The sequence below is a fragment of the Sebastes fasciatus genome, chromosome 13 (assembly GCF_043250625.1).
Source record: "Sebastes fasciatus isolate fSebFas1 chromosome 13, fSebFas1.pri, whole genome shotgun sequence".
NCBI classification, from domain to species: domain Eukaryota; kingdom Metazoa; phylum Chordata; class Actinopteri; order Perciformes; family Sebastidae; genus Sebastes; species Sebastes fasciatus.
In genome coordinates, this window is record NC_133807.1 from 20594251 (window position 1) to 20703518 (window position 109268).

General features: G+C 39.2%; 4 protein-coding genes across 11 annotated transcripts; 2 read left to right on the forward strand and 2 right to left on the reverse strand.

Annotated features, from left to right (window-relative positions):
• Positions 1–58265: 58265 nt before the first annotated feature.
• Positions 58266–61796, reverse strand: mrm2 (mitochondrial rRNA methyltransferase 2). Of its 2 annotated transcripts, none has more exons than XM_074656063.1 (2): positions 61393–61796; positions 58266–59425 (listed from the first exon to the last, which is right to left on the reverse strand). In XM_074656063.1, exons 1-2 carry the CDS (start codon positions 61703–61705, stop codon positions 58995–58997), a joined length of 744 nt encoding a protein of 247 aa, XP_074512164.1. In that variant the 5' UTR covers positions 61706–61796; the 3' UTR covers positions 58266–58994. The 2 variants fall into 2 exon arrangements, with proteins under 2 accessions (XP_074512164.1, XP_074512165.1); XM_074656064.1 differs by having other exon boundaries at positions 61411–61794.
• A 683-nt stretch (positions 61797–62479) lies between these two features.
• nudt1 (nudix (nucleoside diphosphate linked moiety X)-type motif 1) lies at positions 62480–67982 on the forward strand. The gene is made up of 4 exons (XM_074656116.1): positions 62480–62626; positions 62745–62904; positions 65151–65296; positions 67031–67982. Exons 2-4 carry the CDS (start codon positions 62753–62755, stop codon positions 67201–67203), a joined length of 471 nt encoding a protein of 156 aa, XP_074512217.1. The 5' UTR covers positions 62480–62626; positions 62745–62752; the 3' UTR covers positions 67204–67982.
• Positions 67983–68734: 752 nt separating this feature from the next.
• On the reverse strand, positions 68735–80345 carry snx8a (sorting nexin 8a). 2 transcript variants are annotated; one of them, XM_074656108.1, is made up of 14 exons: positions 80299–80345; positions 80127–80193; positions 79266–79393; positions 77727–77856; positions 76716–76906; positions 76239–76359; positions 74901–75037; positions 74678–74758; positions 74427–74587; positions 74106–74235; positions 73942–74010; positions 73331–73480; positions 70245–70394; positions 68735–69232 (listed from the first exon to the last, which is right to left on the reverse strand). In XM_074656108.1, the coding sequence occupies exons 2-14, from the start codon at positions 80146–80148 to the stop codon at positions 69152–69154; spliced, it is 1551 nt and encodes a 516-aa protein (XP_074512209.1). In that variant the 5' UTR covers positions 80149–80193; positions 80299–80345; the 3' UTR covers positions 68735–69151. The 2 variants fall into 2 exon arrangements, with proteins under 2 accessions (XP_074512209.1, XP_074512210.1); XM_074656109.1 differs by lacking the exons at positions 79266–79393; positions 80299–80345 and having other exon boundaries at positions 80127–80148.
• Positions 80346–82540: 2195 nt separating this feature from the next.
• Positions 82541–106844, forward strand: ttyh3a (tweety family member 3a). Of its 6 annotated transcripts, none has more exons than XM_074656066.1 (16): positions 82541–82906; positions 83336–83528; positions 86905–87074; positions 89112–89223; positions 89362–89582; positions 90598–90693; positions 91473–91545; positions 92842–92917; positions 95993–96048; positions 96703–96795; positions 97564–97656; positions 98886–99022; positions 100324–100497; positions 100931–101006; positions 104333–104363; positions 104418–106844. In XM_074656066.1, the coding sequence occupies exons 2-16, from the start codon at positions 83403–83405 to the stop codon at positions 104633–104635; spliced, it is 1752 nt and encodes a 583-aa protein (XP_074512167.1). In that variant the 5' UTR covers positions 82541–82906; positions 83336–83402; the 3' UTR covers positions 104636–106844. The 6 variants fall into 6 exon arrangements, 5 of the variants coding, with proteins under 5 accessions (XP_074512167.1, XP_074512168.1, XP_074512170.1 ...); XM_074656067.1 differs by having other exon boundaries at positions 104436–106844; XM_074656069.1 differs by adding an exon at positions 102567–102668 and having other exon boundaries at positions 104333–104471.
• Positions 106845–109268: the final 2424 nt, after the last annotated feature.

Genomic DNA, 109268 nt, shown 5'->3' on the forward strand with positions numbered 1-109268 from the left:
AACTGACTTGAATCAGCAACTGATCGAAATTATGTTTGTTTTCAACATGAATTATGTGTTTTTATATCTCAAAATGATTAAAAAAAACTGTACTGCATGTAAACTGTGCAGCAAACTGTCTCTTTACTTTTAATTCCAGCATGATGTACAAATCTGCAGATACTCGTAAAAAAAAATCTGCTTATACATCTCTGATTTTGACACACAACGATACGATCAAAGCTTCACTCTGCACAATCTGCATTATTTTTAAGTCATCAGCATGTTAAGGAACAGGATGCAAGCAGCTCTGTGGGGGGTGGAGGTGATGATGACGGCAGTGGACTTGTCTGAGAAGCAGACCGCTGGGCCATCGATCTACCACACCACATCAGTCCAGCTCCATTTACAGAACCAATCACATCCCCTGCTGATTGATGTGCGGATAATTGAGCTGTCACTAGGGTTTTCATGTTTCTCCTCTAGCTTGCTCCAGACTTTAGTAATTGTATTGTATTTTACTTTAACACCATTTACAACAAAGGACATCCTGATGTGTATTTATGTCAATATTCTGCCAGACTGCTGTCAGGGAGACAGAGATGCTAACTCCTGCACGGGGCATGATAGACCACTAGCCTGTCCAGGCTAATTAACCTCAGGGGCCAAGCCTCCTGCTACCCTGCAGGGTCAGCCGGTGCGGCAGCTGCTTCATCCCGACATCACACAGTCACAAGCTCTTCTCTGGCTCTGACTTTACTCAGCACTAAAGCTGTGATCTTGAAATAACCAAATTATTGTGTTATGTTCACAAGCTGTAAAGAGTACTTTAATTGAGGATGTCGTTTTTTTTTCTATTTAGACACAAGGTTAAGATTTTCAAACAGATTTCATTGACTCTAAAATCAAAAAAATACCAGCGTTACAAATCTCAGTCTCTTCAGGATTATTCCTAAAAGCAACTTTCAGAATGATTTTCATTCGCCCCACGAAAGTGAATAATAACTGGTAATATGTCTGCATTTAGAGCGATTTGAAATATTACATGACACATAATAACTACTGGGCAGCCTTCACACTGGTGATGCAATGACCTTTTGATATGGTTTTAGCAATTTACAAACTTTTGATGCAGCACGTGCAACTGACATGTTCTACTGTAGCCTACAACTCTTTATTTTCTTTTTTCAGAAAGAGGTGTTAAACGTTGAACATTAGTCCAGCTTATAGGGAATAGGACCTTTTTCATAAATGCAATTTTTTGCAGAGTTGGATGAGATACGACTGATAAGGCTCTCAAGTCTGTACGGTAATTATATAGCTGGAGCCTGAAGTTGGTTAGCTTAGCTTAGCATAAAGACTGGAAACAGGGGAAAACAGCTAGCCTGGATCTGTCCAAAGCTAACACAAATTAACATGTTGTTAATTAATTATTAATTATTCAACAATGTAAAAAAGACTATTTTTTACAGCGGGTTATGTGCCGGACTATGTCTTGGCTCTGAGCAGTTGCCAGGCAACCAACGGAGACTCCAGGGAGTTAATGCTCCCGGGCAAGAAATAGGCCGGCACATAACCCCATAAACAGATGAATCTTTCTGTCTTTTTTGTACAGATTAAAAAAAAACTATAAAATGTTAATTAGTGACCTTTAGATGTGCTTGTAGGCAGACGTTTGGCCCCGGTTTAAACCTTGCATTAAAATGCGTCTCCACATGCATCTTGAGTGACCACTTGTGATCGGATCTCACTTCCCCGCTCTATATGCAAAACAACACATACTGTAGTACACGTGGTAAACACATGGCTAACACATTGCGACGTAAGATTACATGAATGTCAGTAGTAATATTCTACATATTCGTGAATTTGGGTACATTTTATTAACATAGAAATACAAGGTTATTGTCTACCAGCGGTCCACAGGGACCTTCGCGCCGCCGACACTGCTACCTTTGCCAGGCAACAGCGCCGTACAGAGCTTCAGAGAGCCGGGGATAAGGGGTGTGTGTGGGCAGGTGTCAGATTTGTGCAGAGCAACAGAACAAAAACACAGACACATCATAGACAGTATGATAATAATGCACTTCCCGTGCCTAGTCTGGTAGTCTGTAGATATATAGCCTACTGTTAAGATATATTTGAATATGTTGCTATAGCATATAAAGAAAATTCAGTTGTACCGACATGATACAGTGCAGAGAAGCTGTTCTCACAAAGCGCTGGTGTCTGCCTGTCTATTCACCTGAGGAGCGCACTAAGACCGAAGCGGGATGTCAGTTGAGTAGGCGGTCCTTAATGTGGCCCAGGACACATTCGCGTACACACTGATAAAAGAATGTGGCCATATGCAGCCCAGACCACCTCCAAATGTGGTCTGAAAGATCGGATCTCAATGCGTCCTCAATGCATCTTGAGTACATTCACACCTGTCCACTTGTGATCAGATCACCCAAGGTGCATGTTTGGTGGCCTGCTGAAGTAACATACACAGTTAATTTGTTCCACAGCAGGTATTTAGTTGGCTCGTATAACCTCTTAGTATGTGACCTCTTTTCTTTTCTTCCTTAAGCAGCAACATGCTGTTTTGCCACAGGGTGGTTTATATCCACTGAACACTTTTAGATGTTCCTTGGTTTTAGGAGTTAAGTTAGGCTTCTTTTCTTTTTTGTTCTATCCAGGTGACTAGTCTACTCTTTTCACTGCATGCTTAAGTATGGAGTTGGCTGCATCTGCACTGCACTTTAATTTTGAGTTTGCACTTTGTGTGTGTGTGTTTCATCTGTGCTGCATTGACCTTTCATGGGCTTGAGCTCTCTAGTTTTCCCCAGCTTCAGTAGACTGCATCACCACCCTGGTTCATAACCATTTGCAAGTTGTTTTCATACATTGTAGAGTCTTACACATCTTTAACTAAACAATCCTCTAGCCTAGTTTTGCTGTTTTGAAGTAGTTTCTTTTGTAATTTTCTGTTCCTATTGAATAAAGTGTATTTTTTTTTACATGGAAATCTGTTTGTTGTCGCTCCTTTAGCACCGTTTTTGGGTTAAACAAAGTTCTTTGTACTGAAAAAATGGAATAGTGTGTATCTCACCAAAGCTCAGTTATGTAAATAATGTGATTATTATGTAAATATGTATACTTGCTAAGATGACATGCCAAAAGTTTCAAAACAAAATGCAACAAAGAGAGCACAACAAAGAGAACAGGAAATCAGAGAGAGTTTCTTTTTAGTGTTGGGGACAACTAGGACAGATGGCAGTTTACTAGTGTCTGGGGCGGCGAGAATTTACATGAGCCAATGATGATGAAAATGGGTTTTCTCTGTGGTCTGAGCGGTGCCACTTTACAGAGCACATTATGGCATGAGCACCTCCTATGGTGTCTTTCTGTCCGTGAATGGCCGAGCAGCAGGTTAACGCTGCCCACATGGAAAATACTGCTGCCAGAGTATTAATTATTAAAGAGGCTCCACGTCTCTCCTCTTGCATTGTTCCCTCTTGTGATGCCCATAAGCGAGTTGATTATCCTTTTCAGCGTCGACTCGGCAAGATTGTCATCTGCTGCCCGCTGATACAGCGGCCATCACATAAAAGCTCCCTTTCCAGCAAACTGCATCATTGCTCTCAGGCAATGGCAGCTTCATCAGGAAACTCAGCCATGCACTGAGATAGCTGGTGATAATGCTTCCACACAGCAGGACGCATTTTTGGAAAGACTGCTTTCTCTCTTTCAACAGTGTAGCAGTGACATTGGCTTATATAGCCAGTCTTCAATATCAATGTCATTATTCTTCATTAACAAATACATACATACATGAATGCATGGGGTGGGTAAGAAAGACAAATGATTTACCAACATGACTGCAGAGTGTGTTTTCATGTGGATGATATTTTCTTTAACGGCATAAACTAGGCATTTGAAAAGACTTCCCATGAGGTTATAATACTGCACATTATAAGTCTGTTCATCAACCAGACTGCCCAAGGCACTGAATCCCCGTCAGATCCAGGATTTATGTACTGACACTGATCATGGCCTCTGACCTCTACTGTACGGACAAAACAAAACACATTTCCAACGACTGACAATGTAATTTCTTTTGCTATATGCCACGATCCACTGGGTGCTTGCAGACAGAGTATCAATTACTTGCACCAATGAAATTGAGACTGGGTTAAACAATAGTGGTCAGGTGGTAAAGAGCCAGTTTAAATGCAGGGATGAGGGGTCCTCAACGGGTCACTGAGTCTCAACGGTGGTACAGTAGGTGGAGGCTGAAAAGATACACAATAAAGCGCAAGGGAACTGTAGAAGAGAGAGGATAGAATACCCTTTAAATTGTGTTTAGGACACAAGTATGTTAAAAGTAATTGGGGCATTTATTCAACATGTGTTTTAATGATGACCAGGTTAAAGCTTGAATGCACAAAAAAACAAGTCTACAGCCATGCTAGCAGCTCAGAGAGGATGTATTTAGGCACAACGATGCTTTGAGCTAAATGCTAAGGTTAGCATGCTACCATGCTCACAATGACAATGCTAACATGCCCGAAAAGCAGCTGTAATATTCCCCATGTTCACCACCTGTGGCCTGTTGACATGCTAACAGTTGCTAATTAGCACGAAGCTGAGGTTGATGGGAATGTCATTAGTGTTGCAGATCATAAACCAAAGTGCTTGACTAAATACAACTTTCACCTGATGATGGCACGAGATGAAAAGTCAAGGGATCACTAAAGTCAGTGAGGTTCATCCTCTGGGAGCCATGATGTGTGTACAAAACGTTTTAGGAATCCGTTCAATAGTTGTTAAGATATTTCAGTCTGGACCAAAGTAGTGGATCAACCGGCCGACCGTCATTGCCATCACTAGAGCCACGTCGCTAGGGTGGCTAAAATAAGTCTTCCAAGTTAGTGGTGGTTTACATGTTTTCACAAAACTTGCCTCTAACTAGCGAACATATTTGACAGAATATGTGCAATTGGTTTACAATCACATCTTATTACCAAAGAGGATCAATCCACAATAAAAAAAATGGTCAGGAATGTTAATTTACGCACAAATTCGCCCTTTTCAAGATTTATAGATAAGGACGGTCACAATGGTTTGTCATTTTTAAAAAGTGGGTAATCAGAAAAAAAAGTTTTGGAAATACTGGTATAGACGGCTTCTTGTGAATCATCATATTTTGCTTTAACTTGATGCTAACCTTCTTATACATGACAAAATATACGTATGACACATATGCTATTATAGACATGGATGCTGCTGACCGTCCGTTTGCACTCAGAGATACTATGAAATGAGAAACCACGCGAGGACAGACACGATCTGCTAGATGAAGAAACAACATGTCATGTTGTTGTTGAGCTGTACGGTGATACTCATGTACGAGCTGAGAGGCTCCTCTGGGAAGAATGATATGGCTGCACATTCCTACCCGTGCCAGATGTCCCTGAGGGGAGGAAACTAACCCCCTCTCATCTATGTGTTTGGCTCTCCCGTGATTCATGAAGCCTGAATTACAACCGGGCCCTTTACTCTTCACGTGCCCCTTTAATTTGAATGCCTGACCTCCCGTAGCTGCCAGAGATGTGGACAAGAGAAATGGTGGCGCTTAGAGGAAGGCATGGATGAGAATGTTTTTGACATTTGTTTCGGGTGTTGTCCCATTTCAGCATGGATCAGTGTCCTCCACGCATCAATTTCACATGAGCTAGGTCCAAAAGCAAACACAGCCGGAGGCGCTACGGCTGTCTGGTGCTTGAATCTTTTGGAACAAGGCCTCTGGACATCATCGTCCAGAGCACAAGCAAACAACATATGCTAAGCAGCTACCCCTCATCTCTTCATTGTACGGCCTCTGCTGCCTCAACAGGTTTATGGTCACGCAATATATGGCTGATAAATTTCCAACAGCAGCAGAGGCAGGCACTGAAGATTTTAGCTCCATCTGAACCAATATTCATCCAAACCTCTGTGGTGCATTCAAACTAAGACCACCTATGAGAGCTCCTCTGGGAGCCAAGACATATCTGAGTCCTGACTTTTATGTCCTCCCATGTAATCTAAAGTTGAATAGATCTGCTCAAGACAATTAATTGAATAAATCAAAGGCAAACATCTCTTTATATATTTATAAGCACGTAATAACACTATTACTCTTATTGACATTGCATTTATTGGCTGTGTATATCCTTGGTAAAGAATGTCTCAAAATCGCATTAAAACAGCAGAAACAACAATGTGCTTTGCAATTTGGAGTTGCTCCCTGGTTGCACATTACAAGGAGCAGAGAGTCGAAGTTACTGCTCAGAGATGTTTACTGCAACGGGCACAACAGGAGGGAGCTCTGTGAAATGGAAAGAGATAACACCGAGATGTGTTTGACAGTTTGTTAGAGTTCTACAAATCAAGGAGAGCACATGGTGCTCAAGTAAAATAAGTCTGATGTAGCAGATGGACAAATAGACGTTACTATGTGAGCAAAGTTACAGAGAGGCCTCAATAGATGCATCTAGAAAGCTCAGAGAGCAGCACAGTGGTGTATTCTGCTCCAGCACTTTTAAACTCATTGTGCCACCACGTTTAGTTCATTTTCATTTTTATCACTTGTTTTTTGACTCCATTATGGATGCAAATTTATACAATGCTCTCCATAAGTGTATCATGAGTTCAGTAAGTATGTGGGTATAAGAGTTTTATTTTTTTGTGTCCATAACAAAAAACATTTGAAGGTAAAATTACCAGTTTTATGCCAGCATTACTGTAATCTGAATTTATAAAATATTCTACACAGCTCTGTGGTGTGTTCATGGTTTTGCAGGATTTATCTTAAACACCTTTACACTGTAAAACAGCTATTATAAACCAAAATCCATATTAGACAGGGTTTGAATTATGACCATTATGGTCAATTGAATATAAAGACATCCTAATATGAGCAGTCAAAGATGCTGTACAACAGATGTGGCTGGTGGTCTCATGGCAGTTAGAGTATATGAAAATATGCAGCTCAGGTGTGAAACTTTCACAATAACAGAAGAACCCTTTCATTAAGTAGCTGCCGTTACTCAGGAAATACCTTTTTTAAATTCTGCAAACTGTAATTAAGCTTAAGAGCTCACAGGTGTCCTCACAAGTGTCCCAATTACTCCACTTCGTGTCCCAATTTCCTTGGAGACAAAGGGAACCACAGAGAGGAGCTGATCAGAGCATCTTAGTGAGTCATTTAAAACATGAGGGTCAAAGAATTGTTTTGAGCAATAAGGATAGTTATAATGAATGTATTTTAAAATAAGTTGATACCAATGAAATTGTCGTCTTGTATCCATTGTATTGCTATTATTAGAAGCGTAAAAAGAGAGAGTGAGGTGTGTGTGTGTGTGTGTGTGTGTGCGTGTAACATTACAAGGAGAGAGACAGGCAGCGAGACCCGACCCCTCATCTCCGTCTCGGCTGCATACAGAGAGAGAGAGGAGCGGAGCACAGCTGTCAGCAAGCAGGCAGTCACTAGTGGGGGACTAGTGGTAAAAGAGTCACATAAACAGAAGGGATTAAAATGTGTCAGGCGATCGTTTTGTTTGTGGGAGGCTAAGCTACATTCAACAGCAGCAAATAGCTGAGTACAGATCGTGTGAACACAGTCTAGTTTTTGGCCATTGTGAGCGGATGCAGTGAAATAACAGTTGTCTGTGCATCAAGTGTTTCCAGTAGACCTAGAATGCTGTCTGTGTTATTTACAGTATATGAATTAAATCAAAATTAATCGGATCGGAGCCGAATCGGATCGTATCGAAGTAGTACTATATCTAACTGTAATGAATTGTTACATGCTTAACTGTATTGTTTTTGTATCGTATCGCAGACCATGTATCGAGATGTGTATCGAATCGTCTTAAGAGGGAAAGATGCACACCCCTACTGTGTATGTTGTGTTCTTTACGTTAGCGAGTGTTGGTGGTGTGGTTGACAGACAGACAGAGGGTGTGTGTGACAGACTGACGGCAAGTATGCAGTCGCCAGTAATGTTACAGCTGTGAGCGTAGCAGTGCACTGTGTGTTAAAGTTAGTAGTTAAGTAGTTAGTTAGTTAAACCTTTGCCACTCCGACCTCTTTTTTTAAAGGTGTAGGCGTGGGTCAAGTTTCAAAAAGTGGTTTCACAACAATGAAATGGCTACTATGGGTACTAACATCATCACACATGAATACAACTGTGCTCATTGAATCCACAATCCTCAATTTATGTAATTCCAAGACTGTTTAGGGACCCCAGTATGCAGAAATATTTAAATACACCATTTTAGAATAGGCGAATATGACACATTTATACTGCCCAAAACTGAATGTGATCATCATGAAGTGGGCATGTCTGTAAAGGGGAGACTCATGGGTACCCATAGAACCCATTTTCATTCACATATCTTGAGGTCAGAGGTCAAGGGACCCCTCTAAAACCTGCTAGAACCTACTACAGCCTCTGAAAGACAGTAAAGTCCATTGGGAGGCAAAAATAAAAATGTATCTAAAAAAAAAGAGACCAACAATGCCATTCTAAATATACGTACCACTTCTATACGTTATATGCAGCCAAAGATCTATTGGGAGTAGAAATATATTGACAAAATTCCTTGTTAAATGCAAACTGGTGAGGATTATTTTTAAATATGGCTGCTCAGTGCTGTGGAACAAAGTACAGAAGACGAACAAATATGCAAGACAGCAGCGATCACATTTCAAAATATGCTTAAATGAAGTCATTAGCAGAGAGCTTAATTATCTTAATATCTCGTGTGACTTGGCAGAGAAAATTACAGTCATTTATTGTCCACTTTATATTTTATATTCGTCTTTTTTAAAAAGTAGATTCAACACGTTCTTCCCATTCTCACTGAATGGGTGAAAAGTAAGATATCCCGTTGATTAAACAGGTTATTGCTCAACCTTTAAGCACAATTAAAGGAAATCATTAAGTTGAAATGAAATACTGGAGTGCTGGTCTATTTCTTCAAAGGTTTCCCTCATTAAAACGGCCCCACAAGGTCAAGTATATGCCATTCTCCTCTATTCACTATATGAGTTAGGCCTCTCTCATTAGACTTCTTATCCACAGGGAGGATCCTGTCAGATTCAGCCCTGCGACTCAATGAAAGAACATAATGGTGTAAACTGCCTCTACATGTGGCAGGAGCACTGCTTTTATTAAAATAAATCCTGTTCTAATCCTTTAAGGAATCATGACGAACACTTTTATTGATATCTTAACTTGCTGTTGATCACTCACCCATGCAATTCCTTGATTTATTTTTATAATACAACAAAAGGAGGTCACGGGAAAACGCTCGGTGTAGTGTCGCCACCTGGGATGTCCACAATAAGCAATGAGCGTGACTCAATTTAAAACACTTCTTCAAGGTGAGTTTTAAGTGTTTACTGAAGTGAAAGTAACAGTACAAAACACATATTTAAATCGGGTCAAAAAACTATGTTGCTCCGAAGACGTCTGTGTCTGTAATTTCCTCACTAATGGAAGCTAAATATGTAAATTCATATTTTTACATTCTTCAAATTATATTCTTTCATGTTTCTTAAGATATGTCTCTTACACTCTTGGCCTCCCCCCGAAAGTCGATGAGTCGAAATCATCCGTCGGTGACCCCGAAAGTCGACTTGAAATTCTTCAAGTTGAGCCGTTGGGGGGGTTTTAGAGACCAGATCTACAGTATGTAGAACTTTGTGCTCTAGTAAACAATTTAATAATAAACACATGTAGTTGTATATGAATGGTTAACGAGACAAGGCCGGAGCCGCGAGCCACTAGCAACCTTCACCCTGGGCCTTTCAAAGCCGACCTTGAATGGTCGAGAAGGGTAAAAATATTGAAACTTAACTCTGCTAATGTGGTCAAAATCATCACTGAAAGTCATGCACGTTGGTTTTATGAGATAGTCTATATGAAAAACAAGAAACAAATAGTTGAACCTTCGTATTGAACAGCCAAATCCAGTTAAAATAAAAAAAATTCTGATGTCGGGTACAGCCCTATCTTACACTCAGTCTTCAGCCTGCATTCATCATGCGGGGCGATTTTGGCCAAAGTCTCCCCATCACTCCACTATAGAGCGACCTGTCTTTTGCTCTCCAAGATGCAGGCCCTTGAGGAGAGCACTGGGAGCTGTATACTCTCTCAAAGAAATTGAAGGTGCAGTAGCTCTAAAATGAAGAAACAAAATTCTGGACTGTATGATGTTAAAAAATAAATGGGGAAAAGAGGTCCGGGTCAGAAACTGAATTATGTTTCCATACGGGCAGCACTCGCTCTGCTGGACAGATTTACAACAGGAAGATCAATACCATTTCCAAATCCTTTCTTAACAAACAACCTTTTTGTCCACCGGCCTATTTAGATTTAGATTTCTGATAAATGTAATTGCATGGATGCTCCTTGATGGAGGTTGCCTGATCCAAAGCCCAAGCGCACTAATTAGGAATGTAGGAATAATCCAATGCCAATATTAGGTTGCCCTGAGCACCAGCCCTGGATAAGCATTTGTGAAGGTCATCCCCCTCAATCAGCTCTGCTGGTTATCATGTCAGACCAGAAATCATGACTCACGAGGCTTTCAGAGTCAATGAACGTCTTAACCTGTGACTTTTATGCCTTTTAATTACAAAGAATAAACAGATCACAAGGGAAACTATTGTATGTTAAGTAATATGAAGAGAATGCTTGAAAAAATGGTGCAAACATGATTCTCTAAACTCTGAAACGACAAAGCAAACGACAAAAGAAATAGATCTGTTTATAATTCATTTTCAGTGTACTGTGTAGTTTTGTAGGCACTGACCATCACTTTACAATGGCAAACGTTGGCGGCGGCAGGTCATATCAGCTGTCACTTATCGAAGTTGATAACAGACCAGAATAAAACTTGTCTGTTGTCTGGTTTGTGTGATCTCTGCAAGCTGGTGTCTGTACTCAGCCAAAGATTGTTTATGAAGTAAAAGAAGCATCACTCAGTAACAATAGTAAAAGTGTTTCTGTAGTTCACATAATTCCAACAGAGTGCAATGTATTCTCAACTGTTCGTATGATATCTTACGAAGTTATTCCTCCTTTTTCGTTCGTTTTCCTACGAACGTCCAGCAATATGTGTCAGTTTCCACTCGTTACATGCATACAGTCTTTTCAAAATAAACTTCTGTCTTCACAGGACACAACTTCCTTAGGTTTAGGCAACAAAAACTGCTTAATTAGGCTTAGGAAAAGATCGAGGTTTGGCTTAAAATAACTCCGTTACTTAAGCGCGTTAGTTACATGACTAATAAATCAACTTCTTTAGTTAACTTCTGGTTTCACACGGGACACAAACACCAGTCTCCTGGGCGAAAGTCCGGTATTTTTTGATTCCCCCATCCACCCCAACCTCCTCCCTATGCGGCTTTTGCCGCTCTATATATTTCCTGGTTCATGATTACATGAGTTACACACAAACTACACAGTTGTTATTTCAGATACATATTTAATCAACATTTATTTAAATGCATGTATTTGATCAAACTCAGTGTCAGTAAATACCCAATATTGAAGAAAAAAAACTTCATATTTCAGTCTGGATCAAAATGGTAGGCCAAGCGCCCTACCAACATTACCATTCCTAGAGACGTGCTGCTCATGGCTAAAGGTATTATTTCATTGATAGGATATTTCGGCTAACAGCAAGGTACTTTTGCCATTTCCCTGCTGAAATAAGACATCTTGACAACACTTATTTTTGTTTATTTGCTTGTTCATTTTTGATTTAATTATTTTTTTCTTTGTTCACGTGTAACCCTTTTTTATATTGTGCAAGGTTATGGGCAATTTTGTCTATGATATACACCTTCCAAACTGCAGAAGCCTGCATAGAGAAATGCAATTTGCACAGATCAGGAAAAAGCTCCTCTGTTTATATTGGTGCAAATCAATGGATGAGCAAATTCAAAAAAGCTTACAATACCTTTGATATTATATAGCAAGCTTAAGTCAAACCAAGAATACTTGTGGTTTAAGTGGATGGTTATTGAATAAACAGGATAAGCATAAAGAGGGAGCCTTTAGTGTCTGATTTCCATCCTTCTTGAAGCGTATAGGAGTGCTGGATTTGATTCTTCTCCCTTACCGAGGCTTCACGCCGCCAGCGGCAAGAAAATGAAAAGACACAATGAACAGCAATGTGGCAGGCTTTAAAAAAAATAAAAAATAAGTATATAAATATTTGATGAAGATAATCAAAGAAAAGGGCTTTACTGAGTAAAAGTAAACATCAAAATCCTTCAAATAAATTTACTTTTGAAAACTGAAGTCAGGGAAACAATTTAACTTACTTTTAATTTTGTTTTCGCTTCTTTTCCACCCAAAAGCTATGGCAGCATTTAAATCCTGATCTCATTCTGGACAAATAGCTGCTTGATTAGTGTTTGTAGAACTCTTTCCCTTAAACTGTTGTTGTTTCTAAAGCATTGGCTGCTAATTCATTGGACAAACAATGTTCTGTCATGGTTGTCATGCCACGTCAAAACTAAATAGAGATGACAAATGAGCTCTTCCAGGTTCAAGATCATTTAATACACACATTACACTTGGATGAATGAGTGTCAAAGCACCTCCTGAGCGACAGGTTCCTGTCAAAATGATTGAGCAGCTGAGTCTGTGGTTAAATTAACACATAATAAATGGATCTATGACTGAGCAAAGGACAAACAACTCGCTAACATCCTGGTGTGGAGGAAAGAACATTTGTTTAATGTCTAATTTTCCAGATAACAAAACTTTAACAAAGCTGTTTTATTCTGGGAATTGTATCACGATGTATGAATTGTTCATTGATTTAAAATCATCTGAATCTATCACAAGTATTGTTGCTCAAACAAAGATAGATCTGTGTCTTACTCACCAACTTTGTTACTAACTTTGTTACAATACTTACTGAGAATGGCAGCGTAATAGAGCTGAATAGCAAAATAAACAGCAAAATAGAGAACTGATTGAAATCAAATGGCCATAATATAACCAAAGAGAGCGACATATGTTTTTGTGCATATTAAATTAAGTGAAAGTGTTTAGCCAACCAAGCAGTGGGCAACTCCAGGGTCTGAAAAGTGAAGCCAATGCAGAAGTGCATTAACTTGCATTTTTTTTAATAGCCAGCAGGGGGCAACTCCTCTGGTTGCAAAAAGAAGTCCGATTGTATAGAAATCTATGAGCGAATGGACCCAGCTATTGAGTTGATTGTCATGAAATTCATTACACACATCATTCATGTTCCCCAGAGGATGTAAAACTAATTTTTTCTTTAGCTCCTCTCAAGCTGTTGCTAACAAACCAAAGATCTTACACATCATTAAAACTGAGACAACTGAATTGAAATCTTGTTGTTTTATTTTTCACACTTAATTAGTTTTATAGCATTGTAAAAGCTATTAATGACTGTATATGATTTAAATGTATGTTGGCATATGACACATGATGATCAACATTACCTTGAAATTCCTCACTGATCTTCATTTTAATGCCATATTTTTGAGGCGAGGGTACTCTCTCACTGTGTAATAATTGCTGATGTGCACGGCAATGCAAATGCTTTAATTAGTAGTGTTATTATATTTTGATGTGCCATTTCACTCCCGATCAAAAAACACTTTTATCTACTCTCAAGTGTTTTTTTATCTCAGGCTGTTCAGTACAAATTTTACTGTTCTGTAAAATGAAACACCCACTCCCGTCTGCTTCAGCCCGGAAACTATTCCCTTGTCGAGCAGTACTCAGGACACAAATACCTGTCTTTAGCCTCAGGTGCTTCATGTCACGAACGATGAAAGTCAGTTGAAAAAAACAAAAAAATCCTTGACAGGTACACACCAATACACCAGAGAGAACCTGGGCACAAACAATAGACTGTTTGGAATTTTGTTTTTCTACTTTCCGAAGTTTCCCTGCATTACACAAAGGGAATATTTGATTGGAACATTGTTTTAAGCTACATATCTGTCATTTCCACATGTTGGTCTCATTATCACACTACACGATAACAATAGAGGGAAGAAACTGGTTTTAATACATCAAAACGTGACAGTGGCAGACTGATAAAAGAAGCAATTATCATTGTCATGTTGCTCATTGAGCTTTATTGTCGCCTCTCTGCGTGCACGCCCAATATTGATATCACTATCCACCTTTATCCCAATTACGCTCAGAATAATAGCTTGCTGACATGTGAAAAGCACAGCCTTATGGGAGCAGGATACTAAACATAGTCTTCAGGAGCTTTCATTATGATCTTCTGGGGGCCTGTAATTTACAACTAAGATTTGTACTGCTGTTCAAAGAGATAGAAGCACACAGTCATTTACAAACGGTAGGCTTTTTTTTTATATGCACCACTGGCAGCGATTTGCTTTAGCAATATTTTCTAATTTGCTTTACACATTGGCTACAAATCCCAAACGGGAAAATGTGTGTGGTGAAAGTGAAAGGGACGCTTTTAATAAGTACCATCAAGGTGCCTTTGAGCAACACACACATAGATCTAGTTAGCTGCTACAACGTTGGGTCATATTAAGAAATATTCAGACTACGGGAGACTATTTGTGCCCCGATATGATTGCTTGCATTCTAGTAAACTGAGTTGCCTTGCAAGGGCATAACTTCCACTGGGGATGTCCACCTTAGGCTTGCCACAGTGTTATCGGTGTTACACAGTGTTCGGGCATACACTAGAGATGTCACAGAGAGGACATTTTCCCACCGGCTAATAAACTTGTGACAACACTGGTGTTACCGATTACACCAGACATTTTAGGCTACAAGAAAAGATGACCCTCAATATGTGTAGAGCGCTTACTTTGATCTTTAACATTGGATGGCTGTGGGTCTGGCCTCTCCGATCCAGCTTTCAGGCGCCTTTGGGCCGCCTACATTGGCTGTGACTGCTCCATCCTCCACATGGCAATTGCTTCAATAACATCATGGTTCCCTTATAGCATTGGGCTTAAATCTGAAATATTGCCAAATCGTCCACCATCGTCTTGTCTGTCAACTCTCTCTCATCCCGTGTGTGAAATCTGACTCCTGCTACTCTGTGCTGAGACACTTACGGAGCAGTCACTTTCACTTTCAGTTTGTAATGTCCATCGTTCTACTATGTATTGATAACACACCGCTCATACACAAGAATGAACTAAATGGGGTTTATTTCTATATAAAAAGAGCAAAAGGACAGTGGGGGCGGTGGGTAAATAATGTAATCGGTGTATGCCAGTTCACCGCAGTTTAAATTCTGACAAATATTATTTGTATAACATAATAACAATTTGTCATAGTATAATATTCTGTCAAGAAAATGATTGGTTATTACGGGGTTAGTGCTTTATACTGCAGCAATTTATATGGCTTTCTTTATTTGTATGCTATATGGAACCAATTTAATCACAATGTATTTTTTTCTGGATGATATAAATTAATATACTTATGAAACCAAACGTATGTCGCCATGGATACAGGTGTCAGATCCAAACTATGCCAGCTCCGAACATCTGAGTCACCGAGTGAATCTACACAACATCATTCCACTCAGGGACATGCAGAGCTTCACATCAACCTAACCCGACTCACGTGATCCAGTCTCAGAGAGCTCGTCCTACTGAATCTAGATTTGCCCAGAGTATGGATCAGCAGTATAGTGTAGGTCCTGCTCGGCTGATTGCACCCTGTCTGAATCCCCCTTTGGGCAACGTACCAATTAGCAGTATTTTTAAATTACTGTGCATGTCAATCCCATCTCTGACAGTTATGTTTAACTTCCTTTTCCTCTTTATGGATGCTGATTGTCTGGGTATAGTTTCACCATGTTTTTCAAGACTTTTTCCCTTGACAAATTAGCAGGATTTTAACAACAATCGACACAAAGGATTTGGCATCTCTGAAGCTTGCTTTGAAGACTCATATTGAAGTGTTAATTGCCAGACTTTACAGCCAGCGAGTCAAGGATAATACCCGACGAGGTGTCCGTTTTCAGGAATTAATGGACGACTTGGAGGCCAGAACCATCCGACGCACAGGCTCACAACTCTTTTTAAAGCAAGTCTGCACTGTGAAATAAAATCAATTAAAGAGTGTTGCTCTCTTATCTGTATGAAATAAACTATACGGAGTGAGAGATACAGCACCCTGATACACCGTACAGCGAGCACTAGTGAATTAACTCACATGGCACTAAACATCAGGGAGCGCTTACTTCCAAAATGTAATCAATTAAGTTTACAAGCTACAGCTAAAATATGCCTGCAGTTACGATCACATTAAAATTGCCTCCAATTGTATTTAATAATGATGTAAAACAGTGATTCATTCTACTGACAACATGGCTGACATTTGGATTAAACTGTCTTAAAGTATTTGTTCCAGCTTTACAACATCACCACTCTTTCTCAGTATGAATAGTCTCATTTTAGCCAGACCGTTCTCCTTTTCTTATTTTATTTAATTTTCACTTGGTACTATCTGGCAACGCAGAGAACACTGTGATTGAAGCCAAAATTTCAAACAAAAACCAAAAGAAACGTGACAAAAACAGACAGCTTTTGAAGGGTGCTACACTCAGGAACATTGTGTTCTCTGCAAATTGGTTAAGATTTGTTTTGCCTCAAAATAATATACAATACATGCTGGCTGAGTAAAATTACATTTCTATCTATAGCCCCTTTCAGACATGGAATATGTAACATTGCTGGCATCATCTACCTGTTCCAGTGATGTCTTATAGGTGACTTGTATGTCAATGTTCCCTACAGCTTCATTCAGACATGCCAACCCATTTCCAGAACGAGTCAGTGCTCATGTGATTTTATAATATGCATTGAATGACAGGATGTTAAGTTAGGACTGTTGTCTAATTTGCTTTCATGCTGCTGTATTTTAAGTGTTTTGCAGCATATTCATTTATTCAGCTACACAGCTGGAATGAATATACAAATACTTTTTATACAGTAGACTAATCAGTAAAAGTACAACTGATTGTATTTTCTTTGCACATAAGAGATGAGGATTGATTTTTTGCATTTATTACAGTGATGATGCACATTTAATATCTCTCTCTCTCTCTCTGCATGATTAACCTTGTGCTGCTGTCTTTACGTTAATCTGATGGCATTCAATTTGTGGTAAGACTTGTGACGTGTTGAATGTGTTACAGAAGTATTACTCGGTCTGATCTAGTGAGATTGCCGTTGTGACTTTTACAGAAAAGTGACTTTGGAACTCAGACATGAGATCAATGTGTTAAATTGCCATCTGACTGAAGTAAACGGGTGCATGTCTGAAAGGGGCTTATAATACAATCCAAGTATATCTGGTAATACTTTGCAAGAAGCCTGGTTTGTATCACATTCAGAATGGTTTAAGGTACGGTGTGTAGGATTTGGTGCTATCTATTGGTGTGGTTACAGATTGCCACCAACTAAATACCCCTCCGGCTCACTCCTCCCTTTCCAAGACTGAGGTAACGTGAGCTGCCAAGTGCAAAACTGTGGTGACGGCATCCTTACCATAATAACACTACTTTAGGAGCAACGGAAGTCAGACAGCGGCTGGCGGTACCACGGTTTTGCCCTCTGCGGCTCACGTTACCGCAGTTTCACAAGCGTGTCGGAGAACTACAGCGGCCTAAAGGTGACGTAAAAATGCAAAAGGCACCAAAATCCAGTGTTTGTTCATTCTGGGCTACTGTAGAAACATGGCGGTACAACATGGCTTGACTCCGTGAAGAGGACCAGCTCCCTATGTAGATATGAATGGCTCATTCCAAGCTAACGAAAACACAACGATTCTCAGTTTCAGGTAATTATACACTAATGAAAACATATTATGAATATTATATTCCATTTCTGCTAGTAGATCCCCAGGGCCACAATTCAGTGGTCCTGTGGTGAATACTTTGGGCCACAATCATACGTTCAGTTCGATTCCTAAGAGCAACACTGGTTCTGTTGGGCTTTAGACTTGGAGCTGTCTGATAAGCAGTTTGCAGAACTAATAAGAGCAGAACAGCTTTGTTAACAGTTGCCTTGGGAGGGGCAACATGCAGCTCTTATTTCATCAGACCTTTGATTGCAGGCCAGGGATTAATTAACTCTGCATTCCTGGCATGTGTCTCGGAAGAGTGCTTCCATTTTGATGTGGGAATTCTAGATACAGATTTGCTGTAGCCTAATTGGTTTTGGCAAGATTACATATCAGAGATTTTGAACTGACATCAAGAAACACAATTCTGAAAGGCTGAAAATGCTGAAACTGCACTTTCCGCGACAACATTGCTCTGCATGGGTTATGAACCTGCCACTCACGGCATGCATTTAACTAATGTATGAGCAGGAACTTCTCAGAGCGTCTATAGAACTTTACAAGCATTTCTAAGTGCTACATCAAAGCTTCAATTGCGGTCAGCTTTGATGTGTCTGGACCCGAGTTTGGACAGTTCGGGGCCAAAAATTTGGAAATGCAGGTCACAGTTAAAGATAGACGCTTTAATCTTTCATGTTATGGTACCAACAAGTCCTCCAAATTTTGTGACAAAATACATCCGTTGTTGAAGCCCTCTAGAACGACACATAGAAATGTTTTCTGATCGGACACCCCTGTCAGCAGGATGACTTTGTTTATCTGTGTCTTTGAATGCAACGCTTTGCTTAAGGTTTGGTTAGATTTGGGAAAGTTTATGACTTTGGTTAAAATCACTACTTTATTACTGTACCTATGATGACGTAGGTCTCCTAACTTTAACAGCCACATGGTCAAGGTTAGGGAACTCTCCCGTACTAAAAGAACAGTGTGTAGGATTTAGCGACATCTAGTTGCAGATTGAAACCTCTCCCGTGTGCCAAGCATGTAGGAGAACTACGGTGGCTGACGAGAAACACGAATGGTCCTCTCTAGAGTCAGAGAGAAGAAAACATACTTATTAATATTATATTCAATTTCTACCAATAGATCCCCATAGCGGCTACACACTCTTCCTTTAAAGTCTGATGTCTTCTTGACTTTGTCGCTATAATAACGTCACCCGACTTCTTCCTTTGCTCCTGTCATAATTCATGCAGCCGTGACAGGGCTTTGTCACTTGAACATTAACATATGTTGTTGGAGGGCACTTACCGACACAGCACAGTCTCTATTGTACAGTTGTAAAGGGATGAATTGAAAAGTGTCCACTGCTTCTTTTGTAGTCTCTCTGCATTGTTAACACTATTGCTTGTTTATGATATGCAATTTCGTAACTGCTGGACAAGCTATTTCAACAAGCCATTTTTATGTGTACCATTGCAAATAACGTAGCAGGTTAATTCTATATAAACTTCCGCATAAAAAAAAAAAGAAATCCTGAAGCATTCGAATAGTGATTTGGAGGTTGATTACCATGGCAACTGTTGAAGCTTCGAAGCATTTGGGTCAGCCCTAGTTGTCACCATAACAACCAACAACAATCGTCATTTTCTACTAATTAAAATGACCCCAGCAAACAGTTCAATGTCTGTTCTACTCATATTCTACTTGTATGCTATAAATGCCATCCCTCTAGCCAATGACAGTTGGTGCAACCATTTGAAACTTGAAACTTAAATGGCTGACTGCATCCTTTCAAACAGCAGGGTCATTAGTCCATTACCCATCAGCCTACTGTTGCTGACACTGATGTTAAGTTTGGGGATTATTAGTTTTAATATACTGTGGGAGAATTCTGAACCTTAAGGAATGCACACTCCTGTAAACACAGCATGCTGTTGTAAAGCCAATGAGCGCCCAGAGTTGGTATGAAGGTGGCAGAATTAAATGCTGAGCCTCCTGGAGGCTTGTGGGCCCATGTTGGTGAACCAGCTCCGGATGGAGGTGCCAACTTTACAACCCTAATGAAACACTTACCCTCCTCAGGCCTTTGCCCTACTTTTACAGCACTTAAGACAGTCACATCAGGTCCCGTGTACTATTTTTACCTGACAGTGGAGCAGTTCAATCAACCAGAGCAACATTAATGAAATGCATGGCATAGCTGAAATGTTCAGCTTGAACTGTCCAGGGTAGTGGCCCAAAATGCAAGGCATGGGGGAGGTACACACTAGTGACAACTGTGGGGTCTGATGGCCAGTTCCAGTTTGGAGACAAACAAATATTTTGTCTCCTTCAAAAAGCAATGTCAATTTCTCTTTCATTTAGCTGTGCAGCAAAAAATATTATCCAAAATAAAGACATCCAGTGTTAAGTTATCTTGCAAAATATGAGTTCTTTGAATGTTAACGTCAACATGGACTGTTTTCATATGTGTATGGTCCAGTAGTGCCTCCTCCTAATCAAATTATATGCAGTAAATACTGGATTTGAAAGGATTCTGATTATATATAGTTTTAAAATCCAGTCTCATAGTATTATAAACTGCTGTTTTTGCATCTGTTAAACGTTAAAACTCATGGATCTATTGCTCAAACTGGTCTGTCTTGATTCATTTTCATCTTCTCACATGTACCTGTAGCAACACACCCACAACAACGCCTGTTGAGTTTTTTTATATATAATATATATCGTGCTATTTTTGGTTTGAACACCCACTAAAGGAGGTTTCTGTATTTGCCAGAGAGAACACCGTCGCAACTTTTATCTTAGCCTCAAATCAACCTTTGTGACAGTTTCACACTTTCTCTGTCCGAGCTTGAACCCGAGGGCACGGAGATGGTAAAAATTTCCAAACCTGCCAAAAGTCTACAGAGATAGGGGGTAAAGGGGTCATGTAGTTTCATGTAGCCACAAAAGTTTGGCTACCCAGTGGAAAGGCATATCTGACAGTCCACGTCTGTGCCTTGAGCCAACGAGCAGACAGGACTGAGTGGCCCTCCCTCGGGGCTGCCACACTCCGCTGTCTGTGTCTACTGAGAGGATGAGGCACGGTGGTGAAGCCTCTCTGCTCAGCACCCCTGGGACCCCGGCTTGTGAACGTTCTGTCAAAAGCAGTGAGCACCCACGTCAGGCACAGTGTGCTCCGTTACATATACTCCAGCAGAGGCTTTAATGAGTGTGCATGTTTCAGCTTTAACAGGCGAAAATTAATTACATTTTGCTTTCCGACATCTGCCATCTTAATGAAAACAGGACATAGATCATGACATGGACCAATTTGGACCATTTTGGCAAAACCTGTAGTATACTGTATTACTGTGGGTTTCTGAAATGTTCACGAAATCACATCAAAGACTTTTTAAGACCTTTTTCATTTTTCATTTTTAGCACATAGAATGAACTTTAATACCATTTTCATGCCCATACTGGTCAAAGAATGACGGAAGACCAATAGGGACAATAAGGCCTACAATGACTTTTTAAGCACATTAACTTATTGACACTTATATCACATTTTCCCAGTAGGCTTGCCGCGGTAGTTGGTGTTACCGGTGTTACACAGTGCTCGGGCATACACCGCATTTACTTTTTTTTATAGAAATAAAACCCATTTAGAACCCAATCCAATGTTATAAGGGAACCATAACGTTAATGAGGTAATCGCCGTGTGGTGGACGGAGCGGTCACAGCCGGTGTTTGCGGTGCAGCGGCACCAGGTAGAAACCTGCGGCCCCGCAGCGAAAGCTCGACCGGAGAGGCCAGACACACAGCCATCAACCGTTAAAGATCAAAGTAAGCGCTCTACAGATATTGACCTTTATCTTCTGTTGTAAAATCAGTGATCTGTAACACCGGTGTTGTCACAAGTTTATTAACAAGTGGGAAAAAATTTCTCTCCGTGACATCCCTACTTCTCAGCTGTATGTAACAATATTTCCTAGTAATATAATTAATCAATTAGCCAGTTAAGCAGCAGTTAAAAAATAATTAATTTAAGGTCCTGTCCACACGTATACAGATATTTTTAAAAACGGATATTTTTGAAAACATCTTCTAAGGTGCAGATTTTTAAAAACTCTTATTTGTATTACTTGTATCTGTGTGGGCGACGATGACGTCCTCTCCTCATTTCGCGCATGCCCATTGTTGCTTTGTGTAATGAGCATACGCCAAAAACAATAACAAAGATCGCAGACAACTGGCTTTTTTACGTTTTGTTAGCACTGCTCGGACTAATTACTACTTTACATTTGAAAAATGACATTAAACATGTCTAGGCCGAATGGTGATTGAATGTGATATTGAGCGACTGAAGGCGAGGTTCAGAAGGGCTATGGACATAAACCTGAATGATCTCCCTTTCATTATTTATGCATGTAAAGAGACAGTTGATGACGGCAGAGTGATGACAGTCATGCAGTTTGACCAGGAATCCCAGGGCCCCACCAATAATAACTGTTATCAAACTGACGGTAATGAAGCAGAAGGAAACGGAGAGGAAAATATAATTTTTTTTTAAATATAATAATAATAATATATTATGAGACAATGAGGTTCATAGCTACTGTCTGCTACAGGTCTGATGGCGCTGACTCAAACTCCACAAAAAGGACTGAACAACCTCCGGGATGCACAATCCAATCGCACTGGTCTCACTAACTTTATGTTTATACTGTGGATGTATAACGTCTCCCGACAGCCCGCAACCACATTCAAAATAAATTACAACTAATGTTTCTGTCTTTACGGCAGGCAAGAAGAATATTCAAGACATCATTCATTTAAGATTTGTTAATACTTTCTGTGGCTCTTTTGAGGGAACTGAATTAAATGCTTAATGACCTTTTTTGCAGATACCCTGTTAACTGGTAAAACAAATGCCCAGGGCAGACGGCAATCCATAGCACGTTTTATTAGAGAGCCAAGACATTCAAATATAAACCACGATTGCTTTACAAAAATAGATCTCAAACATAAAGCCAGTCAGTCCCTAAAGCCCCATCCTGTCTTCACCTAGGGCCCAATTAGAGGAGTTGTAGTGACAAGTCAAGCATTACTGGTCTCCACAGGCCAAAGAGATCTGGACTCTTGTTTATCTCTTATTTCAGTTGTAGAAACCACATTAGAATTCTCCTTCGACATGTTATTAATAAGTGCCAAAACAACGTAAGCTGCATGGCCAATATATGTTCAATTAGGATTACCCAGAGACACAATTCATCGGGAGTGTGGAGTTCAAGTCTTCATGAAGCTTGTCAAACTGCACAAACTTCCATAAGGCTTTAAAGGGTTTCGGATTTGCAATTAACTAAAGCGACAGCGAGGAGAACAATGCACCTACTGCAGCCACCCCCATCCCGAAGCTTTTCCATTATTTTAACAAGCACAACAACATATTGTATGTTAATAGATTTCCTCCCAGTCCTCTAGAGCTCGCCCTGCCTGTTGTCAGTCTTGTTGATTAACAGGAACACAATTAGAATTTCAGGGCGCTGTTCAACATTAGTATTCCTGATACAGCTTAATGCACCTACATAGTCTTCTCGGTGTCGTCCGCCACCTTTACCTGTCCGCTTCATCCTCAGGGAGTGTCGCTATTTGACCTCCGATAAGCATCATATTTAAATCTTTTGTTGTGTTAAATTGAGACATGATTACATATCAAACAAAGCCTTTAGCCTCTCCGAATGCTTCCCTAATACTAATAAGCAATACTGTTGCATATGTTGAAGCATGAAATGTTCCTTTTACGTGACTCAACAGGCTCATTAAAATCTAAGATATTATTCTACTATAATATTTAACAAAGGATGAGATGAAATTTATTTGTAATGAATTAAAAAATGAGGAAAACTTTCACATTATGCGTCATTGCAATTCAAAAGTACAGTGACGCTGTATAGTGTTACACACACACAAGTTAAAATGTATGAACCTTTTGAGTCATATGCCCAGCTGAGTATCAGTAATCCATTTTCTCTGACTTTAGAGATCCCAGGACTTTCTCTCTAGCGCCACCAGCAGGCCAAAGTTTTCACTTATCCTGAAAAATATCTAAATATGAAAAAAGAGTATAGAAACAAAGAGACGAAACTCTGGTGCTTTTTTGACAACAGCCGATAGATGGCCCTGCGGTAGCACTGGCGCCATTTTGGACTGAAAATGCCAGTGAATCCATTGCTATGGATGTATAAAGAGACGTCTGTAAATCAGAGGATACGTTTTTCCGAGGTAAATCAACTTCATAAGGTAGTACAAACACCTAAATAGCCCTCATTTAAATCATTATGTCCTAAAAGTTCAATTAAAATTCACTAATAGCCGAATCCAGAGTTATTTTCCTCGGCATAATGACCCTTGCACCGCCCATATGACATATCCAGTTCTGCTGGCTTCCTGCTAGCTGTATGAGGCTGTAATAATGGATATATTGGCTGTTATTCCAACATGGGCTGGCTTGGCTTGACTCTGTGTGTCAGCCCAGCAGGGATTTGCATCTCCATTACAACAGGGCTACCACTTGAAGTTGTGTCTAGTGGTCAAAGGAGCGGCTGTAAAACAGCAGATAAACACATTTAATTTCCTATATTCTTCACTATAAAAGTCCTCCGCTATTTTTGCTGATTGTACTCTTCCTCCCTGCAGTATTAGTAGACTTTATTGAAGAATAGCCGCTAGCAAAGCTCCACTAATCGGTGATAAACTCATTTAATTTCCTATAAATTCTTCACAATAAAAGCCCCCCATTAATTTGTTATTTAAAAGCTTTTATTATGAAGCAGTAAAATCAGGAAATGTCTTTTCATCAGCAGTAGCAGAGAAATAAACTTCAAACCACAGATATTCAGTTAGAAGCTATGGAAATACTGAGAGCTGAACACACAGACTCCTGCCTGGTATCCTGCACAGAGTCTCGCAACATACGCTTGTTTAAGGGGGAGAAGGGGGGTCATCACGGGTTGGCCGCGGACGGTGAGACGCCACCGCAAGCAGGTCTGACGCACTTTGGCCCGACTTCGTCGCAAAGGTTCATCTCGGGCGCGGCATAGCTCAGCACGTTAAAACTGGTAATGGAACCGCAAATCAGCGAGGCATGGTTTGACTCGGCACGGCCAAAAGTGCCAAAATGAAAAGCCCTGTAAGTCTTATTTTTTCAATTGTAAATTGCCCCACTACATTTCTTGATCATAATTCTCTTAAAAACTAATTTAAAGGATCCTATAAAAATCAGACAAAACATCATTATCAAATTTATGTAACCCTCAAATATCAATATCGGTAATAGCCTCAAAAATCCAGCTCCCATCAAGCAAAACTGTGACACATTTACTAGTTCCAGCTTCTCAAATGTGGAGATTTTCTGGTTTCCTCTATTTAATATCATTGCAAAAGTGAATATCTTTGAGTTTTGGAACATTAATAGTCAAATAAATCAGCTGTAGACCATTGAAAATTAAAGTAATCCTTCGTTGCAGCCCTAGTTCCAAGGGCACACACACAGCTTTTCTTACATCCCTGACTTGTATGGATTTGTTGACAGTGATTGATTTTCAACAGAAACAGAGGATTCAGACCACTTCAGTGGGCTCACTTTACCCTGTAGATGATTATTTTACTTTTCTCTTGTTAAACTAGTGCTATGAAGTTACTGCTAAAATGTATGATTGCTCAAATAAAAGCCTGCTGTAAATGTGATGAAGACATCAGCTGGTGGTAGTCGCTCAGTGGATCCTGCTTCTATCCCCACTCCTACGCAGACGTCCCACACAGTTATCAGGCACTATGAATAATCTATTCAGAGCACTCTACCAGTGTGATAATATGTTGGCGGAAGCTGCCAGTTAATGATACACTTGTGATTCTGTGTATAAAAGGTTTACAGACGCTGAAAAAATGCCTATTCCAAGAACACCATTTGGTAATCTAAATTTTTACTTTCTAGTATATGTCCATGAACACAGTTTCTTATATTCCTTTAGAGTTAAATGACCTAGTGTACTGTACTGTTCTGCTTGACATTGAGGCATTATGTACTTATATTCCACAACAACAAAATATAGATGTAATAACTACAATGGAGCCCGTCTAACTTCTTTGTAATCCGACTTTATTCATTTCAAAAAGTCTTTTCTTTTTTCCTTTAACCATGAACTCGACCGATACATCCATGGAATAGCAATGAGAACGAACATGGATGGTTATGCAACTCTTTCTATGGATTCACAATAGGGTATGTTTTCATGAAATACACAGAACTATAATTTTCTACATCATAAAATTGGTTGGGAGAGCTATACACAACATGTGGTTTTATTAGGGATGCACGATAACATTGGCACGTCATCGGCAGATAAACCCTTTAAAGGGAAACATCGGCATCGGCCAGAAATTAACATTTCCTCCGATATGACAGGTCCATATGTTGAGCTACATAAAAATATATATATGGCATGGTTTACAAGGCTTCAGAGATGCGATCAAAAATGTCATGCGCCTGACATTTAACATTTAATGTGTGTGTATGTGTGTAGCGTTGGTTTTCTCCCTGCACCAACAACTGAAAAAAAGGCATGTGTTTATGTGTGAAACCATGGCGTGTGACATCACAACCTTAAAACATACCGGTAATTCAAAATGAGGAAAATTGTTGATTGTTTTTTCGTCAAGAAAAATGCTGCGGTGCTCGTTTCACCGATCCCCGGCCCTGAAGGGCCCAGCCCAGACCCAACATCATCGGTGAAGGTAAACGCTGGCTCTCCGCCGGTATCTCAGTAAGATGCCTAAACCTGAAAACAGCCAACATTATGCATTGCATTTATTGTAAAGAGTGCGGCCAAAGCATAGCTGTGTGCAGTGTTTTTGTGTGGGCGGGACTTCGATATCGCGGCTCAAGCTACACGGATCACTACTGCTCAGACTCTAGCTCCAAATTACGTCCAAATCTTAAAATGGCAGCTCTTGTATCCGGGATTTTTTGGCTTCACTTTCTTACAGTGGGAGGAAGTGGAGACGCGCCATCTATCTACAGTCTATGCCTCTTACGTTGAAATGGTGAATTTGTTGGCAAACAGTTGCTTATTTACACGGAAGCACTAACGGAGCAACATTATAATTTATTTGGAGTCGTGTTTCTGTCCATCTGAAAAATATGAATTCAATATTCACTCTCTTTAAGCTCTGCTTTTTGTTGCTACCAACTCCTTCAGGTGCTAATAGCTATGCTGTATTTTTATCAGTTTTGAAGGTCAAATGATATATTTTCTAGGACACAGAGTTAATGCTTTGTGAAATTGTTGCACAAATGTTGCTGGGTTATTTTTATTCTCTAGATCTCAGCCTGTCAATGTTAAACTTTTCACCAATGTGACTCATTGAAACTGCATCTCTAATGGCCTCTATTTCACCTACAACCTTTTCTCTCTGACAAAATACAGCTCCAGACTACTGTGAAATATTCTGTTTTTGATTTAACAAGCTGAGAACCACTTAGTCATCAAGCTTAAAGTGGCTGCTTATGTCTTTAATGAGCTGAGTTCATTCCAATTATGTAAGCATCAGAAGTGGCGAACAAAGCAGATAAATCTGACGCGTGCAGGCTTTATTCAGATTAAAGGCAATAATACGACCTTGAAAGGCTTCCATTTCAGTGTTTATCCTCTTACACTTTATAGTTCTTAATAATCTGATGACTTGAAGTGGTGGAAAGGTGTTTTTCCTTTTTGCCAAATGCCAGCGTGTTCTTTTCCTTCAGCTAGAATTACTGTTCATTACAGCTACAGTACGGAGACAGAGCACATTTATGCAGTCTAACAAAGTGCTTTTCCCTTTGATGTCTAAGAATCTAACAAACAAAGAGAAGATTATGCAGCATGTATACATCTAAAGCCTCAAAAAGCATTTTGTTCCCACTTAAAACACAACCCGATGCAAAGTGTCTGCAGCTTCTCCAGCTTTCATTTGACAAATTCCACTAGAAAGTACATTTTCTGATCATTAAGTGAAATGTAAATTCACAAGGCTGTTTTTTGAGCAAGTCAGAATATCTTGTAACCCCGGAGGTGCTATAAGTCGATTTACAAAACAGCTTGTTTCTTTCCCTTCCTGTTAGAAAGTTAGAAAGTTGTGGGGGGAAAAGAACTTTTGAATCTAAGTGGTATACGTTTGGACTCAACTCATTTCTCTCAGGAAGCAACTTTCCGGAGGACCTCCTCACATTAACGTTAATTCAATCAATACTTTCCATTTAGACGATGAATGGATTTGCGTAAATGAACCTCCGGGGTCAAGTCAGAACGACTCAATCATTTGTTACAACCCGGCTCTTAGGTTGCAACAAAAATGGGAGTGGAGACGAGGTAAATGCAAAAAGTATCAGTTTATTTACAAAACACTAAATTCATCAATAAATGTTTAGATCATTATCAGTAATCAGTGGTGTAGGAGTGCATGGATGCGTGTGTGTGAGAGCATATAGAAAAAGAGGAATAGCCGCGCCGCGATGTCCACAGGAATGGAATGATGTGCGTGCATGGAGAGAGAGTGCGTTCTGAATGGCGAAGAGGGTTTTATAGTCAGCGCTACACCGGGCCCAGGTGTAGCTCATCAACCCATCATGTCCTCATGTCCCCGCCTCAACCAGAGCCTGCAAGAAACAAAAGAGACCAGCGAGCCAACACACACCTAGTGGTGGGGAGGGGTCGTCACACATTTATCTAAATGGTTTAAACCGCTCACTCTGTGTGAATTGCTGCGGTGAAGCTGAAAAGATTGGAAATGAAAGACTGCAATGATGTTTGTAAGAAGAAAGAAAGAAAGACTCCACTTTGGTTATGCATTCCACAAGGACAAGGAGAGAGAAAGAGTGTGTGTGTGTGTGTGTGTGTGTGTGTGACGGTGAGTAGCAGTAAGGTCACAGCTGTGAACCCAGCAGTGCAGTGTGTGTAAGTTACAGTTTATTTGTCAGTGAATAAATGCTACAGCTCCTCAAGACCCAAGCCAAGTGCTTGCTACCTGCAGGTTAAAGTGAGCTAGCCCCGAAGTTAGTGACAACTTCAGCTCAGCTGCAACTCTGCTTATGCTTGGCATATGATATTGTCTCATATTGATTGCAGGCCCCTGAATTGAATCAAATCAAAATCGTATCGTGGCAGACTTTGTGATATCGACGAATATCATCTAGAGAATCGCTATAATATAGTATCGTGATGAAACTGGTGATTTACACCCCTAGTTACTATTACTAAACAAAACAACCCGCCACTATCCATCTGCAGCCGTTCTATATTTCTACTAGTGGAAATTGGCAACCCTACACACACATTTAGCAGGAAAAGTAGTCTTCAACAGCCGTTGCGTGCGGCCGAGATCGGGAGAGGCTGCACAGAAAACTGCCAAGGCCGGTAAAACATAAAGGTCTCTCCATCTCTCTGGATCATGTGGAACACCCGCTTTTTTAAATTTTCTGGCTACGCTAGTGGTGTCACGAAGAGTGCATGAATACACTGTTCACATTATCCTCAGACAAGCATAAGACAGAGATTTACAACACTGTCAAACACCATCTGTAGAATTTCACTAACAAGGTGACAGGTTTGTATTTTGTCTGCATCATTTGAAGGAACTAACATGGAGGTTTAACAGGAGTAACTGCAGTAGTAGAAGCTGATGTAGACACCATCTTATCTATAATGAATTTGAGGAAACACATTTTCTTTCAGTTTTGCACTTTTCTTACAAAGGAAACAGACGTCACACTTCATCCTTTTTTCCACTGCACCTGCAGCTCATGCCTTCCTTCTAATTACTCTCCTCTTTTCAACCACACTGGGTGTATAAATGCGGCAATTAGACGAAGTCATTTACATCCCAGGGCTCTATCAGGCAAAACTTTTCTAATCTGATCACTTTTGTGCTTCTGAATTGAAGTGTATTTATTTATCAATTAATGAATAGATCCTGTTAAAGAATCCCTCAAGCTATTTAACATCGTTGTCCTCCTTGCTGTTTTCATCCACAACTGCTAACATCTTAAGAAAGGAGATTTAAAGCTGTTTAAAGCACTTCACAGAGAAATGTTTAACATCTCAGAGGGATGGCACGATGATTCAGATGGGTTGAAGATGAAGCAACCAGAATCCCATCAGGAATTACAGCAACATGACGAGGCAGCCACTTCATGAGATTATAGATTCTCACTCTGGTCGGGAATGCCTGCAAGATATTTTTTCCACCCAGAGAACTTGGCCCTTACTAAGCTGTGCGGTGAATTAAAAGGAAGTTTGAAATAAAACGTTTCTTCACAGAACAAGCTAAATAAATAGTTAAATGTCACACAACAGGTGGTTCTCTTTTCATCCACCTCCACCTGCGTTTGTCATTGATCCAAGTGGGGAACAATGATATTGCATACTGATGACATTCAAATAAAATAACCCAAAGCCCTTCACAGACAATCTTTAAAAGAATGAAAACATTATACAGCACGCCATTTAACCCACTTTCTAAACATAAATACTCGGGCTGTCAATTGATTAAAATATTTAATTGCAATTAATCGCAAATTTATTGCAAAATGATCGCACATTTGTTCAAAATGTACCTTAAAGGGAGATTTATCAAGTATTTAATACTCTTATCAACATGGGAGTGGGCAAATATTCCTGTTTTATGCAAATGTATGTATATATTTATCATTGGAAATCAATTAACAACACAATACAATGACAAATATTGTCCAGAAACCCTCACAGGTACTGCATTTAGCATAAAAAATATGCTCAAATTATAACATGGCAAACTGCAGCCCAACAGGCAACAACAGCTGTCAGTGTGTCAGTGTGCTGACTTGACTATGACTTGCCCCAAACTGCATGTGATTATCATAAAATGGGCATGTCTGTAAAGGGGAGACTCGTGGGTACCAATAGAACCCATTTTCATTCACATATCTTGAGGTCAAAGGTCAAGGGACCCCTTTGAAAATGGCCATCCAATGGATTCCTTAGGTTTTCCAGTATATTGACTCTAGCATTAAAACAGAGCCCGCTCTAACCTCTGAAAGATCAAACAGCGGCCAGGCCCGATGGCAGCCTGTCAGATTTTTAAGAGGTTAATTAAAAATTGCAAGTTAGATTAATGCTTAGGAAATTAGTGGCATTAAAACAAATTTGTGTTAGCGTGTTATTATCGCTGGCTTTGACAGCCCTACATGAAACACAACAATTTTAACTGCTTCAGTACATAAAGTACTGACAGATCTTCTGAAGCCTGTCTTTCATGCATCTGTGTGTCATCTGGATAGAAGGTTTTTATCATACACAGTGCAACATGCTGCGGGTATATTGTCCTGCTCTCAATAACAGCATACTAGACGTAAACACTCCATCGAGACAAGGATCTATAATATTCTGCAGAGCCTGTGTCCTTGCCTGACTATAAGAAATCTGTGCTCTCATTAAAAAGCAGATAACAAGCAAAAAAACATGTTTTGAGTTACAACCTGGACAACACATTTTTCCTGTAGGCAGGTGTACAACATGCAGGACTGATTCGTCTCAACTGACAATCTGATCCCCTGTCACCTTCACATAAAACAATGGTTACAACAGCAACACTTAATGATCGCAAAATAAATGCTAGCAGACATGACATCCAGATATCACAGTTTACATAAAGCCAACATAACAGCACGTCCACATACAAATCAAGATGATGCAGAAATTATAGGAATGCTCGATATACAGTATATATTGGGCCGATAAGGTGGCGATTTGAACCTTTAAAGTTGGTTGCAATCCACCAATAAACATGCATTGAGTACACATTGACATGTATGAACATTTAATTTTAATTCTTAGCTTTTATGCTCTATAAAAGTAGGCTTGTGATGTTTTTATGTGCTTTAGTAGAAAAAAAAGAACATTTGAATAGTCATAGCTGCTCTTTGTTTATGTTGTGTTAACAGTAGTGATGTCAGTTAGATTTGGTTAGGTCAGGTCCTATTTAATCATCCATCTTTGCTCATTACATTTTAGCCTTTCTAACCCTCAGGTGTGTTTAATAAACTACACGTTATGGACTTCTTATTACATTAAGTATACAAAATCACAACATAATAATGCATAATGTAGTGTGACCCCATGGTATGATATTTAAAAAACAAGCTGCAGCTTCAGAGTAGCACAAATTTTGGTAACTCTGTGAATTACAAGCCAGAAATTAAAGCTAATGTACAGGTCATGAGGAGGCCATCACAAATAATGCAACATTCCCAATTACGGAAACAAGTCCTTCAGGCTGTTCTCTGTTTTCAGCAGCTGTACTGAATACTGTATACCGGTATATTGCTCTTGGATGCATTAGTGATAGTCTCTTCAGTCCAGTTTTAAAACATGTAAAAGATGCTTGAAGGGAAATGTCCGGAGATCATAAAAAATGTAGGCTTGTTCATTAAAATTGTTTTGGTTTTTATGCCTTTTCCTTTTCAGATACACAATATTTCTTCATGGTGTCAATGCATACATAATAAGTTTATTAGAAACAGTACAAAGTACCCTTTCCAGCAGCAAAATCAGAGCAGAAAACATTAAACCCATAGATAATGTGTTTGTTGTCATTGTTGTTTTCCACATTTATACATAAGAGCATTTCATTTTGAAGGATTTTGCCCAAATGTCCCCCGTAAACCAATTTAAAGATGAAAGGAGAATACTAATGTTTGTCACGTCCATGTAATATCCCACTGCATCCTAATTTAGTAGTAGAAGAGAGTTTAAAGTTGTTTTGCTCACATTTTTTAGTTTTTGCCAGAGAAAAGTTTTATTTTAATTTGTTTTTATTTTTTTTAAAAAGCGTCAGTGTAGCACAAATATTGGTAACCCTGTGAATTATGGGCCAGAAATTAAAGCTAATGTAGCCTACAGGTAACAACATCACAAATAATGCAAGATTTCCAAGATATTAACATATCAGCTGGAAACCATACAAGTGGCAGCTGTCATTGCATCTTTACTGCCATTGGACGGTAGACTAAAGCTTTGTTTATATTCGCATGCGACACTGTGGCGTGAACCTCCATAGAGGTCACACACGCTACAAGCATGCACAGAGGCGTTTATGCAAGAAGTCAACGGGTGTTACCGGAAGAACGTTACGTAATTAAAACTATGTACAAAAGAGCAGCTTTCTCTGCTTTATTCTTTGGGACGTCTGGTGCCTGAAGCCTGATGTGTATATACTGTATAACATTTATTCTTGGAAAGGAATTTTAACATTTTATATTCCATGAGACCTTTTTTCAGCTTTTACAAAGCGATCTCTGTCTCATATTTGTCCACAGCCTGCAACAAAAAGCCTCCTCTTTCCCCAGAGTGTTGCTCTGTTTCTTTCCAAGAACTTAATGACATATAACTGTCCCTGTGGTCTCTAAATTAACTTTCGTAGAGATGTCCGTACAGGACAGCGCGGAGTGGGCACGTAGATACAAAAATTCAGAGGTACACGACCAAGCGCCGCGGCAACTTGCGGAGCCTTCGTGCACGAAGCCGTAACGACGGAATTTTATGACGTGAACACCTCACGCCGGCTTCACTACAGCGACCATAAACCTACTTTAATTCAAACAAAACTCATCATTAATATGTATCTTTGAATGTTTATCTGAAACTTATGAAATATGAAAATTTTCTTTTGAAAGAAATCAACACTTATTTTGAAAATACACAAAGAAACGGGTTAATTCTGTGTAATTTTACAATAATTTATCTACATGTAAAAAAAAAAAATGCTTTCACATTATCAGCCAGTACTTGCACTTTCACACATTTATGATATAAAACTGACTTTCAGTCACTTCAGCTCAGCAGCTCAATGGTTGTAGAAGGAACAAGTGTCATTCATTCACTTCCCAGCCCACAGCTTGTCTGCAGATTTGAACCAGCAACCTTGTTGTCTCTTTTCTAACTTTTAGTTCCCCACCAATGGAGCTTCAATGAATATGGAAGAGGAAGTTCTATGTGAAAACCATTTTGATAAACTGTAAATGTGTTATTAAAAAGACTTTTGAAAATTAGAAAATATGAAATGTTTGCTGTCTAATACGACTGAGAAATACATTGGGGATTGCTTCACACCACAATAAGCAGGAATTAATGGGCCAGCAGCATAAACTAATAAAGGGAATGTTTATCTTCCAAAGGACATGTGTCATTTGAATTGAGGCGCAAGTTAATATGGCTCGAATTTGAGGACAAAGCTGAGGAAACTGCTGCAGGACAGACTGTTTTTAGTTAGCTCATTAATTGGGTGGCAATTATGGAAACAAATCCTTCAGGCTGTTCTCTGTTTTCTGCAGCTGTACTGAATACTGTATATATTGCTCTTGGATCCATTAGTGATAGTCTCCTTAGTCCAGTTTTAAAAAATGTAAAAGATGCTCCGAGCTTGAAGGGAAATGTCCGGAGATCATAAAAAATGTAGTTCATTAAAATTGTTTTGGTTTTATGCCTTTTCTTTTTCGGATACACAATAATTATTCTTGGTAGCAATGCATACATAATAAGTTCATGAGAAACAAAGTACACTTTCCAGCAGCAAAATCAGAGGAAAAAACATTCAACTCATACATAATGTAGTTGTTGTCATTGTTGATTTTCACTTTTTATACATAACAGTATTTAATTCTGAAAGATTTTGACAAATGTCCCCCGCAACCAACTTAAAGATGAAAGGAAAATACTAATGTTTGTCACTTCTGTGTAATATTCCACTTTATCCTAATTTCTGAGGTTAGGAGAGGATAGTAGTGGAGGAGTTTAAAGTTGTTTTGGTCACATTTCATGACACATTGTTGTTCTTCAAAGCAACCAATGGAACAATTGTGTGACAGCTCTTAGTAGTGCATCAGGAGCCGATGATGAAAGCACAAAGATGGCTTCATTTAACATTTATGAAACCAAAGTTATAGTTACATAAAACTGTATTTACACACAGTATCCTCTCCACTGAGATTAGCCACCTTTGCTGCTGCAGCAAGGATGGAATAAATGTGTTTGTCTGAATTGTAAAACCTTATTTTAATAAAACTGAGTGTGAAAAGAGTGATTCTGTGGTATTTGGGTGCACTTGATGTTGAGTAGCTTACTGGACTTCAGTATTCAGTATATTTGATTAATATTATATCATATCAATAAGACGATGGAGGACGTTATCTACAGGCACATACACAAAAAAATAAACACACTTGCAAGTATGAGACACTCAACAAACACACTTAGTGCTAAGTTACACATTAATACTGTTCAGAAACGCTACTGTACTTCAGAAACGCTACTGTACTTGTGTATAATGGTGTATTTCTTACACCTCCAGCAATCATATTCATTCAAAGGCATCACTACATTTACTAAATGGTACATTTGCTGAAACAATAGTTGATTAATCTATTAGTCGATCGAAGGACAATTAATCAACAACAGTTTTGATAATTGTCACCTGTACCATGATAATCATATAATCGTTTATGGTTTTTATTTTTAGAAAAAAAAGGCCGACAATGTACTGTGTTCAAGCTTCTCAAATGTAAATATCTGCTAGTCTTCCATGAGAGTGAACTGAATATCTTATTGGTATCTAAATATCAGACAAAACAAGTAATATGAATATCTCAACTTGAGCCTTGGGAAATCATGATGGGCATTTTTTTCTATTTTCAGAGAGGTTTAAACCAAACAATTAATCGATTGATCGAGAAAAATAATCAGCAGATTACTCGGTAATGAAAGGAATTGTTAGCTGCAGTCCTGAACAGTGCAACGTTTTTATAGAAAGATGAGAAGATAAAGAAGATTAATAAATATTCAGAAGACTAAACTATAAGAAGAAGAGATTTCCTTTTCTTTAAATGATATATGTCAATCATGAATGATGAAACATTGGTAGTTAACTCTACTTTCATTATCAAACTCACATGGAATGGGTTTATGATGTGAATACAGAGTACTGTGTTGATATTTGGCTTGCAGGCTCTCTTCCCTCTCATCGCTCCCCACATGCACCAAGCTTTGCATAGCATAGAGTGGGGAATATCCAAAATAAACTTCCTGCCAATACTCCTTTAGATACAATACTGCATTAAATACAGTGGAGTTATGTGTGGGACGGGCACATAAATCTAAACACCGGATTATATGCAGCACCGGGCTATGAAGCAGATAATTGTTAACAGTATCTTAACATTCAGGGCTCGTAGCAGATAGTCTTCTCTTATGAAATGTTATGAAGCGATGATAAGCTGCAGATGACCATCAGTACATGACTTGAAGATTAAAGAGTGCAGCTGAATGTAGCTGTAGTGTACACCAGAAAACAGAAGCTCAGTAGATAAGATGTGATTATGATATGAAGAAGTGTCACACTGAAAATGAGTGAAATGTTTCTCTAACGCTTAGCTGGATATGAAGCGTGAGGGAAAAGTCTGAGGCCTATCCAAAAGACAAGGACATAATTATGTGTATGTCGATAGGCTGTGTGCAAAGACAACAACAATGTTTACATCCTTAAAGCCAACACACAGTATTTCCTCTACTGGAGCCAAAAGTCTACAGTGAGACAACAAGAAACCCACAGAAACGAACCAACTCAGCCCAAAACACTCCTAATACTATCAGCACAATGAAAACATCATAATGGAGACGCCAAACAACAACCATACAAAAAAATAAGCTCAGCTAGCACAACAAAGTGTTTCACAATCAGCACCAACACAACAGAAACAGCAGAAGATAGCAGGCAACACATTGCCCCAAAAAACATCAACACACAGCACAGAAGTCATTAAAACCAACCACGACAATGAAAGTTTGCTTTCTTTGAGTTGACTTCACAGTTGACATTGGAAACAGTGGTTGACAGTGGAGAAAAAGTCCTATTAGAGGTTAGAAAAAGGGTTTGTAACGTTATCTGTTTTGTCAATTAGATTAGCTTACTATTTAGAGCTCATGAGACATCAAATACATACACTTACCTTGTTGAAGAGAATAGTGACCTCTCCAGGAGAGAGTTATGAGGTCAAAGGTGGCAGACAGCACAGTCTGCAGCCAGACAACAAGAAACCCACAAAAACAACAAAAACAAACAGAGGAAATACTGTCACATAACCAATTCATCCCAAAACACTTCTAATACTAATATCAGCGCAATGAAAGCATCATAATGGACATGCCAAACAACAACCATACGAGAAATAAGCTCAGCTGGCACAACAAAGTGTTTCACAATTAGCACCAACACAACAGACACAGCAGAAATTAGCAGCCAGCAGATGCTAACACATTGCCCCAAAAAACATCAACACACAGCACAGAAGTACTTAAAACCAACAGCAACAATGGAAGCCTCTTAACGTTTGCTTACTTTGAGTTGAGAGTTCACAGTTGGCCTTGGTTGACAGTCGAAAAAAGGTCCTTTAGCTGATTAGAAAAAGGGTTCACAATGTTAGCGAGCTGTTTTGTCAACTAGTTTTAAGTTAGATTACTATTTAGAGCTCACGAACCGCAGGCAAGGTCAACACCCGGCCTTTCAGAACATCTCGATCGCCCCCTGGTGGTTGTCTGCAGTATAGGTCATTAATCCCGCCCCCTCCATGTTAGTGGATGGGGCAAACTAAAAAAGTCAAAGTACACGTCAAATAAATTTCTCTCAAAGATGGTTTCTGTCATTTTAGGCAGTTCTTATCACACTGATGAATGTTCAAGTGTTAATTTTTCTGATATGTTTGGTTTTCATTAGTGATTTGATGCTATAAAAAAACGGGTGTGACGTCATGATTGACAGCTGTGATTGACAGCTTCTCTGAAAGTGAGGTAGTCGTGGTGACAAGGCTCAGAAATTGTACGTGAGAGGAGGTGTAACCTTCCATAACGGTCACAAGTCTGAGTAATACAACGTGTTAATTTGATCAGAAATGTAGTTATAGAGATATTATGGTGAGTTGTTGTGTCTTTTTCAGCCAAACTAGCTACCATGGTGCTAATGTAGCAGCCTGGTGGCTCAGGTTAACAAGCTGCGGCCATGCTCGGCTCATGATTGGTCGAGGCGGGTGTGTGGGCGGGACTTCAACAGCAACAACAACCGCTGCTGCCATTTTGGATCGAAAACGCTTAATGCATTTATAATATTTTATTGTTCAACACAGACCATTTCGGTAGAATATGAAAATAGAATAGAAATTATTTTGTTTTATTTTTGTCAGGCACTTTTTAAGCGGACGTTTTTCTGGCGTCCGGTAGTCGCTTTCAGCCCAAAATCGCAGAAGCGTAGCTTTGTTGCCGGGCGCTGATGTTGCAAAGGAATGAACAATTGACTTTGACTTCTTGGCAGTATATATTCTTTATCTCTACTGCGTAAACTCTCCAAATAACATCAAAATCCCTTAATATGTGACTGAAGATTTAAACCAAGAAATACTGTTCAAAATTCAAACTTTAATCAAAAATAAATCATGGAAACACAACAAATGAAAAATAAGAAAGACAACACTTAATATGCAATGTAAAATATGAGCATGTATAATACAGAGAGTGTTCAGGGCCATGACATGGCAGGTAAACAGCTTCTCTTTAATTAACTTTAATCCACTTAATCTGCAGTTTGCTGTAATATTTTAATAATCCCTAACAACCATGCTGAGGTTTTATTTTTAATGAACAGCAGATTATCATGTCACTTCTTATATAGAAAAAGGATGATGCAATGTGGTAGAAACCTGGTGGACATGTAGGTTCATGTGAAGCAAAGTTTGTTCATTATTTTGCATTTTAATGGGGATTTTTTTCTCATTTAAGCTCAGCCCGAAGACAATTGTTTTCCCTCTTTCATATGAGCTTAAGTTGCTCTTTGTTTTCTCTGTTTTCAGCAGGTTTTTCACCAGATTTAATAGGTGCACTGCATGCTGATTTTAAACCAATTATGATGTACATTAACCTTTATTTGTGAAGATAATTAGAGAAAAGTCAAATTCAAAGTGGTACTGTCCCTTTACAAACTTGCGACACGCTCTATTCATCCCTAAAGAACTAGTGTGAGTGTTTCATTTCGTATCTCTTTAATTGTACAGAAATTAGCCAATAGCTAAATGTTTCACAATGAAGGCACAGATGCTTTGTGACAGCATGCAGCATTTTGTTGTTATTGCAAAAATAAATCTCAAAGCATTATTGGATTTGGTGTAAAACATAAAAGTCCTACTTTGCCACAACCAAAGGAGCTATGTGGCGCGAGACAGCAAGAACTCAGGAAGCAGATAACGTGGCCATTACCGTCACTGTAATAACTGTACATGGCAGTTATTCAAATCTATCTCTGTAATATGAGCATCAGCGCCTCCTCTAGTCATAAAACCTCAGCAGAAATCACATAGAGCAGGAAGAGAATTACAATTTTAACTTTAATATAATGAAACTATTGCCCTGCAGATGAGTTACAGGTTTTGTGACTTTATTGAACAAGCTGCAGTTGTGTCTCATTGCTAACTCTGAACTCCAATTATCCTCTAAATTCAGAAATTGTGGAGGCACAAGGTAATCAAGCCAAAATTACATTATTCTATTTCAAACCTACAAATGTGCTACAAGGAAAATCTTGAGGTTTTCCTCTCAGTATGATGGAAGTCATTATGCTTAAAGCACAACACCAAGAATACTGATTCAGTTACCTGCAAGACATCAAAAAGGACAATGTTGAACCCTGTTATTTTCTGCAGCCTTCGAATTATGTATTTATCACCTTTATTTTGTTTCTATGTCTTTATTTTATATCAGCAATAACTACAAGTTTGTACATTCTCACTTTTTATTCATTCTTTTAAAGTGTGTTGCTTTCAAACGACTATAAAGCACTTCATTGGGTATGCATTGTGCTATGTACTGTAGAGACATTTGCATATAACCATATATTTTATTGTCCCATAAAATCTGCATTTTACATTATATCATTTGCATGGTGAAATAACAATATATAACGTTTTATTATTTTTGATATACTGCTGGCTTTTACAGTTTGCAAGTTAATAATGTCCTGTAACAAAAAATATTAAACAGTTGACTGACTTTTTTTGACCACTTGGAGGCAGTCCAACAAGTTCACGTTCTTTATTCATCATATGCACAACAACTACAGAGAAGCAGTTGTTGGAAATTAACCATCTCACCAACATGCTAATTAAATATGTATTAAAAAAAAAGTTAAAATAAGCAATAAAATATAAATTAGACAGTGATTGCAAATGAATGTAAACATGATAAGTATAAATAAATAGAGGTGTTAACAGTTATAAAATAAAGTAAAAGTAAAGTGACAATATGATGGTAAGTGTCATATACTGTAAACAGACATGTTGTCTCGTGTTTCTTTTCACCTGACGAATATAAGTTCTCTTTTAAACTGGAGATGCACCGATCTGACTTTTTCAGTCCCGAAAGCCTTGGCTTTGGGTATCGGCCGATACTGAGTACCGATCTGATACCAGAGACTAAGTGACACCTTTCATACCCATTTCAACATATACCTTATTTGGTCCTTGGTTAATATAAAGATAAAGGTTGGAGGAGCTTTAAATTTCAAACTAAAATTCACGTAAAATTTAGCAGACAGTTTGCAGCTCACTGCATCACACTTCAGTATTCAGCAGATGTAACCTGCAGTTATAAACATGCCATTAAACACACAAAGCTCCACTCGTTTGGAGTCGCTGCCAAAGATACATGGGACGGGTGCCTGGCTGCTGACCTGAATTAGCTGTTTGATGCCTTTGGCTGAGCCACGAGGAAAAAGGGCAGTCTGTTCTTTGAACAGTGACACTTCAGGTGGAATGTTGTTAAAAGGAGAGCCTTTAAAAAAAACCTTTAAAGCATCCAAAATGGATGAATACAGTCCAAGAGGCTGAGACTGAGTGAGAGACGTGGAAATGTTTCATTTTACTTCTGATACAAATCAACATGTGTTGACATTAAATATGGCACATTTGTGTTTCAGCTTTCAAAGACTACTCATATAACAGCTATGTCAAATTCATACACCCTCAAGATCTGACAAAACCCGATTAACATTCTTGAAATAGGAAAAAGGATATATCAATCATACATTAATTTATAACCCAATTATACACAGTGCTCCTATTACCTCATACTTTAATACAAAACTGATTTTCACAGCTTAAATAATAATAAATGTCTTAAATAAAATATTAGTGCAGCCGTTTCGCAAGGTTTAGAAATGCAATTAAGGTGAAAATTGCTCAACCACAGTAGATTTGTTTTTGTCTCCTGATGATAGGTTACTCATCCATTGTCTCTGTGATTGCACAGCCACTGTGATGATGGAGAATAAGCTAATTTCAATGTTGTCATGGATAATGCCACCTGATTTTCTGCTGCTGAATCTCGACAAAACATCTATCAAAGTGTCCACATAAATCATCCCTGGCAGGGTGTTTAAAAACAAATACACATTAAAATCATAAATGCAGAGGCACCTTGGCTGTGCACTGACTCAAGACCAGCACCATCGGACCCACGTTTAGGCATCACATCATCAGTTCTATCTTCTTTTTCTTCCTCTATCAGTGGCCACAATTACATTGATTAATAGTGGCATTTCATTTCTTTTTGTCATAACTCGCAATTGCTTCCTGTGCAACAATGTGAACGATAAATAGCAGTACACAAAACAAGATGGACAGCAGTGTTGTGTGTTGTGTGTGTGTGTGTGTGTAACCGTCCGGGTGGGCCGTTGGAGACGCTGTGATGAGAAACAACTTTCAGCTACATGACTCACATATTTGGATGAACACAGGATTTCATTGAACGCGGATGCACCGCTGGCTTGGAGACAGATTTCCCGCTTCATGAAAACACACAAGACTTTGGCCGAGAATAATCAATGAGTGTGTTCTGCCAATTCAGCCGTGAATCAAGTTGAGTGGCTTGAAAGCGTGCTGGTGGCATCCTGCAGAGGAGGAAGCGGTACTTGTTGTACTTATTTTGATTTAATTTTTTGCTCATTCCAGTAGGTAGGCTGACCAATAATATCCGACTGTTAAAAAGGAATGTGCCACTAAGACTCTGAGGATGCTTAATGGATTGTTTGTCAGTCTCAAGTCTGCCAGTGAGGGAAGGGAAATATGAAACTATACAGCCCAGTTGCCCCAGAAATTACTGTTTATGCAGTACAAAAATCTTTCCTGAACTTTAACCAATTGTTTTAGCCACCTTAACCTCAAACGTTCAGTGTTTTTTCTTCCCCAGTCATTAAGAAGCTTACGGTTAAACTAATTATTGTTGAATATTCAAATAACTCAAAGCTGCTAGAGCGGCCTTCATATGAAACACAACTGTTTACTGCAAAACAGTAATGACTTTTCAAACCAACAATGTAAAAACGACCTGTTAGTTGTTTTTCTTTTTCGTTCTACAGCGATTCTTGTTGGCAACCGTTCTGCAAGAATAGGACTGCCTCAGGTGTGTGTGTACGTGTGTGTGGTCGGTTCAATGAGGGCGGTGATGCAGACCATTTTCACATTTTACTCAACATTGTGTTTTACTTTTGTTGTGTTCCTCATCAGTATTTTTCTGCTATTGACTGTGTTTTTCTGAACTAAATGTGAAGCACATGTGGCTTTATTGACTGAAAAGTCTCATTTAAACACGCGGCAGTGGAGCAATTGTGTTATCACTGTGACTGCAAGCTATATAAACTTTCACTCTTGAGTAATAAAGCTTCAAACTAATCAGGCAAATTGTGTTGTGTTTGTCAGTGGCCCAGGCTGCAATGTTTCATCAACACACAGCAAGCTAATACTTACCACTTTCAAGGAAAACACAGCCGCTGTTTGGAAACAGTTTCTTCATGTCCTCAATAAGGGATTGAACGGGGCTTTAGCAGAGTTCGAGCATAAATTGAAGCTGTGGGCCCCACAGGATTCTGGCTTCCTCATTTGCGCCTCAATTGGTCACAAAAGAAAAGAGTTGAAGCCGTTCATTGAACTGACAATCTGAAGGTACATCACTGTCAACAGTACTGAAATACACAAATCTGTGAAACCCAACTGGTGTTACTTTATTGTACCATAAAGCATGTAAAGTGTTGTTACCTAGAGTATGGTGTGTATTGGTGGTTTTACACAAAACAACCAGAAAGAGACGCAAAACGACCACAAAAATACTCAAAGTGACCACCAGGAGACACAAAATGGTCACAAAGGCATGCAAAATGACCGCAAAGCCACGCAGAAAACTACAAAAATAAGATGCAAAATGACAACAAAGAGATGCAAATTAACTAAAATCACATTAAAATTATCACAAAGAGATGCAAAACTACTAAAATGAGATGCAAAACGACCACAAAAAGATGCAAAACGACTCAAATAAGATACAAAGTCACTACAAAGAGATGCAAAATTATCGGAAAGAGACACAAAATGCCTACAAACGACATGACCGTGGGTCTTGCTTTGATGTAGGAGGGGCTGGGGCTCATTGTCTCATAATCTGCCCGTAGTTGTTGAATTTGAAGTACCACCAGCATTATATTTTGTCCAGCTGTAATAATGCTCTGATCTGAAACGGCTCAGTAAGTAGGAAGCCTGTCAAAAGGTAAATGTATGCATCTTGTTTATGGAACATCAATATTATGGATGTTCTATCTGCAACTTGCTCCTTTGATTAACTCACTTCATTCGGATCTACTCTCCTGGGCTTGTTTTAGTCCAGCATCAATCGATGACCCTTTCTGTTTATTAAACAGTCACATGACCCGGAGTTGTATTTTTAGCACCGGCACCGTAATCATTTATTGCATTGCCATGCTCATTCCAGATTATGTGGTAAATTCTTTATGTCTGCTATAAAATGTAAATGCAGCAGCGTCAGGAAATTATATTGGTATACGCTATAACGTGATTTATAATCATGTTTTCTGTCAGACTTCATATTTTCATCATTATACAACCAAATGTGCCCTCATAATTTACTTATATTACATCATCACTTAACTTAATTCAAAGCTTTCCCATTGTATTCCAGTTTCTAAGCTTATAATTCTGAAGTTTTTTGTCTTTGTGATAAAGAGGAAATAACGCAGGACAATTACTGCGACAAGCTCTCTTCGTTAAAAAGAAAATCCACCCCTCATTCAGAATTGAGACGTGTTATTCCCATGACTTTCAGATTGACCTCACTTCATAATGATCCAGTTCCTTCTGTGTGAACGTGGGCCGCTCTCCTCTCTTATAGCTGTAACCACAGAGCCACAAATCTCACGAGGACCGGTAAGCTGCTGCATTGACAGTGATTGTCAGTTACAGTTAATGTGATGGATAGATGCAGCCTTAAGAGCACCATGAGAGACTGGTAGGAAGTGGTTGAGACAATAACTGCCATAGTTTTTACCTAAGATGGACCGTTTTGCATCTGGCAATGGCTCTGAAGTTAAGTGTAAAGATAAATGAGTCCACACATGACAATAAAGACAGATGTAGCAGCAGTTGGATTCAACGTTTTCACAGTCTCACTGGTCAATGTTCTGGTCTCCAGCAGCGTGCCATTAAGTCTGTTGGAGCAAACTGACAATAGACCTGCATTGATAATTTATCCAGTCAGACAAACACGGGGCCTTTTCTCAGCAGAGGTCAATTTATTTACTTCATTAGTCATTTTTTTGTTTTCATTAATACACACTCAAATCACATCTCCCGTTGAGAGAAACAGACAATTGTTCCACATGAACACCAAAACAAAAAGCATCAAATACTTCACTCCTGGAACGGTCGATTTAACACAGGGATGATTTAAATGAAATTCAGCAGAAGAACTGCAAAGGTGTATGACTATATGTGTGATGTTACCACAACAACAAAGTCATCAAATGGTAATAGTTTGGCTAATTTCCTAGATTAATTTCAACTATTTACCAAATTCAAAAACATACAATGTCCGATCTAAACATAAGATTACCGTTCCTATGCTAACTTGCTGATGTTAAGCTGGTATAATGTTTACCATGTTCACCATCTTAGTTTTGCGTGTTAGCATGCTTACATTTGTTAATTAGCACTGAACAAAGTCAACCTTTAAATGATGGAAATGTGGATTTTTTGCAGATTTTTCGATCACAAACTAAATCACTGGACAAATTAAAATTCTGACCTCATCTGGTGAGGCCACTGGTGGACCAATCTACCAATATTCATGGAGCCACGCTGCTCGAGTGTCTAACACTTGATATTTCAGGTATATTGTTTTCATCCAGGTTGATTTATTTAAGTATTAATATTCATAGTTTCATACATAGAGCAGCTGGACTAAGAAATAAGAACTGATTATGAATATAATACATGTATTCTGATGCATCCCATGTAGTGGCCACAATGTCACAGCAGAGCACTCACATGAATATAAAATCTCTTAATAAGCGGTATGTACACCAAACCTTGAGGACAGACTGCGCCTCCGGTTCCTGCACCTGCTGCACAGACCAACTAAATAAAAGAACAGGAAACGCTATCACAGAGGAAGTCTGTTCTTTGTCGAGCTGAGATCATTTTCACCGGGAGATAAGAGACTTCAATTAGTCAACTCCTGCTCCGCATTACTGTGTAAGTGGCAGGAATCAGTTGTGGTCACATTGCGAGTTAGAAACATTGATTATAAAAGAGTGTTCATGCAAACAAACCTCTGGAGATAGAACTTCTAATCAAACATTGAGATATGTTTTTTAAGATAATCCTGGACAATTTGCAACACAGTTATGTGACACAAAGAAACACACAATCAACACAACCAGAAGAGACATTCAAATAAACCGTTTCCTGGGAATCTATGCATTGAAACATTTGCATTTGCTCATTTGAGTCATCAAAATGCATGAAATACATAATCCTGACACATAATCACACATTATGTAATGCAAATACATGAGGCACTTGTACTGTGCATACAGGATGTTTCATGGTTTCATTTGTGAGTCTGCGTTTATCTGGAAGGCAAACTGAAGGCAGAAAAAGACAAGGACGGCTTGACCTGCACAGTTATTGTGGTGATGAGAGGTCATTTCATTTTGGCTGCCTTGACAATGGTGATTTTTCACTATTAGGTTCCATTAGTTTTAGTTTAAGACTTTATAAAGGAAATTATCTGGCATAATTTGCTATCACCGCATGTGAGAAACAGCAGCGATGTGGTTGCAAAACAGTCCTAACGGAGGTTGTTATGGAGTCTGAACCAAGAAAGTCCCGTAAAGGGTGGACAGCCTTTTATAATACCATAATATAGTGAAAATTAAGAATATACTTAGGACTAAATCTGATGAATAGATTACGTATTCTTCTGCAAAATCAATTCTAATCTATTCTCTATCTAATCTACCATGCCTTTATACAATACATCAAGTGAGATAGGGAAGGCTTGACTTTCCTGCTCTTTCCTGTATCAAATCTTTACCACTAATATGAGCATGTGATGCATATGTGTGTATGCATACATAAATGTACTTTCCACTAAGTGTAGGCGGATTGAGAGCTACATTGAATTACCCCATGGAGGACCAGCTGAGCAAACAGGAACTAGTAGCAATGACTGATTTTTGAATAGTTCAACATTTTAGGATTTTTTTTGCGAGTAACATGAGATGAGGCTACGCCACTCTGGTGTCTGTGTGTTAAAGGTCCAGTGTGTAGGATCTGATGGTATCTCGTGGTGAGGCAGGGAGATTGCAACCAACTGAAGCCTCTCCCATGTGCCAAGCGTGTTGGAGAGCTACGTTGGACGACGCAAAAACGTGAATTGCCCTCTCTAGAGCCAGTTGTTGTAAGAGTAGCTTCGGTCATTTGGAGCAGAGCCAGTGCTTAGATTGTGTGTGTATGTGGGAAGTGAATGGTGAAGCAAGAGAGAGAGAGAGCGGCGGCGACGGGAGGGAGTAACGATATCGACTCCAGTCCAAGCAGGAAAAGTTAACAGAGTCAGATTTATCCATTTTGGGCTACTGTAGAGACACAGCGGTAAGTTATGGATAATGTACAACGAGCCGGTCATTGTTGTGAAATGACCCACCAGCGGTCGGGGTGCTGTATCGCACTGTCAGGGTTTATTTCACAACAATGAGCGGCTCGCTGTACATTATCCATAACTTATGTCCTGTACAGCTTCTAATATTAAACTATCCTAACAGTAAACACTAATAATGCCAGGCATTTCTTCTTCTCCCTATTCTACCATCTCAGCAACCTTGAATAAGTCCAGTAAAACTAAAATGGTGCCCTTGGAAAAAAGAGGCTGCAGAATAACAATCCAGAGAGTTGTTTTTCAGGCAACATGTTTTCTTTTTCTTTTTTTGCTTTGCTCTTTTTTTCCTCTTTTATTTCACAAAACCAAAAAGACCATGACAAGAGATGTTCTTTTATTTAACAGAAGGCTGAGGAAAATGGATGATAGAGCAATTCTGAAACAAAATCAGAACAATCACATTGGAAACAAAGAGGCCGCTCATCCTGCATAGGGAGGCGAGTCACAAAGAAGACGTTTTCAAAATGGTGGCTCCTGCCGAGCCTCTCCTGCATCTGAAAAAAAAAAAATTAAAAGGACGACAGCAAAAAGACTATTTTCATAAACTAAAGCCCCAACAGAAAAAGATGAAGCCACCATATGGTGAGGCAGTGGAGATACGTAGTGACTGTGCAGGAGGACGGCGACAGATATAGAGAGTTAATGGGACTCAGGTGTTGCTCGTTGTCTCATCAGGCCGCCCCTCACCTCTCACCGCCTCCTGACCAACAACGCAGCTCTACCCTGCTTCGCCACACTCATCCATCTTGCAGTGGACTTTTTTCTTTTCTTATTTTCATACCTTTCACAATAATGTGTTTGAATATTGTGTCTTCAATTTGTTTCAAAGCTGTAGAATATAGAAAAAACATATATTTGAAGCACCCTTCTCTTGTTGTTTTGCGCACCGATTCGACTGTTATCAGCTCATTAGCGTTATCAGTTGTAATAAGTCTCATAGATGTGGGTCAGTAGGGGCCTGCTACACGTTGTAAAAGTGAACGCGAAACTTAAAAGCAACAAGTTTTAATAGCAATTAATTGCATGATAATGCAGGATTGCAAATTAGTCACGTTTTTCATCTGTTCAAAATAAAAGGGAGATTTGTCAAGTATTTAATACTCTTATCAACATGGGAATGGGCATACGCTTTCTTTATGCAAATATATGTATATATTTATTATTGGAAATCAATTAACAACACAAAACAATGACTGATTTGACTATGACTTGCCCAAAACTGCATGTGATTATCATAAAATGGGCATGTCTGGAAAGGGGAGACTCGTGGGTACCCATAGAACCCATTTTCATTCATATATCTTGAGGTCAGAGGTCAAGGGTCCCCTTTGAAAATGGACATACCTCTTTTTCCTCGCCAAAATTTAGCGTTATTTTGGAACATTATTTAACCTCTTTCGCAACAAGCTATTGTGACATAGTTGGTACCAATGGATTCCTTAGGTTGTCTAGTTTCAATACAACCTAAAAATCGCAAGTTGCGTTTATGCATTAAAGAAATTAGTGGCGTTAAAATTCATTTGCGTTAATGCGTTATTATTTCATTAACTTTGACAGTCCTAGTTGCTATACTACAGCGCCTAACATCCGTTTTTGCTCCTGTCATCATTATTACGGTCGCTAGAGGTCGCTGTCGTTTTCTTTTATTCCTTCAGTGATAGCCCATGTTGAATGGATGATAAAACCTACCAGTGGGTGTAGCTGGCCCCTTCTGACCCACATCTATGAGGCTAATAACCACTGATAACGCCCATTTAATGACCTGATAACAGTCTAACCGGCTGAGTGTCTCATAAACAGATTCTTATATTGTTCACTTCAAAGGCTTTTTACAGATTCCTGTGTGGCAATACGGCAAAACAAGAAACATCCCAGAGCAACAATTGTGCACATACAGAATATATAAATACCAGTTGACTATTTCCCTGGAGACTCTGGATGTGTTATCATTTTACACTGTAGATACACATGGAATTGTTAAAAAGAGTCCAATGATGAGCTGGATGGAGTGTGCAGTGAGCGAGTGATATGTTGTTTGTTTTGATCGATAATTGTATGTCAACACTGACACTGATCTTGAAATTGAAAAGTCCTCCACGTTAACAAAGGATTATATGCAAATTGTATGAATATTTCAAATCACAGCTTGAATCCACCAAAACTCTAAAAAACAAAAAAGGTACCAAGTATAATTCTTGCATAACAATGAGGACATGTTTTTCCTCTACATTCATCAACCTCCCGCTGCTCTCCTCTCTGAGAGACTGTTAGATGCTTTGCCAAAAGTGTTGTGTTCGTCTCCTGCTGGTAGAATGACAACTCGCACAATAGGTGAAGTTTTACCTTCCAGGAATGAGACAAGTCAACCATAACAACCAGTAGAGCACCGTGGGAGCATGCAGGCCGATCTCTCTCCCGTTCTGCTTGAGAAAAACAACCCCCAACACGGCGCCGCTGGCTGTACAACCGGCTCTCCATACAGTGCTGACATGAAGCCATAAGGGGGAGCCGCTGTACAACTATGTCAAGTTCTGCCTTCAGCAACTTTGGAAAGATTAATGAGCGAGCTCACTGCAAAAGACTCCCCTGCTTCCGCTCTTACTTTCTAAGTAATCCAGGGGGGATTCCAGTCATTACCTGAGATGCTAAGTGGGTGAAATCTACTTCAAAGTCGTGGATTTGATCATCATATTTCCTTATATAATTACAGCCCAGCAGACTTCCATAAGGTGCAAATAGAGGAAGTATAAGTGTAATTTTGCCACATCAACTCACACATTTTTCAAAATTAAATGAGAAAATATTTGCAGGGTTTTCTTTGCAAATCAGCAACTTTAAAGAGGACCTATGATTATCTTCAGGTCTATAGTTGTATTTTAGGTTTCTACTAGAACATGCTTACATGCCTTAATGTTCAAAAACACTTTATTTTTGGCTGGACTGCGGAGGGCCAGCCCTACAAACGCAAAAGTCTGTCACTGAGTGACTGACTCACTCATTCGGTCGGCAGAATGTTGGAGTTTCCTCATTGGCCGTTGCTCTTTCAAAATGAAAAGGCAGGAACAGTCTGTTATGCAAATGAGCCCGTCCAGCGCGACGCGTCCAGCTCACGAAACTTGTACCAAGCTGTCAAACTAGGCAATCTAGTTCTAAAATAAAACGAGACTCAACAGTGGCATAGCCTATTTCTTGCTTAAAATGTTTTCAGAAGTAGATTTTGATGGATTGTTTAGACAGAATAACGAGCAGGCATTTACGAGCAGGCCGTAATGTTGTTACCTGTTTGAAACTGCGAGCAGAAAATCAGGGACCAATCAGGTGCATTCCAGGATATAGTACGTCACCGCTTGAACGGCCAGCCACAAATTCACACTGACCATACGGTCCGGCCACATACTCGGTTTGGCCCGAGTCTTGCTCGAGCCACCAAAAAGCCCAGTCTGCTCTGATTGGTCAGCTGGCCCATTGCAGTTGGGGACTTTGGGCTTTGTAACTTTGCAGACCTTTTACATGCACAAAAAACTATATAACACAAAAAGGAAAAGGAAAAAGCACAAAAGCATAATAGGTCCTCTTTAACATTTTGCCTGAGGTGGAATCCAGATAATGTAACCTCCTCTATCCAATATGTAAATATGTAAACAGTTACACGAAGTAAGATGTCATACAATTAGCCCTTGCACCATCTGTCTTCTGCCCAGTCATCATTCCCAGTAGTATTTCCTCATTTTTCAATCCACCAGCAAGCAGATCGGCCCCACGTTCCCCAGTAGATATCTCCCCAGCTGTCCAATGACAAGTTAATTAAATGGAAAAGAAAACAAAAAGCCAATTAAAACTTCCATATTTCTGCTCTTTGCAAAGAGCACCTAAACAGAAGTAAATTGCACATAGCTCTGCTTTTACCTCCTCTGAAGCAATGATGATTCATTCAATGATGATAAGGCATTTCTTGCTTTGTTCACCAAGAACCAGCAAAAAAAAATGTCTCTTAGAGGTAAGAAAAATGCCCCACAACCATTAACTGCAGAGATGTAAAATAAAGATGAAATTGCTAACGTTGCAGCCATGTCAACTCAAGTCAAGTTTGTTTGTATCAAAATCACAAACAAGTGTCTCAATGGACCAACATCATCGGGGTGTCACGATGGCTTCGGGGATTTACGACACTGATCGTGCGATCGCAACAATCTGCCCGCGGATCTTTATTGCATGACATTCCTTCTCTCTCTCCTCTCATTTCCTGTCACCTCTCTACTATCTACTATCAAAACGAAGGCAATGATATATGTTTTTTTAAAGTCACAACATCAGTGGTTTGTGACCCAGCCCAAGCTGTGTGGGAACAGAAAGAAAGACTCCTCATAGTCTACTTAAACTATCATATATCTATATATGTTACCCATGAGCCAATGAGCAGTTTAGATCTAGATCAAAACAAGTCATCTGGGTTTGCGCGGATCAGAAACGGACAATGTCTTCACAAGAAACAAGAGGGTGTAGCAAACGAGGGAAAACATCTAATTCATTAGCTAATTCATAGGAAACATGATATTTAGATCTAACAGATGCTTGAAGTGTTTACAGACACTGATAACTGGTCTTTTCTTTCTGCTCTTCAAAGGAGAGCTGGTGATGATAATGAAGCATTATTATTCATGAGCTCCAGAGGGTTTAAAGCTATACTATAGTTTTAAAGGCTTTGAAAAAGAGAGCTACCACTTTAAGCCGCAGGCGCCGATTTATGTTTTTGCCCGTGCGTGCCCAAGTTTTGTGAATCTCACCAAGGTGTTAATTGTCACAAAATCACTTTTATTTGTGCTTGCTTTAGTAATTATTAACAAAATGCGCCCCTGCTCTGCTACAAATTACAACAGGCTACACCGGCGTTTCCAGTTTGATTTTGTGAGACTGCGGTGGGTTGATCTCGGCCCCTCTAGGATTTGGTACATTTTAAAGTTGAAGGTATCAATCTGGTGCACTTTGAGAGCAAAATGAAGAGTCTATATCTATGAAGAACTTGACAGGTCAGGGGAGTTGCCGACAGGAGCACTATGGAGCCGCGAGCCATCTTTACACTCCTAGAGCCGGTCGCAGGGACAGCCAGCCAGTGACTAGTTAGTTTGTCAATGGAAGAAAAAGTTGTGTGAAAAAGTGTGCTTGAGTTAGGGCAGTCCTTGACCAAAGAAATTCCTAGTCGACTAACACTCGATTTTGTCGGCTAATCGATTAGTTGATTTAATCGATAGATCTGTAAAACTGAGTTTCTCCACAAAGAATCACAAAAAAGCACCACTTTAAATCTTTTACCAGAGATGTGCTCATACGTTATAAGTTAAATAAGTAGTTCAGTATGAAAAAAAAGCATAAAAAATGATTATTCGACTAAAGAAATCTTAGTCGACTCAGACCAAAATGACCAATTAGTCAACTGATCAAATAGGGGCAGCCCTAGTTTGAGTGCAAATGCAACGAAGACATAAGAAAGAACTAACACTACATGATCAACATCTTCCTCTCCCTTTTTCTCTACCATACATCAACTCTGTCGATGCTTGACAGAGGTTCTTCTTTGCCAAAACCTTGTAAACTTAAAACGTCTGATACATGAAGGAAATCCATATTGGCAGTAAGAATGTTAATATAAGGTCATTAGCTTTCAGTTTCCATCTGCAGTCGCTTTCCATACTCGCTGGTAAATGTCAGGCCGAGCTGATACGAGGATGCAAATGGTGCCACTGAGTGCAACCTGTGCTTTGTTTGTTCTCCGTAGCCTGTGTTTTGTTCCTGCCTCGTCCCTTTAACCCTCCTCCCACAACAATCCTTCACCCGGTTTGCAGTAATGTTCCTGACATTTTTATGCAGGGCTGACGCAACGAAAGTGCACAACGAAAAAGCAAAGATCAAGAAGAGATTGTTTGATCATTCACTGGCTCTTTTGTGTGATGAGCGCCAGAGAGCCAGAAACAAAACACCTGGAAGTTTTTTGGCAAACTTTAATACGTCATGGTGTGAGATGCACTGGAGCGCCGTGGCTCCATCATCATGTTTGAACAGGCATGAATATTTGAATTGCATGCTTCATTTTAAACACATTTTCTGAGTAACTCAGTTGTTTACAGAGAAATTTCCCAGCGTGATTATGTCAAATGGATTGCCAAAACACCGACATCGTAAACTGAAAGTGGCACCAATAAAAAGAGTTGCAGTCGTCACACCGTCCTGAGATTTCAGATTCATTTAGCTGTGAAGATGGTATGAAATTATCATCATAATAGTAGTCATTACTTTGTGTCAGTGAATGCCTGCTTGGCTCAGTCTGCTAACATTCGGGGACGGGCTCGGGGGATGATGAATGTTGTCAGACGAGCAATTCATTTTGGCAGCTCAGGTCAGCCAAGGGAATGAATGGCACGATGGTTAGAGATGATATTACCATTTCTTTAATTTCCTGTCAATTTCTTCCACTTCCACTGTGTTGATATTAGAGACTGTTTGTTTTATTATAGAGATGGAGCAACATTTAAAAAGATTTAATTCATAATTTGAAAAGATTAACATTTTAAAAGAACATTCCTTCTTTTACAAAATGTACCAAGTTTTACATTAGATTTGCTAGTTTGCTTCTGACATTTTCTAAAATCCCTCCAAGGTCCAGCAGCCATACAGTTTTTATAAAAGCATGCATGCGGGGGAACAAATCAATTCTGAGCTTTTGTAATTTCATGTCTTCTGCAGGCCTTTGACACCAGAGCAAATAACGCCAGAGCACACAGGACGAGGCGGATGTATCTATTAAGAGCTCACTCGAGTGAACACAATTTTATTCATAAAATAAAATCACATTCGTCCCAAAGACTGTGTGTTTATGCACAGAAATTCCCAGGTAGTACCGGATTAAGGTGACACTAAGTGGCAGCTGATTATCCTCATTTTCATCCTCATAATTTGATCATAAATCACCTCTGCAAATAACTTGACAGAAGAAGGAACTTAAATATTTTCATATTTTACCAACCAATATTGGAATATGTGATATTGTTAAACAAAATTATATAAGCTGTTAGTGTCACCCTTGATATCCTGAATAGCATTGCACTATTAAAGGGGACATATCATGCTCATTTTCAGGTTCATACTTGTATTTTGGGTTTCTACTAGAACATGTTTACATGCTTTAATGTTCAAAACCACATTATTTTTATTATACTGTCTGTCTGAATATACCTGTATTCACCCTCTGTCTGAAAAGCTCAGTTTTAGCGCCTGTCTCTTTAAGCCCCCCTCCCGAAAACGCCCAGTCTGCTCTGATTGGCTTGTGAGAAAAATATGGAGCACCTTTGCAAAGGTAGTTCTCAATTTTTGTGCATGTTTTCTGATCTAGGCAGCCCACAAAGAACTGACTGTGTTGTCTTATTTCACAGTTTGTGGGTCGGTAGCATCAACTGTAAACTGTATAAGAAGTGGACGTAGTCACCCCTAAAGCATACCCTGCTTTAGGGTCTATTTGACTCTAAATGGGACCATAATTTACTAAATGAACATCATGCTGTATTGAAAAAGACTTGAAACTAGCGATTGAGACCATAAACTCATGTTTACAATGTTTACTGATGTAATAAATCAAGTGAGAAGTAGGCTCATTTTCTCATAGACTTCTATACAATCAGACTTCTTTCTGCAACCAGAGGAGTTGCCCCCTGCTGGCTGTTAGAAAGAATGCAAGTTTAAGGCACTTCAGCATTGACTTCACTTTTCAGACCTCGGAGTTGCCCACTGGTTGGTAGGCATTTCAAATACCCAAATGTATGTGCACAATCACTGAAAAAGTGAGTTTTTCATGTGTTTCCTTTAAAGTGCACAAAAAACATGTACCAAAAAAACAAAAAAAACAAATCAAAGCCATTCAAAGAGGTTTTTGTGCGGCAGATTTTGTTTTCAAAATTCAAACGATTAGAGTCGATTACAGCATCAAATCTGAATTTAAAAATTGCGTCTCTCTGACTGTTTTTCTCTCTTCATTTACTAATATTTACATCTGAACCTGCAGCTGGCCAGAGAAGAATGAATTAACCTGTGAATGAATCATCATTCATCCTGAGCCCCGGTGCTCAGCTCCGGTGGAATTAACATAAATCCCACAGTAATTTTAGAATAATTTGAATCTAAATAGCAAAACGCGGAATAATCAACAAGTAATGAGAAGTAAAATTGGTCATCTGTTCACATCTTTTACTATCAGCTTCATCAACGGGCATGGCTGCTCCCGTTCATCCCAAACAATCATATTTAGAGGTCAGTCCCCCCTTCAACGCAGTTTATTTAACCAAGAAGTATGAATGTTTCAGTTCATACTGTATTGCTCATCACTCCTGAGACAGAAAGGCTAAATAGCAGCTGTATTAATTTATTCATGTGAGCCATCTCTTCCTTTGCTGCCATAAATGCAAATTCAGACTTGATTAAGTTTCTAATTTTCATTTTGTGGAATGATCAGACTTTAAAAATCTATTTAGGAATAATCTGATTTCAATAACAAAGCTAATTTATCAGTAATTTGAAGGAGCTCAGTTACAGTTACGCTACAGGAAACACGTATTCAGATGGAAAAGTAATAGGAACAATACACAGGCAAGTTAATAAAAGTACTTATTGACTTCCGTTTTTTTTTTCTAAATGTACAGATATACAATCACCTGTTCTCAAAAGGTTATCTCTAAGCATTATGCACATCATCCATAAAACATAACATCCTCTAAGTGTTGCTTATCAGGCCTGCTATTAATCTGTGAATGGCGGCTGCATAGTGAGGGGAATGGTGGAACGAACCACTGGGGGTTCAAACACACAGAGGGCACTCAACAAGCCTGGAATTAAAAGTTTGTTTCTATCTGTAATTTTTAATTTGACATTATCAGCCTCATTAGTCAACTATTATCAGTGGCTAAATAAACTAGTTCAACAGATTATTCTTTGTAAAACAATGTTGGAGGCTCTGGTGGGGTTCTCCCCCCTCTACGAGCTGCAGATGGTTTATTCCACTAGCAGTAAGGTTAAACCACAGTAATTGCATGCTTTTGCAGAGGATTCAAAGACTTTCAGGCAATCATGTCTAAAGAGAAAAAGCAAGATATTAATGATAATAATTTGAAGGAAAACAGCTGCTAACAAAAACCTTTCAAAAGATTGACTAGTGAAATGACTTGCAAGTAGCAGCTGTTTCAGAGTAGTTTAATACTGCTGTGTAGCTAGGGCTGTGTAATCTGACGATATGTATCAAGATACAGGGGTTATGATTCAATATATTGTGAATTATTGTGATTTTTAAAATATAATTTCAGTAAAAATGTCATAGTATAAAGAACACACCACCATATGCATAAAATCTGATTTAAAAGTTAACTTTTTTATGCAATCAGAACAGTGGGATCTGCATTTATCACAGTAACATCCAACATCATAGCACTACTTTTTGTGCAATCTGAGCCACAAATCTTTGCATTTAAACTATTAATCAAAAATCGATAGTGCTTTTGAGAATCAATACAGTATCACAAAATATAATATTGCAATACTCAAGTAATTAATATTTTCTAACACCCATATATATAGCTTGCACCTAGCTACGTAGCAGCATAGTTTAGCTTGCTGATGAATTAAGCAGCGTTTCTCTTCGCTCCATATGTTACTGAGGATGTGAGACAAGGTGAGCTCATAAAGTGTCTCCTAAGAGTTACCAAGAAAACCATTTGCAGCAGTTTACGCTAAAAGATCAAACATCATTGGTGAACACTAGCTAGCACTGTAAAACAAGTCTTGTTTACTAGTCTTTTATTATGAAATACAGTAATGTTTTCTCAGTGTAGAGGCCAGAAAAATATATACCATTTCACAGTTTTAAACATAAACATTACAAATGTGTCCCAGTTTATTCCCTGTTGCAGTCAAGGAATATATAAATGTGTATGTATATGTAAATGTTCAATATGTTCCTTGGTTGCAGTGTATGTGAATGACATTAGCTGACAGGAAGTAAACATGGACCAAGCTGTTGCCTAGCAACGCAATTCCGATCTATAAAAAGGTCTATATGGGTTTTTTCTGCCTTTTCTTATGCCAAAGGCGTATTAAGACAGCCATGAAGGAAATAATGTTATAATCTGTTTAAACTCCAAGTAAACCTCATAGTAAAAGTATCTCTGCTGAAAAGTGGTACAGAAAAGGTCATTATTGATTACTGCTAAGAATACATGTGTTTGATTGTAACGGCCGGGTCACATAGGACGCATGACGACTACCTCGCTGAACGGCTGCGTCTCTCACGCATGCGATGTCCACACCGGCAGCATTTCTGCTGCTGATAGCCGTTTCTTTCTACATGGAGTACGCTTTTCATAATGGCCATTTCATTTCATTATAAATTTAATTTATATTTATTTTAGACAGAAAAAGGTTAATTAAGAAGCGTGTGCTCATTTGTAAATAATAGTAATAATCCATGATTAAAAGCCGGTACTCTATTAATTTATGAAGCCGTGCAAGTCACTGCATTTACTACAACACTGTCCTGCAAATATTTCAGAATAAAAGCCTTGCGTTAACAAATGAAGGAATTCTGTATGCAGAAAAAAAATGCCGAGGGATTTTATTTTGAAACGGAAACAGGAAGAGTTGTGTTAAAAATCTTTTTTTTTTCCTTTGTCCATGTCTGTGACATATTCTACAGATATGGACATTGAAACTGTAGTAATGTTGCCGGTATGATGTCAATATACGGTCATTTTCACTGTCTATCTTGACCTGGAATCAGACATGCGCGGGCTGTGTGGCTGCTCTAACCTGTTAACATGGGCCCCGAAATAAAAAGCAGGCGGTTCCGCGACGCACACGCACTGCTTTTGCGTCCTATATAGCCCAGCCGTTAGTTATTTGTACATGGGAGTGCCATTTCCCATCTCTCTCTGTCTTGTCATCTCTCTACTGTTGGCTACAATTAAGGCATAAACTGCCCAAAAAAATATTTTGTGCATACATACATGAGAAAGGATGTATTAAGAAGGGAAGGGGGGCCCACTGAGACGGCATGCACAGGACCCAAATGTCCGTGCTACATCCCTGATAAATAGAGGCACTGAACTGTAAAGTAAAGATTGTATAAATAACAATGTTATATTTGCAAGGCCATACTGTGAAACCCTATACAGATCTCTGTGACATCAGATATATGAGTTGTGTCTTTCGTAATGCAGTTTTGATAGAAACATCCTTTTATTTCATTTCCAGTGGAATCTGAGCTCCGGCCAGACTAGAATCGAATCAATATGAAAAAGCACAGAAACAAAAGAAAAATACTTTCCAAAGTGTCCAACACAGTGATTTAAAGATCTTAAGAGGAAATCTGTCTACTGGGCTGAAAATATTTTTCACAGGAAATGGACGTCTCAGAGAGCAGAGCCCGACAACACCTGCAGCGTGCCAAGCTTCAGCATCATCCCACTTCCCATTAGTCATGCTGTATGTGACTTTGCATTAGGCCTTCCCTTCAGAAGCTCTCAATGAGAGTATGATTACATATTTCTACATGGCTGGCAGTGCAAGTTATTAGCATAAGCAGAACTGGTAAATGACTTTCTGTAACAAAGCAAATACCAAACTGACTGTGTAGAACAAACACTGTGGGGCAAACAATAAGTTGAGAGAAAACCGGGCTCTTGAGGAATATCACACTGATGCTTCTTGCATAGGTTTACATATTACTGATTCACTGCTGCCACTGTGTTAAGTTTGCAGGGATAGAAATCAGCACCAGCAGTGTTTAATGTGTCTGCGCCTGCAGCTGTGAGCCTCACCGATGCCTCAACAGTGCCACCTTTTGATCAAAGTAAACCTCTTCTTCATGTTCACTCATCAAAAAACACAGTCTGCAGAAAAGTTGTTCCTTTTAGGATGCACATTAGAAAACTAAAAGACAGCTATGATCATTTTACTGGCTTTCTGTACACTCTAGCGAGGAAATATCTCTCAGCTGATTCCTTCCTGCTGGCGTTTGGCTTTAAAGTCTGAACGCTGCTGAACACACCGGAGAGTTTCTCCTGGAGTTTATGAGCGAGGATCCCGTCCCAGTATTTACAAAGCAGAGAGCCCCCCGGCTGTAAAATCCTCTCAGCCAAGCCTAACAAAGAAAAACACATGGTGATGAGTTTCTCGTGGTCCATCTCCCGGAAGCCGCTGGCGTTGGGCGCCATGTCGCTCAGGATGACGTGAGCCTGGCCGCTGGGGAGCAGCTCCAGCAGTTTGGCGTGCGTGACGGGGTCGGTGACATCGTGACAGGGCAGGAAGTGAGCACCGTCCAGAGGTTGTATGTTCAGCAGGTCAACGCCAACAACTGTACCACGTGGTAACGCTGAATCTGGGACGCAAGAAAACATTTCAATTAAAAGAAGATATTTCTGTGGTACATGAGTGCAGACGGTTCTCATTCCGCCCCTCGGCGTCTCATACCGACACAAAAGCACCCTTTAGCGTCTGTATGAGATGCACCTTTCAAGTAACTATAATGTAAACCCATCCACGTCATTATTATATTCAATTCAATCAAGCCAGTCAACGCAGGTTAATTCTTGTTTGTGACAATTCAGATACGACCTGAGGTCACAAGCCGGGAGCAATGCATACCAATTAAAGCTGCAGTGTTCAGATACTATAAGCCTGCAGAACATCGATGTGGCTTTCTGACTTGTTTCCTGCAATTATATAAAGTTTAGAGGTCAACTACAGTCATGCTTTATGATGACTAAAACTTGTTAAATTTCTCTCTCATTGCTGTACATAATGATTTATTGATTATTTTGTGCAGAAAGAACTCCAAAGCGTTCATTAATCTAATAATGATAACACAATGAGGATTATCAAAACATACATAATTCATAACGTACTACAGCTCCGGCCTTTTGAACTGTTATTGTTCCCTAACATGCCATTAACTCGGACATACATAAGTATAATCAATTAGTACAATAATTGTATTATTATGTTCATTATTGTTTTTATGTTCATTATTTACATGTTATGTTGGGATGGTTTGGGATGTGATGGGATGGAGGGAGAGCCTTTATTTGTAGGTCCTTGTTGATGTTACTATGTTTGATTGTTTTGTTGTTGAATTTTTGTTTAATTTATTATCATTATTATTTTTTATGTGCTTAAATGTTTGTTAACTTCAATGTGTTGTGCTCCCTTGTAAACAAGATGGTGCATCTCAAGGGGTTTATCCTCTAATCAATTTTTTGAAGTTGAAATAATGAATGTACGTAACATTTTAGTGTATCTTAGTCATTATGAACTTGATTATCTTGAAAAATCTGTCAAATAGTTTCTCCAGTATTATTTATTCTTCCAGGGATGACTGCAGTCAGAAGGATATGTATGATATTTTTGCTTATTAAAGTCAAAAGCATTGCAATAATTGTGACATTTACAGGGGTTGACTAATAAATAAAAGTTCATTCTCCAATAAAGGATCACATAGAACAACTTCAGTCTATTTATACCTAAATTAACTGGAATGAACAGAAGAGTTGAATCATACTCTCTATGACACAGCCTCAACAACACCTGAGGATCACAAAGCTTCACATACTGCTTTGGTTTAGTACAGGGGTCAGCAACCTGCGGCTCCAGAGCCACATGCAGCTCTTTAGCTCCTCTCCAGTGGCTCCCTGTGGATTTTTAAAAAGATTAGTGGAAATGAGTAACTGTTTTTTTGTTTACATTTTAATTTTTATTTATCAATGTTTTGGGTCTATGTTACGACGTTTTTTCTCGTAAAGTTATGACTCTTTTCTCGTAATATTACAACTTTTTTCTCGTAATGTTATGAATTTATGCTCGTAATATTACGACTTTTTTCTCGTAAAGTTATGACTTTTTTCTCGTAATATTAGGACTTTCTTCTTGTAAAGTTATGACTTTTTTCTCGTAATATTACGACTTTTTTCTCGTAAAGTTATGACTTTTTTTCTCGAAATATTAGGACTTTGTTCTTGTAAAGTTATGACATTTTTCTCGTAATATTACGACTTTATTCTCGTAATATTACGACTTTTTTCTCGTAAAGTTATGACTTTTTTCTCGTAATATTAGGACTTTCTTCTTGTAAAGTTATGACATTTTTCTCGTAATATTACGACTTTATTCTCGTAATATTACGACTTTTTTCTCGTAAAGTTATGACTTTTTTTCTCGAAATATTACAACTTTTTTCTTGTAATATTATGATTTTATTCTCGTAATATTAGGACTTTATTCTCGTAATATTAGGACTTTTTTCTCGAAATATTACAACTTTTTTTTGGTGTCCCTGTTTATTTTTTCTACCTGTCTCATCTCCGTCACCTGTCCCGGCTGAGTTGACCCTCCGGACTGCCACCTGGCTCCAGGCTCCAGGTGCTGCTCCGCAGTCCACCACACCGCATCCAGGCTGCAGCAGCCTGAACCTGTCATCTATCTCCAGCAGCTTGAAGGCGCTTCTGCACCGGTAGTGTTGTGCGTGTGAAGCTTTGACATACGGGTCTCTGAGCTGCCGCTGCAACCAGCGCTGCTCGGCGGGACTTTTACTCTTTGTCTTCTTCAGTAAACACAGCGAGGAGTGAAGAGCTCTCCTCTGGGACCAGAATAAACACCACATCATCTGTAGTTTCTATGGAGCAAGGTCGCATGTGTAGCAGACGGTGAACCGCGCATGTGTGAAAATACAACTCGCCATTGGTTCAAAGACATGGATGGTGCGTACTACTAATATGTGTCCCCTTACTACAAAACACTGAAAATAACAGTTCCTACTTGGGATAGTCATGTTTCTTTGAGCTCAAAATCACAAAGATCTATACTTTCTAAATATGGAAATTGTGTTTCATGCATTCATCACACCCCACCAACAATACTGTAATAATGTAATTTTCCTTTGGCTTAAAAATAGATATATACAAAAAGTGCAATAAACAAGTGCAATACTTCAATCAATGCAATATGTGCAATATAAAATATATATATATATTTTGATATTATATAATATAATATTTCAATATTTTTATAGTATGCAACCTCTACTGCTCCCACATATATACAGTATATATATATATATATATATATATATATATATATATATTTCTTCTATAATTACCATATACCAGGTACTTCCTTTATTAATATACTGTTTATTATTTGTAAATAATAATAATAATAATAATTAATTATCATTATCATTATTATTGGTATTATTATTATTATTATTATTATTATTATAAATTAACAGGTGTGTAAAGTGAGTTGAAGTGAGGGGTTTCACTGGAGGACACGATGGTAATAACTGTAAACCTGTGAAGTTTCTAGTCGAACATATTCAAGGTAACACATGATGGGACTCATGTGGATCCAGATGAGTGACGTGGTGATGAGACCAATCCGGACTACTGCAGATCAGCGCGTCATGTGATGACGTGTTTAGAGTGCTGCACGCGGGAGTCACAACGTGAAGTCTTGTTTTTATACTATAATAACTTCATGTTTTCTTCTGTGATTGTTTTCTTGTCGCAGAGCAGAAAGTGATCAGGTGAGGATGTTACATCAGAGCTGACTGAGCTCATCCAGCACAGAGCATCAGTATAGAGTTGCTGCAGACAGTGTTTACATCTGAGTTTATATCTCTAACTTCTTCCTCTCACACACAGGTGAGAAGATGTTGAGCTCCAAGCTGCTGACTCTGGTGCTGGTGGTCCAGCCGGGCAGGGTGCTGCTCGGCATGAAGAAGAGAGGCTTCGGGGCCGGGAAGTGGAATGGGTTTGGAGGAAAAGTCCAGCCTGGAGAAACTATTGAAGAGGGTGCAAGGAGGTAAATTCATCTCAGTGTAGTGTTGTTGTCTTGAGACCCTTCAACACAAAGCACTTCACAGGGTTCACAGGTCAAATATATAAATAATAAGAAAAAATGATAATACATTTAAAAAAAAAATTAATTAATTAATAATGAATAAATACATTTAAATATACATTTTAAATGAATACAAAAAATAAAAAGTTATTTTAAATGAATACAAAAAATGTAAAAATAAAATTTAAATAAATAAAAAATACATTTAAAAATACATTTTACATGAATACTGTGTTTTTCCATTTAAAATCAAACAATGTGGCTATTTTTGATGTAACGGCATATGCAATGACAGTGTAGTGTCCAAGTGTTAAGGAGGAGGATAGAAAAAGGAGAAAATATTTGCATGTACTTTGTAAGCTTGACAAACTAAATGAATGTTGAATCTGGATCATCAGTCACCAGCAGGAAGTTTGTTCCAAAGCTAAAGGAAGGAAGAAGTCCTGAAGGCAATCAGGCCCCATCCCAAGATGTTTTCTCTCAAATATGAAAGAGAGACCTGCTGCTTTGTGTAAAGAATATTGGAATGCTAAATAAATCAGAAATATCTCAAGGCTATGTTAGTTATACTTTTGAACAAAAGCCAGACAGTATTGGAGGAAACAAGAGACCAATTCTAGTTCTTTGTATCAGTAGAAATATGTTGTGATGCTGCGTTGGCTGTTAACTTGATGAAACAACTAAAGAAAATGTCTTAAATCAAGACTCAAAACATTTAGACAGAATCCATTGGTGTGCATGTACTTTCTGAACTGTATGTGCCGTTCAGCTAAAACTAAATTAAGACAGGTCTCTGAGGTTTTAAGATATAAGATGTTCATCAATGTTTTACTATTTAGCTTTGCTTTCTGTGCAGGACAATGACAACGTAAAAAGGGAGACGATAATTAAGAAATAAGTACTTAACATGGTAGATCAGAGGAGGATTTAGATTAATAAAATCTGACAGAATGGTGCGTTCAAGAACAATTATTTGCAGACGACTTTCGATGCTCGGTGGTTTTCCCACCAACACTACTTCCCTCAAAGGAGACCACCAAACATCTTAAAGGGTAGGAATTTAACCAATTAAGACCGCTTACTCTTTCAATGTACAGCACATTTATACAAAATAAATAAATAAATATTAAATAAATACATTTAAATATACATTTTAAATGAATACAAAAAAGTTATTTTAAATGAATAAAAAAAATGTAAAAATGAAATTTAAATAAATAAAAAATACATTTAAAAATACATTTTACATGAATCAAAATAAATACATTTAAGTTCATAAAATAAATAAATAAAAGGGAATATTAAATAGAATAGTACATAAATAGGGTAATTAATACAAAGGTAAATATAAAGGAACAAATTAAAGCACAAATATCAATTTATGTCACATTTTGTCAATTAATTAATGCCTATGTTTATTTTTAATATAATTTTTGGTACATTTAATGGCATATTAATTTAGTCATCGAGTGATTTACTTTTTTCTTTAGTTTTCATTTTGGCAGGTTCTGTCCTCCATGGTATGGGCATGCGAATATTGTGTTGAAACAGACTTCAAAAAATGTGAACCTACCCTTTAAGTGCCAGCAGTCAACAGTGGACGGATAATTATTCTCTTTACAAAGGGATAAACCAGAAGATTTCAAACGCTGGAAATTTATTTTTAAAAAAAAATTATTTTAGGGGGGAAAATTAGTCTCTCTTTTAAAAACAAAAGAGAGTACTTTGGCTTCCAAAATCCAAAAATGAATAAATGACATAATAAATTAATTTGCCATTAAATGTACCAAAAATAATATTAAAAGGACTTAAAATTCCTACACTTTAAAGGTCAAGTAGTGTTGGTGGGGAACTCCAAGGAGCGTTGAAAGTCGTCTGCAAATAAATGTTCTTAAATGTCATTCAGCATGAAATCGTCTAATTGACTAACAAGAGGGGGCAGCCCTTAAAGGAAAAATAGCAGAAAAAGCAGAAAATAAACAATATGGAAAAAAATTATATTTGCAAACTCACTGTCTTCATCGTTGAATGTAGTTGACTCAGTAGAAACATTATTTTGTGTCTGTTTGCCACACAAATAGATCCTCTGTCTGGGGAAACACTGATATCATCACTTTACTTGCTTTTAGTGTCTGTGTGAAGTGTACTGTGAGCTTATGTTTTAAAATCCACCTCATCAATTATTAATTTGGTGTTTTCATTTTTAGAGAACTGCTAGAAGAAAGCAGTCTCACGGTGGATGCTCTCGAGAAGGTCGGACACATCACATTTGAGTTTGTTGGAGAAACAGAGCTGCTGGACGTCCACGTTTTCAGAGCCGACACTTATAATGGAGAACCAACAGAGTCGGAAGGTGTGATTTCCATTTTTTCAGGGTTTTATGTTTATAGGAAAATCATTATCATAGTGGAATACCTGTGGAATGACACTGTGGAATAGCATTAACACGGTTAATGCTTTTTCAGTAACAAAAATTCCTGCACTTTGGGGTTGAAGAGGAACTCACACACACAGTTGTTGTGTACCTAATTCAAAGTAACTGATGTGTAAAAAAACAACATGTGATCCTGCAAAAAAGTTCTCGTTTCAATTTTGGTTCCCCTTAATCAGGACTTCCTTTTCTGTTATCCAAACGCCGGTCCAGGCGTCATGGCAATTACAGTTGTGTATTGTCCCTAAAGGTCTTCTGAGAATCAACACAGTTTTCGGTTCAACTTTCTAAAACCAAATAGACCACAGTGATCCTTCTAAGTAAATTGGTTGAAACACTTCTCTGGGAACTTCCTCACAGACATGACAGTGAGCAGAGAGAGCGTATTAGTGGAGGGGAAGAATCTTTAAGTACGCTCTCAGTGGTGAAGTTTAAAGGACTGTAAATACACAAAGGAAAGCAGAAGAGGCCCTCGACAGAAGGAATGCAGAGACCTGCAGTGATTTGTGTTTCCTGAGAGTTTAGTCAAGGTCAACTGGGTGACGTTTAAAGACACGCAGCAAAGTGCAGCACTCAACCAAAGAGTCTGGAGGTCAAGAGAAGAAACAGACAAGAGGTTGAAGAGATAAATGGAGGAAAAAGCTGAAATGAAATGTGCCGAAGTCGGTGAAAAGAGTGTGAATGTGGAGCTGATTTGACAGGATGGGGAGAAACAGCTGAAGCTTTGAGACTAGTATGACTTAAAGTGTAAAGTTTCAGAAGCAGCCTGAGCAACAGAAATCACATTTTCTAACTTATTCAACATTAGCTACATATTTTGTGACAGTGTAGTTACAGGAGAAGCCAAGCCGCAGTGGAAAGTCCTTTCTTTTAGTAAGGAAATGAATACCAAAGTTTCCTCTTTTGTTTTTAAAAGAGAGACTAAATTTCCCCCTAAAATTGTGCATTTTATAAATTTCCACAGTTTAAAATCTCGTGGTTCTTTTATTCACTTCTAAAGAAAAGAATTATGCATCTATTGTTAGCACTGGTTCACATTTTTTGCCCATACTGCGGAGGACAGAACCTGCCAAAATCAAAAATAAATAAATAAAATACTTTTATAACTAAATTAAAATAAATGAATAAAATAAAATAAATAAATTTATGTCATTAAATGTACCAAATATAATATTAAAAATAAAGGCATTCATTAATTGATAAAATGTAACATAAATATATATTGACATCTTTGTATTAATTCCCCTATTTAGCTACTCTTATATTTTCTTTTATTTATTTTTATCAACTTAAATATATTTATTTATTTTTGCAATTATTTTTTATCAATTTAAATTTATTTTAAAATTATTTATTATTCATTGAATTTTTTTAAATGTATTTATTAATTATTAAATTTATTGATTTATTATAAATGTGCTGTACATTCAAAGAGTAATTTCTCACTCTAATGATTCCTCCTCTCCATACTGGCTATAAGTAATAAGTCTCCTCATAGCACAACTCCAATATAAGACATGAGGGACAAAAATCCAAATAATTTCAGAATTTCAGCCAAAGTTAAAATGAGGCTTCTTCAGTCTTCTGCAACAGCTCAAATTATTTAGTATTTATTCTTAGGGAGGTCTACTAATTATTTTCTCTATTGTTTTCTAGAAATGCGGCCTCAGTGGTTCGAAAATGACCAAATTCCTTTCAGTCAGATGTGGGCTGATGACGTCCTGTGGTTCCCGCTGATGCTCCAGAAGAAGAAATTTGTTGGATACTTTAAGTTTCAGGGTCACGATGTGATACTCAGCCATAAACTGGAAGAGGTGGAGGAACTGTGAGACGACCTGCGTTTCTGAGGACATTTAAGAGTGCCACAAAAAAAAGCAGCAGCCTTTCCAATTTCTTCTTTAAATGCTGAAGTAATCCCACTGTTCAGCGTTTGTTGTTCACTTGTGGGAGGAAACGGCGAGACTCTGAGGACTTAAACCACGTTAACTGTACATGGAGAGTGTTTACATGTAAAATGACTGGAACGTATTGATATTGAACTCTTTTTTCTTCTTTAACACATCACGTTAGGGCTGTCCTCCACCAGAGAAATTCCCATACGATTCTAATCGATTAGTTGTTTTAATCGACAGATCTGTAAAACGGAGTTTCTCCACAAAGAATCACACAAAAGCATCACTTTAAATCCTGCGTTAACCAGAGATGTTCTCACAAGTTTCTTGGAAATAAGTCATTCAGCATGAAAAAACATAGAAATGCCTACTCGACTAAAGAAATCTCAGTCGACTAAGACCAAAACGACCGATTAGTCGACTAAGAGGGGGCAGCCCTACTACACATAATAAATAAAAATCAATGAAAGCAGCAGTATACTGACAGAAATATCCATTCTGTTATTTTATTTTCAGGATAATTGATTTAACACAATTTCTTTAATAAAATATTTACAATATCTACAGTCATAATTTTACTAGATTTCATATTCTGTGCAAGTTAACTTCATTCCTGATATTTTTTTTCTTGCCAAAACAAGTGTGTTTCATACTGTATGCACAGTGTTACTGTTTCTTTTATAAAATAAAAGTTGAACTATGTGCACATTTCCTGATTTGCATGTTGGCGTCATTCATTTCAACAGTCAGTTTGGTGTATTTGAGATGATATCAGTTTGTGAGGTAACGTGAGCCCATACTGTATACGGCAAACTGTCCCTTTGATTAGTTTTTAAGAAAAATACAATGTGCACGATTGTTTTTATGCCAAATATCAAAAAAGTAGAAAGTCTACTAGTGGAAAGGAAAGGGAATTCAACCAGATCTTGTTTGCCCTGATACACATTAATAGACAAATTTAAATTAGGATTTCTCTAACTGTGAAAATAGCCTCCATCTATAAAGTGATATGGCTAAAAATCTTCTGGTGAAACTAAAGAAATAAAGGTGGTGATTATTAAATGTTTAAATTTGAACTGTGTAGGAATCCTGTTACATGATTTATCGCACCGCTGTGTGAATTTATATAATTTCTCTTTGGTAGTAAATCAATATCTTATAGTGTTATTATTGACATTATGCCACTCATGCTAAACGTTGTAATTTTTAATCAACAAATCTCAAATCTCTGCCCTTTGTAGTATTGTTCACTTTTGAGTGTAGGCCTGTAAAAATAGCTTATAAAATAATATTGGGAGTTAAGCAGAGGAAGCGAATATGTAAATAGTAAACACTGCAAAAGTAAGAGGCATAATTGTCCATAAAATATATAAAGTACGTTGCTAGACATCCTTATGAACTAAAATTTGTATCAAAAATACACATTGGTCTAAAGTTATTCAATAAGTAAAACCTTCATGACTGGAGATTTAAAATAATCCCATCCTTTAATAAAGTCAAACTTTGTGTCACTCTCAATTTTCCTCAACTATCTTAGTGTATAAAACTTCTTACAAGTTACAAACAGGTGCTTTAGGAAATGAGTTGGACTGCATGAATATACTGTCAATCCTCACGTATGACTGGTCCCTTGTATAATAACATTTCCTTCCTACATTATTTCCTCATCAAGCAGAGCATAATATGACAGATTTATGAGCCGTCTTTTCCAGTTACATGGTTGATGGTCAAACACCAAAATAAGCTGAGAAGTTGAGAATTCATTTACATTAAATACTCTTATTGAATGGAATGTATATTATGTAATAGAATACTTTTCTTTAGCTCACAGAGCAAGTTAGTGATCCTCATCAGTGGCAGTGTTTCTCTCCTGCACCTTTAGGTCTCAGATGGGAGGTTTCAATCCGTTATTACCACCAAAGAGACATCCGAGCTTCGGCTGGAGTTCGTTCCACACTGCTCCCATCTGCAAACAAAGCAAAGAGTCACTTCTCTTTACCCAAATTTACATGAAGTTCATCATACCAACATAATAATAAAGTCATAGTCACGTCAGCACACTGACACACTGACAGCTGTTGTTGCCTGTTGGGCTTGAGTTTGCCATGTTATGATTTGAGCATATTTTTATGCTAAATGCAGTACCTGTGAGGGTTTCTGGACAATATTTGTCATTGTTTGTGTTGTTAATTGATTTCCAATAATAAATATATACATACATTTGCATAAAGCAAGCATATTTGTCCACTCCCATGTTGATAAGAGTATCAAATACTTGACAAATCTCATCAAAGGTACAGTTTGAACAGATAAAAAATGTGTGATAAATCATGCGATTAATCGCAATTAAATATTTTAATTGATTGACAGCCCTAATGACAACATATGGAAAAACATTTTAAAACTACAGTAATTCTACTTTTTTTTACAAATATATTATTTATATAAACAGTCAATAAAATTCAGTAAATAACAAAGATGTCTGTTTCATTACTTTACTTTAATGTAATAAATAAACAAATGTCAATTAGATGGTAATCTGCAAGAGAAATATAGAAAAAGAAAAAGTCCACTTGTAGTGATCAATTTGACCCGGCCAGATACTGTAAGAGGTTTCCACTGTAATCATTTTCAGAAAACATCTAAGTGAAATTACCTTAAAGTACTTCAAAACCCACAGAAACCTTCTCAAAATGCTGCCATATAGGAATTAGAGTGATAAAGACAAATAGAGGCATCTAACCAAAGAAACACATACTGTGTTTTATATGATTTTGAAACAGGCAAACGTATATGGAAGATTCACTTGCTCATGTGAAATGTAAGCCAGCTCAAATCCTCCACGAGGAGAGAGTATCCTTCCAGTGATACCATCCATCATTATTAGGTCTTTTGTTGGACTTTAAGAGCCAATTTAAAACTGGTTTAACCCTCCTAAAGGGAATGTAGAAAAATGATTCCCAGACAAGCAGTCTCACCTCTCTGTGTCCTTGGACCTGGGAGTTAACGAAGGCCCCCAGAATGTGGGATGTGATAGGAAGGTAGATGAAGATGAGCTGTGTCTCTTGATGAAGGCAGAACAGGGAGAAGTAGTTACGCATTTCCATGGTCTGAATGGCGTTTTCTTGCTATTAACAGAATAGTAATAAAGAAAAAAACACTTATCAAATGATGAGAATAATCAGTGAGGATATTTTCCTCCAATGATACCAGAGATGAGGCCGATAAAGCTCTGCTCAAACATGGAGATAACCATAAATCATTATATTACATTTTAATTGGTAATATACTGACACCAACACTGGTGTCTGTCACTGATTAAGAAGCCCCGTAGAAGTTTGCATCATGCAAAGGAGTGAAACAGACTTTGCAGACATGTAAAACTACAAGCCAGGGTGCAATAGTCTCAGCATATTACTCTACTATTACTAATATCTAGCCATGCTAGCGGTCCAGACTGAAACCTCAGACATTCATGAGAAGATGAATCCTACTCCCTCTGGTGATCCCCCGGCTTTCACTCTAGCATTATGATTATTAAACCTTTATTTAACCAGGAAAGTCCCATTGAGATTAGAAAATCCCTTTTTCAAGAGAGCCCTGGCCAGGACAGCAGCAATCGAGTGTTTCAAACAAGATACACACAAACATTTAAAACATGTGAAACAAACCAGGAGGTTTAAATGTATGTTGTTGTTTTTTTAAATGCCTCAATAACTATTAGTTTCACGAGCTAGGTCTGAACTCAGAAAAACTGCTTTTAATTTTAGTGCACCTGATTCCTGGAATAAAATACAGCACTTCCTTAAAATCAGTTCACTAATACCTTTTGGAAATTTTAGAAATTTCGTCTTAAATCTCCCAACTCTTACTTGTAATTGTTTTACATAACGGTGTTTTATTTCACATTTTAATCTGTCAAATTATCTAACGTAATTGCAAAATTCTAGGGCTTTTGTACATGCTGTACTTTATTTTACATCTTAAATATCTAAATTTATCTATCAAATTATTTTTCCTAATCGAAAAGTTTTACTATTTTTATAATGGCATTGCCTCTTCTCTGTTTATATATCTTATGGTTGTTGTTTTGTTTTGATGAGGGTCAACCCTCAATGATCTCTCGAGTATAAATAAAGGTTGAATGAAGATATATTTACATGACATTTGGTCAGGGGAGCGTATCTATGCTCCCAGGATCCTATGTTCCCCAGCTCAATATCCTCTGAATATCACACATTAATAAGGCATTTCTTTTTTCCCCTAGGTCAAATGTTCAGTGTATGTTTCCCTGAGTTGTTGAAATCACCCACAGCTTCAAAACACCCTCAAATTTGCATGCAAGACAGTGTGCTTGACTTTAGACATTTATATCTCCACAGTGGCTGAACAGATTTTTACTGTTCTCATGCATTTGACATTTTGACACAAGATAGCCCTTTCTAATCACTTACAATGTTAGTTTATATCAAGAGACACACATTCCCTGGGATCATCGGACCATGAGATCATAAGGATGATCCCCATGACTGTAGTCTTGTCTCGAGATGTGTGGAGATGACCCACTTTCTTCTGGATAACGTAGCACAGCTAATTGTTTTTATATTAGTGGATGTTAAAGGATTCCATAGTTGTTGAACAATAGTTTTCTTGTAAATCAATGCTAAAATGTTAACAAACGGTCAGTGGATCCACATCTAATAGTTAATCCACTAGTTAATGTGCAAATCTCCTAAACTCACTAATTATTTTCTAACTGTTTTTGAGGCCTAAATCATCATTATGGCAGTTTCCCTTTAAAAACAAAATGCTGCTAATTTCTGACAGCATATCGAACACCCTGTCTGTAATAATGATGTAATAATCTAAACGCACAGTTAAAAACACGTAGGGCCAACTGCCAGAACATACAGTCATCTGAGCCCAAACTGAAGGTACAGTTATCAGAAAACAGCCAACTGTCACTCTCGAAATTCATGACCACATATGCAAAACACAGACAAACCACACAGACTAAGAGGAACTGCAGTCACAAGACGAAAACCAACTGGGACATAACAGTTGAAAAATGCTGCTAATTGGTATTGAACCTAATGTGTCTCGGCTTTGTACCCAGGGAATGAAATTAGCACCTGTCACCAGCCAAATACAGAGTAAATGTTGGCAGGTAAAATTCAAGGTCTAGTAGCACTGTCTCAATGATTACAACTCTAGAGATTTCTACATGGATTTCAGAAGTGGCAAAGTGACAAAAAAATGAAGTGGTCGGTAGAAATGTTCAGTGACCTGCCACAGTGCAGGTGAGGAAAAAACATCATTTCAAACCCTGTTTTGTACCAATGTTTGAAATGGTGATGTGGTTCATTCAAAGCTCTTATTCATGTAGTACTATTATTGTACTTGCCCCCTTTATTTGGTTATTGATTTAATTCCTCAAAACTGGAAAATATGAAATAGTGTGAGTACTCTTTGGTACAAACTGTATATGAAAAAGCTCTTCTTATCTCATGTCATTTTTGGTTGGACAGCAGAGGGCCGTTCCTACAAACGTAAAAATCTTTCACTGAGTGACTGACTGAGTGATGAAGGTACACGACTGGTCGGTCGAGAGTCGGAGTTTCCTCATTGGCCATTGCTCTTTCAAAATGAAAAGGCGGGGAACAGTCCGTTATGCAAATGAGCCTGTCCAGCGCGACGCGTCCGGCTCACGAAACTTGGACCAAGCTTTCAAACTAGGCGATCTAGTTCTAAAATGAAACGTAATTCAGCAGTGGCATAGCCTGTTTCTCGCTTAAAATGTTTTCAGGGTTGATTTTGGTGGATTGTTTCGACGGAATAACAGAAAGTTTACGAGCAGGCTGCCATGTTGTTTCATGTTTGAAAGGGCAAGCCAGGAACCAATCAGGTGCATTCCACGTCACCGTCCCCTAGTGTTCTCGCCGGACCTGGTGGACATGTACCGCTGGATTTAACATTATAGACATGTCCACTGTCTATTTGTATATCTAAAACAGTGTGGTATCAATCAGGTCTAAAAATGTGGAAAGGGAAAGAGATGGACCACCTGAACAATTCGTGACTCCAGCTGCTCCACAGACGCCTGCTCTTTGGGCTGCACTGTGACGCTCATCATCTGCCTCTTCATCATACCGTACTTGTGCAGAGCTCGCTGGTGCTCGTGGAGCACGCCTTTCTCATGGCGCTCACAGAGATCCTAGAGAGAGAAACACACACATAAAGCTCTTCGTGTTTGCCTCAATATGTCAAGCTAATACTCAACAGCCACGGATGATAGGAGAATTGTTTGTACAAATTATGAAATTACCATACACATTAGAGTTAATAGATTTAGTAGAGGCTAGAAAATGCCACTTTATCTGCCCACCAGTCCCCTTGTTAAATCTCTGCAAACCACCCACTACTAAGAACTATGTTTGCAAGTGAGATAGACTGGAAAAAAATAACCATTACATAATTTCCTGAATTTAGTTACTAATATACTGTGAATATACAGCTCTTCATTGTGTCTCTGTCAGAAAACAGGAACAGTTTTGCAGTGCTCAATAAAGTGAGCATCATTAGATTGCGGTGTGAAATGTGCAAACATCAATACAAAATCACCTGTCCCTGGAGGTGCACTCAAGTTAAATGAGCACAGCAAAAAAAGTGACTTACTCTGTACGACTGCAGCAAATCCAGGAAAAGATTCAGTTTTTCCACAACATCATCCTCTTCCCGTCTGCCCTGAGGACGTAAGCAAAACAACATTTATTACCCAGTGCCAGCTTTGGACAAGCGCAGCAGAGCAGGTGGTGTGGATGAAGGACTGAGGGCTGTACCTGCTGAGCAGCTTTGTCAGACAGCACAGCGAACTCCACAGACAGACTCTTCAGAGACTGACGCAGGGTCCCCCAGGTGCTTTGTGAGGAGGCCAAGGAGGGAAGAGACGAAGAATCTGAGCCCAGCGTACTGTGGAAAACAGCGTTATTACAGGGCCAGGATGTACCATTGTGGTGTCTTAGCTGCCAAACTCATTTCAAACTAACAACCATGAAGAGACACAACAACACCGAGGATTTGCAATCTTATTAACATTTGTTTTCTCAGTTCAAAACCTCTGGATACTAGAAAATAACTTTATACCCATACTAATGAAATACCTGAGCTCTCTGCCAAACATGAGAAGATCAGTTGCATTCTCCTTAGAGCGCTCTGCCATTTTCTCAGCTCTGTCCCGCAGCTTCTGGAAGCTGTTGTGAATATTTCTAATCAGCTCTCGGCTTGTTGAGAACTGAGCCTGAATGTCAGCGGGGAGATATTCCTACAAAACAGATACAACCGTTTTAAAATGCGGGTGATTGTTTGAGGGAAAGTATATCAGGATTTCCTCCATTGTACGTGTGTGACAAACCTTCGCCTGGGTTGCGATTCTGTTGGTCATGAACTCATCGCCGGTTTTCTTGCAAGTGTCACGCAGCTTCGTCTGAACATCCTGTTTGGGAAGACGGTTGAGGAGTGTGTGAGTGGAAAAAGGCAGTGAGTAACTGGAACAGGAAGAGTCTCACTGTCAGCCATCGTGATGATAATGCTTATTGTGCAACAGCCGGTGCCACAGTTACAAGAATACTACATACGGAGCCGCTGAAGGTGAGGAAGGTCTTGACCAGCTCGTCCTCTGAGAAGAAGGGATGCCGTGCCACCAGGTTAATGAATCTGCCAAGAGCACGTCTCCTCCCTTCAATGAACTCACGCTCCGAGACGGAGGTCAGGACTGTGGACAGATGCCAGGGAAACACTGTGAGCACTTTGACCAGGAGTGTTAACGTTGATAGAGTTGGGGCTTTAAACTATAAAAGGTGTAGACGTTTGGCATAAACTAATGTGAAATCCATGTTTAAGGTCAATTAATATAATGTAGTATTTAAAATAAATAGAAATATCAAAGCAGAACACCGATTTTGTACGTCAAAGTCTGATTACAGATGTTAGGGAACTACTGCATATGTGAAAATTAGGGCTGTCAAAGTTTAACGTGATAATAATGCGGTCCCTTGACCTCTGACCTCAAGATACAGTATGTGAATGAAAATGAATGGGATCTATGGGTCCAACATTTGCAATATAAAAAAACATGAAAACATGAAAACATTCATCTCGCCAAAAACAGCCATTTATTGTTTACCGTGATGGCGCTGCCACCTCATGGCTTCCCGGCGCGCCCTCGCAATATGCACGTACTGTACATGAGGAGGTTGCAGGATTTTTTCCATCATGTCATATAGCCCCCAGAATAATATCAATGTTTTAAAAATGGCCGTTGTTCCCCTTTAAGGGTAGGATAGGTCGTCGGGCAGTGAGTCTTGTAAGAGTTTTTGCAATTTGTGGGCTACCTTCTAGACACAACCGTTATAGAGATGCAATGCTAAAATTGTCAGAGTGCTCTCTCCATTTACTGCATGTAAATGTACTGTTTTCAGAATCGTATAGACATCCTGAAATACTCAAAACTCCTCTGCACATTACAGATAAAAAGAAATAATCATATATATATATAATATATATATATATATTATATTATACACACACTGAAGTAGATCTTGAGCTTCATTTATCAGTAGAATGAGTGTGAGTGTGTATGTAGACATAATTATCATTCCAAAGCTAGAATAAGTCATTTAGAACTCATTTTATGCATCACTAGTTTCCTTGTTTCTCTCAGGCAATAACTTTGATGAATGGCGATGACTGTGTTTAAAACAATAGAGCCTGCAGGAACAGTTTGTATTAAATTAATCTTTATCAAGCAAAAAAAAAAAGCCCAGCTACCAGAAGCACCTGGATATTTACAACTGACCTTTCAGTGAAGCATATAAAGCGAAACAATGCTCTGGAAACAATAATGGGTTCTGAAGGAAAGATGCAGGAAATGGTGTAGACGGTGTAGATGTCAGAGTTCAGACAGAGTAACGTACCTCCCTTTAACATTCTTTTAGGTGGCAGCGCTGGCACAACTCTGTAGGCAAACCTCTGAAGCAAAACCTCATGGAAGACATCAAAATCACTGTAGCGCCGGAAAACAGATATTTTATAACGCTGAAAACAAAAAGCAGAGAGAAAAAAACAATCAGAAAATGGGCAAGAGCATGCAACATTAAGTTTTCTGTTGGAAACTTAATAGTGGAAGGTAAATCTGTACTTTTCTTGTAGTCTGTAAACGTTTACTCAACAAAAACCATTGGCACTATTGTAACAGCAGCCCCAGAGTAAATGATGCAATGCACACATGATTGAGAAATGAGAAGTTAAGTGAGAAGAATATAAATGATTCATTGCCAGTGTCATCAAAGTAACGGTAAGACAAACATGAAGAATACTGCACCACTTTTCTTGTTGTTGAGGTTATTCTAACACAATCCTTTACATGCAGTGGGGTTTATGGGATGCCTTGCCTGGCTTGTGACCTGGTACTCCACATGTTTGAGGAACAAGCCCTTCTTCTCGGGTATGAGCTGCAGCTGGACCGTGTCCCTGACCAGCAGTTTGTCCAGCGTCTGGGACATGGTCAGAACGTCCTCCTGAGCCGGCTGCATCCTCAACGCGTTCAGGTCCCTCGGCTCCCCGAGCTGAGGTTTAGGTAACTCTGTCAAACACATAACCAGCACCAACTTCTAATATTAGCTTTTTTAGTATTAAATCAATACAACTAGAATGAAATTAATTTCATAACTGTGAGGAATGCTGGTGTTAAAACCACTTTTCTCTTTTCTCAGATTACTACGTGTCTCACTCTGTTTGTCTTTAGCTAGCCCGGTATTGTGCATGGTATCTGTTATTCATGCCCTTTCAGCGCATTCCAAGAAGGTCATGAATTGAATGTAATGTACTGCGACAAATGCAAAAAAACTTGTTCTTGCGCAGATGAGGAAGTGGCATGCAGCTAGCTGGCCACACCTGAAATAACACAGAGAGCCTTAAATAATCACTGAAGGTTGGGAATGAATCTCAAGCCAGCATAATGGCTACCTCTAGTAAAAACCATGACACTCCCCCCTATCATCTTCCCACTGTGAGACGAGTGAAAGAATGCAACACTTGAACACAGCAAAAGCTTCTCTAAATCTGATTTAAATCAAATTCTGTTTTTTCTTCTGTTGGGAAAGAAACTAAATGTATGTGATGAAAATGTATATTTTTGTACAAATACATTATATATAAATACTCCCAAATGTCCCTCTGTTACTTTATAATGATTACGATAGTATACAGTGTATCCCAGTAGAGAACTTCTGTTAGGAAGGAAACCTTGAGTCTATAAAAGAGTGACATTTGCCCTGTACAGATGAAATGTGTTAACAGACGGGGGACAGCTGAGGTTGCCCTCAGACACACAGAGGAATCATCAAGCTACTCATTAAGCAAAAACTTTACAGCTCTGCTGTCACCGTCACGCTGTCACCTACCTTGTATGCAGTTCTCCAAGAGTTTGGGGCTTGGTTGCTTTCCTTGCTGAGCAAGCGCAATCAAGGCGAGCGCTTTATAGAGTGACAACTTGCTCAGGAATCCATCTGTGTAGTCGACATGCTCAGCAATCTGAGAAGGACAGAGACAATAATGACATCAAGGTCACCGTTTTTCAGTTCAAGATCCAAATTCAACTGTGGCTTGCATTCCTCTACGCGAGAAAGTGCTCACTAGACACAAAGGCGATGATACGCTGAGCGGTCAGGAAACGGGAAATTCTACTGACCTATGACAGATATTACACACTCACAGAAATTTCATAACACCAGTGTGTTATAGCATTAGCTTACATCTCAGCATTAAAGGAACCAAATCTGACAGATTGTGAATGATGTAAAGCACATGTCTTTAACAATCTGCTAGCCAACACAAAGCTTTTTGATAAGACATTATACCCATATCTACATTATCTGTATTGCCTAATATACATTTACCAAACAATATATTATCAGAGTCAAACAAATATTTGCACAAGGGTATCATACAGTCAAGTGTTTAACTCCTCAACCTTTTATATTTACAAATCAATAATTATTTCTAGGGCTGTCAACCGATTCAAATATTTAATCGTGATTAATCGCACATTTTTTATCTGTTCAAAATGTACCTTAAAGGGAGATTTGTCAAATATTTAATACTCTTGATTTGTCAAGTATTTAATACTCAAAAATCAATTAAAAACACAAAACAATGACAAATATTGTCCAGAAACCCTCACAGGTACTGCATTCAGCATAAAAAATATGCTCAAATCACAACATGGCAAACTGCAGCCCAACAGACAACAGCAGCTGTCAGTGTGTCAGTGTGCTGACTTGACTATGACTTGCCCTAAACTGAGACAAGTCATAGTCTTGTGATTATATATAGATAGTCATAGATAGTGATGATCATAAAATAGGCGTGTCTGTGAAGGGGAGACTCGTGGGTACCCATAGAACCCATTTTCATTCACATATCTTGAGGTCAGAGGTCAATGGACCCCTTTGAAAAAGGCCATGCCAGTTTTTCCTTGCCAAATTTTAGCGTAAGTTTAGAGCGTTATTTAGCCTCCTTCCCGACAAGTTAGTATGACATGGTTGGTACCAATGGATTCCTTAGGTTTTTTAGTTTCATATGGTGCCAGTACGAATTTGCCTTAACACATTATTATCGTGTTAACTTTGGCAGCCCTAATTATTATCATATTCCATCCACTTGTCACCCTGAAGCCTCGAGTCTATGTGAGCCAGTAAGTGTATATAAAATGTATGTGACTGAATGGATGGATCAGATAAACAAGGTATATATGTTATAGCAAGCTGTATCAGGCAGAAGCAGAAAGAAGCAGAAAGTGATACTTCTTTGAAAATGTAATTTACTGTTGTTTATGGAGGGTGCTGCCATCTGTATCTTTACAATCAAACTACAGTTGTATAACAGACTTTTATAGACTTTTAATTGCTGCAGCCTCTTGATAAGTGTGAACCCCTTCTCACCTGGCCTAAAACCGCCTTGGAGAGATCGGTCCTTTGGAGCAACCGCTGAAAAACTTCAACCTGCACTCTCTCATCTGTCCTAGAGCGGATGGCCTCATATACTTCCCTGTAATAGGCAGGAACTGAGCCTAAAAAGAGGGACGACAACCTCCATAGCATCACAACCACCCAAGTGTAAGAAATATTTGATCAGCAGTATAAAGCAGCAAAAATATCTTTACATTTGGATCTTACTTTACATCAGCAGTACTCAAAACTGAGGTTATTTTATCACCTTTTATAAGACTACTCATTTTATTTCCCATCATATGACTTTATATTATCCCAACACAGATTGCTCAGTTTTTCTCTGATCATTTCAAGGTATCCAAAACAGACAACCTTAGAGATTCAGTACATTATCATAGCTTCACAGTAGGATAGGATGGCAGATAGGATGAATATAGGAAATCTGGGTACTAACTAATATGCTGCTAAAGTACTGCAATGCACAACCGACTCTATTTCACGTGGCAGGAAAAAAAGCATCAAAACTTTCATAAACCGTCTGCATCCCTGGCAATATCTTTAAAAGCACTGTTATGTAGCTCAAGAAATCGTTAATAGGACAATCGAAATAAGATCAACAACTCATGGAGGGTTTTAAGATGGAACAACTTCATTTTGAGATCTTTATGTACCCAAAAGTTCTCATGGGTTAGTTAACATCGCGACAAGAAATATCCACGTTTAAAAGCATCTAATACAATATTTGTTTAGTCTGGCTTGACACTGCAACACCAAAACAAAAACAACAAAGTGATTTGGTAATGATATGGCAACATTATGTTAAGAAGAGTACAAGAAGTTTTCGCACCGTACCTTCATTGATCTCTGCTGCCATGGTTCAGACTGTCATGTGAGCGCAAGAGCACCTCCATGTGATTTCCTGCAGAAAAGAAAAAAAACACCAAGTAATTTATTTCTTAAAGTTGTAGTGAGCGCTGGTTAAAGTCCAAGTGAAGTGAAGTGAGCAATATAAGATGACACTTGCATGCACTGGCAGCTGATGAGTATGTGTCATGTCCTGCAGTAATCTAAACTAACCAATGTTGAAGTAGTGAAGAAGGTTGTCATCAAAGCAGCTCAATCGGGAGGCTCTTTCGATGCAGTCACAAAATAATCTGGGAAATATAGTCTTATTAAAACCAGTTAATTTCCTGGTTTCACTTTTGCAAGTTAATTTAACTTTAAATTCTTCAAATTGGCTAACGCTGCCTTTAAGTACTATTTCTAAAAGTTGTAAATATGACTTGCTCGATATTTAAATACCACAAAGAGTATTTTGCAGATTTAAAATCAACCGGCACAGCTATATAATATATAAGTGGGCATTTTAATTTACCTGTTATGGTTTGTTATGCACATCTAAGCCTGTCTGTTGCATAAATATTAAGACTGACTTAGTTTGAGGTAAAACAGTTATAGTCACCTGACCTCTCCTCCTGGCTAAGCCTGAGGTGAGAGCTTTGTTGCTATGGCAACAATCTGCTAGAAGGTCATTTAGCTATCTGTTAACTATTTCAACTGTTTGTCCTTTACTTTTAACTATGTTTTAGCTATTTCAACCATTTATCAATTACTTTTAGCTAATGTTAACTATTTCAACTGTTTACCCATTACTTTAGCTAACTATTGGTTAACTATTTCAGCTGTTTATCCATTACTTTAGCTAACTATTAGTTAACTATTTCAGCTGTTTATCCATTACTTTAGCTAACTATTAGTTAACTATTTCAGCTGTTTATCCATTACTTTAGCTAACTATTAGTTAACTATTTCAGCTGTTTATCCATTACTTTAGCTAACTATTAGTTAACTATTTCAGCTGTTTATCCATTACTTTAGCTAACTATTAGTTAACTATTTCAGCTGTTTATCCATTACTTTAGCTAACTATTAGTTAACTATTTCAGCTGTTTATCCATTACTTTAGCTAAGTTTTAGCTATTTAAACCATTTATCCATTACTTTTAGCTAATGTTAACTATTTCAACTGTTTATCCATTAACGTTACTTTTAGCTATTGTTTCTATTTTCTCCAATACTTGTGTGGTGCATGGATGTATTAAAGGTGTGGTGTGGTGTCGCTGGTTGATGTTGCATCCGCCATTTTTCAGTCTTACATTAGTCACTCATATGAAAGCTTTAGGCAACAGATACATATAATAGTGGAGCGGGTAACATCCATTTTTCAATCAAATCGTGCAAATAGTGATACAAGCAAAATGGCCGCCAAATGGACCTGCCCATAATGATTTTTCCCATAGAAATGAATCTACTTGATTGATTTGAGTGATCCTGGTGTCAAATTATGTTTTCTGGCATGCTGGATCTAATTTTGATAGTTTTAACAATTTTAACTGTAATATGGCGGCCATTTGTTTTAAGATGGCTGTCAAATTTACTCGCAGAGAATGTTTTTCTTAATAATCTTAATAGCTAATTTTTAGCTAACTATTTAAACCATTTATCCATTACTTTTAGCTAATGTTAATTATTTAAACTGTTTATCCATTACTTTTAGCCAATGTTAACTATTTAAACCATTTATCCTTTACTTTTAGCTAATGTTAACTATTTAAACCATTTATCCATTACTTTTAGCTAATGTTAACTATTTAAACCATTTATCCTTTACTTTTAGCTAATGTTAACTATTTAAACCATTTATCCATTACTTTTAGCTAATGTTAACTATTTAAACCATTTATCCATTACTTTTAGCTAATGTTAACTATTTAAACCATTTATCCTTTACTTTTAGCTAATGTTAACTATTTAAACCATTTATCCATTACTTTTAGCTAATGTTAACTATTTAAACCATTTATCCATTACTTTTAGCTAATGTTAACTATTTCAACTGTTTATCCATTACTTTTAGCCAATGTTAACTATTTAAACCATTTATCCATTACTTTTAACTAAGTTTTAGCTATTTTAACCATTTATCCATTACTTTTATGTTAACTACTTCAACTGTTTGACTAATACTTTTAGCTAATATTTAGCTAAATATTTCAACCATGTATCCTTTACTTTTAGCTAACTAGTTCAACTGTTTATCCATTAACGTTACTTTTATCTATTTGTTTTATGCCAGACATCACTGAATTCACCACCTGGTTCAATAAATGCTGTTGACAAGTAGTTTTAATATTTCCGACACTACTTGAACGTCTCATTAGCTCAACAACGTGGATCCTCTGGGTGGCGCTACTTGGCCGTTCTTTATGCCGGTAAAGGGTGAATGAGGTGGGCTAGTGCGTGCGGACCGGGCCGGGTGGACTACCAGCTGGGTGTATGTCGAGAACAGTCCCCCAGTCTCTCTCTCTACACTCAATAACTGGATGGAGGTTACAATCTGAGGATCTGTTTTTGGTGGAATAAAACAGAAACAAAGAGGAACCGGGGGATTACCAACCTACTAAAGAAAACAGGATGTAACAAACCGCAGAGCAGAATGTCAAAGTGGAACAAAAGAGACTTCTTCTTGGTTGTTATTCTCCTCCGTGATCCGAGTCTCAGCGGACTGACTGAACTAACCAGCAGCTAACCGGGCTAACGTTAGCTGAGTTAACGCTACAGCTACATTACAGGTATATAACAAGCTTTAAAATCTTCCTATTTTATATAGTAAATGTTAAATGTACCACGGTAATCGAGAGACTTTGAAGCTAACATTACAACCAGATCATCGCCTTGGTAACAAGTTGACATGGTAACGAGCTAACTAGCTTCAGGTCGCCCTAGCTACTGTGATGTCAAGATAGCGAGCTATTCTTGTCGTAATTAGTATTTATACTAAATGTTATAATGTAGTATGGACAGCTGTTAAATGATGTATTGATTTAGATGAATAATTATATATTATTCAGTCAAACTAACACTTATAACGTGTGCTATATCTAAAGCTAGTTAGCTTAATAACTTGCTAGATGAGCAACACTGCTTTTTGTTTTTGTTTTTCATCTTGGATACAGACAGACTTTATGACTTTATCCCCCTTCTCTGTGTGTTTTTTACAGCTTGGAGCATCCTTTGCTTGCCTATATTTGGTGAGTGGATCTCATCATTGACATTATTAGCTCAGCCATGGCAGCAGTGGTGAGCTACTCTCCACCATGGTGGGTGAACCTTCTGCACAGACTTCCCCATTTCAACCTCATGTTCGAGCAAACGAGCAGTGATTTCCAACCTGAGGACTGGACATATCAACAGGTAAACAATATACCTCACTCACTGACTAACCCCCCTTTTGCCATGTATCAAAAAGACCCTAGAAGTTATTAATCCATGTCATCCTACAACATGTTTGTTTCAGTGTTTAGTTTCGGTTCAGTGTCCACCTTCTGGAGCAGGATAATAAACACTTTCTCCAAGTCTTCAGCCTTAAATTTAAGTTAAAATCCATTAGTATTTCTCATTCTTTAGTGACAGATGACCTGTCTGCACCTGTTCCACCTCTTCACCTTTTGATCCGTGTCACCATCTGTGTGTGTAGCTGTTATGTCCATGTCTTGACCTTTGCCAGACACCAACCAGCTGGCATCGTATAGTTCATTTTTAACAGTCTCTTCTGCACTATATTCACTTTTTTTAATAGTCGTGTATCCCAGCTGTTACCCTGCACTATATTCAGTTTTAACAGTTTTCATCATCTCCTTGTATTTTTATATCTGGTATATTTTTTTGTACTTTGCCTTACTAACTTTTTTACTGCCTTTTGACTAACATGTTTTGCACTATGGAACTGTGATGCTGGAAACTTGAATTTCCCTCGGGATTAATAAAGTTACTATCTATCTATCTATCTATCTATCTATCTATCTATCTATCTATCTATAGTGTGATCCAAGCCATGTACCTCCTATTTAATCTATATATAATCATAACCTGTATTTGCTATATCACGTGAGGGGCATTTAGACTCTGAAGCACATTTGCAAAAAACCCTCAAGACGTCTAGATTAAAGAGGTTCAACTGATCCATAAGTAGACTGTACAGCCTGTTGAAGAGCTCAGACTGGGGGAGGGGAGAGCAGCATGGCATTTATTCACATGGTTAATATTGAAGAGAATCTTTAAATTTAGGTCAAGTGGTACTTTTTCTTATTGCAGTGGTACTTTTTGGCTGGTGTCTAGCACTTATTATGTTCTCATTTATGCCATTGGTTTCTGTTACGCCTCAGTTGGTGTGCAGGTCATACCTCTCACAACAGTGATTGACACAGACTCTAATTAGCTTTGACACGCAGGATCCAGGCAAATGACTCTGCATGTATCCTGTTTGAAAATTAGAAAAATAGGAACACTGAATGTGTCAGATGGCACAGCATTAACTTCAGATTAACCTTAACATTCAACAAAGAAATCCTACAAATCCTGTAAGTCCTCCAAAGAAATTCTGTGGAAACTGTTGATTCAACAATTAACTTAATCTACTGTCCTGTAAAATGGGAAGTTATATATTTTGCTATGATAAATAGTTAAATGCACCGACATCATTTGACCCTAATATAATAACAACTGTCTTTAATCAACGTAATGGACTTTGTTTATGCTGCTCCTTTTTCAAAATGCATTATTGCCAAAAGCTTCTGTGGTGGTGTGGTTTTTATAAAGGCTCTGGGAGACTGGGTGATGAGTGTGTAGCATTATAGTTTCAGAGACTATTGAGGATGAATTTCAACACGAGTGAAACATTGGCAGACATGGGTGGAAGGCATAAGATAATGGTGCGTCCGCTTTACTGTGGAAGTGTGATTCAGAAAATGCAGAAGTGAATCATGTCTCCTGAGAAACGGGAAGACGTGTTCCAGGCAAGCATCAGCGTCAGCGTCGGAGATGTGTTAAAACTTGTTCAGGCATTCATATTGGAAAATTACATGAATCCAAGTTGTGAAAGTATAAACATCTTTGTTTCACTTAGACTAACTTCATGGGTGTCACATATTTGCTGTCAGATTTTGTTTCGTTGATCCATGAATTAGTGGGAAGGATGATATAGTTCAGACAAAATGAGCATTTAAAGAAAAGAAAAAGCTCATCATTGTACCACCTCACAGTTGTTATTGTCCAGCTCTCTGAGGTATGATTGGGAGCCTTGTCCAGGATACAGGAAGGGTTCATTGGCTGGATAATGGCTGCAGCTGTATGTATTTGGCGCTGAGTGTGTCCTGCTAGAAGGTCACTATAAACAACTGTTAAATGGATAAGAATATTCAGTGGAAACATAATGCATATTTTATTCAAATGCACAGGTAGTACAGCAGTTAGAGTACATTATGTCACTCCCTTCACACCGTTATCACAACAAGAGCAAAACATAAGAGGTCATCATTAGACTGGCTTACTAAACCATAATTATTAACCCACTGTGATGACAGGCTGCTAATTATTGTCAATGCAATGCTCTCACTCAGGCGTTAGGGGAGGTCTTGATTTGTCAGCTGTCAGTGGTGCTCACTATAAGACATCACCTCTTGCACAGATGATATTGAAGCAATGCACCAAAAGTAGCATGGAGTAGGATTATAGTTTTCACTCCTGGATTCACTGAGCTTTGTTTTGTTGAAATGTGCAGAACAGCATACAGGAGCAATGTCATTCAGTGGTATTTGTGTCTGATTTATAATCCAGTCTGTCAGTTGTTCACAGTATCACTGTCAACACTAAACAGGATTGGTTCAAAGGAATAGTCTTGCCAAATATTGTGTTGTGAAAACTGTGCTTTGAGTCTGCATTTGTTCCAAGATTGAGTTCCCTCACTGACGTAAAACAGGTTGACAGCCACTGCATCAGGGCGTGTCAGTCACTGTGATGATGATGCATCGCTGAGAAAATTGAACAAATAGACCAACCCTAGGCTTTAAGAAAAAAACAAAAGTGGCTGGGTGGAAATCTGCCCCAGCCGTGAATCCTCAGGAGTATACAGTGAACACGGAGGCCCTCTGTCTGACCTACATAGGAAGTGCTGCTGTTGGCTGATAGGTTTGACGATGATGATAGTACAGTATATTGCTCTACTGTTGATAGCTTTGAAATTCTGGCAGTGTATGGTGTTGATAGTTGTAATGTGCAGCAGCAGGTATTACCAGCTTTGTCTTGTTGAGTTTTTAACTTAATTGAAGGTTTTTGTTTTTGCTGTTTTCTTTCCCACAATTAGTGCCATATTTATAGTGCTTAAATGAACAGGCTGTTCTGTTCTTCAACAAGTTAATCAAGCACCTTTTTGTTTTCAAATCACGGAGAAAGATGAGTCATCCTCATTTAGAGAGGTCTTCTCCTAATTATAGTGTGTGCTCCACTCATTTGTGCCAAAAAAACTTGCCTTCAGTTTAATTTAGGACAAAGATGAAGAGTGAGCTGGTTTGCAACGAGTATAATTTATCAAAGCTTCTGATGCACACAAATAAAAAAAATAATATATCCTGCAGATAAGAAGGCAATGCATTCGTAGCTCTGTGCTCGTCTTCAAGACTACTTTGTGGTGTTACTCTGTGGGACACAGAAGCCCATTATCTCCACTGTTATTGACGTGAAAGTGGTATTAGCAGCAATGAAGTTTCCATAACCCCATCCCTCTGTCCACCAGTCTATCCTGTTACTGGGAGGTGTGGCGCTCGCCTGTCTGGCTCTGGACCTCCTGTTCCTGCTCTTCTATTCCATTTGTCTGTGCTGCCGGCGGAGCAAAAATGAGGATCAGCCCAACGCTGACTGCTGCTGCACGGCCTGGTGTGTCATCATCGCAACACTCGTCTGCAGGTGAGTGTAAATACATCATCAGAGTGGTGAGGATTCAGTCCATGTTTCCCAAGCATAGTTACATGTCCTCATCATTTAATACATGTTTGCTTTTATCCTGAAAACTCATTTCAGAATATCACCAGACAAATTAGTGCAGCTCTCAGAGATCTTCCTCGTGTTTCGATTTGTTTGGGTTTGGCCACCTTCATGCATCCACAATAGTGGCAAGAGAGGAGAGCGAAACACATCTTGCTGTAGCTCACATGCCGCGTCCTGCTGAACATATCTTGTAAGATCACAACAGGGTTTTGATGACTTGCCAGAGAATCAACAAAGAGAAGAGTGATTCATCTTTAAGATGCTTACTGTATGCCATGTCTGCAGATGTATCGTTGATGCTTGCTACTTTGCATTCGCACACCCAGAGACAAAGGTACCGGAAGAGGCAGGACAGCAGTCATCAACTGACCAATATCAGCGAAATATGTAAATCATATGTAAATGAGATGGTCAGCACTTAACATGATGCAAAGCTACAGAAAGCTCCTCTGTATCATTAAGACACCAAACCAACCAACAATAAGTCCAGGAACATGCAATTGTAAAAAAATATATACTTGCATATATCGGAAATCACCACAATTCACAACACAAAATGATGCCACGGTAAAATGAAATCACATTTCTATAAAACAACTTGGACTTTATAAACCTAAACTGAGCAGGCAAAACGTACACACAGACTGACGGCCGCACAATTGCATAGGTGAACAAGTTAGTTGTAAATGTTGTTTGTAATGTTGAATGAAAACTGCTGCATACTCATCCATTTTGGGTTGTAACAGTCACAAAACAACTGCAATCCTGCTGGGACCGTACCGTAGTTACCTGAGGAATTATATTTGTATTTGTGCACACTTAAAGCACAAAGACTATAGGAGTGTTACATGCATTGGCTTCAATTTTATGCTTTGTTATTTTTATTTTGGAAGTAGATGGTGTGAGAACCGTACCATCTGGATATGCTTTCTATCCTTGAACACTGCATTTGCTTCCTGTTTTCCTCATCCTGTTGATGGGCCGCTGGAGAGCCATCACTGTTGATTCAGAGTAGCACAAAGAGCTCGGGGACCTGATGAGTACAAGAACTGCATTACAATCGCTGTATCTGTGCGTGTGCTTGTACACACGCACAAATGTGTTTTAGTGAAAGCAGGAAAACCCGATTCGGAGAGATCATACATTTCTTTGTTTTGTTTTTGTTCTTTGATGGGAGTCCATGCTTGGCGTCTTTTCACAAAGGACTGCACCACTATTAATAATATTCATATCATCACAGCAGGGTGGTTGTTTTTGTTTTTGCTGTTTTGACGCTGCTCCTGTTCACTTTTTTTGAGTGTGAGAGGAAGAGATTACAGTAGCAGCACTCCAGGAAGCAGGGAAAACCCATTGATTCACTGAGTGCTGTTGGTCTGACTGCTGCTACTTGATAAAATCCACTCTGGCACAGGATGGGGGTTAGAAAAAAAGACCAACAGCTGCAACACGGGACGAGATATCGGTTCTTGCTTCAAATTGCTTCCAGGGCACAGAAAGAGAGTTTATTTTTTTGTCGCTGAAATATACAAAGTAATAATCCCAAATTGCATACAAATAAATTATCAGAATATTTTATTTATAGTTGTTGATGCACCTCTAGAAACTGTTTCCCATACAGTTGCCGCCGGAACTGTTTTTCTGCAACCTGAGGCCTGTCTGTGCAAATGAGAGCTGATCTCCTGCCTCAGTACGGCCTTTGTGAGCCGTAGTGTGGGGTTTGGGGCATAGCTGGTCCATTCCTCTGGGTTTCCATGGTTCTGTATGGAGTCTTTCTGCTGGAGCTGAAAGGGGCCTGTTGACTGGGGTCTGAACCGACAGGGTTAATGTGGAGTTCACACGCCTCTCTCTCCCTGCCTCGCTCGCTCTCTTCTCTGTCTCCTCTCTGTGTCTTTTTTAGCTAATCCCTCCTCCTCCTCACCACCCTGTCTCCCCACCCTTCCTTTTGTCTCCCCTCAGCGCTGGCATTGCTGTCGGTTTCTATGGGAACGGCGAGACTTGTGATGGAGTGAACCGGCTGACGTATTCCCTGCGCCACGCTAACCGCACAATCACTGGGGTGGAGAAGCTGGTAAGGGCGCAAATTATACCAACGTGTTTAATAATTCATCGCCCTTCTGCCACGAGCATCCCTGGTTTCCCTCCACCCCCACCAGAGCTTTTTACTTCATCTCCATCATGACCTTGTTTGTCCCTGTGCCGGCTCTAGGTATATGAGAGTACATCCTCATTGAACCAGACGGTAGAGAACAATCTGCAACAGCTTGAGGGCCAGTATGCGAAGCACGCGGACTACCTGTCCATCATCCAAAAGCTGCAGGGCCAGCTGGACGAGCTGGTCAGACAGATGGTGGAGATCCCCTTCTGGGACAACAGCGACATCTCCCTGGAGGAGCTGGCCGTCACGATTGAGCTGTATGACTGGTACAGGTAAGACTGAAATAGTGCAGTCCAAGCAATCATTCAAACAAAGAGTTCCCTACAGAATAATGCAACTCATAATATATTCAGCTCCTGTGTGATGCTGCAGAGTAAGGAGTGGCAGCAGCAGTGAGCAGCGCAGACAACAACAGACTCATGTGCTACATCTCTTTATTAAACTTTCATTGCAGACACACACTGTTTCAGTAATTCCCCGGCTTGTGAGGCTGTCGCTCATCTCCAAGTTCACATATTGTCAGAAAGTTGAAAGTTACTTGCTGTCTTCCCCGGCGAGACAGTGTTTGCTGAGTGCTTTGCTGAATTAGGAAGCGCAGATAACAAGGAATGAGTCGTACTCGTTCAGCAGCATATCATTAGGCAGCAGACTTACCAAGAATCTCAAACCTGCACTGAGTTTGGTAGAAAATATTGAAGAGTTGTAATCCCTCTGGGCTGTATTGAGTTTGCTTACATGTATTCCTAAAATTATAAATAAGTGGGCATGTCTGTAAAGCGGAGACTCGTGGGTACCCATAGAACCCATTTTCATTCACATATCTGGAGGTCAGAGGTCAAGGGACCCCTTTGAAAAGGGCCATGCCAGTTTTTCCTCGTCTAAATTTAACGAAAGTTTGGAGCGTTATTTAACCTCCCTTGCGCCAAGCTAGAATGACATGGTTGGTATCATGGATTTCTAGTTTCATATGATGTCAGTATCTTCATTTTTTAGTTTTAAAACTGAGCCAAAACCTCTGAAAGATCCATTTACGGTAAAGAAATTAGTGGCGTTAAAAGGAATTTGCGTTATTATTGCGTTAACTTTGACAGCCCTACTTAAGAGAAATTCTTCTTTGTTATAAACATGTTTGTTTAGTTAATTGTTTATAGAATAAGATTCTTGCTTTTATGAGCTTATGAGTTTGATCATTATTGTGCCTGCTGTAAAGATTGTTTCATTAGGAGACGGTATGCTCATGCTGTGCTGCTCTCGGCCATTTGTCGGTAATGACATTTGTCCTCACAGGTGGCTGGGCTACATAGGCCTGCTACTGTTCGACGTCCTCATCTGCCTTTTGGTGCTGTTTGGCCTCATTCGCAACTCCAAGGGAACGCTTATCGGGTGAGTCTCATCACGACATCATGGCCACGAGAGCACTTAAGGGAAAATGGTTCTGCCCTGGGAGACTATTTTAGCTGTCGTCACAGAATGAGTGGCAATAACATGAAGCCTTCAACTGATCAAGGCCACCTTGTCATTATAGTTTAGTCGGGATGAATTTATGCCCTATGAAATATCAGCACTGTCACAATTCATTTAGCATAATAGACTCTGATATCCTCAGTATTTGGCTGATAACTACTGCCAATTTATGATGCACTTAAATCTACAGGTTTGTCCTTATATTTTTGGTTACTGTTTTATATTCAATAGAGCAGCTATAAAAATGCTATTTGCATTTTATAGGCACTAAAAGTCTGCTAAAGAAAACTCTCTTAGATCTCTTAATGTTTGCCAAGTTTTTCCTTTAATGGTAGATAAGGGCAGAAAAGCTAATATGTAATCAAACAATTAATTTGTACATAGTAACTTATGTACACATCGATAGCAAGGCTTGTAGTTAATTGCCTTGTATTTAGTATTTTCAACAATACATACTTCATGCACAATTTCAACACAGCGTTTGGAGATGAGATTGATATTTTACATACAAAAGAAAAACTGCTCCAATGTGATACATGAGAAGGCTTGACACATCCTAAAGGACCAACTTAATTATCTTAAACAACATATCTCCCGCTACGCTGTATGGATTGTTGTCGTACACATGAATAGTACTGCTTCAACACTGCAGGTTAAAGGTACTTAAACTTCTCACCTCCTCCTTTCTCTCTCTCCAGGGTGTGCTTGTTTGGCGTAGTGGCTCTGGTAATCAGCTGGCTCACCCTGGGGCTGGAGTTGGCCGTCTCTGTGGTAAGTGTCTCCACCAGAGCGTGATCCTGTTTTCCAGGTAGAGCTGCACAGTTCATTACGGATAATTGGGTAACACGATTTTTGTGTGCTCAGCCAGGGACTGCAGAAATTGGCCTTGGAGAGGGGCATTTTATTTCTCAAAATCTGTACAGTTGAAGAGTGGAGATGTTGATAACATGTGGCACAGAGTGACAAGAAAAATAGAAACACCTATATGATGTAATGTAAGGCAATACAGTAACCTTGCAATAAGTACAACCGCAACGACCCCCTCCTGACATGTTTAAGACATACAAATACTTGTATAATGTAATTATTATATCTAACCTATGCTAATATTGTTCCTTTCAAAAGTTTGAGTGCTAGAGGCAAGAAGTCTCCTACTTTACTGAAAAGTACTTGTTAAACAAACGTCTGTTTTATAGACATGTCTAATTTCTGTCTGATTGCCGTCATGTTCCTTCCCTTCTTCCCCCGTCCAAGTGGATGAATGCCCCAACACAGATGCTGGATATTGTTTATCAGGACATTTGTAACGCTACATATTTGATTGATTCACCACGCATCGTCAGGCTTGGTGTTGTCTGTAAATATTCAACCTGTTATTATTCTACTGTTTGATCTGTAGGCTGAGATTTAGTTGAAGACGACAGTCTGATGCCGCTGTGCTGTATGACTGTACTGCTGCAGCCTCCCACTCAAGCCAACTAAGCTAACTTCTCAATCAATAGTATCTGTCACAACATAATTTAGCGATTTACCACACTGACAGTCAATATTCATGTTTATTAGTGTCTCAAATGTCAGTGTGAAAGCTTCGGTTAACCAACTACACAACAGCCTTTCTGCATTTTTCCGTATCTCTCCATATGTGACGGTGCAGTTCCTTCCCCCAAAAGGGGGCGCGGCCTCTGTGATGACGCAATGCCGGTCTGGACTATAAAGCAAAACACATTTTTCATCACAATTGTAGGGTTTTATATTTTTCTCGTCACTCAGCGTTTTCCAGATATGCTTACAATTAATGGTCTTGGGATTAGCATTGTAGCCATAATGTTGCAGCCATTGTTCACAGAAGACCAAAGCAGCTGATTTGTCTGCCTTAAGGAGGACAGAAATGACTTTATTGATGCTGGGATGGAGTCAGCCTGTCACGTTGTAAACATGTTTTTACAGCAATAATCAATGACACATGACAGTGCATCTGGTGTTGTGTTGTTGGCATGCAGTGAAAATATCACTACAACTACGTCTTGTTCATTTTTAAGTCTTTTATTTTTCTTGTTTTTTTCCTAGACTTCCAGTGACTTCTGTGTGGCTCCTGACATGTATGTCACCAAAGTGGCAGACCAGTATGGAGTCATCAATCGAGGTATGAATCACACACAAGTCTCACTCATATGGTACTGAGATTATCATGTTATGAGTTGGTTTTGTATTCTCTGCTACAACTCTTTGGGAAATGGTGAATATTAGTCATCTCATGTTGTAGAGGACACATTAGCCTGAATAGTTTAATCCCCTCCCCCTTCCTGGTCTCAATGCTCTGATTATTGTGCAGCAGTGAGGCGGCATTGTTCTAAAGAGCGGGGCTCGGTCTCGTCCCATAAAAAAGACTCTAAAAATGACCCGCCACATCTGCGGCAGGGTCAAGGGGGCAATGAGCTGCCTTTTTAAGCAGTACAGAAGCCTCTCTAACACGTCTTGTTTTAGTAATTGCCCAATCTGTCCCATGATGGGATGCGTTTAGGGGGGAAAATGAAAGTGCCTCTTGTGTGTGTGTGAAGCAGAGTGTATGGGGGAGATAAGAGCAGTGGAGAGGAGGATCAGAGAGACATTACATTTCCTACACCCCTCTTCAGTTCTTAGAAATAAAAAAGAGAAGATGGTGCTTAGAAATACAAATGCCAAGGACTTCCTGCCTACTTGATGTTTTTTTTTTCAGCTTCACAGTTTGTCATTTTCTGCTGTATGGTGATTGCTGAATAGACAAACCAAGCTTTTGGTTAGTCAGGCGAGAGCATCAGCTGTAAGTGCTGTGATTTCATCCGAACCAAAAGCACCAACCTACTCTCTGCACTATTGTGCTGCAGCTATGAGGCTGTATTTTCCCCCAGGGCTGATTCGTACAGTGTGGGGGGTTTCTGTTCTATTTTTTCCGCTGTAACACATGTTAACTATTCAACCGTTAAAAGACATCTATTTATAGTGACATAGCAAATTGAAAAAAAAACATATAGCACATAATTACGTCAGCACAGTTGACATTAAGTGATACAAGAACGTCAGTAGTTCCATCCATTACCAAGAGTCAGACTCCGACAAAGCTGCTCTTCCTGATATTTCTGTGTGTGGGGGTGTAAGCTTGCTCAATATGTACTTCTCTATACCGGAAATCCTCCTCTCATCATGAGTTCGCCCAACTGTGTGGGAAAGAAGCTCCTGACACAGCAGTGAGTGGACGTCACTCCCACCATGTGCTGGGTCGGCGGTGGTGTTCTCACAGCTTGTATTTGTGGACGTTGCCGTTGAGTCACTCGCTGCTGAGGATTTCTCATCGACTCCTACTCACTGCTGTGAGGGTAGCAGCTGGAGTGGGTTGTAATAGCATTGTGAAAAGTCCAAAACGTTAATTAAAGTCTGTTTTGCTTCCTGGTGTACTGTGAACACGAACACAAGTTTGGTCATGTTGCAATTATAACAATAACTCCAGAGATGATTAAACAGCTCTTTGGGTTGTTTTGCAGTAAGAAGGGTTATACCTATAAGCCTCTCACTGGCTTTGTGGTCTGTTGCTGCTGCGTCAAGGGGAAAAACACATTTGTTTATACTATTACAGCACGTGTGAACTTTATTCTTTTGGAGCGTTTTAACCTCAGAGCTCAGGATTAGCTCAGCGGGAGCACAGTTACAGAAGCAGTGGAGCTCTAACAAGGCAGGCAGGGAACACGACGAGACAGAGCTAGAAAACAAAATGCAACGTCTCTGCTTCGGTCTGTTACCTACCATCGCAATGGGCCTCTTTCACAGAGCAGTGACTTGGGGAAGAGAGGGCACAATGCAACATGAAATAAGAAACATCAAGAGACAAAACTACATTTTTATTAGTGATATAGGAACAAAGCTATGATTAAATGTAATAGAATGGACTTCAGGCTGGGCGAAGTCAAAAATAAATGGTCTATAACCACATGATAAAGCGGTTGTTGTATACTCTGTGAATTAAATACTTGACAAATGAAAGTTACTGCTTATTTTGTCATTTAGCCTAATTAATAACTTGAGTGCAAAATGAACATAAACAGTTTGACGTGAATTTATAAAGACAAAAATACATAAAAATGTCTATATATAAACACCGTTTGTTAATGCTATTGATTGGTAAAGTATGATGTAAAAACAAAACCACAATTTTCAATTGATATTCCCTCAAAATATTTCTCATCAGATTTTCGGGGGGATTTGAGTTATGTGCTTGTTATTATCAATTTAGACAACGTAATTGATTTCATCACAATAACGATTCCATTGAAAGACAATAAATTATCACATTGAATTATCGCCCAGCTCTAAATGGACTTTGAATAATAAATGAGGCTTTTGATTGCAGTATTTAACTCCACTAAAACATTGTGTACAAATGTCTAACGAGGCCCCATGTCAGCTCTTCTAAATAGTCAAATAGTGTAGGGCTGCAAACTAATGATTATTTTCATTATTGATTCATTTGCCAATTATTTTCTCCATTAAACAATTATTTTTTTGGACAATGAAATATTTCACAAGTTAAAGTCCAACGTGAGGTTTTCAAATGTCATGTTTCATCCAACTAACTATCAATATTTGGGAATTTAAAAGAATCCAATAGCAATATATGGGCTGATAATGGAGATACTATTGATAAAATGACCTCAAACCTAGTTAGGCTTTTTTGTACAGAGTCCCCTGTGCAAAGAAAAACATCTATACAAAATAGTTTGTCCCTGTTGCCATAGAATATCATAATCAGTAACGACAGCTACTTTTTGAAGCTTGCTACATCAGTACACACCATTTTATATCTATTCATTTAACCTTGATTCAATCCTCACCATCGAGTTCCTGGTGCTCCTTTTAATGTATCTTCTATTAGTGTATTGTGTTGTAATGTTAATGTGTCCTGTCTGGATGTGATATGTTGTATTATAATGTGCCATTTTTTAATAGCAGATTTTGCACATACAAACCAAAGACAAATTTCTGCACACAAAAAGTAGACAAAGTATTTTCTATTCTATTCTTGTTACTTATCGGCCAACATGCACACAGATACTGATATATCTGAAAAAGCTAATATCGGCCAGTTTATCTGATTGGACTATTGGTATTGAAGGTGTTTGCAGCCCTACAGGTGAACTAATGTGGCTCTGCTAACATATCGTGCTCATACTGTCCTTGTTATTCACAGACATCCTGCAGCACTACCTTAGTTGCAGCTTGGAACGAACAAACCCCTTCCAGCAGGTTTGTTGCATATTTTATACTCCCATTTGTTTCTGCATGTTTGAGTTTCTAACATGTTAAAGCATTTACCCTTCAGATGAATAAACTGTTTGAAGTTTACTAACTCAATGTGATGCTGATAATACTCAAATCTCAGCATGTTCTCTGCATAATGTATGACCTTGTAATTGGTGAGAATTCAAGTGGGCACAATGAGTCACTCCCAATGCTTCAAAGAAGGACTGTTTTTTTTCCATGTGATAGTACAATACTTCCCATTCTGCCAGCAGGAAAAGTGATGCAGAGCAGCTCTTCCTGTGTGTCCGTACTGATAGCGTAGCAGAGAATGTGTGTTAGAAGCAAGAGAAGAGGAATGGCACTTTAACTGTGTATCTATAGTTTGCTTTAATGGATCACCTTCAGCAACCCACATGAATAAATCAAAACTCTGAGTGCTGCTGAAGCCCAGGCATCTATTGTTAGTAAAGAAAAGGAAGCTATATATCCAGTATATAAGCCTTTCAGCTCACATCTATAAGGTGCCAGCATGCTCCTGCTAGACGTCCACGTGACCACAAAGGGAGACAAGCGAAGGCACTTGGTAATGATTATAATAATGGGAATGCTTTAAGAGATGTGCCGGGCTGCTGCTACAGTATTCTTACTTCATTTCAGAAGCTCTCCGGGAGCCACAAAGCGTTAGTGGAGATGCAGGATGACGTGTCTGAACTGCTGCGATCTGCCACCAGAGAGTACAAACAAACTCAGGTATGTTTACTACGCTCTTTACTCGACATGCCACATCACCATAAACACTCCCCACCCCCCACCCCCCACCAGGCCACAAGCTGTCCCGTACTATTGTAGTGTTTGTGATGACAGAATATCCCAGTGAATGGGACCAAACGAGCGACCTGCAGAGAAGTGAAGTGCACCTGTCCACATAAAGATCTGCTGACGGCCCACCTGGGACCTGCATTATGTCCATTTAGCTGCATTAGGCTTTCACCGACTGGCCCTTGTCAATACAGCACAGGGCTATTGTCCAGCGCTGGTCCTTACACTGTGTTGACAGAGGCACAAATGAGAGCTGACATTGGGAATAGAGAGAGGCATATTTCACTTCACATACGCACACAGAGAAATGTGCTGAGGTTGTGGAAATGTTTATATCAGGCTATCAGACGTATTTTCCGTTGGAGCTCTGATGAGAACCGGAGGAAGAAGTCTATTCAAACGTATCGCACATTAGAATCTGCACATTCAGCTGGAGCTGCTGTGTGTATATTGAAAGACACTGATACGTAGAATGGATAATCAGTGAATTATATAATATTAATCACTGTTAAAAATTGAAACTACCTCTTAGTTGCATTTTCATAATGTAGACAATGAGAATTATACTAATTTAGTTTGTTTTCCACTGTCTTTTTTGTGGTTGGTCGTGGCATCCAAGCATACACAGGTGCCAGAGTTTGATTTCAAGTTAAGTTTCAACATTGCTAAATTTGTGTTTTTTTTCCTCATTAATTCCAGGGAAACTTAGAGGAGATCCAGGGGATACTGAACACCACAGAGATCAGTCTACATCAGCTCACTGCCCTGGTGGACTGTCGCAGCCTGCACATGGTGAGAAGGGAGGTTCTTATTAGGGGTGTAACGGTCCACAGAAGTCACGGTTCAGTTCATATCCTGGTTTAGGAGTCACAGTTCTGTGTGAGTTCAGTACAGCGGAAAAAAACAAATGCTTAAGGGTCGGTTTATTTAGAACAGACTTACTGGCAACTGAAACAAACACTTCTGTATTACAGTGAACAAACACTTTCTCACATCTGTGTGATGCCGATGAATGTGCGTTAGATTGTTGGATGTGGATACATGAGCAACGCCGACACACCGTCTTCGTCTTAGACACAACTTTCACACCTCTTACCATAAGTGTGACTGACTCACACGCCTATCAGTTTGTTGTGCTAACCTCAGCACATGTTGCAAACGGCGTACCGCTAAACGTTTCCGGCGGAACTCGTGCTTGTGAACTTTTGGTTCCACATTGCATGCATCAATCTAGATACCGTGTATTCTGCGTGCGGCTGCGTGCACCAGACCGTGACCCCCGCACCATAACGGTTTGGCATGAATACACAAACCGTTACAGCCCTAATTCTTCTTGTAGGCTCGCTCCATGTCTGATGCAAAAGGGGCCTGGCGATTGAATTGTTGTGACATCTTCGTAGTGCAGCTTAGTTGTATAAAGCAACCCCTCTTTTTTTATTCTTGTGCAGCTGGCTACACCTGTCACCATAGATAACATTTGCCTTCCTGTATGCGAGTTCATGTCCAGTTGACGCTGGCTTTGTACCATTTATGAAGCCAGCTGAATGACAAGTACTTGGCTGTCGCAATGCTTGGGAGGATTGTCGCTCAGTGGCTTCCAAATTCCAAGTGCACACGTGCAAGTGAAGCGCTTTCTTTTTGCTCTCTGCTCCGTCTTCTCTCTTGAACATCCTATTATTTCATGAAAATTACAGTATCTCCAGTAGAATACCGAATGTGTTTCCGCTGCGCCGTGCATACAGAATGGAGATTCTCAATCATGATATTGTGCTTCTTTTCAAACCTAGATAAAAATGCACGGCCTTCCTTCTAGCTCGCCATCCCTGAGCTCACTGGTTTGACCTAGTTTTAAATGAGAAATCACAGCAGATGCATTTTAAAGGCCGTCTCAGAATCCACATGCTAAAATTAAAGAAGAGTAAAGAAACCAGAAAATATTCACATTTAGACTCTGCAGTCATGCAGACTCTGATCCGGTCATACCTGCCATTATAAAAGTGGTGTCTCCCCGTTTTTTGCAGGACTTCGTCCAGGCCATGACGGGACTGTGTTATGACGGACTGGAAGGCCTCATCTACCTCGTGCTCTTCTCCTTCATCACTGCTCTCATGTTCAGCTCGATTGTTTGCAGTGTGCCTCACACCTGGCAGAGCAAGAGGTAAGACCACATATACTCCCTCCAACTCACAGCCACATAGGAACCAGCGCAAAAGCTTTCAAGCTGCATTTGTGTGCAGGCCTGTGTATATACAGTGAGAAATAATTGAAGAGGATAAGCCTATCAATTAATTATGGTTTTATGGCGTTTCTTCTAATCCTCTTGTTTTTTACGCAGACAAAGTAATTCAGGATGAATCTACACAGATAGGAAAACACAATTATTTGTGTGTACGGCTGTGTTTACCGCTGGGACGTGCTCAGAAGGCTCCAGCTGCTTCCTCGAATAGATTGCTTCCCGTTATCCCCCCTAATTGTGCCGAGCTGGCCTAAATCTATCATAACCACCGCCCTGAGCTGGTGTCTCTTTCTGCAGCCGAGGGGGTGAAATCATCCTGATGTCTTTGTCCTATCAGCGGCAGATAAGGTTTGCGGGGCTGGCTGCGAGGAAAGTGGTTTCCCAGGCGCAGCCGTCAGCTCAGCTGCAACACATAATTAACTGATCCCTTCCGAACAATTGGGGGGCATGTTGATCAGTTTGATCTCAGCTGGTGCTTCCTGTTGTAAAGCAAAGGCTTACACGCTACCAGTCTGTTTCCTCAGTGGTCCCTGCTAAGCTCGCTCTGTTTTACTGTTATGGTGATTCAAGCATACACATTTATTTACCCCATCTGGAATATAGATTTATAATTATGATATTCAAGGTTAGCATTTCTAGGGTAGGATTATTAGTAGTATTAACTGCACTGAGTGAAACTCTGTGATCTCATGGATTACTCATGCAGGAAAAAGCCTGTGGGATGAACACTAGAGGGAGACAGGCTCCATGATGTCGGTGTCATTGTTGCTCTGTTTTTTTGGACGGCCCATGTTCAGTGCATTGTTGTTATATCTCACACGCACTATTGAGCTTCATTGTTTGAAAAGAATCACATTCTCTCTGCGGAAGTAGGCAACTGCTTTTATTTGACGCCGTGAACGGATGTATTTATTGTCCTGGTGCAAGAGAAAGGCTTTTTAATTTTTCCTGCAGAGTCTGAACCAATTACAGGAGGCTATTTTTACCATCTTTGTTCAGTCCCATTAAGGTCAGTGGAAAAAACTGCATCGCCTTTGCTTCACAAAGCAGAGAATTCATCGTGCTTTCACTCCCCTCAGGCATCGATGATCAAAATGTGACTGAGAATAAACACAAAACGAGACCACGTGGCGCTTTCATGCTCCTTTGTTATCGGTCAGATAGGACAGGGGGTCCCTCTGGTGGTGGTTTAACTAAAGGGCTGTCTGTTTGTGTGTTTGCAGGACCGAGGAGGACAGTGAGGATGAGTCTCTGAGCCACGGGGGAAGGCAAAACCATGATAACCTGTACCGGGTCCACATGCCCAGCCTGTACAGCTGTGGCAGCAGCTACGGCAGCGAGACCTCCATCCCTGCTGCAGCTCACACCGTCAGCAACGCACCTGTCACCGAGTACATGTAAGTTGAATAGAAAGCTGCACCAAGTGAAAGGCAGAAGTGGTGGATAATTTATTTTCACAACCCAGCCTGAGGTTGTTGATATTAGATATTTAATATACTCAGGAGCCAGTTTTTATGCCCCCAGAGAGGAGCTAAGCTCTCCTATAGAAAGCCATGCAGCGGACAGCAGATGCAGCTGTTGCTCTCCAGCTGTGAAGCCTGTGAAACTCAAAGCTCTCCGCCTGCATGAGTGGAGCTCAGTGTTGGGGAAGCTGGGGGGAGGGGATCCCCCATTTTCTGGCTCTGTGTTTTAATGCCTTGGAATGCTGAAAACTGACGTGGAGAGTTTCATGTTTACAGTATATAGCTTCACATATTTAAAGCAGTGTGTAGCTTTTTATGCACTTCTCAGCTTGTTGTGTTTGATCTCATCGTGTGTTTGATTCAACAGGGCTCAGAACGCCAACTTTCAGAACTCTCGCTGTGAAAATACGCCTCTGATAGGACGAGAGTCTCCTCCGCCCACGGTATGTATCACATTTCCTGTAAAGAAAAAGAAAAAACATGTAGGAACATCTCTGGCTCATGTAGGAGTCTTTTGTGAGGGACTGACCATCAGCCATTTTCAACCAAACTCATCCAGGAACCAGAGGAACTAAAATCAGGGACTAAACTAGGAACTTTTTATGTTCCTTGTTTGCGTTTCCACCGCATCTGAAGAACCTTGAAGATCAGGCAAATTACACCAATGAAGGATTAAAAAACGACGGCGATGTTTGAAACACAAGTCATTCTGTTGTTGTTTGTACTAACTGTTGTTAGTTAGAAATACAGAGAGGAGACGTCTGTCTCCACAGTAGACAATCTGTGTTCAATCAACCATCAGCAAATTGTTTTATTACTCTCCTTCATTCACTTTGTTTCCTAATTGCTGCTCGCTCGACTGCTGCCTCCTCTCTCTCATTCACTCACTCACTCGCGCTCTCTCTCTTACTCTTTTACTTTTTTTGCAACGAGTCGGTAAGCCGACAACAAAGAACGTTAATATCAAGATTGGTGAAGCCTCTGACCGTTCTAATATCGATACTAGCAGCACCCAGTACTTCGTTGTTCTGTGAATGAAGCGGTACAGAAGTTGAAGCAGCTGCGGAGAGACGGTCAGCCTCAATAATTCCTGAACCATCAGAAAGTACCGCCTCCAGAGCAGGGACTTTGTTTTACACGTGTAACTGTCTTACAGGAAATAAATTTAGTCCCTGGTTCTTCCAGTTGAAATGCAGATTTAGTTCCTCAAAAGGTTCTTGGTTCCCTGAGAAAGTTGCTGCGCTGTAAACGCCCTATTTAAGTACATCAAAGTCTCTACTGTATATCACCAACCAACCAGATCATTCTTCATGTAGAGCTCTTGTTTCTTTGAGCTAAACACCGTCTGAGTGACACAGTGGATCTCTTCCAGCTCTGGCAGCGCTGTACTCCACCCTTTTTTTTATTGATAAGGAGGCAAAACAAAGAATAATTTCCCTACATGCACCAGTGTATGATGTGAAGTGTCAAACTACTACATCACTTGTACTCATTGTACTGACAATGTTTTGGTCTTCAGAAAGTTCATATAGACATTTATATATGAAGAGCTTACAGGGAAATGTTGCTGGTTGGAAGTTTTTTTCCCCCATGTGTGAGCCTATAGAGTGCTGCAAGGATGAGTCCTAAAACCCAGTTGGTCTATATGAACTTTGCCTGATGATGGTCTGAGGATGAAAACGTCATCAATAAAATGAGTTCAAGTGATGGACAGTTGTTTCTTTTCCAAGTCAAGAGTTTGTGATCCTACGCCAGTCACTAAGACTTTATGGTGTGCAAGAACCTTTTTGAAATTGCGACTTAATATAAGCTTGACCATGTATTAGGACCAAACCTCAATCATTCCCACCTGCTCCCCCCACCCCCCCGACCTGAACCTCTACCAGAGACCCTGTCCTCCCTGGTGTCCGTGTGTCTGCCTGGACCTAGACGCTGCTTTATGTTTCTTCTCTATACTCTCTTCTTGTCGTTTTTTTTTTTTTTTTTTCTGCGAATCCATACAGTTGTATTTGGCTGCCGCGGACAGTAACAGCGGTCAGAGCTGGCAGTTAAAGCCTTCGGAGAGTTCAAGATCGTTTTGGTAACCTCATCTGCTATGCTAACAGGTACAAAACATGCCCGCCTCCTCCTCCACCTGCTGGCCTGTTCCTCCTCTGTGCCACCACCTCCCAAACTCCCAGCTCTGCTCACCCTCTATTCAGGTCCTCCCCACTCCCCCGCTCTCCTGACTCTTGCTAAGTACCCCACCTGGTGTCTCACCTGATTTTTGTTTCCTGTGGCCCTGGGCTGCATGTTCCCCGACCCCCCCCCTGCAACACAGATGTATTGGGTGGAACATGTGAAGCTGTAACTCTGCCCTGGGGCTCACTGTGACCTACGAGGGTGAACTCTTGGGGGGTTAAGAATCAAATATTTCACACCTGTGTATTATAAATTGTTGGGTGTGTTACACTGAGAAAATACCACTTTAAGGTACCACTATCTTTGTATGACCTTGTATATTTTCAGCTGATGTCTTTTTATTTTCTGATATTTTACGCACTGCCACTGCATTTCGTTTTTTAGACAAATCTGCTGGCTGTTTTATGGGTTGCGTTGTCTAGCGGCACTGCCATCACTGCGTTGGCAGTGTGGAACTGAACATATGTAGGCTGAAAGTGAAAGTAGAGATATATTGATGATAACTATGATATTTAAAAATGAAATATTCATATTATGATAATAGTGCGTAAATAATCCAGAGCCTCTTAAATCATTTTATATATGCAGTTATGGTTACAGACTCTCTCTCCACCTCCCTACACTCAAATTTTAGTGTAATTCATTTGCCATAAAAAGAGAAAACGCACAGTAAACAAAGTCAAAGATGAATTTGACTGATAGCATTTTTTTTTATTGCCATAATATTATGAATTCTTACAATTATTGTGTTTTGAAAATCTGATATTGTGACAGCCCTATTTCTGACATTATAGGCAAAACAATTAATCAAGAGATTAACGATAATGAAAATTAGTTACAGCCCTACAAATGAGACATATTTTTCTTTACCATCCAAGGTAAGTCATGTTGTGTTATTGAGCTCATATTAGAGCACATACTCAGCGTTCACATCCTCTACAGGCTGTCCAAATGGCTCTGAAGGCCGATCACAACACGCGGAAATATATTACAACTGAAAAACAACTTTCCACTTGAGTTTGAAATGCAGCCTTTTTGTGCTTGTATCGCCTGTATTCAAAAAAAAAATGCATGGGTGCATCTTAAATGTATACGAATGTGCACGACGGTTCAAAGCAAAAAGTGAAATAATTTCAACTAGAATTTAATATTTCTAAAACTCCTCTGATGTCCTCGTCCTCTGTAGCTGTTGCTGTGATGTTCTCTCTGTATTTTGAATCATTTAACATCCCTTTAGATTCCAGCAGTCTGCAGTAACTAGTGTGAAAGGTAATCTGTGTCTCTGATCTGCTGTCAGTATATTTGTATGTTCCTCCACTGCTGCTTTGGATGTTTTATTTACCAGAAGGTTTTTTTCTCTCACTCAACAAATAACCAAGCCTTTGAATCTGTTTGCAACAGATACATTTCTTCCACTTGCGTCTTTTAATTTCAGTTATATAAAATAATGAGAAAATCCTACATGGACTGTGTTTTAAAATGTTATAAATACAGGAGTGACTTTACCTTTTTTGTTCTAATTGTTTTAACTATAAAGAGTGAAATTCATGTTTTAATCTGTGTGTCATATTCTTATTTTCATACCCAGTACACCTCCAGCATGCGGGCTAAGTACCTGGCCAACAGCCGACCAGATCCCAACGGCCAACCAGATCCCAACGGCAGACCAGATCCCAACAGCCGACCAGATCCCAACAGCCGACCAGATCCCAACAGCCGACCAGATCCCAACAGCCGACCAGATCCCAACAGCCGACCAGATCCCAGCCGCCGACCAGATCCCAGCCGCCGACAAGATCCCAGCCGCCGACAAGATCCCAGCCGCCGACAAGATCCCAACAGCCGACCAGATCCCAACAGCCCTCCTGCTGCTGCTACTGCAGCCCCCTAGACCACACTGGACTCATCCTGTCTGACGTGTCTGAAGCCTCTCATCCATCCAGTCAGTCGGTTATTATTTCTCACCTTTCAGTCACTCCTCCTTCTGCTTTCCGCCACAGTCTCACTTGACATAAAATGGACAAACCAAGAGATCATAATGCAAATGCTTTTTTCCTCGGCTTGTGTTTATTATTGCAAGAATCATCATCGGTGCTGGGAATTCATCTGCAACTCTGACGTGGTGGAGCCTGGATTGACTTTTACACTCCCAACGTATTGTTTCTTTACACATGAATGCACCATGACATGTCACACCTCTTCCTAACATACGGCAACCGAGCACAGTGCAGGTTAGGACGTCTCCATTGGGGGAAAAACTGATACAATCTGGCTTGTTCACTTGTTCGCATTGCGTCCAGGTAGAGGTGTAACAAGGCATTGCAGTGTTGAGGACTCTGGAAGTGCTTATAGACGAACACTGATTACTACTGGTTGATGTTGTTGTTGTTTTGTAAAGTACTGTACTGCCCTCTCTCATCGCTGTGGGAGAGTAAAGAGAAACGCCTTACACATAAACATGGGAGGAATCAGCTGTTTTCTTCCCCCCCTGAACTGTAGACATTAGTTCTCACATGACACACTCAACGTAGAATAGATTAACTTCACGGTGCAACATCTCATCTTACTGCTTGTGGAATTTAAAAAGCAAGCTACGTTTGAATCATCAAGTAAGATTTGCGTTATTCTCCTGTTAGAGTCGCCATACTGTATATTACACATGCACATTGGCTTGTTTTTGCATTTTTTTGTGTTAAATCCGACGTCTGGGACCAGTTTTCCTGCAGTATTGCACGTCTTACAGGTCTGAAATTTACATTTTTATCTTCTTGGGACTATTATTTCCTGTGGCATTTTTAAAAAAAATACATTGATGAGCCACTATTCTACAGAAAGTGACTGTAACTTGTGAAGCTGTGAACTTGATTCTGGCACATGCTCGCAGAGGACAAAGATGAGCTGCGTGATGGAAATGCAGCTGTTTGACAAGAAGAGTCTCAGCGGGATGAAACCGTAACGAGAAGTTTTTATACTACTGGAAGCAGAAACTTTTTTTTTTTTACAGCCCTTTTGAAGACGATGGTGAAGCAGAAGAGGACAGAGTTGTGCGTGATGTCGTCTCCAGACTTTTAAGGATGATTTGCCTCTCCACCAGACTTGCTTGCTATTCTCTCCACGTTCCTGTTAAGATGTAAAGCCTCATCTCCCTCAACAGAACTCGACTCTGTCCGGCTACGATCTCCTCCACCAAATGCAGCAGCAGCAGCGCAGAGTCAGGAACTCCTCTCACAGGAATCTTAATGCAAGTTTAAGTGACAATATGCATATTGTAGTTTCTACGAGAATTTCAGAGAGAAACTTTTATGCATTGGCAATGCAGTGTCTCACAAATGTGTTTTAGCATTTATAACAAGAAGTAGGTAAGAGTGAGTGGATGCTGTGAAGGGGTTGGGATGCTCTCTCTATAATCTGGAAACCTGCTGACTTCCTGTGACGATCGTTCAAATGTGGAGTTTGTACTTCTGCTGCTTCTTGCTTCTCTTAGATGTGCTTTGTGACCAGTACAAGAGGTGATTTCTTTCTTTTTTTAGACGGTGCCAACAAGTGAAGCACAACTCTTTTACTATCTGAATATCTTTTTAAATGTCTTAACTTGAGGCCACTTTGTAAAGTTGACGGCTCCTGGTTGTCTGATGTGCTATCAAATGAGAAAATGACTGTTTTCAAATCATTTACGCTCTGTTTATTATCTCACTGATGCAATCTTTGTTTGTTTTTTGGTAGTAGTCATATTCTCTTTGTTGTTTGTAATGCGAGACGCTTGTACAGATTATAAACATTTACAAAATGAAGGAGAAAAAAAAGTGGCTGACATTGACATTTCATTTTTAATTTCTTAAACTTATTCCACATTTTTAAACATTTCTTTTCTATTTGATTTTCTTTTATTTCATTTTAGAATCAATCACAATGTGTTGCTTCATTAATGTGAATACAGTAAATAGATTTTTGAGTTTTTTTCTGGAATAAAATCACTGTAGATGTAATTTTGTTTTTTTATTTTCTACATCATTTTTGCAATCTAAATTGTGTACATGTAAAACCTGTGGTTATATTGAGCTTGAATGCTGTGTTTTAAAATTAAACAAACCTTAACTGTAGAGCACCTGCTCGTTGGGTTTCTTTGTTAAGAGCTGCTGCATGGGGGCATCCTGACCAGGAACAGACACTAGGTAGCAGCAGAACATCACTGCCAGCTCTGGTGTCACCCACAGTTACTTTTACAGAGCTACTGGTCGTTTCTTAACACTGTTTCGATTGTGTTTTAAAAAGTAGAACCCAAAAAACACAACGAGTGAAACAATACAAAATATAAAATTATAATAGCCAATATATGCAAGAACGGTTTCAACCCATAGCAGCAAATGGTCTTTTTTTGCTACTAGATTTATACAGAAGTGTGTGAAGTATATTTCAATGCTACCTGGTGGATTTTGTTATTGCCTTTAGACAGTTTTTGTCTACGTTTTTTATCTTAAAGCCTCTGAACACAGGTGTTTTCTGTTATTGGCTGATTAGACCTCTGCTCAGGTTGAAGGTGGGCGGAGCTTAGATGGTAATTAAACTTTATTAATTAAAGCTAACAGAAGAAGACTCAGGAAGATGTCACTCAATTAGTCTATACAGTCCTGAGAAGAGGTCTAATCAGCCAGGTTAAATGAAAACACCTGTGTGAGTGCACAGAGGCTTTAAGTTAACCAGGACGTCTCTTGAGATACATTTTCTGTTTTGCAAGAGAGACCATAGAGACACTGAATATTATCAGTATCTAGATGATTTGTAACACGAAGCAAATTGAACTTAGTCTGGCTCTCTTGACGTTATCTGGCTTTACTGAGCGTAACATTTGTGATCCTGGATAACCACGCGGATCCAATTACTATTGACATCATCAGAACCATGAATGAAGTACTCAATATGAAATGAGGTGAGACGGTGATAGCCACATGAAAATTCAGTTAAAGCTAAATATAAGTAAGTAAATATACAAAATAATGTAAATATTAGGGCTGTCAATCGATTAAAATATTTAATCGTGATTAATTGCATGATTGTCTAGTTAATTGTGATTAATTGCAAATTAATCACTGTTAAAATGTACATTAAAGGGAGATTTGTCAAGTATCTAATACTCTTATTAACATGGGAGTGGGCACATATGCTTGCTTTGTGCAAATGTATGTAAATATCTATTATTGGAAGTCAATTAACAACACAAAACAATGACAAATATTGTCCAGAAACCCTCACAGGTACTGCATTTAGCATAAAAAATATGCTCAAATCATAACATAGCAAACTGCAGCCCAACAGGCAACAACAGCTGTCAGTGTGTCAGTGTACTGACTTGACTATGACTTGGCTCAAACTGCATGTGATTATCATAAAGTGGGCATGTCTGTAAAGGGGGGACTCGTTTTCATTCACATATCTTGAGGTTAGAGGTCAAGGGACCCCTTTGAAAATGGCCATGCCAGTTTTTCCTCGCCAAAATTTAGCGTAAGTTTAGAGCGTTATTTAGCCTCCTTCGCAGCAAGCTAGTATGACATAGGTGGTACAAATGGATTTCTTAGGTTTTTCTAGTTTCATATGATGCCAGTATCTTCACTCAGCTTTAAAACTGAGCCCGCTACAACCTAAAAATCAGAAGTTGCTTTAATGCGTTAAAGAAATTAGTGGCGTTAAAATGAATTTGCGTTAACGCGCTATTGTGTTAATTTTAACAGCCCTAGTAAATATAAACTACTTTGCAGTGCAAGTAGTAGTAGTATTTCTCCTTTGTTGGTATTTATTTCTTCTGCAGTTCAGCGACAGACTGCCGGCTTTCATGCAGATCACTTTGAGAGGAGCAGAAAGGCAGTTTTGTGTTCATGACCTCTCTGGTCCGACAGCAGGCGAGAGGTCAGTGTCAGCACCGGGCCACCAGTCTGGTTTCGTCAACTTCCTTCATACCGCCAGCCAGCTGCTGTCGCCCCAAACACTGACTTCTCATGTCTGGATTATAAAAAGATACAGGAAGTGGTCCTTCTGTATCTTAAAAACATGCTGTTTTTATCTTCTGAATCTTAACATAAAATGTTTCACTGAACTTTTCATTATTCATTCAAAATGTGACTTTTTGGTAAAAACTACAGCCAGACTACAAACCTTATTTGGCAGTAATTACAATACTTTCGAGGTATTTTCTGTCTCAAAAGATGAATATAGAGATTACATCATCCCCCGGGCTCCCTGCTGTTTATTGTGTGGGCCGAACTAAACAAAGCAGTAAACAAACAAAGCATGATGGAGGTTTTTACAACCAGTCTTATAACAGAGACCCAGAGATGCAAATTAAATTTCACACGGTCTCACTGTCGAGGAAATTGAATTACCCTGCTTGTTGCTGGACTGGAGGAATGCATTACTAATGCTTTGAGGTGAGGAGCTGAATGGAGAGGGAGGGAGGCGGAGGGGGGAGGAGGACACTTCCTGAGTCTGGCTGGGCTCTCAGCCAGGTGGTTGGACCACCGCTCTCCTCTTCC

Coding starts and splice junctions, on each gene's coding strand:
- nudt1 (XM_074656116.1), top strand. CDS start 62,753: ATGTTGAGCTCCAAGCTGCTGACTCTGGTGCTGGTGGTCCAGCCGGGC. Junction 62,905..65,150: donor ATTGAAGAGGGTGCAAGGAG/GTAAATTCATCT, acceptor TTTCATTTTTAG/AGAACTGCTAGAAGAAAGCA. Junction 65,297..67,030: donor AGAACCAACAGAGTCGGAAG/GTGTGATTTCCA, acceptor ATTGTTTTCTAG/AAATGCGGCCTCAGTGGTTC.
- mrm2 (XM_074656063.1), bottom strand. CDS start 61,705: ATGATGTGGTGTTTATTCTGGTCCCAGAGGAGAGCTCTTCACTCCTCG. Junction 59,426..61,392: donor AGGTGACGGAGATGAGACAG/GTAGAAAAAATA, acceptor CTTGCGTCCCAG/ATTCAGCGTTACCACGTGGT.
- snx8a (XM_074656108.1), bottom strand. CDS start 80,148: ATGGCAGCAGAGATCAATGAAG. Junction 76,360..76,715: donor AGTACCAGGTCACAAGCCAG/GCAAGGCATCCC, acceptor TTTTGTTTTCAG/CGTTATAAAATATCTGTTTT. Junction 73,481..73,941: donor ATTTGCTGCAGTCGTACAGA/GTAAGTCACTTT, acceptor TTCTCTCTCTAG/GATCTCTGTGAGCGCCATGA.
- ttyh3a (XM_074656065.1), top strand. CDS start 83,403: ATGGCAGCAGTGGTGAGCTACTCTCCACCATGGTGGGTGAACCTTCTG. Junction 91,546..92,841: donor TGGAGTTGGCCGTCTCTGTG/GTAAGTGTCTCC, acceptor TTTTTTTCCTAG/ACTTCCAGTGACTTCTGTGT. Junction 96,796..97,563: donor GAGAGTACAAACAAACTCAG/GTATGTTTACTA, acceptor CATTAATTCCAG/GGAAACTTAGAGGAGATCCA.